The sequence below is a fragment of the Channa argus genome, chromosome 11 (assembly GCF_033026475.1).
Source record: "Channa argus isolate prfri chromosome 11, Channa argus male v1.0, whole genome shotgun sequence".
Classification (NCBI taxonomy): domain Eukaryota; kingdom Metazoa; phylum Chordata; class Actinopteri; order Anabantiformes; family Channidae; genus Channa; species Channa argus.
In genome coordinates this window covers 3,992,386-4,128,608 of record NC_090207.1, presented here as the reverse complement: position 1 = coordinate 4,128,608, position 136,223 = coordinate 3,992,386, and the positions used below count along the sequence as shown (strand labels likewise).

At 41.6% G+C, this 136,223-nt stretch overlaps 1 protein-coding gene across 2 annotated transcripts; it reads left to right on the top strand.

The window, feature by feature from the left end:
• Positions 1-16,021: 16,021 nt before the first annotated feature.
• adamts3 (ADAM metallopeptidase with thrombospondin type 1 motif, 3) lies at positions 16,022-130,699 on the top strand. 2 transcript variants are annotated; one of them, XM_067521808.1, is made up of 22 exons: positions 16,022-16,459; positions 16,938-16,959; positions 22,109-22,545; positions 39,868-40,018; positions 63,620-63,813; positions 74,115-74,198; positions 76,157-76,313; positions 86,314-86,419; positions 90,289-90,432; positions 92,150-92,282; positions 97,094-97,207; positions 97,797-97,942; positions 99,476-99,651; positions 100,455-100,588; positions 101,798-101,921; positions 105,829-105,909; positions 111,667-111,830; positions 116,336-116,492; positions 117,184-117,316; positions 125,636-125,843; positions 126,542-126,659; positions 127,608-130,699. In XM_067521808.1, exons 1-22 carry the CDS (start codon positions 16,400-16,402, stop codon positions 128,072-128,074), a joined length of 3,510 nt encoding a protein of 1,169 aa, XP_067377909.1. In that variant the 5' UTR covers positions 16,022-16,399; the 3' UTR covers positions 128,075-130,699. The 2 variants fall into 2 exon arrangements, with proteins under 2 accessions (XP_067377909.1, XP_067377908.1); XM_067521807.1 differs by lacking the exon at positions 105,829-105,909 and adding an exon at positions 105,249-105,332.
• The last annotated feature ends 5,524 nt before the right edge of the window (positions 130,700-136,223 follow it).

Sequence of the window (136,223 nt, the reverse complement as noted above, 5' to 3'; positions counted from 1 at the left end):
GCAAAAAATCATCCGTTTTACCAAGAGTTCAGACACTGCAGAAACATGCTTTCTTAAACTACATCTATGTTTTGTGGACCCAAATGGTTGACATAAAAACGTACTGCTGAGGTATTTTTAGCTTTCCACACACATCATATTGAAATCTAGTTGAATCAACTGACCTTTTTTTGTTACAATATGTAAGATGTTTTTTGTCCTTTCTGCTTATCCCGTGAGTTCAGGGTCACCACAGCGGATGTTGATTTGGCGCAGTTTTTACGCCGGATGCCCTTCCTGACACAACCCTCCCAAACTTACCAGGCTTGGACCAGCACTGCACAGCTGGGGATGGAAATGGGCTGTTGGGGGTTCAGGGTCTTTCCCAGAGACACTTTGGCCCGTGGACGACTGCCTTTACCAACGGAGCTACAGCCGCCCCCTCGTTACCATATGCAAGTATGTTTGATTCATTTAATTTCTTTGTTCGTTCAACTTAATTGAACTTCAGATGTCTACCTTTCATTACCAGCCACTTCCTAACTGGAGTTGTTTTGGGTTTTTTTGCACCTAATCTGGCACAAAAAAGTAACAAAAGCTGCAGATTCTTGCCAAATGAGACAATACTACTAGTATATGTGACTTAAACTGAAGGTGCACTTATAAACAGTACACTTTCTTCTCTTAGTCGAGGGGGAATCTAGACATTTTTTTTTATTGGGTGACCTGAGTGGGGCACATTCGGAAAGGGATTTACAAGGTTTCAAACCCTTTTTATATGATCAGGCTAATAGTGTGTTTATAATTGTTTAATGTCAAAAATGTCAACCATGTAGCTTAGCTGTAATTTTCTCCTCCAAAGAGTCATATACAAATATTAAGCATTTAGGGGAAGGTAAACATTCATCCTTTGCAGGAATAATCTGTCTGGTTGCAACTGCCAGAAAAATTCTATTGTGACAAAAAACATGAAACCACCTTAAATGTATGTGTGGGGATAACGTCATTATGATCCCACTTTCTGGCTACTTGATCATTTGATAAAGGTTTGATAAACATCCAATAAAAACAGTCCAGCGATGCACATTAATCTGAACTCGTCAATTTAAATGAGTGCTTCATTGCTAATACTTGCTACCTTGGATTATCTATACTACAGAATACAGGAGTTTGTGCCGACTGACCCTTTTCTTGTCATTCAGCTATAATATTATTAGTTTTTGTAATATTTACAGATGATGCCAGACAAAATCATTCACAGCACTGTGGCTTCAAGACTTTAACAAAGCACAGTGAGGTGCTTTCGACAGGAATTGTTCCAAAAGCAAAAAATCTGGATTTGTAGCCAATGAAAGTAATCAAATGTCCTGGGATTAGGACACGAAGTACAACAAGATTCATCCCAGTAGTATACATCATGGTTTATTATTTTTGGTTTCTGTTAGTACATGATTTGAACTGAAGGCAAAGCTTGTGTTTGGTTATATGCATGATTCTGGTGACTGGCACCAGGGTTTCCCCTTGGTGGCTGCATGGGGCCACACCTGATGGGGTGGGATTGATTAGTGATGCAGTAATTAGTTGCATATAATCCTAATTCCAAATGTGCCCTAATCCAAAGCAACGAGCTAAAGGAGGATGAAACGTTCTGCAGCGATGCAGAGTCATGTAGTGTCTGGCTCTTTCGAGGTGTAACTCTCACTATGAACAACACCTCTCTCTAAAAATAAATAAGTCAGCAACTGTTCTTTGTTTCACTGTCCGGTGCAGTAAAGGTACATTTCTTTGTTACCCATCACTTCCTATGTATTTGCCACAGTTAGAGGGAAAAGTGTGATTTGTGACGATGATTTGTCGCGAAGCTTAATGAAGCCTTCTGTGTACAATAAGCTGCTTTTATGGGAATTTGGGAAAACACCTAGAGCCTGTTGGATGGATTCAGGGATGCAAAGCTGCAGCTGAAAGACGGAAATGTGCGATGCAAACATTAATAGTGGCAGGAGAAAGCTAAAGTACACCCGTATGAAATGTTATGTTTATTTATCATATTAATAACATGACTTCACATTTGGCCTTTCCATTGTTTCAAGGCATCTTTGTGTTTATTAATATTTTTGCATGAAGTCACGTTGCATGTTTTGACTACGTAGTCAAACCACAAAAACCTCAAAGGAGACACTTTGTTCTACATGGTAACCAGGTTTAAACCCTGTCAAAGAAGGCAAACAAATATTTTTGCAGACTGACTTTTGCTTTGTGCAATGCTGACTCGGAAAGATTTAATAATGGATGTTGCGTATTAGTGAGTTAGACAATTTTTAACTTTAGTAAGTTTTTTCCTATTTTAGTTCGTTTCCACTCTTAAAAACCTTAAAAACACAACAGCTGAGTTGCCTCACTTGCAAAAAACAAAGCTATTATAAAAGCTAATCTCTGATTAGCCGACAGCTAAATAGTCAATTAACAACTTCCTAATGCTGATTATAGTCACAGATCTTTATAAACCCAGTTTTTGTAAACGCAATAGGCCCAACTGAATATAAAACATGTTTTATTTGTTATTTTTGGCAGTGTATGTTATTTGTCTGTTTGTTTGCATCTTAAACCCGACGTATTGTGTCAATGGGGGATGCTGTCTTCCCGTAGGTCCGCAGACCTCCTGGACCCTTGGCTGGCCCCATCTGGCCTCACACCAATGCTTAACACCACGGTCAGTCTTTGTGGGCACTTCGATATCGCTCTGGCATACATTTGACGTCTCCAAACGCCTCTTCAGCCTGGACCAAATGACAAATGGCATTCGTCAACGTGTTGCCGGTGTGCACACATACAAAGAAAACTGTGGATGCTGGTGTTACTTTCAGAGCCTACTTCAGTAGCATAGAAGGATGTTCCTGGTCAGCAAGTCTTTGTGGGGGTTGCTGCCTCTGCCAGGGTTGCATCAAATCCTCTGCTGCTGAGGGTCGTTGAAATTCACAGACTGTCGGAGGCTCCTCTGGTTCCGTTTCCTTAGAAACTGCAGAGCGATGGTGGGAATAAAGGAATGCGGGACACCAGTGGTTGCATTCCCGTGTGCTGAGAGATCTATTCAGGACTTCATTTAATGAGCAAAATAATGTCAAGAAACTTCTCCCCCTGCTGCCCTGACTCAGTTAGAAACAGATTCTTAGCAGGTTGTTCCACAAAAGAAAGGACAAAGAAATGAGGGAAAAAGTGTTATGAGTGGAAAAACAAGTCAGTAAATTTTAAAAAACGATCAAACGTTCATAGAAATCTGAAGAAATACACAAGTGATGAACAAGAAATCAATTTTATGAGACCAGCTATGATTACAACCAAAATGTGCCTCTGACCAAGTCAATAAAAAAATACAGAACAAAGAAGAAGAAAGTAAGGAGAATACAAGTAGAAAAAAAAATTTACGATGCGATTTTATGTGACACAACTCTTACGGTGCAGTTTGCATTTCGGCTCCTTGGATAATTACCGATGTCTGCTGCTACACAAACAATCTAAAGTGGGAGCACAGACAGAAAGTAGCCCATTCGCACAGTGGTGCAAATCTCTCCGATCACCTACATCTATTAAAGAAGCAGGGGGAATTGAACTGGGAGCCTGTTTGAGTTTTATAGATGACCATTATCTGCCTTTTTAAAAAATTTTGAGGGGTTCTTCATTAGTCCTGGCGAGTTAACTGTATGCTGGATTTCATTTGGACTGAAGTGCGCTGGATCAATTTGTGGTTCAAAGTGGCAACGTGCATTTTTATTTTCGTGAAATTGTCCATTTTCTTTCATCTTCCGTGTTCAGCCCGTCTTTTCTTTTGCCTGTTGTTTGATTAGGTTTGAAATTATGTTTGCCCCTTTATTATAGAACAAGACCTGGCAACTCTTTCCTACATTCACCCCCACTACTCATGTACCCTAGGATTTGCAATACACTGTCATTTACAGTGGACGTGATTGTCTTTTTATTATCTAGTGTTTAGTCTGGGTGAGTTCTGTGTTTCGCTTTGCTACAAATCTTCCTTTGGTAGCAATAAATGTAAAGTCCGGAAAACAACATGTTTAAGGTTTTTCTCTCACATGACATGACCTTTATCAGAGCTTGGAGTTTGCTCAAATACAAATGTCATTTTTCCCATGAGGTACCTTAAGGGCTTCTTTTTCATGTTGGCTTTAGAGCTTCCTCTTTAACCTTGGAAGTCCATTTAGCAGCTTACAGTCATGTCACATAATGGTTTTTATCAATACGTTTTCCTGCTTGAAGCTGACGTTGAGGCCTATACCAGCAACATCACTGGTTGAGTTTCAGATGGGGTCCGTGTTCACACAGCGTCGCTCATGATTAGCTGTTTGAATTTCCGTGTATACAAAATGATGATGTGCAAAAAAAGAAAACCTCTGAAAGTTCCTTCTTAGCTCTCGCATCCACAGTTGGATTAGTAACTTTCAGTAAGTCACGGAATGACAATGTGCGTTTGAAGACTGCAAGATGTGGTGGCTCATGTGGTGTTTTTCATTTGCTTCCTCTTCGCTTGTTCATCGAACTATTGTTTCTCTCGGGTAGAAGGTTAAAAGGTACGATACAGTGTAAACTCTGTCTTCAACTTTCATTAAATGGAATCACTGTTGTGTAATTAAACATATATATATATTAGGTTTAAGGATGCTGACAGTTGGGGCGTAGGCATAGATGGGTTGTTGGGTTGTTCGGTGGCCACAGACAGTGGCTTGTTGTTTGCTTGGTGTTTGCTGCCCAGCTCCTCCAAGTGTTTTGGGCGAGATGCTAAACCCCAAACTGCCCTAGTGCCTGAAATAGCCGTGACACCATTATTAGTGCAATTAAGTTTTATTTACACGAGGGCAGTACAGTGGTGGATTGGTTGGTGTGCGCTCACATTTCAAAGGTCCCTAATTCGGAGTGACTGTAAACAGCCTATGGGTGTGAATGGTTGTATGTGTCCATTTACCTAAACATTTCCGTGGGGCCAGTCAGAGGACACATTTTGTCAAATTTGTCAAATAAACTATAACCACACTGGGAAGACAAGGGAACTAGGAAACTAGAGGAAATAACACAGAAAACCTAAACAACAAAACTACGCTGAAATAAACTGAAAACCAAACCTCAGAACAAAACTCAAGGAACAGGTGGGCACAAGAGGGCAAAGTCCAAAGGGGGTAATCCACAGATGTACAGGGGAAGCAGGAGAAGACAAAGTCCAAAGCGGTAATTCACAAGGAGAGATCTCTAGGGAAGCAGGGGAAACGATCTGGCAGTGAGCAGTGGGGAAAGCTGGGTATAAATAAACTGGGGAACAGGTGAAACCAATTAACAACAGGATCAGCGGTCGCCACCCTCGGCGCCGCAACAGGTCCAGGATCAGCGGTCGCCGCCCTCGGCGCCGCAACAGGACCAACAGAGACAGGACCAACAGAGACAGGACCAACAGAGACAGGACCAACAGAGACAGGACCAACAGAGACAGCGTCTACCCACTCAGACTGCAACAGGAACTGAACGAGAAGTTGCCGACCTCGAAGCCGCTACAGGAACAGGAAGTGGGCCAGCGGACTCAGACCTCAGCGCCGAGACAGGGACAGGAAGTGGAATTGGATGAGCGGTCGCTGACCTCGGCGCCGCTGAAGCGGCAGAGTCGACCGGCCCAGAGTCAGCAGCTGAAGGACGGCGTTGACCTGCTCGGAGGCAGCAGCTGAAGAGGCAGCATTGACCGGCCCGGGATCAGCAACTGGAGAGACAGTATCTGACGAGCCAGAGGAAGTGTCAGCAGCCGAAGTGGTAACGTCAGCCAGCCCAGGCTCAGCAGCTGAAGTGGCAGAGTAGACCCGCCCGGAGACAAGTACGGCGTCGACCTGCTCGGAGGCAACAGCTGAAGAGCCAGCGTCGATAAGTCCGGGGTCAGCAGCTGAAGAGGCAGTGTCTGACGAGCCAGAGGAAGTGTGTCCCAGTTTCCCCCCAGTCCTGAAATTGGCCAGGACCCCCAACACTCTGGGCACTCCAGGCAATTCGATCAGCCATAATCGGGAATAGATAATTTTTTCCAGCTGGGCAGCAGTCTCCCTGCGTAGGTCTGGGTCTGTAGACTGTTGGACTCTCTCCACTAGGTTGGTAATGAGACCTAGGATGATCGGGTTCTGTTTGTCCATGGCCATAAGCTGCTCATAACTCCACTGATGCAGTATCTGCGCAACTTCGGGAGCAGAGGATGAGGCAGGAACCGGCTGGACAGGTGGGGAACTGTGGGCCGAACGGAGACTACGAACTGGGGATCTACAACGGAGGGGGGAAAGGACTGAGGTTTGGTTGGAGACCTGGAGTTTTCTTTACGGCGGGGTCCCACTCCCGAAGGACAAAAGGCTAAGCGGGTGCCCTCAAAACAATTCAAAAGAGGGGCCTGAGGTTTAGGCTGTGGCTTGGGGTTTCTCTTACACCGGGGCCCCACTCCCGGAGGACAAATAGCAAAGCAGGTGCCCTCAAACCCATTTAAGAGGCCAGGCTGATCAATAGCTTCAGGCCTGCAGCCGAGGGAGCGTTAAAAAGCTTCCGAGGCGTCCATGCTAACAAATTCAATGCACGCCTCCCGGGTCTTAATTCTGGCAAGATCGTTCTGTCACACTTTCTGTCACACAGCAGTTTTAATTTTTGCAGGACCCAAAAAGGAGGAGACGGCAAGGGAAGGGGTTATAATAAATTAAAGTTTATTTAAACAAAAGGCAACAACAGAAAATCACTCTGTGAGGAGGACGGGAAAACATGCGCTAACACTCACATCATAAACTAAGTAAAACAGACCAAGAACAGCTGGACAGAGGGGATAAACTAAACTATAACCACACTGGGAAGACAAGGGAACTAGGAAACTAGAGGAAATAACACAGAAAACCTAAACAACAAAACTACGCTGAAATAAACGGAAAACCAAACCTCAGACCAAAACTCAAGGAACAGGTGGGCACAAGAGGGCAAAGTCCAAAGGGGGTAATCCACAGATGTACAGGGGAAGCAGGAGAAGACAAAGTCCAAAGCGGTAATTCACAAGGAGAGATCTCTAGGGAAGCAGGGGAAACGATCTGGCAGTGAGCAGTGGGGAAAGCTGGGTATAAATAAACTGGGGAACAGGTGAAACCAATTAACACAAAACAAGGAAGGTAAAGATACTAAACAGACTCAAAGGAAGGGACACGGGAGGAGCAACAAAATAAAAGCCCAAAACAGGAAATCAATTTAAACAAAACTAGTCCAATACTAGGGACTGTGACACATATGCATATTGTAACACACTACAATGATCCTTGTGACCTTCCCGTTCCCAAACAGAGCTATTTAGCAGCACTCACACAGACTGAACAAAACAAAGCATCAAAACATTAATGGCTTCCACTCAGGAGGAGGAAGTGGGGGGGGCTCCCATTCAAAATACTACCACCGGCTTTTAAATTATGTCAGATCAGGGTGCTCCCCTCCTTCTTCTAGAATGTCTCCTTTCGCACGGAGAAGTTTTATTACCTTACTTTCATTCTGTTGTGGTGACACCGAGGAACAAAAACCAGCTTTGACCCCATGGGGGGCATCTGCACGGCTCACCACCTAGATGCACATTGTGACTGTGGCATAGGTTCGGTGTTAAGACGTCACAAGTCATTGTGTCGGGGCATTTTTTTGTGTCTCGGGAACAAAGCGGGAACAGAGAGAAAAGAAAACAATCCAGATGTCTTCTCTAAAATGGCCCAGCTTGCCCCTCTTTTTTAATGCAAGTGGGGGCCAGCTTTGTTTGAACAGGGGGCGATAGTTGTCATTTTGGAGAAACCAACTTTCAAAGCACATACCTACGTCTTGTAATTAGGTTAGCCGTTGCCCTCTGTCTGGACTGGCTGATAGCTCTGTCCTTGTTTGGGGATTATTTTGACTTGGCAAAATTATACAAATTAGAATCACATGTAGGAGTTATGCGTTCATTTTCCTTGACTGAGTAGCAGTTGCCCAAACCAGAGGCAGGCACGGGCTGTAATTAAAGACTTTAGAAACAATGGGCTTTCACCCCCAAACGTAATTAGAGTTTTTCTTGTCAGCTGTTTCTAAATATCAAAAAAGAAGACGTTTGCTGCCATGGCTGAAAACTGCCGAGGAATAAAAGAACCCTCACAGGACAATTCCTTTTCAGATGTCTCTCATTTTATGCAAACTTTGTGGTATAAAACGTGGTGGAGCAACTATTTAGATAAATTGATGAAGTAAAATGACCCAAAATATTTAATTCTCCAGCCGCTGAAGTCAGAGAAGGTTGGTTATTTCTGCTTGACAAAGTTTTATCTCCGTCCTTTTTTTATTGTAATCTTTTAAGGATGTTAGCAGGAGGTCTTGGCCGAGTATGGCAGAGCAGAGCGGAATGATTTCCAGGCTTATACTACCGCTAGTTTGATTCCCAAATGTTGTATAATGTCTATTTATTCTGAAAGAATAAATATAAATGTTTTTTATATATTTATAACGACTAAGAAGTTTAGCGGGAAAATCCCGTGTAACCTCTGACGACTAATAAAATACTTAACATCCACAACTTCAATAATCTGTAAAAGCAAATGTGATTGAATACATGTTTGCTTCCACTACTGAATCTAAAAGGTCATTATCCACGACTTATGTGTTATAAAGGTGAGAAGGAGAAGATCTGTAAAGGTCCTGTAACATTAAAAAGTATTTTAACTAACATGATGGTGTGTTAATTCAAATTCCCTCTTATACCAATTATTGATTTATTTTTTTGACATGTTAACACAGATTCTTTTATGATGACCTCACTGGTACAGGGCTCAACAGTGCGAGTGACTCAGGACTTTAGGATTTTTATCTGCACGGCAAGAGTGGACTAAGTGACATTAGTGGATGTAAACTTATAGCCGCCTCCCATTACATTAATGCAGTGAACTGTGTCTTGAAGAAATGGTTGATACTAGCAAGCAGGGCTGAATTTCACATTTTGGTCCCCTATTGCCTGATCTGTCCCATAAGTTAATAACAGAGAAACTCTTGAGACATTCTCTTTGAGACACCAGCCCCCTCCCTCCAGCAGCAGTAGGTCTCCCTTCCAGCAGTACAGGATGCAGGACAGAGGATCAGTGAGCGATAGTGACTGGTTTCCATATTCCTCACTCTACTCACAATATATTGCCATGGAGATGATCGGTAACTCTGACAGAATCCAGTTTGTTGTTAGCAAGCTCTCATCTAGCGGATTGAGTTGGACGTGTCTGCAGTATAGTGTCCTCCTGATTGAGCTTTCGCTTGGGTTCATATGGATGTTTAATTAAGTTGGATGACAGGTAGGTTATTTGAATTTAACAGCTGGTGTCCTTCAGTCTCTATTTTGAATTTCACTCCAAATCAATGCTTTGCTCGTCTTTTTTGCTTTTTGATTGATGGATTTTACTGTCCAGCAACTCTTACTAGAAGATAAATGGTCTAGTACCTGTATTGGTACTTGGTATCAGCAAGTACTCAAATGTAAGTACTTATGCATGTACTTAGTCTAGGAAACGTTTTCTTTTTTAGTTTTTTTTACAGTGAATTAATACGAAAGAATTTTTATTCGACCCATTCTTAGTATTCCCACAGTCATATGTTTTGCTTGAATTATAACCAATAAGTGAAAATGTAGTAGCACAAAACATCTGTTCCCAAAAAACAAACTAAAAATCAGTAAAATTGTGTTTTATGACACTATGTGCAAAGAACTGCAGGTTCACACCACATGTCTGCATTCAATTTGGTGCTTTTTATTCACTGCCAGCTAGAACAACAACTTATTTGTCTGGATATGCAGTTGCAAGGAAGTCCAGATGTTTTTGGGGCCCGATGAAGGAAGTCAGAGGGTCTGTGTCTCTGCAGCGGGTCATGGACGTACAGGATGTTGATAAACTAGGATTAAAGTGACTCCTTCGAAAAAAAATCCATGTTGCCCACATTGCTTTATTATTCCTCCCGTCTTCTTTACGCCTTATTTCTTTAGTCCACACCTCCCGGGCCCCCATTTATTTCCCCCTCACCTTGCCTCTACCTAACCCCATCACCTCGTGTCTTTCTGTTAAGTATGTTCCTCTTCCGTGGCGGCGAAGCCATGAGGTGTGCAGATGTGCCAATGAATCAGGTTTCCTTATCCGCAGGCAGCACATCTGGAGCTCAACCAGCCAGTGAAGCAGACACAATCGCAGATATGAACACGAGCGAACGTCAACTGCTAGGAAAACAGCCCTGTCATTGTTCTTCTTCCTTTATCTGCTCATTTGATGAATGCTGCAGCAGAAGGGGGAGAAGGCAGCTCCCTGTCATCATAAAGCAGGTGGAGCAAGAGCTGGAGAAAAAAGAGAGAGAGATGAGAGCAGCAGAGATGAAAATGAAGAGAATGTCTTGACACACAACTGTGATATGTGATCATACCTCACTCTGGGGCTCAGGCTCAATCAGTCTGACAGGGTCTCAGTACAGACCACAGTGGGAAAACTCCAAACTTGGGAAGGTGGTTGTTGTTTTTTTTCCTTGTTTTCGATATTTTGCAGTGAACAGGTGAATTTGTGGTCTATCAACTACTTGCACAAAAAAAGTCACAACCCATATACACCCACATATCTGCATTAAAAATGTGGCCAGCTGTTGTTAAAGCAGTGCATCTAAACTTATGTGAGACTTGTATTTCTGAGATTTTTGGAGAATGACATTCATTGTTGGCCTTCGCATCTGTTTGGTGATTGTGGACAATAAGAATCGTTTAGACAATGACGCTATGCTTGGATGCGAGAGGTGTGTGTGTGTGTGTGTGTGTGTGTGTGTGTGTGTGTGTGTTCAGGCACAGGTGAGATTAGAGGCCTACTGAATACAAATACTCAACCTTTGTTATGGTTCAGGTATTTATGTCCAAATGTGACTGAAAAAGCTGCTTATCTTGCTCTAATTGTGGGCTGTTCCTGGCAACTGTTGACATTCGTGTAAGAAACATGATATTTGAATATGGATTTGGACATTTTCTGTATTATAATTCTCACCTCAAAGTGACCGTTGCTACGTATGAGTCACATCTGCACATCAGCCAAATGCAGTACGACATGAAAAATAAAAAATCCCTGTACCCAAGCTACACTGCTTCATCTATACATACGCAGCAGGCAGGGTGCTGGTGTAAGGTCTTGACCAAATAGATTTGGACCAAACCCCAACAGGATTGGTTAATACCTCACAGTGGCAGCTATGGCAGCTGTAGAAAAGCTGTGGACCAAGTTGGTCTTTGTTTGGTTTGGTTATATTTCCCACACATGACACTCGCACAGAGTGCAGCTATGGTGCATCAGGCATTCATAACATAATCTGACACATCTCAGAATTGGCGTCATGCGGTCTGACACCAATTACAAACAATATATTATTGGATTTGATGCATCATGCACAGAATGAGGTGATATTTCTGTTGCACAGTTCGTGGACCCAAGTCTTAAGTCCTAAGTTTAGTGTTCTTTATATTGTGTTTAATCTAAAAGCTGCAGTAGATGGTTCTGTCTTCTGTACCTACAACTGCACTGTTCTGTTTAATGACACAAAGATAAAGCTGAAATGTGTGAGGAGATTTGAAAGTTTTGAAACTGAAATGTATATGAAGTTGCCTGACCCTCCGCCTGCCTGCAGGACTGATGTGAGACCAGTCAGATGTTCTTTCATGTGCTCCTCATTTGTACTAAAGAGCCCCTGAGCAAGGCCTCTACCCTTTGAACAAGAGAACCTCTCGTGTCAAAAACACCAAAGTCACAACCAAATCTATCTTCAAATGTTAGAAAATCTAAGACCTTTCATTTGAAGGGACTTCATACAACTGGCTCTGTTCGGGAAACATAAAAAGCTGCTGCCACACACTGAGCTAAAGCCCCCTGGGGTGTTGACAGCGAGTGGAAAAGTACAGCCTCAGCTCAGAAACCATCACCAACTCAAGCAAGCAGCCAAAATACAACCAAAATATGACAATTTTCTTTTTCATATATTTACCATCCTCACTGCCTAGAAGGGTAAATATGTCTTTTACCCTGTATTGGAGGCACTGGGTCAGCTGGTTGTGTGCAGGTGTAGGTGTATCTAACAAAGAAGCAGGGCTGGCAAATTGTTTTTGGTCACGCAACAAAAGCCCTTTGGTTAAGATTAGGGAAGATCGTGCTTTTGGTTTAATGTGTATAAAGATGTTGTGAACATTTTCTACATAAGGTTAGAACCATACAGACAATCGGATTCTTTGGCAGAGGAACTTTTTGATGAAAGCTTCAGCATCCAGCCATGATCACCCTATTATGTGTGAACTTGTACTTTGGTAAATTATCTGAATACTCCCTGTCAGTTGGTACCTGCTGCAGGTGAAATCCAACCTGCTCCCTCTACACCTCCCTGCTGTCATTTTATCTCCACTTTGCAGGTTGAAGGTGTTAATCGCACGTTCAGTATGTTTGGATGTTGCTATTCTCCAAAGTGTGAGCTTTAACCATTTGCCTACTTGTTAAGCTGCCATACAATGGCTACGGTAATGTTATCCCCTAAGGGTTTACACAGTGCTCTGGCTGGACGTGCCCCTATTTGCTTGCTGATTTTTCTAGATTAATATTCAAATGCTCCACTTGTCACTTTTCAATGACATCTCTCAGTTAGAGAAAACCCTGACATGCAAAAGACAGGGACACAAAGAAATAAGTGATGCACAGTCAGTAATGAGGGACATTACACTTCAGAACATTGCAAATGATTGCTACATCCCCTAATCTGCTCCTGCATGCAGCTCTCACCCTCCGGGTCCTTTCAGTCCGCTGAGAAAGGAACTGTGCTGCTGATGGTTTATGTGAAAATGATGCCGAAGATTTAAGACTCACAGATGCATCATTATAGTCAAATACATGAGAAGAAAACTTTCAACCCTAAAAAAAATCACAGATCATGAAACAAAAGCAACTTTCTTCCACAAAACTGAAATTTCTTCCAAAAATCAAACGTAATTTTTGTTATTATTATGAAAATAACACTCTGATTCAATAAAACAACAAAGCCTCTATTAAAAGTACTTTAAATGTAAAATTAACCTAAAGTAGAACAGTGCAAGTACTATCCAAAGAAAACGAGGTATATTAAACCCTATTAAATGTGAGTTAATAAGATTAATGTCGATCTCATTCAGATTGTGACAAACTCTCAAAAGTCGAACTCATGGCAAAATAAGTTCTGGTAATTTATAAAAAACAAGCAGTCGTAGTAGTAGTAGTAGTAGTGCAGTAAAAGTTCAACATTATTCTGTTAAACTCGCAGTGCAGTTGAAGTAAAAAATACACCGAAAATAGAAATACTCACGTAAAGTAAAAGTACCACAAACTTGTAAATAATTACAGTACTTGAGTGAATGTAATTGGATAGTTACTAACTCTGATTAGGAGTATAAGTATTTGTTCCTCTTCTACATTCCTGTGTGTTGGCTCGGGGAGTTGTGCGTCTCTCCTTGTTCTCCTGTCCCACCATGTGTTCAGATGAGGAAGGGTAGGCATAATAATCATTATACTAACACTATACTCACAGTATTGACGTGTACAGGGGCAGTGTTTTCCAGCACGCAAGCCAACAACTCACCTGGGGGCCACGAGATTATTAAAGAATTATAAAATCATACTTTGGTTGAATTGAATCTAAAGATAATGTAGGACGAAGGGGCCCCAAGTCAAACTGGTCAGTTTATTCAAGTGCTGTCTGCGTGTGTGTCCACATGTAAATACCAGCAACAGGGCAATTTTGTACTTTGCTGATTTATGTTTACAGTGACACTGGGTTTTAGAGATTTAGCATGTGATATGTTCACATAGCACAGAACTCGGGCAATTTTGGATAGTTGACATATAACAAAAACATCTTCACACATAGGTTTGTGTGATTTTTCTTTTGAAAAATATTACTAGTGAAATATCATGCGTCACATATGAAAACACAGTTTTACTACCAAAATATGATTTACCGATTAAATAATAGACAGTAAAAAATAAATAAATGACCCACCCCTTGAAATACTGCTTACATGTCGATGCATCAAACCTTTTTAGGTGGTTCAGATGTTCAGATCCATCACAGAGTGGCCCCCTGGGGAAGTGTGTAATCAGCCCAGAATTGATTCTGCAGCAGACAGACAGCCAGGATCATTAAGGACTCTGTTCAGAGGCAAGAAGAACAAGGAGTTCTGCATCAAAAAGGCAGGATGACCCCCACAGAGACCTGACCTCAACATCAGAGAGTCGGTCTGGGAGACATAACGCACTCAGACGACCTACGTCCACAGAATAACTGTAGCAATTCTTCGATATTTTTGGAATCCACTACCCGAACATTACCCTGAAAAACCGTATGTACACATTTAGGGACAGTTTACCACATTTTATTACAGTATTCACTAAGCGAGACTAGTGACAGTTTACAGTAGCTGCCGTGCAAAGCAACAGAAACTCTCTGGCTTCAGCGTCCTAGCCATAGACTCTTATTTGCAAACAGAAGAGGCCGGGGATCAAACCATTGACCCTGGAATTAGTGAACTGGCCTTTCAACCTCCTGAAGATGAGACCGTTTCAGAAAGCATTGATTCAACTGCACGTCATTTTGAAAGGTGTACAACATTATACAGATATACTGCATTGTTTCATAATTCCCCCCGATCCTTTCTGTTCCGAATGGGCTGGACAAAATAATGGATACGCCAGTAATATCAGACACTACAGTTCAACATCATCTCCAAATGCAGTCGAATCAATTTCAAACCGACGGTCGGCTTGTGATGAGCGTCCGTTGGCCTAGTTTTTGTAGTGGCTCTTGAACCGCTGGCACTGGTCGGACCCCTGTCGGCAGCTTTTCAGCATGTCGAATCAGTGGCAGTCCCCTCAGTGAGCGGACCTGACAATGCCCTCAGTGCATGTTATAACTTTTTGTCAGACATATTCTCAGCTGGAAGTAGCTATTGACCGTCTCTGCTGAGTGAGAGTGGTGTGAAAATGGCAAGCAAGTGCTGCTTTGTTCACAGTTTGAACATGCTGCCATTGTAGTCTTTGCTGCGTGTTCCAGCGCCGCATGCTGGGACCGAAGACCCTACGGTTTCTCACAGCCCTGTTTGTTTGTTAGTCTGCATGAGTGTGTAGTATCAAATTAAACTAGAGCAATGTCTACTTTGTGCAACATAAGTGGAACCACTGTTTCTGCAGTATGGTAGAGGAATAATAATTATATGTATAATAATAATAACTTTATTTATAAAGCATGTATGTATGTAAGTGTAAAAAAAAAAAAAAAGTAAGGACATCCAGTTTCTAATATTGGACAAACAATGTTGTAGAGAACTCAGCTTAGTATGGTCCATAAGAGTAATAGGGAGATACAGCAGAGTGTCATCAGCATAACAGTGAATTAAATATGTCTGCGTGTAACATCACCCAGTGGAAACATGTAGAGTGAGAAACGTATTGGACCAAGTATTAATCTTAGGGGAACATCATACTTAAAGAGGAAGAGGGTTGACATATAATTGTCAATGGAAACACAAGAACTGACAAATATGAAGCCAAGCAGTTTAACGCTGTGGCAATAAACAGCAATTTCAACCTGAACTTCTCCGATTTCGGCAGAAATCCAATTTCTCACGAGGCGCATGTTGAACCAAACTGGCACATTCACGTCTGCAGCATCAGGTTCGTCGCTGTCCAGAGAAATCCCGGTTCTTACTGGGACACTTTAGTGGTTAAGTCACATTTCAGAGCTTCTACTTCAACTGGAATAGAGAATGTGGTTTAGCAGCGCTGCCACTTCGGATATCGATCCTGAATGTGGAGCTGCCTCTCTGCTCCCGTCCTGTCCTGGGATGAGGTTGTAGGGGGAGAGGAGGAGGAGGAGGAGGAGGAGGAGGAGGAGGGCTCCCCCCCCCCCCTCCCCCTCCTCCTCCTCCGCCCCACCATGTGTTAAGGGTTGGAGGAAAGGCCAGGCTGGCGTCACACAGGGCTGGTCCTGTCGTTTATTAGCCAGAGGAGCAAAGCGCCAGGTTGCGAGAGCTCTGTCCGGCCAGCAGCGGCACAGAGGGTGTGTTGCTAAATTTCACCGCAACTTTCTAGAAACTTCAGTCAACAGAAAAACAACAACACCACCAGCAACAACAACTACACCAACTGACTGACAAAGTGCCGCAACTCGCCTCACTCCTCATGAATCTTACTTTATGTCTTCCGTGTGTGAACCTGAGACCCAGTCTGCACATCCACCTTAGCCTCTGAATGAGCCGGGTCACGCTTGCGTAGGGATTTAATTTTTTTTGGTTGGTTGTTCTTAAAGTTTTCTAAAGCTTGACTCTGTCGTGAGAACTCTCCGGATGGCTGCTCTGTCACTCGCGTGGCTGCTGGTAGGATTTGCGTTGACTTCAGCTGACAAGGTAAGTGTCTGCATCGCTTCACAGCAGCCTCATTGTCTTCTTCTCCACAATCTTTCCTCTCTGAGCCTCCTGGTTAGTGGGAAATCAAGATGTGTGTGTGTGTGTGTAAAGCCGAAACAGCCACAGCTCTTTCTTTTTTTTTTACTGTGTCAAACGTATCACATTTGGCTTTGTGCGTAAAAGCGCTTTGCGACTTCCTCTGGCAAACGCATGTTGACACCGCACACAGCGGGATTTTAAGCCCGTTACAAAACACACGTGAAGTAGGAGACGTTCGTTCTTCAAACGTCTACAAGTGGCTCAGCATGGAGCAAACTGCTTCAGGGCGGCAGCGCTGCTGCTGCTGCTGCTGCTGCTGGGCATCACAAACTCGCAATCTGTGATTTGCTTCTGGCTTTTCATCGCATTTAACGAGTCTCTCTCTCTCTCTCTCTCTCTCTCTCTCTCTCTCTCTCTCTCTCTCTCTCTCTTCCCACAGGCTGGCGAAGTAGGTAGAGAGGGTGAGTCCTGTTCATTATTTGTTCACTGTTTGTTCATTTTGTTCACAATTGGGTTCTACAGTAAGTTGGGATTTGGAGTTTGTACTCTGACCACTGAAGAAACTTTGGAGGGCAACTTGTGCACTGACATCAAAGTGGGTGGAGAGTTTGTGTGTGTGTGAGGAGCTGCGCCCTCCCACCCTCGTTTAACACCCCCCCCCCTCACACACACACACACACACACACACACACACTCCTCCAGCTCACACACACACACACTTATATTACATGAGTGAACTGCTTCAAGGGCTTTGTTATACAGGAAAGAAAATTCCACTTCTAAATCTTGCACATCTGTTATCCATTCTGAAGTTAAGAAACAAGTGAGCTGCAACAGTGTCCACGTAGGATCCTTTTTTTTTTTTCTTTTTTCTTTACACCCACCACTATTTGCTAAACACCTCAAAGACCCCCACGCAGGCGGATGACAGTTGGCAGTTAAGCACTGTCTGTGTTCAGAGCAGCCTTTAGGGGCCTTGTAAGCAGTTGTTTGAGTTTTTTTTAGTTGGACTTCTCATAACTTCTTACCTTTTTTAGCTTTTTTTTTTTTCGTCTTCCATGAGCTAAAGTCAGATGATCCTACGTAAAAACAGCTCATTGGTACTGTTCAAGTATAGTCACACAAGTTTCCTCTGGACTGAATCTGTCAATGTTGGTTGTGTTTTTTTTTTTTCTTAGCGTAAGAGTTGTTCTGTTTGGTTTCACGTATCTGGGGCCCAGTAGAGAAAGTAATCGACATAAGGACGTCCTACCTGAACAAATGTCACGATGGTAACATTCTTTGTTGTTAGTTGGTATCTGCCAACAGGACTTTTTGCTTTCGTTCGTCCATATCATCATATGCGAGGTGCACCTGGCTGCAGGGGCCATTCATCCATCCAGGATCTAAACCGGGGCCAAAGTCAGTGTACACCCTGGAGAGGTTGTCAGCCGTAACACAGGGATCTACATTAGCCATTTATTCATATCCATTGATTGGTCAGGTCAGTTCTCAAGCTTTCAAATGGAGTCGAAGCGTTAGTCAGATCACTGAGGTCAACTTGTTTAACAGAGAATGTGGAGACATGATTCTAAGAGACGAAGTCAGGGCTGCATCAAAAGTCCACAGCCTGACTCACACTGAACCCCCAGTAGGCATCGGGCTACCAGGGGGCACCTGAAAACCCACATCTTTTTATTTTTTAAGTTACCTAAGTTTTTCTTACAAACTGACAGGGAACCATCTCGTTCCACTGTGAACCATAACAATATACAGTGTGTTCGATCAGATGCTGTGCTCGTGTCCAAACATTGTTCTCCACCGGTGCAGTTTGAACTGTGACGTGCCAGCCGTACTGTTGTTACCGTGGCAGCGAACCTGCCTCCGGGAGCACCGGTACCACAGAGGCTCTTTGAACACTGCAGAGTGGCGTCAGTAATCAACAAGTGGCACAATTCAACAGATTCCTTTTTTGTCATGTCACGGACCACTGAAGAGTTTTCCACCCAAAGCTTGGTGTTTTGATGAAGGCGTCACAGAGTTGTGTAACAATCCAGATTATCACCAAAATAGATACGTAGGTTAGGGTCTGTGAAGGCCAATCCTTATGACTCACATCAGCCTTATGACCCTTCATTCTCTCCCTGTGGTTGTGGTTTTCATCACTTGCAAGCTTTCTTTTCTCCTTTCTAAGCCCTTATTTGGAAATTTGCATTCATCAACATAGTGTTTACTGCACATTCAGCTAGTACGAATGTTCCTTCATCAGAAATGAATGATTTTTAATTTATTTACCAAGGCCGATGCAAACTTCAGCACGTTTTTTTATTATCTTACTGTAACTCCTTGACCACGTTTTTTCCCCTACTGATGATAAAAGAACATTTTACTAGATGAACATGCATTAATCATTTTTAAAGTTAAGTTTGCATCCCCTTATATGGCTTTTCAGTGTAAGCGATACACACTTGGACAGTCACACCTGCTACTGTACGTTATGCCGTGATTCCCTGATTTAAACCTGATGTATTTCCGCTAAAAGTTGGCTTGGTGAATGTAGAACTAGTGCTAGTTTTGCCATGACTACCTATGTTGTAGACATTTCAGGATTTTTTTCATATTTCCTGTTTGAAAAAAGATACAAAAAAAACAAGCAAAACAACTCACACAGAATGAACAAGTACCTAGAAATGCACCGCAGGCCCGTTTTCTCATGGTACATCCATGCTGACAAATCACAACTGTAAAGTTAACCTCACAGAATATGACTTCCCTTTTCAGAGATAAGTGTAAAAAATAACTTGACTGAACACATTCTGACCAATCTTTGAAGCTAATTGTTTACCCTGCTGACACGAGCTTTTATTTCTCCGACTGGCTCCGTCGTTTGCTCTGCCTACAGAGTCAGTCAGCAGCCAGATACCAGTTTCCTGCCAGAAATAAAAGGCCTCATTGCGACTAAGTATTTAACGTCACATCTCCAGTTTATCGGACTTTTATGGATGACGTGTCATCACCTGTGTATAAAATGCCATCAAATCACGAGGGATTAATTGGAGCCGTCACTAAAATGTGGCTAAAATTGCGCGATGCATTTTGAAGTTTTTTTTTAATTTGGTGATCAACTACTGGGCAGTTTGTGCTCACTAGAAATACTTATGAAAGTTTGTCTAACAAATAGGCAAAAAAAATACTAATAGCCACTGGAGAAAAGAATGTTGACATCTCAAAAGTCAAATGTATTTTCATTTAAAACTGCAGTTCTCTATGGAAGCTGTACTTTTATAGACAGACTTACAAGGTGACAGCTCTCAATTATTTGTGTACTTTGCAGAAAGAAACGAGACAAACGTTTTTACAGGTTTTAAAAGTGTGATTTCTCCTGTATGACGTGTGTTGAAAGTCCATGAAAGTCCACGAAAGTCAAAGTAGGCCCCGTACGGGTAAACCACCCCAGCCATGCCCTTTCACTTTAGAGTGGACAGAATAACCGATTGTGCTGTCTGGTTCTCAGTATTCACAGAAAACCATAGATGTATTTCATCTGTTAACTCAAAATGATGGCAACTCTTTCCCCCTCTGAGAACTGATGCAGCTTCAATGTCAAAATGTGACCTCCAACTTTTTCAGCTTTTACTTCCCTGCACACAGGCACTGAGAGGAATTGTACTTATTGGGCTTTTATAAGTTTTATCCTTTTACAATTCGTTAAATCTGCTGTTTCCCTCTAGAGCAAATCCCCCACACAGCGATGCAAACACAAGCCTTTATTTAAGGTCTGTTCTAAAGAAAAGGTTCCTTTTAAATGTCAGGCTCTCAGAAACTGTACAGGTTTAGTTTAACACATAAATCAACAGCATTACAAATGAATTTGAGGCAGATTTTTATTATTTTTTTAAAATTTTGTTTAAATTTGTTTTAATGCCATTGCATTTGCTTAAGCTGCCCTAAGCCTGTATGCATTAGTACTGTAGGTCGTAAAAGAACTGGAAGACCCTGACAACACTATTAAGTTTGAGTTAATGGGAAGCTACAGTACATGAACACACCATTGTCTCCCAAATATAGTTATAGTTTTGCTTATTTGACACGAAAAGTTGCTGAACTTTTGTTTATGTCCATGCTTTTCCTTGCTGGTTTGAGGTGGTTTGGCCAAAGTTAGAAAATGTGATATTCATGAACTTTCATTCAGCAGTCACCATCCAGGGTTCTGCCTTTGACAGCTTTTTGAATGCTAGGATTAAGGCTACAGAGTTAAACCATGGAACGCTGCTTGGGATCTTGGCTGCATTGTGTTGAGGCCACCAGACGCAGTTTGTTGTCAGAGCACAGTGGCCAAGAGGGTTTGTAGGTGCTCGGGTAGGAAGAAGCTGTTGAGCTGACTGCTCTGTGGGCGAGTGTCAGAGCTCTGAACCTGTGGCAGGAACGTGAGGAACGCGGGTCCATTTCAGCTGATCACAAATCCATTGTGCTGCTGCTGTTTTATCGAAGTCAGCGTTCAAGCAGCTTTCGTCCCTCCTAGTTTTTTCACTATCATTAATCCCATACCTGTTTGTTTCTTCAAAAGCTTGTCCAGATGCATTTTTCTTTTTCTTTTTTTTTTTTTTACGTCACGTGTGTCTAGAGTTTGCGCGCCGTGGTTTCTAAAGCCTGTCATTTTCCTCGAACATGTCATTTGGGTTTCACCTCGGACACCTGTTTGACTGTCTTCTAGTCAAAAACCTACGAGATAATTATAAGGTTTAGATATTCATGTTACTTTTTTTTTTTCCTGAGCAATAGCACGTATATGGAAAAGCGGAGTCCGTCCAAGGCCTGTAGGTTTCCTTCTAATGGCCATTCAGAGACATGCTAGCTCAGACTCCAGATAGTGTCCAATATTGTCCTGCGTCTGTGATTCACCTCTCAAGTATCAAGACGGAGAAAGAAACTTTTGTAATTGTAACTTTCCAGCTTAATAAAATCTGAACCCTGCCTCAAAGGAGAATTACATTTTGTACAGTGTCTTCGAGTGCTCAGACTGACAAAGTAAGTATCAGATTTCTGGAATATTGTATTCAATTTTCAAATGTCAAGGAGCTGCTTATAGTATGCAAGAGACAAGGGAAAGGGGGAAAAACTAGGGGCACAGTCTTGTGTTCCAGAACCATGGTATAAGACTGTAAACATGTGATATTGATAACGTCAGAAAAGGTTAGATTATGTGTTGAAACAATTAATTACAATTACAAAATCGATTGATTAGATTATTAATCAGTAAGAAACTTGACGACAAAATACTAACTATGTTGAAGACTTATGTCTTGCTTTCTATATAATTAAATATTGAATAGGTTTGGACTGTTGGTTGGACAAAACATCTGTTCACTTTATTAAGGAAAAATATTTAATATTAAATAACTGGTTGATAATAAAAGTGATTATTAGCTGCAGCTGTAGTAAAGGATCCTGTAAAAGGCCTTCAAATACTACTTCTGTGTAAAAATACGACTCTCAGAGCACTGCAGTCTTTTCACACCTCGTGGACATTTGAGTGTAGTAACAGGTCTTGTCACTTCACAAACATACAAAGGTGTTTTTCTGTTACCAGGTGCACGAAAGTAAAAAAGGCTTCATTGTGTTGTTTTACAGACCAGCTGAGAAGCCGGTTGAAGGAATATGGGCTGATCACTCCCTTCAGCACAGACTCTCATGGACACTTCCTGTCACACCTGCTCTCGGCCACTCACAAGCAGCGCGTGAAGCGGGAGGTGTTTTCTTCTGGTGAATCCGAACAGAAACTTTTCTTTAACATCACGGCCTTCGGGAAGGAGTTCCACCTCCGTCTGAGCCCAAACAGCAGGCTGGTGGCTCCCGGCGCGATGGTGGAGTGGCACGATGAGGTCCAGGGCTTCGGGAACGCCAGCGACAGTGTGGGCAAAGACGCCAGTGCCACGCTCAACCAGTCCAAATCCAGCGGGACGGAAAGGATAGTTCTCCGTGAGCTGCTAAAGACGGACTGCACGTTCATTGGTGACATCACAGATGTCCCTGGGGCCTCGGTTGCCATTAACAACTGTGATGGACTGGTAAGTCCTCAGCCATTAAAATTCCTTACTCTCCCACCTACTTAGATGCTGTGTTTTCATTACCAAGTGCCATGACCTTATCAAGTAGCACTAAGGGACTTTAGGCGTCCGTAACTCCTGATTTTAGCCCGTCTCTGCGTCAGCACTCAGCAGTTTTACAGCACATTGTTACTGGTAGATATTCATCAAGCGAGCAGAAGAACAGCGTTTTGTCCAGAGGTTTGTTACGGCTGAGTGGCCATCCATTGCACCCACAAACTGAGCGGATTTGACCCCCCCCCAACTTCTTCCCAACATAAAACACAAGTTTCTTTTGTGCTTCCTGAAAGACTCACCCCCTATAAAACACTTGAACGGTAATTGGTGAATGACCTGGGGCGAAATCCCCAGCACAAATCTCTGCTTTCAACGAGAGACTTACTGTGTCAGAATGAAAGGGTTCGTGCTATCTGCTGAAGACACTATACCAACAATTAATTTATTTGGCAAGCGCACTGTGAGGCTGCAAACAGATATTGCTTAAGTGGATTTTGTCCCCTAAGGACGAACAGGTGCTCTACTCGTGTGCTCAATTTTCAGTCGAACCTTTTTTGCTTTCTTCAAACCCGTTGCAGGGATAAAACACAGGAGCTCGTGCCTTGATCATTTTGGTGACTGCATTGTAATTAGCGCCTAATTGCCTAATTAGGAGGGAAGGCTTCATTTCAGTTGTGTGTGTGCGCATCACTTTCAATGCAGGGTACACAGAAATTAAAATTGCAGTCGCAGAGTTGATTGAACTGGTCTCCTCAATATTCATAACGATAAGCACGCTAATGGTGAGACGGTAGGAATGATAGTTGGTCCGTTGGTCCACATTAAATGATCTCAACAGCTATTTTTCACAAACATTTACAATCCACAATGGATGAATCTGAATGACGTGCCTAATGGTGTTCTCACTCTTGGCACCATTAGCTAAAAAAAAAATTATGAAAAATGTATCTGTTGTTAACACTGGAGTTATCTTTTGTCTGCAGTAATGTTTCACTGCAGACAATGAAAATTCGGGGTCCTTTAGTAATGGTATACGCAACGCTCAAACATGGCGGAAACATACTAGGAGTGAGTTGTGAAAGCAGTTCCATGAGTAGGCTCAGCAGCCTTCTCGCAGGTGTGGGAGTGTGAGCTTTCGACAGTGTTGCTGGCCAGCGAGGACTAAATCGAGGGTCTGATTTTGGCCTGCATTTTTTTTTTCTTCTTCTTTTTTTTCGTGCTGGTGGAAGAAGAATTTTGTGAGAACTGGGCTGGTTTCCAAGGAAAACTTTAATAGACTGATTCGTAAGTGAGAAGCTGACAGATATCGTTTAGGGTTTTTATGTGGAAAACAGACGATGACACACTGTACAGTACTTTCCCAGAATAAGGTTAAAACGTTACAGTAAGCGGGGGGGGGGGGGGGGGGAGGGGGTTGACAGGAAAAACATTTTATGCAACTGCAAACCATCCTGCCACTGCAAATAACTATTTTAAATGTGATGGGTCGGATATAAAGTGGTTTAATACAGAAAAGGAAAAGAGGTTTCAAATACACAAGTGCAGTAATGAAATAATTGCCCTCTCCAGCTAAGAGGAGCTCGAGTGAGTAGAGCTTACGTTAAAGCCTGTTCTTGATTAGATTCTATCAAAAGCAAATGTTCAAATTTATGACAGTGTTGCTAAAGTGAGCTTTACGGGAAGGAAATAAACTGCAAATCTTGGAAATGGTGAACCTACATCTTCTATAGAACTATTTAAAAAAAAAAAAAATGGATCTAAAAACTTTCTTGATACCTATAAGTAATTTTCAAAATAATTTCTGTGAGGCTGCATGTATGGAAACAAGCAAACAATAGGAAGTTGATTCCATGTAAATGCCACAGAACGCAGAAAAGTGGATGTTTGAACTTGTTATTTGCTCTTGATAAATTACTCTACACAAGTGGTTATTAAATTAATAACAGCTTTTGGCGAATGTTTTAGTTCTACAACAACGATCATGACAAATTCTTGTTGAGTCTCATCCTTTATCCCATAATCCCGCTGCCTTTCAGTAATGTAGAGATGACGCCCTGCTGTCTAACAGCCATCCTAAGCAGGAATAGAAAGGCTTTCTGAATATGTATTTACACCTTGTGGCATGATGTGTGTAATGTGCAGGTTTAGCTCAATTATCAACTCCTGCTTTTCCCTCCCAGAGGTCTCTGCTCTGCCTGTCAGAGATGGTAATTTGTCCAAGAAGTTATTGAGCCAGAATGATCACATTTGACATCAATCAGAGTACTGAAATAAAAAAATAAAAAATGTCAGCCAGCCTTTTTAAATGGCTCTAGAAGTAGTGGTTACACAGTGTTTTCATTATTAAAATCACAGGTAAAATACCGAAAGGAGTTGCAGTGTAATAATAAAAATAATAAGAAAAATAAGAAAAGTATCAAATAACTAGTAATGTACACTGATCTTGTGGGGCTTTTACAACAGAATACTACATTTTCTTTAGATATATATTGGTTTATATTTCTCTGATTTCCCTGAAGTAAACATCTGCAGCGGCAGTGACGAGCACATGTCCTAAACAAAGCTAATAGAAGTCTGGCCTTTAAGTCCGTCCTCTGCAGGACTCTGCCGTTTCCTTTGATTGGAGCAGGAGGAAGCAGTACATCACTTGGGCAGATTAAGTCTCTCCAAGTGCTTCTTCCCTGAGACATTTATAGTTGAATAGAGATTCGGGCCTGAGAGGGGCCCACACAGGAGGTGAGTTTTGCTTTCGCAAATACCGTCGTCGCAGCAGGATGTCACTGTGAAGACGCCAACAGCCGTCAAAGGTCAGCATGATTCGACCAGTGGAAGGATGATTTGGAGAAGGCCGCAGCACAACACTGCATGAAATCTCAATCAGCAGGATTGTGACCTTTTTAGATATAGGTCATCAAACACTGATGTGTCGGTTTGTTTTTTTTCTTATTCACATTGTCTCTGGCCTGACTGGAAGCATTTAACTACACTGTGAACACCACAAGATGCAAACCGCAATGATTAGGGCTGTATCCAACGCAGGAAGCGAAGTTGAAACTGACATCACTCTCCAGCAGCTGTTGGGTGGGAAATCGCTGATCTGACACCAAAAACCACTCACGATAATTTCACATTGTGCACAAAATAGAGCTGTTGGCACCACGAATGCTTTTCAGTGTTTTAATGTTTCTTGGCACCAACCAGCAGCTCGCTTGTGCTTTTATTCCCACTTATTGGGGAACTCTTCATTTAAACCGTTGACACCAGTGTCCTGTGACAAAAAGGAAACAAAAGAAAACTCCTTGAGACTCAACATCCTGTTTAACTCGCCCCAACTTTTGAAAGGTTAATTCCGAGTAGATGTCGACGTCAGTTGAAACCCAAAAACGATTAGCTTGCGCTAACACCCTTATAAATATCTGACCATTCTCTGCTGTAAAGCACATGCAGAACATGGTCAACTTTTCTCTTGTTCGCAGCCTTAATGCAAAGCCAGCAAGACTCCATAAGCCAAGATCAAACACTCACCAATCCCAGTGGTAGCTGATGAAAAGGCCTGTTGTTGAGGGCCAGTGGTCTTTGATCTCAAATAGTAGCCTTAGCCCTCACTAGGTGTGTGTTTTACTGTTTCTTAATTATAGCCAGGCTGCTGTCTGGAACCCTTTACTGCAGCAGGCAGGCAGCCTAACTGCTAAATGCTAACTAGTTACGGGGCAGATCCTTCCTCTGCTTCAGCAGCATGAACAGCCAGTCAGCCTTCATGTTGCATGCATGCCAGGGCAACCGGGGAGAGGAGTTCCTCCACACCCGATGAAGCATATGAGTGCTCAGCTCTCTTTTTTTTCTGCCCTTTCTAGTCCTACGTGTGGAGCGGAACCTAACCTGGCAGGGTCACGACCGAGCGCACTTTCAAATATAGCACGAAGCCGAGTCTGACGGCCTATTTATTTCTCGTGTTCACTGCAGTGCTTCATGACACGGCCTCAATTACAAACTTGGAATTAATTTTGAAAGTATGACTGCACGCATGTGCAGCCTGTGGCCGCATCTGGCTTTTTATTAGGTACATTCCGCTAAATCTATTGTAGTCTAACTCAACAGTCCTGCGATGGATAAAGGTTCTGATGATCAGTTTTTGAGCAGTGTTGATTCAACCATGCAATCATTCTGAAGCCTTTAGTAGGATAAATAACAGAAACACCGACCTGTATAATGCAGTAATTTTTCAAGCCATATACCACAACCATTGTGTGATCGCAGCTTCCTAAATGTTCTGATTAGCTGCTTTACTTTCTTATGTATCACTGTGAAGTTTTTGACTGATAAAGCTAAAGTAAAGGATTCAAAGATGCTTTGCATTTGCATTTGCTGTGGGACAGTTTTCTCAAAGCTTTGCACAAATGTTAATTAGAAACGTACTCTCTAAATGCTGGCGTTGCAAAAAAAAAATAAAAATAATAATAAAAATGCAGATGCGTACGGATGGATACGTGTTCCTCCTAATGGCTTGTGAGTGAAATACTGAAATGAAAATGCTGCCTTCAGTGAGTTTGCCCTGTAGCAGACCGGGCTGTTTATGAAAGTTGTCTTTGTGTGGATCAGAAACTCTTTGATGGTCTTTTTATATGTTTTCAGCTTAACTTGTGGTCCCGTTTTTAATCAGGATCGATAACAATCCACGAATGGAAAGATCAAAGGAACGACCTCTTTAGAAACATGCACTGCCTTTTTAGATTTCTTAAAAGGTTTGGAAATGCGTGTACGGGCCTCATGCAGGTATTTGCTTTAGTGTACGGGAGTTAATGACAGTGTTTGATACTTGAAACACACCTGGTTCGTGCAGTTTTCACACAGTCTGTCCATCCTAAACAGACAGAGGATGGGGACTCAGCTGAGGACCATTGCTTTTGTCAGTCATGTGTCTCTTTGTTTAAATGGATCAAACTGCACAGCACACAATACTGACCCTGGGATGTCCGAAGTGTCGCTGCCATTCCCCACCTCTTCTGGACAAGTTCACGTCTTGCCTCAACCTTTGCACGAGCGCGAGGAGAAGCTTCTCACGTCTGGTGTGTTTTTAGACACAAGGACTCCCAACGTAATGTCTGGATCTGTTTTGTTTTTGTTTTTTTTTCCAGCTCCTCAGTGCAGGAAAGATGACAGAGGAAATGAATGATCTAATTTGAGACGGGGAAACTCCTCTACACTGTTAGAAATGAAATGATGGAACTTTTCTCACCACCTTCAATCATTAATATAATTTAAACCACAGCAGCTATGTATTACTTCCTGATGCTGGATTTATTTTGGGTGCCTGATAATATGCCTGAACATATGTGTGTTTAAGCACTTGCAGGATAAAAATAACTGTAAATCTCTTTAAATGTTTTGGTTACATTAAGCCATATTCTCACATCTTAGTCGGATCATTTAATAAGCTCGCTCTGTTTTTAGCCAGGATGGCAGCTACGATATGGACGATTTTGCTTGATAGTATGGGGTTTCACAGAGGTGGATATTGGTGGATGATGGATGTGCAATGCGCAGGAGTTTCACTTCACAGCAGGAACAAAGGTGCGACGTTACCGTCACCTGTGCGCGTGTGAGCGCGTTTAGGCAAGAAAGTCCCTTTTGTCATTTTAGAGAAAGACTTCAAAGGTCATTAAACATGTTGGGTGTGAAGTGAGGTGAGTTTCTTTTTTATTTTTTAAACTCAAGTGTTAAAAACCGAGAAGAAAAAAACGAGTAAAATTGCTGTAGTCACAAAAAACGCGTGTTGTACTTGTGGTTAAAATACTTTTACTGGGAACATTTTATTAAACTAATTTTAGTGGCATTCAAATGTATTTGCATATGGTGTTTAGTTAAATAGAGTGAGTACGTGACCCTATGGATGGATTATGAGACAGTGGGGAACAGATAAAATCCCCCAAACCCACCCCTCTTATAGGGCACCCAGACTAGAGGAACACAAAACAACTACAGTTGTTTTTTGCCTCTGGGCTATTTAGCCCAGTGTTCTGATCAAGAACTGATCAGAAGTGAAATACTGTAATTGAGATTGGCTCTGCAGTGACATGAATATACCAGATTTCCTTCCCAGTAGAGATGTATAATATGGGAAAATGATAATGACTGTCACTGGATCCTAAAATACTTTCCTCTTCTTTGCTATGGCATCACTGACACATCGCCGTGACGCTGGCCCTTTTTTTTATTTTTATTTTTTTATATCCTTAATTGCCACAGATTATGGGACATCACATCTGTGTCTAAGAGGACAAATTATCATGCTTTCATGTGCAGCCATAAATATGTCTCCTTACCATGTAGTACTAGTTGTATTCCAGCATGATGAAAACCAACTGTTAGCTGCCTGGAAATGCCTTGAAGCACCAATGAAATGCTGCTTCTGCCTCACTATTTTGTTTCCATGAAGCAGTAGAGCTGGAACAAAAAGCTCCTCTTGCCCTGTATTACATGAAGAGCTCTTTTTTTTTTTTATTTTCAGTTTGCCTAGGCAAACAGGTAGACCGGTCAACTGACAGATACAGACAGACGCTGGGAGAGCTGACTGTCGGTATTAACCTTTACTGCGCCAGCCTTTTGGCCACCTCTATGTGTGTCATGTTGCATAATCGACTCCGCCAGCCAAAAGGGCAGACCACTGCTGTGTCTTTGGTGTGTGTGTGTGTGTGTGTGTGTGTGTGAGAGAGTCGCGAGTGTAAACACGCTGCCGGCTTAAAGGCTAAGGCATCAGTTAGAGCGTCCTTTCAGAGTAAAAGCCTGCCTAGCCTCAAACTGCTCAGGCAAAAGTTAAATGTGACTTACAGCGATGAGGTTCATGAAGAGTGACAAAATCAGCAAATAAGATATGCGAAACCTTTGCCGCTAAAAGCTGCATGTGTTTAGTGGCCTAAGCCTTTGGCCTCTAAAACATTAAAGAACATTCTGCACATGCAGTATCTGGAGCTGCTGTGGAAAGTCGGGGGGGGGGGAAGCTAAGAAAATATCCTTTTTGATTAGAAGAAAGTGAGCCAGTACTTCATTGCGCTGAACTGTAGTCGGGCACAAGAGGTTTATTCACTAATAGTTCTCAATGTTCTCCGTTGACTTGGCCAGGGCTTGTTGCAGAAGCTTGACCCCAGAGCTTGTTTGGGCATATGGTTTGAGGTACAGGAGGGGAGGCACACCACCATATGCACAGCCAAGCTATTTCTCCTCAGCAGTCGAGTCGGTGCGGCTCAGTGTGCGCCGCCGGTGAGCTCTCACTGACATTTGTGTGCTTAAACATTTTTAATCGGGACCTATATAAACTTGAGAGGAGCCCACATTTTCTGTTGCCGTTTCGGACAAACATTGAGAGTCATTCACCGGAGTGGGAGTTTAATTTTAAGTCAAGTGTGTACTCGTCACGGCCTCCTCAACGCCGTGTGCAAATGTTTGCTCTGTTCGGTGGAGCGGCACAAAAAGAAACAAGAAGGAAAAATAAACCTTCTATTGTTTCTCGAAGTGCAGCCTGTTTCATCCATCTCCGCCCTCCACTTTTGACCCACGCCGTTTCTTGATTTAAACGCATAACCTGACTTCCAAAAAAGCTCACAAAAGAAAGGATATTAACTCAAATATATCTGAGGCTGAGCTTCAAGCACAGTAATTCAAGAGGATGAAGTTTTGTAAATTTTGTGCGAAATATTGCCCCAAAATATTATCTTTTTTTTTTTGGGGGGGGGGGGGGGGTCAATTGGTTAAGAAGGTTACGTGTCCTCCCCGCAAGTGATTAGAAATTAACTTGAGTCACTTTTTCCCCCTTAAAGCTCCTTTTAAAGATGTCAAGTAACGATGACGAAGGTTTGGTCACATTTTTGAAAGCAAACACACCTTCGAACAACACCGGGGGTGAAAGGTGGCAGTGTCCCGCCTGAATCCAGACCTTTTTTTTTTTTTTTTTTTTTAGAAAGTCCATTCATACCAAACTCCTTAAGAAGTTTAGACTGAAAGAGACTGTTTTTGAAAAACTGGAGGCCCTCAGCTGAATCCCATATGTTTTCGTTGGCAGACGAGTGCTGTCTGCTTGGCTGGAGCTGATGTTGGGGATATTAACCGATGGAACACAGCACTCTTGATCCCTCTTTTGAGGGTTGTGTTTACGTACCAACAGGCTGAACCTCTGTTAGACACCTGCTATCGTCGCTCCTGCCGTTGGACAACCTCAGAAATGGGCTGCGAAAAAGTTTGTGTGCCATTGTAAACCCTTGAGACAGCCACAGGATGCACTGTTTCCACACAAGTTGTGGGTCTGTTGCCAGGAAAATGATCCCGCGATGGATTTTATCTTTTTAACTTTCCTCCCTTTTTAGCTGGCGTTGTATCTCCCATGCTTCAGTTACCTTGATTTCCAAAATTTGCATATACAGGTCATTTATTAGCCGCATGCACTCATTTCCATGGGTTTTGTTCTAATGTTGGAACATGAATAATTAATTGATCAAATAATGAAGGTTTTTTTTTAAGAACTAATCATAGTTGCATTGCAACAAAGTCTTCCTACGTTCCCAGCTGCTCCGTGATGGACGAATGCACGTTGACGTGTTTCTATTGCGGCAGTGTCTTCAACAACAATGTCAGTCCCAGTACTGTGCTCCACATGCTCCACTTTGTGCTTAAAAGTAAAGTGGTGGAGTCCAGGGAACTAACTGAACTGTGCATCGTGCCAGAGTGCAGCACAATTCCTATCATAAAAACGTCTCTTTCAGCGTCCGAGCATTCAAATAAGTGGATGGAGTTTATGGATGTCACATAACATGCGTATGGGTTTGAAAAAGCCTTACAAATGATCTCTAAGTGGGTCTAGATCAAGGATACATTTGAATGTGTAATGCATAATGAGAGTATTTATGAATGACATTGGCAGTGAGTGGACATAGTATGTCCAAGTAATTTACCCTGATTGAGTTCTTATTTCATTTCATATGGTATTGAAAGTTGTCTGTTAAATGGTGGTTTCCCTCTACGCGCTTTATTTGTTGTTGCCAGTTACACCTGATGCAAATTCCGGTAACACCCAGAGTTTGTTGTGAAGTATTAGTAGTAGCAGCAGTAGTTTGATGGGCAAGGAAGGGATTCGAACTGGTGACCTTCTAGCTGCGCTGCCTGCATTTGACTGCATTTTCAAGTGATCTTTAAAAGCAGTAAATGATTACTGGAATTTCATGTACAAACGCTTCAAACTGTGATTCTTTTCGTCTCCGTGCTTGAACGTTTCAAGTATCTCCGCGTTTAATTTCCGGTAAAATCCTCTTTCTCGTAGGACGAGGTTCATCACATCTTATTTGGATTCCTCATTCACTTCATTGATCGTTTCCATGAAGGCCAGCGCGAGGCGTCGCTGCTAAACCACCACCCTCTGCTCTCTCAGAAAAGCTCTCTAATTGACAGACAATGACATCATTAAGCTCCAGCTATAACAATTTCTCATTTTTCACCCATAAGCCGTCCAAAGGACTTTTCTCTCTTACGAGGTTCAGTGTTTTTCTAATTGATTGTGAGAAATCCACAAAACAAAGAGATTATAATTGATTTATTTTGACCTTTAGTTTCTGGTTGTACTAGTGCTGAAACACAGACAGAGATGTGGATATAAAGAAATGTCCTAACGGCATTCATGCTATTTTTGACCTAAGATTTAATCGCAGAGGTTAAATATTGCTACTCCATGGCCACTTCTGATATGATTTCAGACTTCATCAGCTTGAACACTATCATTGAAAAACCATCAGCAGCACACAGCACAACTTAATGTCTTTTTTTTTGGTTCAGAATGTTCCTGCGTATCTGTCCCACGACAAATACAGAGCTTTGAAAAGAACTTTGTAGAAGAGCCAAGGTCACTGTGACCGTCCACCGCTGATCCACTCGCTGCTGGAGGAAAGAGCCAACAAAATAAAGGGTCAAATAACATTTTTCTCCAAAAAGCTCCGTGCTATAGTCCTTGCAGTGCTCTTCATTTCTGTTGAGAGAAACGATGCTTCATCTACTGAATCTGGACATGAGCACCACTTAATTAAAATATGGAAGATGTGATAATTAGGTATTTTCAGCTAGTACTCCATTATTTCTACTACATGTATGTTTTGACACTACATGTGCACCCAAGTTTATCTGAAATATGGCACAAAAAACACACATGAGGAGAAACTCTGCTTTATAAACCTGAGGAGTGGTGCTAACTGTACCCTAAGTAACTCAGTTGTGAGCAGTAAATTCAGAGTTTGGTTACTTACTAATCATCGTGTCTGTTTATTGTTCGGCGCCTTCTTACTCAGAATTTTGCATTCTCCCGTGCAGCTCCTCCGGCTGATGTCTACGGAAGTTCAGGATTGCAGTGCATTGCTGAAAACATCTCATGTTTGACCAATGGCTGAACTGTTGTCAGCTGCCCCATTTGTATAACTAAAGGGTCCATTCATCTCATGAATCAGTTGTTTGGTTCAGACAATATTGCTTTGATTGGTGTGAGGCTGGTGACAGATGTTCATGGCCACCGGGGGATAGATCCTAATAATTCTTGTTGCTCGCTCGACCGGCCTGGTGTCTTATTGTTGGAGCATTGTGTTGTGATGCACCAGGTGTGTCCTCGCCCGGTCACCAAGGGTCATTCTGATCGATCTTAAGCCTGGTTTAAAAAATCCATAAAAAAATGGGACGGTCGGGGCAGGAAGGACGCTCGCCGCTGTAGCTCATTGGGTAAGGCGGGCCCCCATGAACCACTGAGGTTCGTATCAAAGTGTCCTCGGGCAAAACCCTGAGCCCCAAGTTGATCCCGGTGGGTTTGGCGAGCGCCATGCATCGCAGCCACCGCCAGCGTTGAATGAGAAGCAACATTGTAAAGTGCTTTGGATAAAAGTGCTACATAAGCGGCCATTTAATTTTTCCACGAACCCAACATACGACCTTTTGGCAGCGCATTCATTTTGATCCATGTTCTTTGATCCCGTTTGTGTCCACTTGGTTTAATGTCTGCATAAGGCAGGACTGGTGTTACCTGAGATACTGGCAACATGATAAAATATCTTATGTAACTGATTAGAAATGTTCAAACACAAAAACACTGTACTGTTGTATTCATGCCAAAAGACATAATTTGAAACTTTGGAAAGTTAACAAGATAAAGATTATTACCCCCCCCCCCCCCCCTTTATCTTACAATAATAGCTATTTAAATCTAGCTAGAATACTCCGTGTGCCAGGACATATTTCAATTAGTCACCAATTAAGCATTTTGCAGTAAATTAATCATCAGCTATTCTAACAGTCAAAAAAATCGTCATTAAGCAAAAATTAATTAATTCATAAGACTTTTATTTCCAGTCTTCACATAAAATCATTGTACAATTTAGAGTCAATGCTTCAACGTATCTCGTCTCTTGTAGATGTTTAACTTTATAAAAGTGCAGTGGGTTTTTGATTTGTCATCTATTTTCAACCCTCACTGATAATTCTGTTGGTGAAGTCACATTTTGTTTTTGCAAGATTCCATGATAATTTGATCATAAACCACTTTTCACTGTACAGTATTTCTGTCTTCACTTCATTCAGCTATTCAAATGGTTTCCTGGAAAAAAGAGAGATGTCTGTAAATAATATTCACCTTTTAACACTTTTGAGGCGGCACCAAGATCATTCATATACAAATTAAATTACTTTGTTCCTAAAATTGCTTTTCAAAGATAAGGATCAGTGCCATAAACTTAATATGTTTGGGTATTTTTAAAAACAAAACAAGACCTTTTTATAGACTTGACCTTGTGCTGCTGGTGATTACATGGTAGTACTTTTACTATTTCTGGGGATTTTATTTTTATTTGATTAATCCCTCCATCCCAAAATGGAGACTATCCCAGCAGCCATTGGGTAAGAGGGCGATTCAAACCGAGGACCTTATAGCTGTGAGGTGGCACTGCTAACCACTCCACCGCCGATTCACCAGTCAGATGAATCCGTAATGAAAATAGTTGCAGCCCTAGTTTGCCACATTCACCATTGTGTGATTCTTAAGAGCCTTTCCTGAATGCATAACCTATGTCAGGTCATCCCGGCCTTGAGGAAGATAAAATTCATAAAAACGTGGAGTGACTCATACCTCCCTTGTGCGTATGTAACTATTAATCAGGACGAAAATGGAAGATTGTAATGCCTTTTTATGCAAAGCTTCTGCTTTCCATATAGACAAAAAATCTATTTCGGGCCAGCTGCATCCACTTGTTCATATCTCCATCCATTCAAAGAGGTGGGAAATCAGCACTTCCTTCGGTCGACGCAGATTATGGAAAAGCCTTTTAGACGGAAGAGTTCCTTTTTCTTTAAGAGACAGCAAAACGTGTCTTCTGGATTTTATTTACATAAAACATTGATCCTTTATATTATGAGCTACTCACAGTTTGGCCACAAATAAATGAGGATGTGCAAACGTAAAGGAGGTAGAAAAACGCATTTTCACTATTTTAATATAAATAATATTGCTGCAAACCCATAACGTTTGCAACAGACATCTGTTTTTAAAATGCCCTTGCAGGTTGTTGATGACGTTGCTCGGGAACCCATCTAGTTTTTTCACCTGATGGACGATGCACATGAGATAAATTGCACCCCCTTGGACAGAACCATGACTTTGATCCAATTATCTATCTGTCTGTTTATTTGCACAGCTACATGTCACAGGAAGCAGTTTAATAAGCCTGCATCCTTATTTATGGCCTTTGTTAGGAGGCTTTCCACTTCCAACTTGACAAAAGAAACATGGCCTGTTAAACACGGGAAACATTTCAAAAACTGAGACTTTTCCTGTCTTTGCCTCATGTACACTGTGAATCCGTGAATAAGCGGATATTCAGTTAATTTCAAGTGAATTCAGAATATGCCTCCATGATCAGGGGCTGTCAACATACCAGTGTCGAGGTGGATTTTATTTAGCTGCGAGGCAGGAGATGAGCTCAGAGCAAATAAAGGGGGAAAGCAAAGTGCCGGGATGGGGTAATGGCTGCGGTGCTTGGAATAATGCAGACTGGATAATCCGTTGGCCTTGTGCCTGCAAAACTATTACACGTGAGGAATTGGTAATTGGTCCATTGGCAAACTGCATAACAGCCTGACAGTGTATGCAGACATACAGAAAATGTCTCATCTGTGTCTGTGAGCAATGGCTGCAGGTGTAGGATAAATGCACAGCATGAGCCTGGGCAGAACGTACTGCAGCACAAACAGGCTGCAACAAGGAAAATGCAAATTTAAAAAACTTTTTCCACCTTAAGTTTGATTTCTATTGTGGCATTATTTAAATGCAAATGAGGTGGATTTATTGTTTTTTTTTTTTTTATCTCTTGTGATCACTCTGTGGGAGATGGTGCCTGCCACATGTCTGGATCCTTTCTGTTGTGTTCTCCGGCACCTTGTACATTTCTTTTCTGAATCTTCGTAGCTGCCAAATGCAGATGCTCGTTTGAATATCTATTTGCTGCTGTAAATTCAGCTTCAGACTTTTCTTTCTTCTGTGAGTTTATTGGCAACATGCCACAGACATTCAAGACAACGTTGCAGTTTCATCAACAGTAAGTTCTGTTTTGCTGCTTTCACTCTCTTTCAATTATAATGTGTGATTTAATAAAAAAAAAAACAACCTTAGCTTCTGAGGATTTGTGTACAAAAGCGTGATTGTTGCACGTAAGCTCTGTGCCAAGCGGTTTGCATGGCTCTCACACTATCTGGAGATGTGCACGGTATTTTTGGATTGACTTTGGATTAGTGACGGAGTGGCCCTGATTGAAAACGGTTAACGATTGAAATTGGGATTTGTTCTAAACATGTGATTTCAAAAGTTTGAGAATGCACAGGAAGAGACAACATGTAAAATGTCCACCTTAAAGGTTGCTTCTGGCGCTTTATGCTCTTTAGCATATCCACTCCTCCCACATGCAGTGCGCACTAATAAAAATGCAGCAGATTTAAGTGTTATCAAAATATAACGACCTACTAAGCCTCTTGGCATGTTGACCATACCCATATTTATCCAAAGACAACAACCATAGTGTGATAACCTCTAAAATGATTGTAAGAATGTGGAGCAGATACAAATCCAATGCTGTATAATAAAAAAAAAATTATAAAAATAAAAGAATTATACTATTTACTTCAAATAAAATCAAAATAAGTCCTGTTAAGACCCACAACTGTTTGTTTGCAAGAAACCTCAGAAGGTTGTGTTTTAACAGCTATCAGTCATAAGTACGTGAATTGTCTTTCACTTTACTTTAGGCGTAACACCAACAAGTTCATTGCATTTTAGCTTTGCAGCTCCTCGTGTCAACCTCCAGGATAAGTATTAAAGTGACAGGTAGCAGGACTGCTGACAGTGTTAATGAACAGAGTATTGGTACTGATCTGTTCACTATGTCATGGATTGAATATTAGATTTTAAAGACAAAAGCAAAGTAAGCATAAAACACAGACTGACAGATGAGGGACAAATGAGTAACCCAACCTCAGATCAAGATGACAAAAACAGGAGTCCAAACTGGGAAAGGATGCAGAGGCTCACTGTCCGGGAGCAGGCAGCATCACAACAAAGATGAACTGGCAGGGAACTGAGGGGAGGGCCGGGTTTGGAAGGACAGGGGAGCGGGGAAGTAGGCAGTAAAGACAGGAAGTAGGCTGAGGGCCTACAAAATAAAAGCTGGGGACCGGAAATCAAACCGGGACAAACTAAACACAGGGAACAGGATTGGGAGACACTATCCAGGACCTGCAAAAATGTAGAGTCAGGACATGAGCACAGAAAAATAACTGCAGATCCCTCAACCTGTGGACCTGTTCCAGCTGCAACACAAGACATGTAAACAGTTTCTTCCCACATGCCATCACTCAAACAATCAATCTGTGATGTAATCCTCATAAACATGGAGCCCAAACTATGCAACAACTGTATATTTCATAAATAATTACACAGTTAAATACAAGCTGTATATACTTACATTGATTCATGTCAAATTGTATCCACAAACAGATTCTATTCTTTTTAAATGTGACGTTTAAACGTGTAAACGTATGAATATCATAAGGTGGTTAAAATGTGTTTGGCGGGTGTTAACACTTTTGAGATGCACATGTTTTTCCCTGTGCTGCAGAAGTAAGAGTTGTGCAGATGCAGAACCTTATAATTTTATTTCATACTGACTTACTGCTCATCTATGTAAAGTACACGTGGGTGTATTAAATGTATATTCAGTTACTTTGCTTAGTATTGGCAGCAGTTCCATTTTAAACTTGAATTAGAACTTGAATTAGAGTCTGGTCAGGGGGAGGAGAGGGGGAGTCTTCGGCTGATCGGGGACTGTGGGAGTTTAAAATGAGTTCAGTGTGCGTGTTGCTCGCAAAGCACCACATGTGCACAGTCCTACAGAGTGCAAGCAAAGAGGCCAGACTGAGGGAAGGCCTGGGAGGTGCAGCAGTGGAGTCGGACTGTTCAACACGGCCGAGAGCTGGAACGAATTCCTCTGGAACTGTGTGAGAGGTGGCTCTGTCTGCGCACAGGTGCACAGTAACAGCATTTCTTTCTGCCAAGTCGACTCTGCTTGAACATGACTGTTGCAACAATAATCATTAGTGTTGCTCCTGTATCACAGGCTGGTGTTTGCCGCAGCGAATTGACACAGGTGTTTGTTGTTTGGATTTTTTTTATTAATGCCTTGATGACTAAAAACATTACACACGGCGTTGGTAGCATCTCGACTCGCAGTTTTAGCCGCGATGAGCAGACAGTTGTAATATTTGTGTAGGGAAAATGCACAGTGATTGCAGAGAATGCTGATAGGTGGTTTAGAAAAGGGGCATTTCATTGCCGTGTAATGTTTTCCTGGTCATGCACCACACGCTTCATTGCATCAGTTGGATCTGATGAGTTGTACCTCAGGTTGGATCGTACATTATTTTGTTACCTGGGCACTAATGCTAAACAACAACATGACTGGCTTCTTATTGCAGGAAATCTGAGGATAGCAGGTAGCCATCACAAAGCAATTTCGTACCAGTGTGCAACTAATGATGTTCCGCTTTCTGATCATCACCAGTAGCTCTTGCGTAACCAGCTGACAATTGCAAAATTATAGAATTTTGCTTGAAAAGAACAACAGGAACAGTGTCAACAAAACAATATGTAGCAAGTTTCACAGAACAGTAAAATAGAACAGTTAAGTTCCACAATTACTGTGACTTGATTTGTGACTTTATGAGGATAAATATGGCTGTTTTAATAGATCCTGAGGATAATGCAACCACACAGGGTGCACAAGCTAGTACCAAACCGCCACACAAACATGGGAATCATGAATTCTTCACAGAATCTGACTTTGTTACTGGATGGGTCGCGGCCCAGGTCAACAACGACCGCCACCGGTGCTGTTGACCTACAGGTTGCCGGTGGAAACTGGGCTACTGTTGGTCAAAAAAGGAGAGGAGGAAGGCGTGTTGATACGCAGAAGGAGAAGAGGAAAGCTAAGAATGTAGGACTGACAGTAGGGACTCTGAATGTTGGGGCTCTGACAGGGAAGGCTAGAGAGTTGGTTGGCATGATGCAGCGAAGCAAGGTGGATAAACTGTGTGTCCAGGAGACCAGGTGGAAAGTTAGAAAGGCTAGAAGCTTAGGAGCAGGGTTCAAGTTGTTCTACCATGGGTCAGATAGGAAGAGAAATGGAGTAGGAGTTATCCTGAAAGGAGTTTGTGAGTGGTGATTGCTGCAGATTTCAATGGACATGTAGGTGAAAGGAACAGAGGTGATGAGAATGTGATGGGCAGGTTTGGTCTTCAGGACCGGAACGCAGAAGGACAGATGGTGGTAGACTTTGCAAAGAGGATGGAAATGGCTGTAGTGAAGACTTTCTTCCAGAAGAGGCAGGAACATAGAGTGACGTATAAGAGCGGAGGTAGAAGCACTCAGGGACTAAATCTACCTGAGCAGGAGGTCTAGAGGAAGACCAAAGAGGAGATTTATGGATGTTGTGAGAGAGGACATGAAGTTATTTGGTGTGAGAGAAGAAGATGAAGAGGACAGGGTTAGATGGAGACACATGAAGAAAGGAAATGAAAATTTTGAAGAATAGCTCATCAGGATATTAAGAATTCTACTGTATTTGAGTGTCAGAGCATTGATGTTAACAAGAGAAGCTTCCAGAACTGTCTTGTCCATAGTCTCTCCTTTACTGGAAAAGTCAGGTTCACTGACCCGGTGTTGTGTTGCAGGCTGGGATGATCCGCACCGACTCAGACGAGTATTTCATCGAGCCGCTGGAGAGAGGGACCCAGGAGCTGGAGCACCACGGCAGGGTCCACATTGTTTACCGCAGGTCGGCTATGCGGCAGCCCTCTGCTGATGTCTCAGTGGACTACCAAGGTAGGACACACAACCGGCAGTGGGGACACTCCTACTGGAACAGGGAGACGTGGGCAAGCTGAAATGGCTTGTTGCGTTTGGGATTAATCTTGCAGAAGTGATTTAATTAAAAGCAATTCATTTGTCTTTGCATTAACCTTTAGTCATTTGAAACATCTTTTTTTCCAAAGTGACTTACAAGTAAGGTGCAAAGCAAGTTTAAAAAAAAGTTTAACATTCATGCGGTGCGTCAGCATTAGCCTTGTCTCGGGCTGCTCAAGGTTTTCCATTGATTCGGATGGTGCTTGGTGTTGATTTAAGAATGTGAATGAGGAAGTTACCTTTCTGTGCCACGGTCGGAGAAAGAGCTCCTTTCATGAACTGAGTAAAACAAAGGTGTGACATTTTGGGATATTGATGCAGCTGCACAGATTGATTTAGGTCGACTTTCCTCCAGTCTGCACACAGTGTGTCTCTGATCAAAGTGAGAAATGCTACTGTAACTCACCTGCTCCCAGCAACCACACTTACAGCTTCCGTGTTGACTGAAAAGGACATTGCACATGTCTCCCTAAAATAACTCACCCTCCCAAACAATAACTGGTTTGTCCCTATAGAGTCACACTATCAAATTGACTCTAACTCATAATAATGAGTTACATTATTCATACACTTTGCTGTGGCAGTGTAAATTGTGATCAGGTGCATCCTGTTTGCTTTTACTCCACTTGATGTCTGTGTCCACTTATTTGCTAATTGGCATCTTGCAAAGGCACAAAACCTGTGTACGTTACTGTACATATGTGGTGCCATATTTATTCACGCTGAAAGTCATTGAACTTTCCAGAGGCCTCCATTCTATAATTGTGGTAGAAAATTACCATTAACTTGACCACACAGCAGAAAACTGCACCAAGACACGATCGCAATCTCTACAAAGCGATGAGACAGAAAAAGACCACTGACGCTTGTCAGTAACACTCCTTCTTTACAGAGACAACTGGAATGACTAAATAACACATCTTAAAATATCAATTAATGACTCTGAATGCAGATTTTTCACTTTTTTAATTCCTCTGCAAAAATGTCGTAAAAGCATGTTTTCACTTTTTTATTATGATCCTCAGTGTTGATTGAAAATCTTCCGATGATATTTAAATCCACATTTTAAGTGAGCAACAGCTGAAGGGGTCTGAGGACTTTCTGAAGCCACCATACAGACTACACCTGTAAGATTTTAGCCACACGAATGACTGCTTTACCTGTCTCTCGTACTTTTACTTCGGCTTCTATTGCTGCTTGCCGATAGTACTCTGTGTACTTTAGATAGTAAACAAAGTTCACTGTTGCTGCCAACACAAACCTGCCCCCCATTGGTGGGTCCATAGAGTGACCACCTATCAAACGAAGTGTCAATGGGCAAGAGCCCAAACCCATAAAATGCCTGACCAGCAGATTAAATTCTTGGTATGAAGCAGGCAGGGTCCATCATCGTGCAGGGCCTGGATTCGGTTTTAATAAAGTCCAATGCTATTTCTACACGAGATGTTTGCCTTCACTGTTGTTATGGAACTTGAAGAACCCAAAGAAGCCGCAAAGACGACGAGCTGCTAAATTCGAAATTCTCAAACTATACTTCAGTTTCTGTTGTTTCCTACCAGCAGTCTCGCAAGCACGCTGTGAAAATTGCTCTATGAATATTTATTTACCCGTCAGTTTCAAGCGATTCCCAGGAGATTTGGTGGTTTATTCTGATAGTAATCACATCTTATTTATTTAATTCATTATGCAGGAGAGCAGCATCTGAACTCATGAACAGAGCCAACGGGGTGGGGGGGGGGGTGGGGGGTTTGGCTACTCACATTGATGTCTCGCAATAGCTCGGAAACTTTTAGGAACAGCCATGAGCACTCATACATATTTAAAAACTAAAGTTTTCACCATGAATCTCAGCTCATCTTTATTAAATGTGTGTCATTTAATCGTTCGTTGCTTTTTATAAATCCAAAATAATATAATATTAACTTCCTATACACATTTTTATTCCCTGATGACAATTTGTCATGTTTAGTTTTCCTTCATGATGCAACACCTCAGCAACAAACAGCTATTTGCTACAGCAACAACAATATTACTGTCTGACAAGTCGCCTCTTATTAAGTAAATAAAAATAATGGACAATTTTGTCTTGCGGTTAACTTCTAAGCTTTTTAATAGGAATTACCTTTGGGTTGCCAGGTTGTGAAAAATCACCGCTTTTCTAACTTTCTGATAAAACTTTGTGTTGCCTCAGATTTTAGCAGTTAACCTGTTAACAATGAAGGGTTTTTCATAGTAAGCCATCAAATCGACAGTTGTAAATATTTATACTTTTTTTTTTATCAAGGCGATGTGATGCCCTGCAGCCCTGCGGCCATTTTCTACAGCAGCAGCAGCAGCAGCAGCAGACTAGGGGCTTTGTTGTTTTGATCTTCACAGAGTTTTGTGTAGTTGTCTCTGAGGAACATTTTTAAATTCAAATTGCAACCCTGCGTTTCTTCCTTCCTAAGCTAAGGTGAGAAACACAACCTTTAGTAGCTGCAAATGCCATCAGCTCTTTACGTTGATGCTCATCCTTGTATAACTAGAAAGCAGATCAGGTGTGTGCTTCAACTAAATAGATTAGAAAAGTTATTTATTGTGTTTCCTTTCATTTACACGAGGCGCTTAATCCATTGTTGCTTGAGTTGCTTTAAAGGACAAGGGAGTGATATTTAACTTGGTTCTTTTTGGATCTAGTTTGAATAGTACATGTCAATGAATGCCATTAAAGTTCCCTCTGACTTCCCTACATTAAAATATCTCCGGACTTCTAGCTGAAAAATGCCTCCAGATGACATCACTCGGCGGAACTTTCAGTTCAGACAATGTCATCTTGTTGCTCCCACCACGGAGTGTGTAATCATGGTCAACCTGCTTTTCCAGAGCTCCTCAAGATATCATCTAAACTCTGAATGTTGAAAAATTCCTCCGGATGATGTAATTTGGTGATGTCATCCTATTTTAATACGGGGTAGTCGGAGTGAAGTTTAAAAGCATTTCGTACATTTACACCCTAAACTAAAGCCACAGAAAGACAGTTGTAAATTAGTGAAGTTGCAATTTAATGTTGTTGCTTTAGACCAGAACTTGTTGGCATCAGCCGGGGTTGAGAAAATGTATTTCTTTTCTGTTTTGTTGGATAATTATGTATTTGGCCTTGGTGGTTTTAAAATGTTGCCATAGATTCAGAGTTTGCTGTGAGCTTATCCCATTCAAATTTGTGCAGTTACTGTTACGTGAGACGAAATAGTTATTAGCTTTACCTGTTTCACTGGCTTATTTTGGTGAAGAAGTAAACTTGAAAACCTCCCGGTTCACAGGTGAACTCTGCATTTTTAAGTAGCACTTTTCTTTTTCCAAAGGTTTTTTTATTTGGGATGTGAGTAAGACGAATTGTAAGTCACTCTGTCGTAGTCTGGCATAGTCTGTGAGGGTTATGACTCACCTCCGGCAGTAGCTTCACCTCCCGTCTCCCCCTCCACATTCACATTTGGCTTTGTCCTGCAGAATGGCTGTCAGCTGCAGATCATGTCCTGCAATTTTCCCTCTCTGATGTCCAAATGGGGCTTATGACGGTTAGATTCTCATTAGCTAGTGATGCAGGCTGTATGTCTCCCTTGAATCAGACATGATTCACATGTCAGAACTTGTGGTGTAGTTACTTTTAAGCTGGTTTACTGAGTCTGTTTCTTCAGATCGTCCTCATCGGGGAATGAGGACCAGTACGATCACGTGTCATTTAAGGCGTTTTCTCATAGAGAAAGAAAAAGGCAAAAGACATTAAGAGTTGTATGATACAGTACAAAACTCGAGTTTGGCCATAATTCAGCCAATGCATATTATTATTAAAGTTATTAAAATGTAACATACCACACCATTGGGTTGAGTTTTCTATTGTTGTAATTGCTTCAGAAGTTGCTTGTTTAATAATATATTCTACACAGAATTATTTACTGTTATTGTTTATTTATTAATTATTTAAAGTGCAGTATTGGTTCATAAATAAATTACTTGGACACACTTCTTAGCTACAAGCATATTAAAAAATCATGCTTAATAAAATCTAAATTGGCCTCTCAGTTGGCTGTTCACGATGAGTTTTCGGTGGATGCAGGATTTGCACGGCCCTTAATTTGATCAATAGGAGACGACAGAAATCCAGCAGGGAGGGTTACACGAAAACCTGGTCAAAATGAAGTCAGCACGGCTGCCGTAAGCAGCATGCGACGACAGTCTGCCACTCTGAGAAGGTTTTCATTTAAATTATTCATAGAGAAGAAAGGGTTCAGTGTGAAGCTGTACTGATTGCGAGGATCACAGGAAGTGTGTGTGTGTGTGTGTGTGTGTGTGTGTGGGCTGGATTGTCTGTTTTTTATCAGCCGCAATCAGGAAACTGTCGGAGATCAGCAAATTAGTCTAAAATTAAATCTCTAACCATGGTCACGTTCACACACTAAGGGATCATTTTATTTCACCCTCTAACACCATTTGTAGAAAGCCACAATCCCCACTGCCTCCTGTTCTTCTTCCTCTGGTGGCATTTCTTTGAACGGAACCATCACAGGAAAGCCAACTGCTATAAACACGTCGTGTGCAGTTGTCACATTTGTGTGCTAACTGGACCCTTCGGGGAATAATCGCAGTCCCCATTTAAAACACAATATGCTGTCTGCAAAAACATCCATTAGCACTTTCAGCAGATTTGTTTTCTGCTGCTGAAAGACTTTTTTTTTTTCAGAAACTCGGTTCTGCCAGACAGGTCACGTGTCCACAGCTGCAGGGGAAGCAAAGCTTAGGGTACCTGGTTTGCTAATGTGCAATGGTCAAAGTACAGTAAGTATCTTACTGAATTTAAAGACAATGTACTGTATTTCCAAGGTTGTCAGTGTCAAAAGTAAATGTAATTGAAATGTATACAAGATGCATCAGATTTATTCCTAAACATGGGCGTGGAGATGGACAGCACAACACCTGTACAGCCCCACTTCTGGATACGGATGCTGAGCCCTGTGGTCATGATGTTGCTCAATTTGTGTGTAATATATAAAGTTACAGTTGCTAGTGTTATTTGACTTTTTTTTTTTTTAACTTGAACTATGCTACAACACTAGTCCAGCAAAAATATTATCTTCAACTGTGGGTATTTTAATCAAGGCTCGCCCTACTGACCAATCAGAGAGAAGCAATCATTTCTGCTTGTTTAGTACGTTTGTTCGCTTCCTCGGCTATTGTGAGTTTAACTATGACATCAGTAAGTGTGGTGCAGAGTAAGGAGGAGTGTAACGAGCAAAGAAGAGATGTCGTGGAGCAGGGAGTTGGAGGACTGGGCAGAGAAGGAGGAACAGATTCACTGCTGTTGCACCGTGGCTTTAAGCTTTAAGCAGTGGTGTTAATGACTGTGTTTCTGTCGATAAAGAGAAATAGACCGAAGATGTGAAGAATGGCAAAATGCTAATCTTTCTCAAGTTTATGAAACGCAAATGCATGAAGCAGTGCACAGAATATAAGTTGGGCTGAGCTGCTCGACTGAAACATTTTTGACCAGGCATCGCGTGTGAATCCATCTTTCTCAATCGGTGCGATTCTCAGCATGCCTTGTAACTGGTGACAACCTTTGTTGGCTCATTGTCATGCGTTTTGTGTTTGTGTTTTTTGCAGAATGACTCTAGTAAAGTTCCTCATTGTGTTTTTGTGCTCTTACCTTGGCCGGTTTGGGCCGATCAGCGACAACTGACAAATGAAGTTTCTCATATTCTTCCTATTTTATCAGCAAGTTAGAAAAAGAACAGGGAGATTACATCAGTTACATAAGTAACCTGACAAGTGAAACACAAAGGGTTAACACCAGTCCTATAGGTGCTGTGGATGATGATTGGCTGGGGTTCGCACAGCCGTACTTCGTGCTCGATTCTTGTGCTCTGTGCTTTCTTATGATATTTTGCTGCTGATTGGATTTCATGCCTTGAACCAATCTACTCTCTGTCAACTCCTGCCTGCTGACTGCTGCATTGTAAGATTGGTTTTTCTAAACTCATTCTTGGTGGATGTTAGAAGATGAGAAATTCCTCGGGTTTCTTAAGAATTAATGCTTCTCAGTGGGGAGGTTATTCATGAAGCTGTAGCTTTTAGCTGCAGTGCCTTTGCTATTTCATAGGTAACAGGCACACACACACGGGAGACTCTCTTCAGAGCTGTTACATCAGCTGTAGCGAGGCATCGGTGGATATAATATGCATCTAGTGGCTGTCAAAGCTCCACCAGACCTTCGTCTTTCCACAACCGAAAAGCAAATTCTGACAGTAGCATCTCTTGCACTGACGCTGTCCTTGCGTCACTGAGTTTGGCTCAGTCGGTGTTGACCAAGTCCCATCAACTTACGTGTCAAGCGTTATGGGTTGTGTTTAGGCACAATTAACATACATGACAGGATGCAAACTCAAGTCTGTGCGATTTTTTTTAAATTTTATTTATTTATTTTTTTACGCCCATCACCCTCTTTGCAAATGAATCTCTGTTAATAAATATAGCTTTTCTTTCATTCAAAAAGTAGTTCAGTTGCACTGGTTTGCCTGTGGCCATTTGTGTTCTTGTTCTTTGTGACACGCTGGCATCAGAAGTTGAGGGATTAGTTAGTCTATAAACTTTATTCCCCAAAACAGCTTTTCAGAACATTGTCTGTAAAAGTGTGATTCTTTGTGGATTTGCATGTAACAGTTCTCATGTATTGATCCAACTACGTGACCTTTAATACTGATCATATATCACAGTATTTAGTCAGGCAGCGCTGGAAGTCTGTGTATTACTCCGTGAGCTCATGCTATGCAACCTATTGATATTTTTGCATTTAATATCAGTTGTATCGAATCTGGGTCTGTGAACTTGCACCACAAGACACAGTGATGGTTTTTTCGACAGTGATGGGGATTAGCAGCAAATGAACTCCACAGAGATGGACAGGGACAAGAGAGCCTTCGAAAGCTCTGCCGCTGCTGCTGCCGCCTTCATTCCTCCTGATCTCAGCAGTCTGTGTGGTTAACGCACTGTGTTTGTTTCAGCACCTCTTATTCCCTGTTGAGGTATTGTGAGCAGACTGGCTGTGTGAAAACAAAGATGCTGAGGAAATTGCTCCCAGCAGCAATTGGCTTCCTGGTGATGAGGATCATCCAAGTTTTTTTTTTTTTTTTTTTTTTTTTAGAGTTTTATACAAACAGAAACTTCTAACTACAGTAAAAAGACCTGCAGTCACAAAAGACGACCTCTATAATGAACTATTCAAATATCAAGGTGTGTGGCTGTGTCTTTCTCATGTGCTATTAAGATACGTAAGGTGGTTATGTAGAAGAGTCTGCTAAAGTCTTTCATGCCAAAACAACACACATCCCCACCAGGTGTTTCCACTTGTTTATTAAATACATTTTCACATTAAAATGTCAAGACAGGTAAATCTGCTCCCACTGGGCATGCATGGAGGACGAAGCTCCAGTCCCCCGCCAACATCCTCCACTGTCCACGCTCGGAAGGCTGCTTTGGAAAAGCTCCATTTTTAGTGGGCGGCAAATTGCAATTTTGTTGATGATGGAGGGCCAAAACGGAGGGAGAGAGAGAGAGAAATGCTTTTTCAAATGAAGCCAGCTTAGTGTGAATGTAGCCTCGGATTGTGACCCCCCCCCCCCCCCCTCTTCACTAACGGACCATTTTTTTTGGCAAATGCGTCTGCACAATCGACTGACTCCCGGTCAATGACTGATGCCTTTCCAGCCAATGCTGTCACTTGGTTTAGTCTGGTGTTTACAACAGCACAGTTATCCGCTTATGGTTTTCATTTAGCAAGGACTGACACCCAAAAGGAGCCGTGCATGAAAGGCCTCAGGGAGCTGTTCAATCGGTGTATGTGTTCTTCCCACTCGTAGCTGATGATGAGGCAGTGTCCTCCACCACTGTGGGAATCCCGCCTGCTGCACCCTCACCTATAAAAAAAGATTATCCCGCTGTTTATGGAACAAGATTCTGTATAAATAATTCTCAACCTCTTTGCTTAATTTCCCAGTTTATCAATTGAGTTAGTCGAAACGGGATTCTGCTGACACTCCTGCAAGTAAAACAGCTGTGAGCATTTAGTGTTTTCCTATAAAACACATTTCTCTGACATGAGGCGCCAAAGAAAGCAAACATAAGACAGAGGATTACCCATGGAAAGGTGTTAATAATCATCCCAAACATTGTTTCTTTACAGAGCTCCACTGGGTCAACAGTTTGGCTCATGGAGGAGATTTTTATCTGAAGAGATCTTTTGCAGATGCGCTTGTGCATATTTGAATTTAAGAAAGTTTGAACCATCTCATCAGTGACTCAGCAGCTGACAAGCAATACAATTTCATCAAATCGTGCTTGATTCACAGTATCTTCCGAAATCTGGAGTCAGTTAAGGAAACACATGTTAGCCTTAGAAAAAAAAAAAAAAAAAAAGAGGTAATAGTTTGAACCTCAGCTTTTAACCCTTTCGTTGGATGGCTTGTTGATTTAGCCTGCTTTCGTTCACATTATGCAGACACGTGAGGAATTGAAGAAAACACATGAATAAATAGAAAACCGACACACACACATGATGAGTGCTGCTTCACAGGTGCTTTGCATGGTAGCATTAAGCCGTCATGCTCTGCAGCATGTCAACAAAGGCTTAGCAGGCCCGGTCGCCAAGACGGAAAAGCTCAAGTGCCGCGGAAATCGGGCTTATTGTTGGCGCGCGGATGGCAGGAGCTTCAGTCACAAAGTCACATCAGCTGCCTGGCGTTTCAATTAAAACAGCGACTGAGGTAACATCTGCAATTTAGCTCACGGCGACAACAGTCATTTGTCAGTAAAGAGAGATGATATACTGGGGTCGCAGTGCATAAGACCCTCAATGCAAATCTGCATCCACATGACAGAGCTCTCATAGTCCTGCTAAATAAACAAGTTGCAGTGATTGTGTCTATTTCTGTTCTCCTCCGTGGGGGACAAGAAGACTCCAGGGTGGACACTCATGTGAAAAGACTGAATTAAGACCAAGGTTTGAGGGATAGAAGTTCCACTTATATCCAGAGAAACAGACTGTAACTATACAGGTGGTCTACGTTTACAATAATGAGAAAAGAACATCTTCTTTTTCTAAAATACATTATTAAATGGGAAGGCAGCTGCTTTACATCCCACGATCAAAAATACTTTGCTTGGATCTTTTTTTTTTTTTTTTATGCTACAAATTCATGGTATTGATAATCTCTTAATCAAACTGTTCATAAAATTCAATTCAATTTCAATTCAATTCAATTCAACTTTATTTATATAGCGCCAATTCACAACAAAGTCATCTCAGGGCACTTTACAGAATAAAGTCAAGATTATAAAGATATATAAAGAGAACCCAACAATTCCCCCTGGAGCAAGCCATAGGCAACAGTGGAGAGGAAAAACTCCCTTCATATTTAGAAAATATAGGGTATATGGAGCATTATTTGCCACATTATTGCGCACGCACACACACACACACACATACACACACACACTGCCCACATACTTCACATTCTGATTATGTAAGTGCATATTTTTCAGTCTTCCATACCCGCAGATATAAACACACACTCACACACACACACACAACCGGGCGATCACACTGACAGATGGGTGTGTGTGTGTGTGTGTGTGATCTCAGGAAAATGAGAATCACAGTGCGAGGTAATGTCTGGACTCGGGAGTGTGCTCATTGAGGTCTGATCATTTGTTCACTGGCCTGATGCCCGGATAACGGATTCACCCTGAGCCGCACTGGAACATTAGGCTTTATTTTCACTTGGTACTGAGAAGGGACAGAAAAGACTAGCGCCTGGTGTCTCGGCGACTGTAACACTGAACCCCAAGTTGCTCCCGGTGGGTCAGGTGGGCACCTCGGGTGGGGTGGGGTGGGGGTAAACTGAAAACTCGCTCGCTGCTGCCAAGCTGCTCTACTGTAATTATTAAGCTAATCACTATTACAGCTGACAGCTCACAAGTGCAGCTGAAGCAGAGGCAAAGAGCAGCGTTTTCCCTGTTAGGCCGGAGCATCGTGGCAACGTCTCAATGGCTGCAAAATGTAAGCGGAGCCCAGTTCACTGGCCTGTTGCAGGTGTTAGGAGGCTGATTCTGAGGCTTGGTCAGGTGATTATTGTATACATTGTCCGTGGGTTGAATTGTGGTCAACGTGGGCAGAGGGAGATGAAGGACTTAAGCTCCTCGGTGAATGCAAAGTAGGGCGCCGCCGAACACGAGCATGTGTGCTGAGCAGTCCATGCCGGGAGGACGAGGCTTTTGCGAGGGGCCCCGTGTGCTTGGCGTTTTCAGCTCGTGCCTTTGTGTGGAGAGGCTGCCTGCTTCAATTCGAATGCAGATACCACACTCGTGTTTGTGAGAGCATCAACAAAGCCGCTTCTCCTCTCTGGATTCCTTTTGATTTCCGGAAGAAAAAGCTCAACGAAAGCTTCAGCACCTCTGCATCAAACCGATGGCGTCTTTGAAAGATGAAGGCCCCATTTGACCATCTGTTTGACCATGTGAAGCAGCTGGATGTTGTGCTTCTTTCTGTCTGTCTGCCAGTCGAGAGCTGGCACCAGAGACAGAACTGGAACATTTTGTGACTTGCTGTTGGCCGTTGTAAGACAGAGTAATGTGGGATATTTTTTTGGAACCTCGACGCAAGTCACAAGATGGAGGATGGTAAAAAGAGCTAAGTGGTTTAAGTGAATTTCTGAGGATCAGCAGTTGCATTCCTCACACCAAGTAGTTTTTTTTTTTTTTTTTTTTTTTTTTTTTTTTTACACGAAATGACTTCTGAGCAAAGCATGTCACCTCCAGCTGTTTTAGTGGCTCTGCTCTGTGCTCATTAGTAGGTGACAGGTTGTTCCGAGCTGGTCAGTGTGTTAGTCAGACTAATGGCACTTTCCTGTCTTGAGGGATTTACTGTTCCCACCACTTTTCAACTTGCAAAGAAAACTTTAACATCCAAAGCACGATCTTCCAGATCCTGAGCACCAATCACAGCCACTTTGAGCACAAACACACACACACACACACACACACTCTCAGTCATCTACAGCATTATGTTTTCACACAACCAAACTGCAAACGTGACTCGAATGCTGAGCGGAACGTAATCAGCATTCGTTCACTTATAGTGACCATAATACCATTGCGTTGCCCGCAGTATTCTCGTCGTCTGAACCAATCTCCAAAAATGTATTTCCAAAATGTCAAGAATCTAGAAGAGCATTTCACTTACACTTTTCAGTATGTAACTATTTGCTGATTCTCTAAAATATATATTTTCTTTTCATGGTTTTCACACTATATACAGTCGACTATAGCCAGTGCTCTTTCAGTTCCTTTGCTGAAGTGACACTTGAATGCTGACCGAGGCAGCTTGTACGAATCAAGCACAAATCCTTGAACCTTCAATACTGCCAGTGTTGCAATAAAATGTCTCCACATTAAAATCATATTTATTTGGAGCCCATATTTCAACAACAACAAAAAAGTGAATAAGTTACATAATGGGTATTTAAATTTCCATTCAGTTTTGTCTGTCTCACTTCCAGCAACAAGTAAAAGCACAAGCACAATAAGATTGGATGCAGCGGTGAACTTGAACTCCCAAGATGTAAAATTGGATTGTTTTTCCATCTGTTTGCAGTCCACATGCACTATAACATGTTAAATGCTGGCGGTGCTCACAGCATGTTGGCACGTTAACCCCAAACCAATCACTGTATTGTCGATTAGTCGAAATAAAATTGGCTTTTGCTGTGAAAATAATGAAACACCAGCTTAATGTATGCACATCCAAGAAACACCATCAGCCAGGTGTAAGGAGGACAACGTCTATTTATCTGCAAACTATATTTACTGTAGTTCCTCCATTTCTCTGAATCATGTTGGCTTTGCTCAGCTCGAATCTTCCTCACACTAGAAAACTGGCTTCAGGCAGGTAATGGAAGTCTGCAGGTGGAGAACTGACCTTTTGCCACAGCCTCATGTCTTTTGGAGCTTGCGTGATGTTTTCCTGTTTCAAGTAACAGTTGTTGCACAGCAAATTTGTTTTTGTATTCGCTGCTTTAAAGTCGCGGTTTGCCAGATAAATGCTGTGCGTGTGAGGATCTAGTGCTTTTTGTCCTCGTTTCACAGCTTTTCTCCTGCACAAAGCTTGAACACTGCAAGAAATTCACAGCTGTGCCAGCCGCACTGAGCTTTATTTAACGAATCACTTTCGCTCCGACACCTTGTGATAACAGCAAATGAGCCCTCGGAAGAAGCTAACGACTAATGCTCCACTTGCTTGAACAAATATCTGCGCTGAGAACCATAAAAAAAAACCTATAATAACAAATGATTCATCTCCCACCTTTCCAAACACAATTAAACTTGACAAAGAACTCATTAAAACATAAAAAGGGGTTAAAATCAGCTTTTAATTTCTTTTGTCAGGATGTGAGGTGTGTGTGTGTGTGTTTTAAATAACATTGTGTGGAGGCGTGAAGCCTTTTGACCTTTCACTAATTCAAAAACATTGAGGGTTATAAGGTTTTAGGTGAAGATGGTCTGCTCTTCTAGATGTTGTAAACAAAGCAATTTTAGTAATCTTAGAGGTGAAAACTTATCCTCGGCAGAGAGAGAGTGTGTGTGTGTGTGTGAATAAGCCGACCACAGAAGCTTTGAAGTCTGCAGACTCTCCCTGCTCAAACTGCATTCAGCATGAATCCAGTGATAAAACCTATGTTCAATGGCACAACGGACGGCACTTTCACTTCAGTGTTGTTAGCAAATTAAACAAGTCCTTCATGAGCTGGACGTACTGCGACTGATGTTTTTACCTTTCCCTGTTTGCACTATGAAGCAGCACGTTGGGAAGATATTTTCCACATTGCCTCACGTCTTCAAATGTATGAACCCTGGGCGCATCTGATGTGTTCTTTCCGCCCGAAACCTGGTGATAATTAGCGACTCCGTCCCGAGCCAGGGGTCTGGGAGGAAAATGGAAAAGACCTTGGGAGCATTCGAGCACTATTTTTTAATCGAAAAACGTTCGGTTGTGTTCTTTCCTGACTCGCTGTGGATCATAGTGTTGCTTTCCAAAAGTCCACATGGCGGCTGGAAGGAACTAATGAGCGTCTCTTTCGTCTTTCCATCCAGTTTTCCTGCTAGCATGAGCCAGATACTTAAAATTCCTGTTGCTTGTTGGGCTACAACCTCCTCTGTGTCGGTTAATGCTGGTGCAGAAAAATTAAAGAGACAAATTTGCAGGTGTCTGTGAGGAACAGAGAGACATTTGTGTGCACAGCATGACCCGAGTGTGGTGCAACACTTTAGTTTTCATTGCCGGAATCAAATTTCACAGCATTGTGTAAGAATCTGCAATATTGCTGCCAGCATGTCTGGAAATTACACCATGCACATCAAAGTACAAGCGATGAAGTGCTCAAGATTAAATGTTGTTCTGAGCACTGTTTGTGTAATCTGACAACAGCTGCCTTCTCTATTATTTGTAATCTGGGACAAAAGATACCAGTTTGCTCTGCCCTCATAAGCATTTTAATATTTTTACAACTCATATAAGCTCTCAGAGATTTACTCTGTATATTGCAATGTGATCTCTCAGACTGATTATAGTATAAATATTAATTTACTTTACATAAAACTACCCTTTTTTAAAATCCTTTTTTTAATATAATCACATATTGTCTAGAATGAGTTTAATCCGTTAGTTTGACACAGCGTCCACTTAACAGCCCTTTTTTTCAGAGCTTGCAACTGAAACTCGGTCTATTTATTATAAAAAATTAAATCCAGTGGATGAAATATGAGTGAAATAAAACATGATTGGTAAATTGGTGTATTAAAACTACTCTGTTCCTCAGCAAATAGGGTCATACAGTATGTGCGGTATTGATAAAGAAAATCTTGATCATCAACATCTGTAGAATAACACTGGGAGCAGCTGTGCAACAATAACAAAGTATTGGGCTTCGGAAACACAGGCAACCTGCATTCTGTAATGTCCCTGAACGCATCCAAACATTTCACAGTCTCTAACTGTGACTAACAGGTGGCTAATGCTACAGCATCTATGTAGACACGATGTTACTGCCCTAATGTGAAGCCTGTGGACAAACACAAACAGAGGAGAGAGGACCTCGGGAATGTCTGACATTTCCAAATTCCCGAGGTAACATGGCTACATATATATTAATATATATTGATATATTTTATGTAAACGTGTGATTCTTCCTAAGTGGAAAATTCCCAAACCTTCCAAAACTCTTGTACAGTTGCATTTCGTTTGACTCACCAGCATCTGTCTCAGCTGTCAAAATCTGGAGACGATATTCAAAGGCTCATGCACGGCGTCATGTTCATCATGTTTTCATAGCAATTAAGCTTTTATTTAAGCAGCGGGTCATTTGCAGGCTATGTTTGCCCTGAGTTTTGCCTCTGAGGCAACGCAGAAGCAGTTCAAATTTATCGCCGGATTGCTGGAAGCACCAGAAATAGCATTACCCACTCATCTGCATGCAGTATGTCAGTGTTTTTTTTTTTTTTTTTTTTTTTTTTAAACCCACATGCAGTGGGTCAAAGATAAAGCAGCAGATGTCGGGGCCTCATGAAGTAACAGATCTCTAAAAGAAATGAAACAGGCTTTAAAGCAGCATGTGTTGTTGCTGGACCCCAGGCATTTCCACATTGTCCGTGTAATCAGGTCTGGTGCTGTGTTTCATGTTGGCAGGGTTTCCCCCTTCACGATGTTTAGTCGCTGTGGGATCCCCCCTACTTGCCTCTGGGCCAGCTCTGATGAGGCTTTTGTTCAATTTGATTAAATGTTACGGAAACACATCACTTACGGTACAACGTTTCGTACTAGAGCAGTGTTGGGGAATCAAATGCACAATTATCTGCTGTTTTCTTACACACTTCGCGGTTCTCTACTGATCCAACTATGTCAGAGCTCAAACGTACTTCGATTCTGGCGGCTGACAATCATTCGGGTCATAAACGGGACTGTGAGTCCACGTAAACACACACTAAACATTAGAACTGACTAGAATTGGTTTTGGTGTTGTCTGGGTTCCTCTTTGACCTCATCAGCCAGACTGTATGAAACCATCAGGGAAATCACCATGATTGGTTTTAACAGCGGTGGTGATTAGCTGGACAAACAGCCAGACTCTCCTCAGTCCTTTTGACTGACGCCAACCTGAGAGCATTTCGTTTAATAGAGTAACATTTCAATCACTTTGTCAGTTTTCCTTCCTGTTTTACATCTGCCAATGGATTTAGCTGCAAAAAAATCACCTGGAATGGAGATAAAAATGAAAACTACCAACCATTTGGAGAATGCCTATTTGAAAATAAGTTTTTTTTTTTATTATTTGCAATTGCACCTGCATTAAGAGAACATGCTCATAGAATAGGAAACACTTAGCGGAAATGTTGCTTTGGTTTCTAGAAAATCAGAAGCAATTTCCCCTCAAGGATTAATGAAGTATTTCTTATTCTGATTCTGAGATGTACATTATGGGACTGAATCTAATAAGTAAAGCGGTTTATGATAAGGTACATTTGTGTTGTGTACAAGTCACAACTGGACCTCTAGTCCGTAAAACCTTCTAGTTAATGCTGTTTCTTCAGCAGATTTCCTGGCAACTAAGGAGCAAACAGGATCAAAAGCATTGCTTGGCGACTTGACTTCAGTATTTTATCAGTTGTGCGAGAGTAGAAACAGTTTGCCACGTGACCTTTCGACGATGACACTGGGTTGTTTATTCCTTCTCAGAAAAAAAGGAGGTGGGGGGGGGGGGGGGAAACGGATGCAGGTCCCCAAAATACATTGAACTCCCTGAAGGGCAATACAGTGGGCACTTCTTCCAAAAAAGCAGTTTGCACCCTTGTATGAATGAAGCTAAAGTTTTGCAGCATGTAGTAATTGACCAACCCCAACAAGGCAAACACTTGTGTGCTTCAGGAGTCTCTCTCTCTCTCTCTCTCTCTCTCTCTCTCTCTCTCTCTCTCTCTCTCTCTCTCTCTCTCTCTCTCTCTCTCTCTCTCTCTCTTTTTTTCTTCCTCTCTTAACACACAGCCCAAGTTTGATATTCTGTTACTCAACAAGCACAGTACAACAGGTTGATGCTTCTCAGAGGGTTGATGCTTGTCCGATGTTTATGTGCCGAGGACAGAGCTCATGTCAGGATGTGGTTAGTGTAGCTCAGCTTAAAGGCTGAAGGCACGAGGGCAACAACTTGCCTATTTCTGCTCAGGGGAAGAGAAACTCACTGGTTGTTGCATCTGATTGTTTAACGTGAGCAATTCTGACCTGAACCTGAACCTGAACACAACAAAAACAAAACACACCCGAGGCTCAAACATATGCCTCTGAAAATTTGAGTAATTTCTGCTTCCTTTTAGTAAGTTTTGTAGCATGCTGATTTATTTCAATTCAATGATGACTAACCCCCGAAGGGCTGTGCAGAGTGTGGCGGAGTCTAAAGAGGGAAGACGAGCTATTTTAGCACAGGGAGACTGAAATCTCAAACCCCTCAGCCCTCACACCAAGTGTGAGTGTGTCCTCGAGCGAGTGTGTCCTCAGCACTAGCTCCCTGGGCACCGCCTTGTTTCATATATCAAAGATAGAGCATGTTACGTTTATTTCGTTTATTTCATCGTCCTTGACAGAGCTTTGGTTCTTTCGTTGTTCAGTCAAACACAAACACAGTTGCCATCATGTGTTGCCGTGACCATTTGTCCATATGGTCGTAGTATAAAAGGAGCGTGACCGTCCATCTTTGGACAAGGGAACTCTGATTGGTGCTTTGTTTGTCTGTTGCTCACCTGGGCTTTGTCCAACCTTCTTTTGCGGAAAACACCTCCCTGCTGCTTTTGCTGAGAACATTAATGATGGTAAAAGTGAACAGAAAAAAAAACGAGTTGCGGGCAGTAAAACCAAAATAATGAGCTGCTGCAGACGAGACTTAGAAATCATTAGAAATACTTTAATATAAAGCCCAGTGGGAACAGGAGTGGTGCTTTCAGTTTTTCGCCTACAACTCCCCACGAGCCTGTTAATAATGATTTAGAAGCTCGGGGTGGGCCGCAGAGAATGCACGCAGACACTCAGGTACCTTTAAAACCTCCACCACACTTCAATGCACAACCACAAAGCTCCGTGGTGTCTCCACAATGCAAAATGCACCAGCCAGCGTCTTTTTCCTCTGTTGTATTTGTAATTAGACTGCTGTTGTTGGACCTGCCATCACTTTAAACAAAAGGAAGAAAAGGGCTAGAACAATATCGCCTTACTCATAAAAAGCAGTAAAATCCATATGCTAGGTTTTATGTGCCCTAGGGAGTTCTGTGCCCTTATGTGGTACTACAACCACCTCTGCCTGCAAGGTAAAGGTGGATAAGACCTATTGAATATTTTATTTATTGTAATGTCGAGGTAGAATTTTCAGTTTTGGTGCTGCACCTGGTTTCAGGTCATAATTCACTGAAAGCCGCATCCAGCTTACAAAGCACAAGTAAACTGCAGCGACAGAAAGGCGAACATTAATCAAAGGTTCTCTAAAATGAGATGTCAACAAAGGAAGAGTTTGGCGTTAATGGCTTTGTTGACACATTGCTTTCCGGGTTCAGACCATTTGGTGTTACGTGCAAAAATGTGATGAATAAAACAGGAAACTCGTAGCGCCCCAGTGTCCTGCTGACCAAACAGACACTAATACCCGCTGGCTGTGGTAAAGTGGTGGGGGCTTCTGTCCATGGAAGGTGCGCTGAGGCGTGGGCAGGTGGTTAATGCTGTTTTACCTGAATGCTTTTGAAAGTATCTCTAGAAAAGTCTCGTAATAGGCAGGAAGTATTCTTTTGACACACAAGTCCAACTAGGGGTTTAATTCATCACAATAATTACACCGGATTACATTTCACCGTACACAAGCCCCTCCCACAATGTCCCTTTAAGGAGGGTTTACTGCACCTATATGTTGCCTTGCAGTTCTGTTGGTACCTAACCTCCACCTCCAAATCCAGCCTCCCTTAGATCTGGATCCAGACGTTGTGTCAGTGCCAAGGTATTTTCTGCCACTGTGTGATGATCCAAGTTGGTGAGCCCAGCTTCAACATCACCCGCAAAAGGGGTCTGGAACTATTGGTGCCCATGCTCAAACCTTTCAAAACACTTTGTGTGTGAGGGACAGGATTTGTGCGAGCTGCTTCTCTATAATCTAAATTTCGGGAAAAAGACTAAGTTTACCAGCAAATTTTGCCTAATTTCGACTTGTTTTGACCTGTAAATGACTCAAACACAAGCACCTGATTGATGAAAGTTTTTTTTCTTCAACCCTGCAATTTGCTTTAGTGATATACTGTATGTAGCTGAAATGACATTTTAACTCCACAAATCTGTGCTTGAAGGCAGTGATCCAAGGCACGATGGAACATTATTTACAAGACGGGTGCTCAACCCTTTTTTTTTTTTTTTCCGGGCAGTATTTTGGCAGACTCCCGTATAGAAACCCCCCTTTGTTCCAGTTCCCTACTCCATGATAGCTAATTACTGTAGCTTCTAGAGCAAGAATAATGTTATTGTTCATCATTTCATGCAAATATGCATCTAACCTTGTAGATGTCCACTCGGGGCTGATGGCGAGTTGCCTGTTGTCTACCTCGGTGCCATTTTTAGCCTGCGGTGGCTCTGGCTGGCCTCCTTGCCACCTTGCCACGTGTGGGCAGGCGCTGGCTGGGGGCCTCTGTTTCCTGGGCTGCCGCTCCACGGTGGGGCTCCCATGGGGCTGGGTCACGGGTGGGGTGGAAGGAGGGCGGTCACCTCTGACTGAAGCACACTAGCGTTCTTAAGGAGCGCTGCTCCTCAAGGGGAAGTCCTGTGCGTTTGAAGTAGGGACCTCAGAAAGCCTGTTTACTCATGAGGAGGGGGGGGGGCTTACTCGTAGCACAGGAATGCCTGTGTCATGGCGGGAGCAGCGGATGGGAGGAATGCGCTCTACAATCCCAATACTGTGGGAGCTGGGCTACGGCTGAGGGGGGGGCCGCCGTTTCTTCCTATTTATTTTAGCTCCCTCTCCACTCAATCACTGGCCCTGTCTGTGGCCCTCAGCGTCCCTGGAAAAATGAAAAATCTCCTGTGCTTTTTATTTATGGCTTGAGATTTCCAGGTTTTTGCCAGCACCAATCACATCCCCATCTTTACTCAATGAGGATCAAATATAAAAACCTATTTTTCAATTCCTTCATTTATTTACTCAGCACAGCGCAGCTCTGTAAACCTATTTTAGAAATGCTGTGCTCACCGATTCCCCCCCCCCCCCCGTGGTTGAAAAGACATTTTAGTTGTCATTTTCACCTACTTCGCACTTCACTGTGAGTTGGTGGCCATACAAAACATTAATAACAGCATCTGGTGAACCCTACGCCACAGAGAAAAATATCCAAAGCAAAGATTTTCAGCTAAGTGGTCTCACGATGGTGGAACAAGCCACTGAACCCTGAAGGCTCATGAGATGCAGTAGCCTCACCCCCAACATTCAGAAGGTTTTTGAAGACGGAGCTTATCTGCAATATCCTCTGCACTCAAAAGGAAAAAGAAGACGTACTTTCTCGTCCGTCCCATCTTGCAGTTTTGTCTAATTCTTCTCATAGCTCACGTGCTTTATTTACTTCTCCTTAAGTTGCGTTTGTGCTTGCTTTGTACCTCCCTTGGATAAAAGCGTCGGCCAAATGACAAAATGGAAATATAAATAAATGATTCTAAACACATGCTTGTATTCATCAGGTTCACAATGTGATCCTGAACAGCAGAGAGAGAGAGAGAGAGAGAGAGAGTCCAGACACATCCATCAGATTTAGCTAAATTTACAGGCACTGAAACAAGATTTGGTTTGTTTTCGTCCATTTTGTAGCATGACGGCTTACCAGAATGTCTTTAACACACAAGCTACTTGTGAGTCTGTGAGACCTTTGTTTACCGACCCTGGTTTTTTTGTATGAACCTGCATGAACCCAATTTTTAGTAAAGGCCAGGACTGGAAGATGGACTCCCTCGCCGTCAGTTTATATTCAGTTTGAGATGCACTAATGTTAAACAGATGCAAAAAAAACCACCTCCTTTGGGTCCATATCACATATACACAGCTAGGGTGTCTGCAGTATAATTTATTTCATAGAAAGTTGTGAGATCATTTGCACTAAGCTGTGAAACACATTCCAGATTACAATATGTGTATTAATACCATTTTAGATCTGAGCCTGTAGACAAATAACACAAGCTGGAGTTGAGTCAAGTGGAGTTGATAAGAGAAAAGAGTTTGGAATTAGAATGACGCTGGTTTAGTCTCTGGACTGACATCATTGAATCATCAGTAGTCAACAGGGACTGGTGAAAAAGCCACTCTCCTTTATCAAACCTGCTCCTAAGGGCCCCTTGAGCAAGGCCCCTTACTCCCAACGGCTCTGAGCGGCTTAGTGGCCTCAGGTCAGACTGTGGTTGTAGTGGGCAGCTTCTAGTCGTGAATGTGTGTAAGTGTTGTGAACAAATGCAAATCAGAGGCAACCTCTCAGAGGAACCACCCTGAATAAAAAACGGTCAATATAAATAAAATTATATCTGTTTAGCATTCAGACATGAGTGCTGGCAGTGAGTGTACAGACTGATCAAAGCAAAGGGAATTTCATATTTGTTTAATACCATTTTTAGTGCAGTAGCCGGCTATATGACCTGATCAGCCCATACACATGGCTTCATTGGGCTACACTCTACCTGCCAGGAGGCTCAGCGGGTTGTTATCATGCACTGCCCTGACTTTTGTTGTCATGATAACAATATTGAATGTTAGAATGCTAAAAACTCGAAGCTTGGGGTTGTGCAACATTGACAAAAGGGACAAAAATGATTTGTGGACATTCTGTCAAATGCCAGAATTGCCGGTGAACCTTAAGTGCAAATGGGCTTCAGTCCTATCAACCAGACAACAAACGGCCAACATTAATAAGAGATGGGAATGTTAACATTAAGAATTCTTTCCATGCATGTTGGGTAAATTAAGTAGTGGAAGTGGCTTTTGGCAGGAATCAGGAAAACAGCATTTTGCCTTTTAAAGTAAGAAACGTTTGGCCAAGACGAAAAAGCTGATGACCACCACCTGAATAACGATCGAAGCATTGAAGAGATTGTAGCGTGTATGTAAAAGGACGCCTTCACTGATATCGAACTTGCTTCTTTTGGTTCTATTTTGGGTAGTACATGCAACTGAATGCCATTAAACCTACAATAAAATATCGCTCTACTTCTGGCAGAAAAATGCCTCCAGATGACGTCACTTGGACGATGCTTCGGGTCAGATTATGTCACCACCATACTATGACGTTTGTAATCATCGTAAATGGGCTTTTCCAGAGCAACTCCAGATGACATCGTCTGAACTCCTAATGATGGAAAAACTCCCCCGGGTGATGTCATCTGGAGGAGTTTCTCAGGTAGAAGCAGAGAAATACTTTAATAAAGGGAAGTCATAGGGACGTTTTAAAAGCATCGGTACGTTTACACCCTAATCTGAAGCCATTGAAAGCTAGTTGAAAAGTTGCGCTTTAACTAAGACTTTCACATAATAATTCTTTGGAAATAAATAAGTAAATCAATTAGAGGCAGGCATTTTCAGACAACAGCCTCCTTTGCCTGAACACATGGGGAAAATCTGCTTTAAACAAGAAGGAATAGCTCCAGGCTCATCGTCCTCATTTGAGATTACGTAAAACAAGGTTGAAACAAACCAAATTCAAAACTAACAAAAGAAGTACAATTTTCCACTGTGGTTGAGAGCAAACAAAACACATTGTTGGCACAATCAGAGTCCTACTGTTTTCCAGACGCTACAGCAAAGTCAAACACACTCACTCAGAGACACCCTGATGATTCATCCACAACCCTGTCAAAATATTTCCTGACGGGGTTTGAACCTGCAACTCTCCTGCTGTGCACTTTTCTGACTAACCAGGCAGTGGATACCTGAATGAATGATGGTTTTTTTTTTTTCCCTGTCAATTCAGTTAAAAAACCCAGTTCTTCTTACTGCTGTCAGCAGGATTACCAAGAGGACCAGATGAAGGATTTATATCAGTAGTATTCCTTCAGGGTTCTGAGGCAGATGGGCTCAGCCCTTAGGAATTAAAGCTACGCAGTAATACAGTAGGAGGACATGAAGTACTGGTGAACCATTCCATCAAAAAGGCAGGTTTTAGCAATTTCATGGCCAGATTCAGAACCGGGGGAGTGCAGAGGGGAGTAATTACCTTCAGATAATTCTGATAATTTATTTCATTTCCATATCAACTAAAAACTGAATCTTGCTTTGAATCCCATCTGAATTCCCTGTTATATAATGTCCGTGGATTACACGAATATGTTATAGATTGTTGTTTTACTAGCAGGGCATCACAGTGGCTTTTGTTTGAAAGACATTGAATTTGCTTCGTGGCAGTTCAGCGGTGGGTCAACGGTGGTGCTTTTATTACTGTGCCGCAGAGCTGTTGTCCTTCCGCACTCAAGAGGTATCAAGTCTTAACAGCCTTAAAGCTTTCATGGTCATATCCTGAAGAGTCTTTGCGGTTTTCATAGCATTTACCTGACAAAGCCGCCAGCCCTGAGGCCTCATTAAGAGCCGGCAGTAAATCTACAAATGTTAAAAGCGCAAGGGTTGTGCAATTAATCAAATTTCTTGTGTTATAAATCCAGTGCAACCTTTTGCTTTTCAGCAGTGGCTCGCTGAAAGCTTAAATTTGCTCTCAGCCAGGCCGCAGCATGTTTAGTTCAGCAAAAAAGATGGTTTGCCCTCTAGTTAAGCCTGTTAGCATCCTGTCACAGAGTCAGGCAGCTTTATTACCACAGAAGAAGTGAAGTCGTTCGGGTGAGAGCAGTGTATGGGTTAGATCCCGAGGCTCAGCAGAAATCTTGGGATCTAACAATAACTGTAAACCGCAGCACAGCCAGTGAGAGAAACGTATAGATTGTTCAAAATTATGTGGACACAGAATTTTCAAAGACCTTTATTCATCCTACGACAAACACACTGCAAATGCTCCGGTATAATTCATAGGTCATATCAGAAGTTGTAAAAAGTTATGAGATTCATTCTCTGCACCTGAAACCAAGAAAAACATGAATAATCTTTTATTACATTTATTTATTTGCTTTTTCAGTTGAATTGCCAATATGTATTTAAAATTCAACAAAATCAGCAGGTGGAAAAACTTTGCTTTAAAGGTCAAAAAATGCATGATATCCCCAAACATGGTTATTGATTTGACAGTCAGTTGACAGTTTCAGTGTTGTGTTCATGTAAATACAGTATTTAGGCTTTTATACAATAGAGTATGAGTCTATGATGAAAGCATTTCACTTCAAAAGCTTAAAAGCTTACGCAGATCAAATCCATCCATGTTAACAATTTCATCTCCCCTGTGTTTGTTCCTGTACAGAACCAGAGCTCGACGTACCCGGGGTCCTCAACTCTGTAGCCCAGCAGGTCAACGAGACCGTCTACCGCCGGCGCCGTCGGGATGCCGGCGAGGACGACTACAACATTGAAATTCTGCTGGGAGTTGATGACTCTGTGGTTCGATTCCATGGCAAGGAGCACGTGCAGAACTACCTCCTCACTCTCATGAATATCGTAAGCCAGTGGTTTTTGTTTTATTGAAACACTGTGTGCGTTTGCAAAGGCCTTGGTTGCTGCACAGATTGTCACGTGCACTGTATGTGTGGAGGGCACGTTAAGTTGCCCCTGATACTACAATCAAATGTATTTATTTTTTATCGTGGAATTACACTCAGTACTCCCATAATAACAAAGGGAAAACCGAACTTGAACCCTATTGAACGTCTCTGGAGAAGAATGGCAGAAAATCCCCCAATCCAGATGTGCAAAGCCTGTTGCAGCATCCTCAAAGGTGGTTCAACAAAGTACCAAGTAAAGGATCTTATTTACATGTGATATTTCAGTTTGTTGGTTTCTTTATTAAATTTACAGATATTTCTAAAATTCAGTTTTCACTTTGTCACTATGGGATCCTGACTGTCGATTAATGAGAAAAAAAGGATTTCAGACTGCAACGAAAATGAAGGAGGTCTGAAAACCCATTGAATGCACTGTAAGTGCTAAGACGTACAGTAGGCATCTTGATTTGATTTACCTTGATTTGACTTCGCTTGACTTCTGACACCTCGTATTAGCTCAGCCTGAACTGCTTGATTTTTAATCAGCATTTTATTTCAGTAGACAGAATAGTTCTGTGACCAATAACTTGTTCAATGAGCATATTGCACGTGACTATTGGAATATTGGGCCATATTATATTGTGGTATAATCAACATCAACAGCGGTGTAGGAAACGTGGTGGCATAAAAACTGGAGGGAGGGGGAACATCGAGAAATGTTTTGTCCGCGTCATGTCCATTTAAAATGAAAGTGATGTTCTTTCTTGTTTCCCTAGAACTTATATAAACCAGTATGTTCTATTTTAGTGACTCAAATGACGAATGGAGTCAAATGGAGTCACTCATACTAGCAACAATCATCCAACGCTGCAGCTCTTGGATATTCTCAGCACTTGCATCCTCCCTGTTTCCAGGAGCAGCAAGCTGCTGTACTCAGAAAACAGGCCCGTTGCACTGGCCGCCCTGCACTAAACAGCCCCGTTGCACTGGCCGCCCTGCACTAACAACAACTAAATTAGCAGCAAGCTGGTCAAAGAAGCGGGAATTGAATAGGGTTCAGAAATGAAGGTGAATATTGGACTACTTTTTCAGTTCAGTGAGGTTAAAACAAAATCAATTAGGTGGAGTAGTAAAAATGTATCTGTATTTTTTTTCCTAAGTCTGAACCTTCATCATAAAACTAGTAAAGCAAACTTAATTTTTTGGTGTTTTTTGGTTCCCGTGTTTAATTTGTGTCTTTTGAGAGCTCAGTCAACTTAAGTGATAAAGAGGGAGGTTACGCTATCCTCTAATCTGCCATAACAGTCACAAACTGTCGGGAAGTATGACGCAACTGTGTAGAAACGATTACCACCGTTCAAGCACAAAGGAGTGTACCATCAAATCATAGGCCACAGCCAGCAGGTAGAGTCGAACCGGTGACCTCTTAGCTGTAAGGCAGCAGCAGTAACCACTCTACCGTCGTGCTTCAGCCTGTTTTGATCTGCCAGAATATTTTGCAGCACCTAAAGAACCATCCAACAGATTTGCGTTAACGGATTAACCGATGGAACATAAAGCTATAGCCAACACACACCGATTAGCCACAACATTAAGTACACCTGTGCAATTTAATACAACCCAATACATGGGCTCTGCTGAGACTTCCAATGTTTTGTCCACCCTTTTTAAAATTGATGAGGTGGCCAAAACATTAGAACCCCCTCTCCATTACAACTCAACTACCCACTTTGACCCTTAACAAATGACACATAGTGGAATTATCACCTTTGTGACAGTTTCAACCTAGAAACTGAGAAATCATAACCTTGTAAAATGAGGAATTAATGGCAGAGCTACTGTATTGGGTTGTATTAGATTGCGCAGGTGGTCTTAATGTTACGGCTGATTGGTGTGTATGAAAACAAACTCAAACTGAAATGTTTTTGCCAAAATATGTTTGAAATGACCTATTACATATTCTTTATAGCTATATGGTGATACCTGATAGAGCACAACTGACAGTGTACATAAGTTCATTATTCCATACTATATTTATTTATGTCTATGAATTTGTTTTCAAAAAAACTAATAAAAAAAAATAATGTCTTTCCAAGGTGCTACAAGTCATCAAAACTCATTATGCGGTGCTAAATTCAGCTTTTCTCAATAGAAAACAATGAATCTGAATCGCCCTGTTTTTTGTTTTTTTTAATCTTCGCTGTCGCAGCTCTTCTATCTCTAACTAGCGGCTCAAAACACCCTGCCTGTCTGTGCCAACGTGTGGTGTCTGCATGGTGACGGTTGTTCTCTCAATGAGACTTTTCAATGCAGACGGAAATGCTCCTACTTTGACCCCACTGTTTTCATGGTTTCTGAAGAGATCGACCTCCTGGCGGGAGCCAGCGGATGATCAAAGCCTCGTTAGGGGACTGGGGACGGGAGAAGATGGTTGCATACCACACATGCAAACATAAATACACACTGATACTGATGGACGTCTAGCGCTGATTATGTGTTGTGAAGAGATTTAAACTTGTAACGCAGGAGCAACGTAGCACCTGGCAGCTGAGACCGAAGAAGCAAAGCTAATTGTTGACAACAGGTTATGTTTTTAGATCTAACGAAGCCTCTGTGTCTCTGCAGGAGACATGTGAGTCAGCTGTGAACAGGATTGAGTTTCTATTTATTTTATCACAGTTTTCATATTCCACTGTATGCTTACTGTATGTGTTGATTACAGACTTGGCCAAAAGTGCAAAAGATGATCCCACAAGCGTAGATGGCAGAATTGAACTTACACCCTTGTGATTGTGTTCTTTGTTAAACACAATGCATATGTACATACATTGGTGATTGTGTTTTAAATTAAGTGGAGCTTAGCTACAAGCCGAAGTGAATTACAGTAGCTGAACCGAACTGCAGCTTTTCTGGGTCAAATGCTGTGAGTTAGTCTGACAGTGGCGGCGTTAGTCACATGTTTCCCTGGTGTCTGGGTCTGGTTAGAGACTCTGCCAGGAAACTAAATAAATCCACCAAAATAAATCAATTTTTGAGGATTATTTCATTATTCTACCAAATTTTACATCTGGATATTTTTTTTTTAGTGTAGACGCCCATGAAGATGATTTAAATGTCTTACAACTGACGGATTTTGACTTATTAAGTCAAAAAGTTTGCTTCAGTGTGTAGTGATTGTACAGAGACATAAATTTCAGCTTTGATATTTAAAAATGTTAACTCGATTTCTCATCAAATGACGTATTTAATGATAAAAATACAGATGAAATGTGTACTTTCTTTACGGATCATGGTTAATTCTCACTCCTTTCATTTTTGGACCTGCAGTGTACCCATACAACCCAGTCTCATCATTTCAGCGCCATAGCCCGTAATACTACCCCAACAATTTAAATTTTAAAAAAAGTAAAGATATCTCTGAATATGTGTATCTTTCTGTAAGACCTTTGTGAAATGAATGTGTGGCATTTCAATGTGCTTTTTGTCTCCTTGCACAAATGAAGCTCCATAGTTTTATGTCACTCGCCGTGTTTCTCCTCTTGTTTCCCATCGTATCTAATTCCTCCTTATTGATTGGTTATTTGTGGACATTTGAAAACGTTGCTGCCTATAGTGGCAGGCTCCTCGGTGAAAAGTGTGATGTTCCGTGTAAAATCGACCGAGAGGCGTCTTGTCTCTCTGTCTGTCTCTCTCTATGGCTGCTGTGGCCAGTGGGGATGATATTAGGACGTTATTGATGGTGTTTTCCAGTAGAGGTCCCTGCTGGCTTCAGCTGGAGGCTCAGGCTCAGTCAGTGGCCTCAGCGCCTCCCAGTCCCCTTCCAGACTATCAGCCAGTCACTTTATCTGGATTCCTCTCTGTCTCTCTCTGCTTCTCTCTCATCCTGTCACCCCCTCACTTAGACCTACAGACAGAGTCTCTGTCCTTTTTTTTTCCTTCCCTTGCCTAATCCTTGTTTCGTCTCGTCTTGTCCCGTGAGGCCTCCTTTCCCTTCCTGTCCTCGTTCATCTCCCTCTTGTCTCTCATCAACCGGTGTTTCCTTCTATTCTTCCTTCAAGAAAAGATTTACAATCCCCTCCTCTTTTCTACCCCCTTTTCTTGCTTTCCAAGTCCTATTCTCTTTTACCTATCATCGTACCTTCTCTCCTCTCGTCCCGTCCTCTCCACCTCCCTCCTTCTATTTTTCTCACTTGTCTTCTCTTATCCTTTTCTTCTCTGTTCTTTCCTCCTGTCATGTTGCCATCTTTCACTCTTCTTGCCATCTTGTACTCTCCGCTCCTTTTATCTGTTTTTGCTTCCCACCTCTTTTCCCTTCAAACCTCTTGTCCTATTCTGTCCAATTTCTTTCTGTTTGTCTCGTTCCTGTCTTCCTATTGTCTCTTCTCATCCATTCTTTCTTTCTATCCCCTGCATCTCTCTTCCTCCATGGTCCTCTAGGTTTTATTATCTCGTCCACTCTAATTTCATCTCCTTTTCCATTTTACCCTCTCGTCTCAGCTTCTTTCTCCTTTCATCTCCTCTCATATCCATCTATCCTCCTCTCACCGCCTCCCTTTCCTAGTTCCTTTTCTTTGTCTCTTCTCTGCCTTTCCTTTTCCTGTCCTCCCCTCTCTAACTGACGTGACCATTTGATAAGCTGGAATGTACAGTACATACTGTGTGGGTGTACGTCCTAACCAGTGACCAGCAACTATTTGGTTTTGATCACATGCTGCATTCCTTTATTCGTTATTGCCTGAGCTTTACATTTGGTCCTTTACAGTAAACGAGATGAGAAGGAAGTCTCTTCTTTTACTGCCGATGTGGTTGCGTTATGAGCATAGCGCAGGCTTTTCTACTTATCACCACTGTCAGAAAGAGCTGGACAACTCTGCTTGCAAGAAATGTGGTCTGTATTTTTTAACACCTCTGTTTGATTTGTTGAGGTTTTTTTTCCCCATCTGTATACACCCTGACATTCAGCTGTGCGTTGCCACATGACATAGTTAGCATGTTTGTTTTCATTTTGTCCAAAAAATGGGGCATTAGAAATTAGATTTTGTTAGATTTAATGCTCAGATTTGACCTGACTGGCTGTTAGATTTATGGGGATTTAATCCTTGACGGTCTCACACCATTTCTACCCTCTGATTGTTTTCCCCATTAGTTTTGTAAAAAAAAAAGATTATGGCTACTGCTTGATGATATTTTTCAGCCTTTCAAGTGATCCCCATGGTGGCACCGGTTTTCCTTCTCAGACATCAATTACGGCTTCATATCTGCATTACATCAAAGATGCAGACAAAAGCTGTTTTGCCATAAAGGTTGAAAGTGTAATGTTTTGTGCAGTCGTCTCCACAAAGTGTTTGTGCGGTGAGCAGAAGTCTTTGAAGCACAAACCGAGGCATCGGAACCATCAGTGACGCCAGAGAAGTTGGAAGCAATGTTTGCACAAATGACAAATCTTAATGGGAGATAATGTATGACTTTTATGGACCTCTTTTGGTGACATGTGGGTACTACAACAACATTTACATTAACTATATTCTGGGCTGCCAGTTTACTGTGTGCAAAATGTACAAAAACAATTTGGAAGATTGCAAGTGTTGCTAATTTTCTTGCTGTAGAGTTTTGCTAAATCTAAAAAATACTAATAAAAGATGGACACAATGCTGCCATTAATTTTATAGAACTGAATCAGGCCCTCTTACACGGTGTCACCATGAAACAAAAACTACATGTGCATCACAGGGCTGTTGTATAACTTGGCATTATTATATAGAAAATGCCTGCTACACGTAAAGCCTGGTCACCCTTTAATTATCTAGCCATAAGCATATCAGACAAGTAAGAATGACCCCACCCCCCACCCCCACCCCCCCCGAACAGTGGAGCCATCGTGGACATTATTCTGCTGCATTAACAGCCTCAACTCTCTGGTTTTATGCTTTGCCCCGGATTTTGGAAGCCGGCTGCAAGGAATTGCTCCCATTTAGCCTCGAGAGCATTAGTAAGATCCCACAATGATATCAGCCAAGTTCCACTTCATGCAAAAGTTGTTGGATGGGGTTGAGGTCAGGGCCGTGAGAAGGTCAGCCAAGCTCTTCCACAGCAAAATAAGGAAACCATGTCTTCATGGAGCTGGAAAGGGTCTTCCCCAAACCGCCACCACAAAGTTGAAGGAACAGTATTGGTTCAAATATCATTAAATGTTGTAGAAATAAGATTCCTCTCAACTGAGACTCTGGGAAAATAGTCTCAAGCCAAAAGTGCACAACAGGAGGTAGACAAAGGCATCCATATACCTTTTCTTTCGGCCTCCCACACATGATGTCTTTCATCCTCCCCCTCCCCCCCCACCAAAAAATAGTTTCATTTTTAGCTGCTTTTTCTCAGTGGTAGTGGTAATGGAAGTCTGCTAAGGAGATCTAACACCAGGGGGATGCATCAGAAATGACAGACCTTATGCATTATTACTGACACATATAGGCACTTAGTGTTTTCTCTGTCTGCAACTTCTCATTTTTTTCTGTGCATCTCGGGCACAGATCAGACAGCAAGTTTCACACTCAGGGTCCGTATACCTTGAAGTCATTTTATATCATCATTTGCCAAATGATATAGCACAGGTGGCATTAGGTTCGGTTTGCTCTCATGCATTGGTTTCCTTCCAACACATCTGTCACCTCGGATTAATCATCAACTTTTAATACAACTTTTCCAACAACGGACGGACAATTTTCATGAACTGACCGTATTTCGCACATAACAGATGTACAGCTCAGCTGGTCAATTTAGGGATATTGATCAGTAACCACATCAGTTCCCCTTTCTTCTCCCTAGTGACGTATTGCTGTGGCTATTAAGAGCTGCAATTGTGCACATAAAATGTAAGGCTGAACACTATTCAATAAAAGAAAGGGAGTCCTACTGTATGTGTGTGTGGGGGGGACGCTGCTAAGAAGCCGTCTGTACATCGTTATGACCAACCTTTTGAAAGCGAGTAGATCATTCTGTGGGAGGAAGAGAACACATGTTGTAATTTTAGCTCGCCCTGAAGGAGAGGCTCACATTGCAGCCAGTGGATCAGGATCAGCAGCACTTATCTGTCTCCCTTTCAGAATTAAATGCTCATCTGCAGCGTGGGTCACACTCAGCTAGATTGTTGCTTCTCTCAGTCTAAAGCAGTGAGCGTTGGAACCTGAGCGAGCTCGGGTAATTTAGCAGTGTTGGAGTTGGGTTGCATCAAAAAGCAAGTGATCATATGCTGCTGGAATATTTTTCTCCCCGTGTGGAGAACACTCGCATATTGTCTGAGCAATGAGGTGAATGAGCTTCAGTGAACAATCACTGGGGCAAAGAAAATGGGAGCCACTGTGACGCTGCCTGTCGCTTCAGTCCCAAATGCTCCTGGTTACAAATGAAGTCTTCTCATATACAGTTTAGTGTGAACAAGATGGTGATTTGGTCGCTCGTTTGATCCGTACTTACTGCATGGTCCATCCACCACACACGTTACTGACAGGATCCTCATCTTGGTCTCGCCCGTCTCTGCCCCCTGGTTTGGTTTACACACACATTCAGTTTTCAGTCTGGACAAACACACACACACACACACAGCATGTTTTGTGTGATCACACTATGTTTTGCCAAAATGTTGTTTTTCCTACAGTAGTACTGGAGCTATGATCAGTCCGATTGACCTGGTGACCCTGTCTCTGTTTGCCTCGTGCCCACTTGGCATCTTTTGAATGATTTTCTTCTCTGATATTGACTGTGGTTTGTTCTTTGCAGGGCTTCTGTTTGGGATTCGTGTTGTATTTGGGATGAGCAGGGAGATTCGATTTTTGTATGATTGGCTAGCACTGCTCTCTAGTTAACTAGTTAACTCACAGCGAAGCAAAAATGTTAAAATGTACCATATAATATATGTAGTCAGTGCAGAGGCCAGTGGTGAAATTGAATTAAAAGAAACCCTCTTGCATTTCTAGCAGTTAAAATGTTTGGCTCAGTTTATACATCCTGCATTACTGCCCGATGCTTCATTTTGGGAAATAAGCTTATCTCAAAATGCTTGAAGAGGCGATTGATACCTGGCCTCTCATGGGTGTGCATTAAATAAGAAGATTGAGCTGGGAGGCATGTTGCCTGGTTTAGCGTAAAGAAGCCTGCCTGTGTGCAAAGTTAAAAGCATGTATCCCAGCAAATCTAAAGTGCACTAATTAAAACATCTCGTTTGTTAACAGAAATTTAAAAGAGACAGTTTGTGGTGTTATTGGTGGGGGGGTATATGTTGTAATTAGAGCGTTGGTGTTCTCATCCAAAATAAAAAGTTTATATTAAACTACTTGCACAGTAATAAGAGTTAGATAAGGCCAATTAGGTTTTACTGCAGGAGAAACAAGACTTTATTGATCCCGAAGTGAAGCTTGCGTATCACTGACACATCTCTTTGGAAAGAATAAATGAGACAAAATGTGCGATTAAAGTAAGGAGAGGAGCTGTTGCACCAATTAAACATTATCTACATTACAAAAGTCTTAGGGAAGCTCCAGCAGCTGGGATATATGTGCCGTACATAGGTGTAGGTACAGTATGATTAACAAGTACACGAGTACATAGATTACAGCTAGTAATTTTATGGAGGGGCAGCACGGAATGGAGTGGTTAGCCCTGCCCCCTCACAGCTAGAAGGTCCCTGGTACGGGGGCACATTTCTCACTCTCATAGCGTCTCTACCGGTCTTTGTCGTCTTCTTTTTTTCTGTCCATACCACGTCCCTGGATGAAGCGATGCATTTATTTACGAGAAGCCCCTTCTAGCTATTGAATGGTAACTAGATATTTGTAGTTAGGACAATCAGCTAAGTCCCTGTAATTATAATATTGTGTGAACGTTGGCTGTGGCCAGAAATGTAAATGAGCTTTTGTACTTTCTGGTCACCAGGATCGAAAGTACAAAATTTAGAAGAGATTTATCTTTAACCAAGCAACCAACAAACAGCCTATTCTTTCTGAATATAAATTCGGATTCTACATAAACTATTCTCACGATTAATGAATACAGTTTATCAGTTAAGGCCGAGTTTTGCTCTTGCTTCCGCTGGTTTATTCATACTTTACCATCACCCACTGGCTACCAGCAGACTTGGTGCAGATGTACACGGTGAGCTTTACAACCTGACACTTCTCACTTTTGCTCGGCTGATATGAGCATTCAGGCACTTGTTTATTAATGGGTAATTGTTTTCTGCGCTGAATCGTCACTGCTAGCAGGTTAAGTGCCTTAAAAAAACAAAAACAAAAACTTACTGACAGGCTCATATATTCTGCACCCTCCTTTAGATAAGTGAACGTGCACGTGGATTTATTTAAACAGCAACTCCATCACTTGTCCCAGATACACACAGATAGGTACAGTGAGTGCCGCTGATCCCCTAAGAGGAAATTTGATCCCTTTGGCTGATTAAAAACTGACTCTGGAAGCCACCGCTGTTGCGAAAACTGTGATGACTAGTAAACGTGGGGCCACAGCTTGAGCTTTTGTGCTCACTTTACTGTCTCCCTTAGGTTTATGCCAGTGGAAAATGCTAGTGAGACTGCTGCCTGGGGAGAGTCCTTTATTGCCCAGGCTCACCGACTCACCCATTTTTCTTTATAATACTGCTGAGGCTGCAGGGGACTTAGATGGCCTGCATACAAAAAAAAAAAAAAAAAGCCTCTATCAAACACTTCTCTATTCTGTCTTTGTAGCTCTCTGCAAGTCTGTTATCATTTTAAAGCCACTGTTACCTCTTAAAGCTTTTGCTCTTCTTCCAAAAACGCCATGGAACAACTTTGCATTTGGGGCCAATGTCACAAACAGGTTTGCTTTTGTAAATCCTGGTCGTGTACACACTAAACCACACCTTCTATTCAAAACTCGCGAGTGGACAAACTGCAGAGATTGTTATACGGATGCACATTTAGACTTTTTTTTTTTTCCTGGTACGGTTACTTCTGTGAGAAACAAAAATGTGATGATAGTTTGCTCTTCCTCACTTTTATTCAGTGACTCTCAGAAAGCCATAAAATAATGGTTGTACAGGTGCGTGATTACAGTCCTTCCTGGAGTGAACTCTCTCGCTCTTTTCCACCGGTGAGTGGAAAGCTGAAGCCCACAATTAACAAGATATTGCAGCTAAATGCATCATTGACGCAGGTGCCTTTAAAAGACATGCTACTTGTATGAGCTCTTCAAAGCCCTGTGGATGATAAATGTCATTCTTCTGCTTCTCAGGTGAACGAGATTTACCACGATGAGTCCCTGGGAGTCCACATCAATGTGGTCCTGGTGAGGATGATCATGCTCGGGTACGCCAAGGTGAGTATTTGCGGTCCATTTCTGTTGATTTGTCGTGTTTTGCAAATGCAGAAAAATGACAGAAAATGACAGACACTCAGACAGGCGAGAATTTGCCTCTTAGGCTGCAAGATAATGGGTGTGTGAGAGAAAACTCCACTGCGGCCGAGAGTCTGAAAAATGCTTCTCCGCATTGAGTTTGATCACAGCACAGACAAACTGGAGTCTCTGTTTCTGTAATTGGTGTTTACTTTATCAATTAATCTAGCTGCAATATAAAGATTTTATTTTTTTTTAAACTGTTTCCTAAAGAAAAAACAGCCAAAGGTCATCAGGCATCTCCCGATACCAATACTGTTATCAGGTATCGGGTCTGAGACTGAACCTGTGAACCTCATGACAAAATTAAAACCAACTGCAAGCTCTGTTCTGTACTGTGGTGGATTTTTATTTGTTATTAATATTTTTTAAATGCCAAAAAAGATGTTCTTGCCAAAGCGGAAACAAATCTACAAACCGATTGCGTAAAAACTCGTCCCCTTTAAAGTAACTCACCTAAACCAGCACTGGAGATCGCAAGTGCACTGAATGTGTCCAATGCATTTTAGTATAAAAACACCTGGATCTGGAGGGTGTAAAAAGAAGCCAGGGGATGAAAAAAAACATTTTACCAAACATAAAGGGTCTTTTTTTTTTTTTGTGAATTGTTGTCAAGAAATCAACCATGATTTCATGTTGTAAGAAAATAAAGGGGGAGTGTGTCCACAAGGACAGCACATAATCGGCAGTTAGTCCAACAGTCATCAGCTTTAAGACTGGGTCACACCAGCATTTGAAATAACTATTTGTAGCAGCAAGATGAATTAACGTATGTGCAATAACCCCAATGTGTTCACCTGCTCACAGCAAAAAAACTAACGGGGCCCAATCGTTCACATGAAGTTCAACCTTTGTGAAACTCTGTCAGGCTAATTTGTGCAGCAGAACCAAAGCTAAATGTTAGACCCCTTTAAGAACGAATCAATTGGGGGCTATTATATCTTGCAGTTTCCTTTTTTATTTCACCTTCCTCTGCTACGGAATACACTTTTTAGACAGTTAGGAATAACAGAAAAGCCTTCTCTTCACTAAATTGTACCTTTAACTAGGTTTAGCTACCTTTAGCTAAGTAGCTACGTCCACCTAGGTAGTAGTTACATGCCGCTGCTTTCAGGTTAGCTTGGAAGTCAGCAGTCTGATACTGAAAGAAAAGTACGGAGTAGTTGTCCACCAGTAAGACAGAAGTGCTACTAAACCATAAGTTACTACACCTTTACTACTGTTTCCTGTGCCTGAAGCAGCCATCTTGGATTTCGATGTCCGGCTTGGTGAGCTTCTTCCCACTTTCAGAGTTGGAAACCCGTCTTCGGCAGTCATTGCTCGGAATTTGGACCCAAAAAATGTCAACTTCATAGGAGCAGCTATGGTAGACGGCCACCAGCCACTATGTCGTAGCACGTGTTGTGGGAAGTTACATGTGACAGAAGAACTGTAGTAAATCAATTCAAATCAAACCCAAGAAAAACCTCAATAAGTAGCCATAAGAAAGGAGACAATGGTCCGAAACAAAAGCATATGAATAATAAATACAAGTTGCTTCATTGATATGATTTTATAATATCAAATAAATAATTTTTAAGTTTATATGACACTTAAGTTTAGACTTCACGTGTACTGTAAAGTGCATGCAGAAAATTTCAAAATATGCAAAGCAGTGCCTGTGTTTGTGTGCATGTTTTAAGATTATACAGAGAGAATTCTTGCTGCAATGCTGTTATTATCATGAGTCCCCATGTTCACTCTGTGTCTACAGTGAATACTTGCAATTAACAATGTGTCTTTTTGGTCGGCTGATATGCTTCATCAAGCTTCGGCGGTAAGCCCCTCTCTCTCTCTCTCTCTCTCTCTGTCTCCCCCCCCACCCCCCTGATGTCTGTCAGTCCATCAGCCTTATTGAAAGAGGCAACCCATCACGGAGCCTGGAAAATGTGTGCCGCTGGGCATCCGTGCAGCAGAAAAGCGATGCTCAACACGCCGAGCACCATGACCACGCCATTTTCCTCACACGTCAGGGCTTCGGCCCCACAGGCATGCAAGGTAAAGCCCCCCCGAAGACACGCTGGCACGGTTCAAACCGTAACGTGAATGTTTCGACATGTGTGGTTAATCTGAATACAGTTACACGAGCAAATGGGTCTGGATACACAGCAGTAAAGCCCCCTGTCCCGCAGAATAGTTGTTAAACAGGACCGATTCTTTGGTTGACATAAATTGATTATTTTAAGGGATTTGTTTTGTTTTTTTTTGATGTTGCACATTTAACATAAAAACAACTTTACTTTTATTTGGGAATTTGTGTCAGATTTTCTCTCACTGTCTTCAGTAGGTTCTTTGTGCCCCAGTTGCAAGACGTAAAATCAAAGGGCTTTTGTCTGATAGACAAAAAGAAGCTTTGAAAAACTCACTTCATCACTGATTATTAGGCTCAAATTGTATAATCAATGCTCTGAGGATTACTTTTGTGCTTCATATATTTCGAACTTTTCCTTACTATCTGTTCTTCTGGATGCAGACTTCTGGAGGCTCAGGCCAGTTTGCACTCGCTGCCATATATTGATTAGGGTTTTTTTTTTTTTTCCCCTCCACAGACTGAAACAATGAGGCTAACTGTCCAAAGTCAGCACCCCGAAGGCCACTTTAGGCCATTTTAATTGCTTCTTTTTACAGCAGCTGAATTTATTTTCAATTGGAAGCAAACATTGTACACTTTGGCTCTGCTAATCCGCTAATTGCTGCCTTTGCTCTGCAGACAAAAGGGAATGAATTAGGAAGTGCAACATAAAGTACAGGCACGTTTCACATATAGAACATTGACAGACCCCACTGATGCACTTTCCCAGAGTTATTGAATACATCAATAATCAATCTTTGATGCGATTAATTTAAAATGTATAAGAGTTGCAGGCATTACTACTGGTTTTGCTCTAAATAGCAATAAAATATTTGGTCTGCAGTGTGTTTCATTCAGAATGTCGGCACAATCTGAGTCATTTACAGGAAAAAAACAAACCAAAACCACTAAATTGAATGGCTAATTTAGGCTTCAGAGGGGGGTAAATGAATTCAAACAGTGCGGATGAATCCATGTGTTGAAAAATGAAGTTACAGGAATTAGAAATAATTGCTTATTTTTGTCTGAGGAAACACAGCCAGCTTTCACAGAATCCACCCAGCCAGCTCGTTATTTTTTTTATCCTTGTTTATCCTTTTTTTTTTTTTTTTAGTCACTTACAACTTTCAGGCGTTCAGGTGTTGTTAGCAGATGCCATTGCAGTTTTAACACCACGGCCATCAGAAAATTGGCTGCCGGAGTCTCCAAACTCAGGAGATGACAGGTTATTAAAATTGAGTTCAGTAACAAGCAGCCATTAAGTTCCTGACACTTTAGTTGCAAAGTGGGGCCAGTTTACAGAGTAATAGAGTAATGCAGCTGTGTCTATTGACCTGGTATAAGGCATCATTTCCACTGAAGTAGACTATACGCACGTGAGTATTCCCAAAAGTCCAAACAGTGACGTACCCACTGGCCGTGGTCCGAGAAGAGGGCCGCCAGGAACTTGTGACGGGGAGTTGGAGGATGTCTTGGAGCAACTCCACCTTGAAACTCACAGATCACAAATGATAGCACAAGGCACCATCAGAAGACATAAGAAGTCCATGTTCTGGCAGCTTAAGAATCACGAGATTTAATGTCACATGCACAGCAATACAACAAGGCATTGAAACCTGGTTTGTGTAAGTGTATATTGTGCATGTGTGTTCATAGTGTTCATGAGTTTGCTTGCCTGTGGGTAGAAGTTGTCTCTGAGCTTGCTGGATCTGGCTCTCAAGCTTCTACAATGTTTCCCTGATGGCAATAATGTCTATGGCAGGACTAGTTGGGGTTGTTTATGATTCTTCCATCTTTTCTTGTGTTGCCCTTGCTATAGAGGTTCCTGCGTGGATCGCAGTTCTGACCCTGCGATGTGTTGTGCTGCCAGGTTCAGCAGGCCATGAGGCAGCCAGAGAGAAAAACTCTCACCCATGTCAAACCTCTTATATCTCCCAAGGAAGAAAAGTCGCTGGTTTGCAGTCTTTAAAATATGGGTTGTCCGCCTCAAGTCATTACTTTGAGGAACCTGAAGTTGTTGACTCTCTCTACTTTTGTCCGGTGAATATAGGCAGAGCTATGTGTTCTCCGACCTCTGCTGCAGTGCAACACCCTCTCTTTGGTCCTGCGAACACCGAGGTGGAGGTTCTTGTGCTTGCACCATGATGTCAGGGCTCCTTTTACCTCTCTGTAGGTTGACTCCTCACTCCTAGTGATCGAGCCTATGATGGTGGCACTACCTGCAAACTTTATGATTCAGACAATTCGAATAATCCCAGTAGAAGATTTTGCCTTGTGACAGCTAAGTGGTCTGAAGTGAGTGAAGTGGGTCTGCAAGACTGGACACAGGACTAGTCAGAGGGGCTTTGGTGGCATACAAAGGAATGACAGCATAGTGCTTCATGGACTTTATTAACATCAGGGCTTGGGAACAGAACACATCATATAGGGTAGCGGGAGCTAACAGTTGGATGACAAATGATCTCCATGCAACTGGAACAAATCAATGGAGTAAGTTGGTAACATTGATAGAGTTTGTACCGTGATATTAGTGGTCGTGGGAAATGCTTGGAATCGGTGAGCAGGACGTCTGCATGGCAATAGTCAAAAAAGGTTGTGTGCATCCAAAGAGGTGGTGTAGTGGGTTCACAATGAGGCTGACCACTGCTGAGGGCTTTGGTTTGATCCAGTTAGCGACACACCGGCGTGTTTCAGAGACACACAGGCCTAATTAGCAATCAACGCATGCCTGCGTACTCGGGTCTAACTGAAATAATGTAGTGCATTTTCCATACGCACAAAACCTTTTATCTTCTTCACTTCAAAATGCACCGTCAAATGGAGGTGGCTGAGACTAGTAACATGATAAAAGGGTGCGTGAGTTATTATCTCTCTGTGAAGCCTGGCGCAGACAGAAAAAAAGGGACAGTGTTTTTCTATTTGGATGTGCAGCGAGCAATGCATCCATTTCACGCGGTGCACTGGGGAATTAAAGCATGAGTGACAGTTAGACGATCAGCTGGCGACTTCTGATCCCTTTCTTTTAGCAATCTATTCCCTTCGGGGAGGCTCTGTAACTGAACTGCATCAAAACATTTCGTCTGCGGGATTAAAAAAAAAAAAAAGACAAGGCAACGTTTCCTCACACACACACTTACAGTACAGTAATGTACAGAATGTGAGAAATGCCTTTGCCTTATTTCTCCTAATGTCTAATTTGGATGGACAGTGTTGCAGCTAAGCCAGCCACTAATTTCAAAGACTTTCATCAGTTGTGCCTTTTAAGCCCGCGGTTTACGTCGAACTAACAGATAATAGTCCACAAAGGGTATAAATGTGGCCGTGGAGAAAAGACTGCATCATCAGTGAGTTTTGTTTTTCCACATTTTTGGTCCGGACTGAAAAATCTGAAATATCTTAACAACTGTTACCAGCTGGACTGTCATGGTATTTACTGCAGACAGTCACGGCCCCTAGAGAATAATTCCCCCTGGCTTTGCGGTGATCCGCTGGCTTTTTCTTGTGTGCCATCTAGGGCCTGTTGCTTTTGGTCGGAATCCACGGACAGCCCACCACAGAACATGTCTACAGGGTGTTTTCAAGCCTGCTTCATTTTAGTCCGGTGGAATTTGAACAGTGGTTCGGTTAGTCCCTTGCTGTGGTTCGTTTGCGCAGCTCTGAAACCCACCAATCACACTCAGGTTTGGGCCAAGACTTCCACGCCAACTTCCGGGACCCCTTTACCGGTCGTGGACAAACTCGAGAGTAGTTTGTTGGTGGTGAGAACAGAAAAAAGCAGAAAGTGCAAAGCTGTGTTGAATTGTCAAGATGCTTTCTCACTGTTCCTTCAGCATTAATCTGCAGAGTTTTGCTTGGTGTATTGAGTAAATGAAAACCGGTCTGATCATGTGAAAAAAAAGATATTAAAAATGACATAAATACATTTGAAAACAATTATTCCAAACATTTGAATAATTATTTAGTTGTGTTTTTGCTTAAAAAAACAAAACAAAACTGGATGACTTCACTATGTCAGTTGTCTTCATTTAGTGGCTGAATCCCTGAAAAAAAAAATGAAAGTATATGAGCAGCTGTTTCTAACGAGACCAATGTGCTAAAATCGTCACTCATTACACTTCCTGTTATAGCTCGCTGTGGTGTGGTTGCGTAGCAGCCTTCTGAAGGACAAGAAAGCAGTAGTGTAGTAGGAACGAAGCCATTGTTGAAATAACTTACTGAAGTTTTCTAATCACACATTCCGCTTCACTGTCTGTCTTTTATTTCTGTGCAAGGGCCAAACCTTTGAAGCTCCCTTTCATTTTTTTTCCCCTGCAAGTAAAACAGAAGATGCAGGAGAACAGAGACGTGCGTCCAAACACCATCGCAGCTCAGCCAACCTCACGGAGAAAAATGAGTTGATGAATAGAGTGGTGCTGCTTATTGGCAAACTTACAGTCAGGCCATTTGTATTGCAGATTTAGGAATAAGAACAAGTGGGCTTTTAATGATGTGCATGCTCTTGCTGCTGTGTTTTATCAATTTCAATCTGCTGGGAGATATAAACCAAAAGCTGCTGTCTTTTATGTGAAAATCCGTCAAATATGACAATCCCCACACTGAGCAGAATCCGTTCTCTGTGTTGTCAACAAGGACATTAGGATGTGATTGGCTTCATGGCTTCCTGTAGGACTCCACCAGTCAAAAGCAGAATTGCTTCAATGACGCCCGGAGAAAACATCGAACGATCGCCTCTCTGCCGTCCTCCCTTCAGCCATTGTTCGACGAGTTGTAGGAGCCAGGCAGTAAGAAACATGTTATTAGGCGTTTGTGACATTTTTGAGACTGAGTCATTTTCTCTGGCTGAAATACTATGTTTGACTGGATCTCAGCCCACAGACAGTGAACAAACAGCAATAAGAGGATGATAGAAGCCACAGCGACGTCAGTTCAGACTTCGCTAAATAGCAAATCTAATCCATCAAATGCCATAAGAACAAACAATACCCTTCTGTGCTGCATAACATTGGATTTTCAAGCCTCTAGTGAATCTGCTTATGTACATTAGCAGTCAATTAACATCACACAGCAGAGAAAAACGAGGCCTTTGGTCTTTTGTCAAGCTTAAAACATCCAATTAGGGCGTGGGAGTGGTCGGCACTCTGGGTTGTGAAGAAGGTCGCGGGTTTAAGTTGTCATGTCCTCACCATGCGTGAGGAGCCCAAACACATGCAGTTAGGTAAATTGTACGTAGGCTTAAATGTATGTGACCACGACGTCATTAAACATATTTTTTTAAAAGCCACCATGGCCTTTTTTTTTTTTTGTTCTTTCAGATTTTACAGAAAATGGATTTTAAAAAACTGTATAAGGGAAGTTACTCTAGGCTCCGAAAATCAAGTCACATCTGTTTCCACAGTCTTAGGCGACAGCATTTGGAGCATTTCCAGGGCTTGGATGGACATGAAACGGACTGAATCATCGCTAAAATATGTACAACTGTATTAGAAAAATATTTGGTTGTAAATGTGCAGGTAAAAGATCAGTAAAAAGGCCTTGAACACAGCACAGGGAGAAACAGTGAATGTGCTTTGGAAAGAAACTACAGCATAATATGTTGTTGGACTCTCAGAAGCTTCATTGTTTAACAAGTTGTCGCCAGATTCATTACTTTAAATCGATTCACTTTTTAAGTCTGGGTCACTCTGGGCTCCAATTCAGAAGAGCTCTACTTCGTTTCCAGTTAAAAGCACAACAACTTCTTTACATCAGATTTGCATCGACTTGCTTTTTCACACAGCAGCTGAGCGTCCTCTGTTTCATAATGTGTAAATGCATCCTACCAGACTAAGGAAAAGGAAATGATACCATATAGCTTCATTATGCATCTAATATAAGGGGACATTAATAATGGAAGACTCCAAAAGAATTGTGCATTTTGAAATTCTATGTATCCTGTGGCCCACGTGACAGTTTTAGCTCTATTTGATGTTGATTTATGTCCAAGTCGATACTTGCAATTACCAAGCCAAAAACTAATGCTGTCAGCTTTTTGTTGTCCGGACATAAACATCACTTCAGCATCATTGTACAAATCTACTATACTTTTACTTTAACGTCAGCAGCAGGTTTGTCAGTAGTTTGTCAGTAAAACTATTTTGCTGAGCAGAATTTGATCTGGTCAGTAACACTACAATGAAATTTGTGGAATCATCTGTTCCATTTACATAATGTTAGCATCTAAGTCTACAATTTCACCTTGTACACACACCTGTAGACACAGATAAGATGGTCAGTAAAAATATTTCAGAAGATGATAACTCGACGATGGGTTTAGTTTAGTTTAGTTTGAGTTTGTATTGTGCGGTATACTGTGGCCCTGAGCGCTCACAGACCTGCAAACAGACAAAACACAAGCAAACAAAAAAAAAATCAGGAAATGCAACCAAATGAAGAAACGCACTGCAAAAAGGTGCAACACAGCAGAAATGTCACTACAAATCTGAATGTCTGTCAGTTTGTAGTGGAGACATTGCTGTGACACTGGAGCTGACTGTCGCTCAGTGGGTTGAGAAATGATCTGCGTAACACGTGAGCTTGTGTTTAGTTTCGTTTTTTTCACCATTTGCTGTGAGCTCTGGGGGGGCCCCTGCATTTTATCCCCTTATTATGAGATGCGTCTCATAAAGTGCCTATGATGTACAAGCAGTAGTTGTTCTGACTTGCACCTACGCAGATTTCCCGACATGCATTGTTTGGACCTTGAACTCTGTAGAGACTCCTCTTTGTTTGTAGTTTAAAACTCTGGTGCAGAGGTTGGCTTCAGGCGTCACAGTCCATCCCTCTACATATTGTTCTGTATCCTCGTGATCCCACTTTTCCAGATTTGTCCATTCGTGGAAAATCTCAGGATGTCTAAAAACACACAGAAACGGCATAAATCGCATGATCTAATGATGTAATTCTGTATGTGCTCTCAAGCTTGTCACCCTGTCATTATCACAGAAAGAAGTTGAGAAAATACCTTTGACGTACCTACTTTATACAGTCTTTATGTTGGGGACTGGCTATTCTGTCTTGAATTTCTATCTGTTTGTCTCATCTTCTTTCTTTGTTCATCGTCTCATGTGTTTTTTTTTTTTCTTTAAACTCCTTTCTAACACCACTCATTTCATTTTTTCTAATTCTGTCATCATCCTCTGCCTCCTACTGTTCTCCTACATTTGCATTTCAAATGTGTCCTGTCCTGTGCTCCAGTCTTTTGTGCTCCCCCTTTTTTGCAAATCCAAAGTCTGTTAATCAGAGGACAAACGGCTATAGAAGGTTTTTAATGGAGACTGCAGCCTCCCTGTAGAGTGAAAGTCCTTTTCCAAAACACCCTGTAAGAAAATAATCAATGTTATATAAAATTACACTGAGCCACTTTGTTCAAAATACACTTACTGTTCATTCAGTACACATCTCCTAAACTTTGTGCAGGTGTTAATGGGCTCTTACATGAGCTTACTTTGTTCGCCTTCAATTGGTCATTACTTCACTAAATACATGTTCTGATCAGGTGTATTCACGGTCTCCGTAATATCCTACTTTTTAGTTTTTCCACAATAATTATCTGCTGTGTATTGCGTATAGATTGATTTAGAGGTAATAGATGTCCTGTCTTTTCCTGACTTAAGTGTTTAAATGCTTCTGTGTGTGATTATTATTATTATTATTATTATACGTCCAACAGAAAGCATTCTGTGGAGATGCTTCACAGTAAAAAGCTTCTAGGTTTAAACCTGCCGTGTTTCTGTGGCTTTCGCTTGTTTGTTGAGTTTGCCTGCGTAGGCTTTGTCCCAAAAAAGGAAATTAATTTCCCCAGAGGTGTGAATGGCTGTCTGTCTGTGTGTCAGACCGGTGACAGCCAGGCGATCTGTCCAGGTCCGCATTCTGAGATCGAAGTGGTCTACTGGGATGATATCGAACTAAGCCTGACCGTTTTGTAACAGCTTTGTATGTAAGAAGCAGTGATTTCAAATTCTATTGTAGATTTTATGGGAAGCCAATGGAGAGAAGCTAGTGAAGGTGATATATGATCTTTCTTGCTAATTCCAGTCTGCACTCCTGCTGCAGCATTTTAGATTAATTGCAGGCTTTTTAGGGAGTTAGTGGGGCATCCTGAAATCCAACCTAGGAGTAACAAATGATCGTCATCAGATTTAGATGAGAGAGGTCCGATATTTAATAATCCACATTTAATTGTTTTGGGGCTTTGTTCTGTAACGGCAGTAGTCTTAACTTTTTATTAGTTTATCACGATTAACTCCTTGTGTTCATTTTTGGTTTATGACACAGTCTCTTTAGGTATTTGTGAGTTGTGGGGGGGGGGGGTGATGGGAGTAAGGACCCTGCACAGAGGCGTGCTGGAGTGGATCTCTCCATTCTGGGCTCAACTTTGGATTTGGTGGATTCACAATGTGCCAGTGGTTTAATGTAGATGATGAAATTCTCCAATCATTTGGCATTTTGCATTATTCTTAAGTTGTTCAACTATTGCTGCAGTCCTTCAAAGCGTGATGAACTTTGCCACATCCTTACGTCTGAAAGGTTTTGCCTTTTTGAAGTTGTGGCGCAGGAGTTAAAGCGGTCGTCCACCAATCCCACAGCTTTGTTGGTTCAATCCCAGGCTCCTGTGGTCACATGTCAAATGGTCAATGGTTTGCTTTGTAGCTTAAAGGTGAAAAGGTCATTTGATGGGACAGGGCACTGCGCCAAAAGAACTGTATACTACATGTAGCAGTGTTGTGCCGAAATCTATATTCAGTAATGTCTGTCGTTGCGGTGTGTGGTTCATTTGTTGTAAAAACCAGTAACACAACAGCACAGAGTGACGACTAACTGAGGAAATGTCTCTTGATGCTAATTTTTCCATGGCTGAGGTTCGTCGGTGCCGCCGTACTGTCCATCACTCGTATCACCAGCGTGGCTGCAGCAACCCATGTGCAAATCAAGTGTGGTAGGGGGTTGTGGGACAGTAGTAGTTTGAATCATTAATAGTAATCACAAAGCAGAGTAAAGGGACAACATTTCCTGCTGTGTCTCCCCCCGGAGCTATATTTGTGTTTTTTTTTTTGCTTCCTGTTTTGCGGCAGGGTGCATGATCGCGTGTATCATCACGATCGTGACGCACGTGTGACACACATACAGATACATACAGATCTGTCTGAGTTAAGGTTCAGGTCAACCTCCCACTGTACCTGAGCCATATTTAGCCATGCGGGAACTGGGTTATTATTTTCTTAGGCTTGGAGATACTGTACCTTCTGCCTCCAGGAGAGTAGAAGTAAAATGAATTTCTTTTGCAGGGCTTATACTGTAGCTTTGAAAGCCTACATTTGATTTAAACCCGATAAAATATGTTCTTTGGTAGTTAAAGGATGGTAGTTCAATGCTGAACTTTCTTCTTTTGGGTCCAGTTTGAGTAGTCTAGTGATTTAATGACATTAATGTTCTCTCTGACTACATTAAAATTTCTCTACTTCTAGCAGAAAAATGCCTCCAGATGATAATCAGTTGCAGTAACCTTCAGTTCAGATTATGTCATCTTGTTGATCACACTATGGGGTTTGTAATCATGGTCAACCTGCTTTTCCAGAGCTCCTGCAGATGACATTATCGGAACGCCTGATGATGAAAATCTCCTCCGAGTGATGTCATCTGGAGGAGTTTTTTTAAAGCTAGAAGCAGAGAAATAGTTTAATACATGGAAGTGAGTGGGACATTTTAAAGCATTAATGTACATTTACACCCTAAACTAAAGCCAAAAAGAAGGAAAAAAAAGTTGAAAAATGGCGCAGTTGCCCTTTAATGTAGTTCTGTAGTACCATAGTAACGGCTGCCAGCTTCAATCTGCATTTCTCAGGTAACAATGTATAATTAACCCTCGGCCTCTCTCCTGATGTCCATCAGGTTACGCTCCAGTCACAGGAATGTGCCACGACGTCCGGAGCTGCACTCTGAACCATGAAGATGGCTTCTCATCAGCCTTTGTAGTAGCTCACGAGACTGGACATGTGTAAGTGCCTCTTGTTTTGTGACAGAATTAACTATAATAATTGCTCTTCTTCCAAATGTCCCGTATTGAGTGTAACCATCATCCTGGGGCTTTTTTTTCCCCCCTGTGATGTGTATCATAAGTGACCTTTTGGCATTTTGATCTCGAACATTGTGACAGCAAGAGTGTTGCCTTGTTTGAATGTCATGGTTTGTGAATCAAGTACGAAAACACAAGGACGCAGTCACAAGCTGTATTTGCATGCAGCATAGTCAACATTCCAAGAGACACATTTCATTTCTGAAGAGGGCTTCAAATAAACAATCAGCACAGACATCAGAAATGTCAGAAATAAGTACATATTCAACCACTTGGGCAAATGCACAATAGCACAGTTAGACTTCATTTAGAGTGATGTTGCGTCACAAACTGAACTGCAGGCAGAGGTAAATCATGCACATTATTATGAAAGTACGCAGGTTGAACTTGCTCATTTGTGAGAAGGTAATCGGACATTTGAGCAGAAATTACATATGGCGCATGGATGTTGGCTATTTGTAAAGAAAACGCCAAGATTGTCTTTGCAAAACTGCAGATGGAGAAAGGTTTTAACACAGTGTAGCTGTTTGGATCAGTGAAATACATTTCTACATTACACTTATACAAATACATTTTAAAGATTTATATGTAATCTGGCCAAAACAGAATATCACTGTCTTTTTAATAACACACATGATCCACAATAGCTCTCCCAGTAGAGTACAACCAGTACTCTGTCCAATCAGCATAGTTTCTCTCGAGGCGACGATGAGATATCGCAGTCACAAAGATGGACATACAATATATGGACAGTCAAAAGAAAAGTATTTTTTTTTATATTGTCTACGGCCACGGCTTTCACCAGCAGGGAGGCGTAAAAAATAAATACAATTAGAAATAAAAAAAAGGCAAACGGGACTTTTTTTTATTGCCTCAGTGTCGACGCCAACTGTTGCAGAGTCAGTGCAATCAGATACTAAGAGGGGTTAAGCCTTTGTGTGATGCCAGGATTTAAGAGATCATGGCTTATAATCTGAGGAACGGTTGGTCTGCTCAGTACAGTCAACATCCACAACATCAGACGGTGCCAGAGGGTTAACATCACATATGAAGTGTTTCCAGTTGATGCTGTGGCAGAAATGGCTTTGAAATGTTCTGCACCACAGCTGCAGGCTGCAAACTCACCAAGTCCTTTATTTATGTTTGTATTTTTTTGAGCTCCTGAGGATGAAGTGACTTGCCGTAGAGAAAAGCTGTCCTTCAGCGGGAGGAGCAGCAGCCGCCGAGGGTCAACCAGCTGAGATAGCAAGGATGAGACCTGCTGAAATGTCTCAGAGCGAGAAGCTGAACGCTCCAAGTTCACAGTTGTTGCTCTGCAGTTAAAACTGGGGGCCAGTGAACAGAGGGTTTTATCTTGGGAGAAAGAGCCATATAATAACAATGTGTATACACAAACACATACAGCTTTCTAGTGCTGAGACATAATCTTAAAGGGGAAGTTCAGAGACCTTGAATTCAGTTTCTATATTAAATCCTTGTATAGGTAAAAAAAAAAAAGCTATTGACTGCTGCTAAGCTTCTAAGAAAAGAAAAGAGCCTTATTTTAAAAAATCTTAAGCGTTTCCTGAGATGAGGAGATAAATTGCTGCCTCAAGCAGAGCCAGGCTATTGAAGTGCTACCGGTTGTGGCTGATGATGACTGAAGATACGTTTGCATTTCTCACTCAGTCATCCGTGGTGTTTCGTTGCCTCTTTCAGAGCCTGTTTACATGGCGCGTCCACATTCGCACCCACATGCGAACATTCATGTAGCAACATAACAATGGACTTGTTTTCAATATTTGAAACTGTTGCCCACTGAGTATGTCCCTCTTGTGTCAGCCAAGGGAGACATAGTAGCAGCAAATAAAAGAAATGTAGAAGAAGAGTGAACAAAAAAAGGTTTGGGTGTGGGCAGAGTGGACAGACGGAGCTCAGACGGAGAACGAACGCCTCCACAACATTAAATCCAACACCTACCACATCCAGACTAATTGGAAATGGTGCAATTGCGAGTTGTTGTCCGATGCTTGTTTTGGTTCAGCAACCCATTGGGGATTTGCTGGGTTGTCTTCCACCTTAGCTCCACTCATTACGGAGCAGTTGTTCAGTGTATTGTATGGTATTTGTGAAAGGTTTATGCTCCTTCCTGCCTGTTGCAGACGAAAAAAGAAATCACTGCAACATAGGCGCCTGAAAGTTTTTAGGTTTTTTTGTTTTTTGTGGGTTTTTTTTTTCCTTGGTGCTAGTTGGGGTTTGGTTATAGTCTTCCATAAACCGCATACACTGGAACTTGGTATTTCTAAATCAGTTTTAAAGTACGTAGGCCTAAACTATATTAAATGTCAAGTCACCTACCACACACAATAGAATAATGATCACATATTAAGAACAAGTAAAACAATCATGATCAGTGCACGTTTTTTTTTAAGGTTCAGGTAACTGTTACCTCACATCGTTGAGTCTTTAAGTTTGACAAAAGTCAAAGGTCACAGTTACTGTGACCCTATAACCGTACCTTCCCTCTATCTCATTCGCGTAAACATGACTTCACACAAATGTCAAGCACGTTTCATTTTGGGTGTCAAAGGTCAAGGTCGCTGTGAGCTCACGTTCATCCATTTCTATTGAGCTTTTGTGCCAGAGGTCAAAGGTCACGTGATTCTTGTGACTGCGATAACACGGCATACAATTGGTGGAATTTCCTCGAATCTAGCAGATGCATCCAACAGGATAAAATGATTTCAGTGGTCAAAGGTCAAAGTCACAATGAACTCCAGTGAACATCGATCAGATTCTCATCAGTTCTCAGAAATCCCAGAAAAGAATTTAATTTCATCGGGCAAAAACATCTGCTCGGATTTATAGCTGAACTAATTAAGATATGACTGGACAGACATGTAGATAAACTACAACTTGATTGGTTCGCTGAGGCAAATAAGAAATAATGTTTACTTTGCCCTTATTCAGAGCTTTTTGCATTAATTCTGGAAAATACTGTTATTTTTGTGTCAAGAAAATAAATTACATCCATTAATATTTTTAAACATTAATTGCTAGAGTAGTTTAACCGCAGAAACAAAAGTGTCCACATCTGGGGTAGAAACCAATTGGTTTCTGGTGATGATATTGGAGCCAACATGAGACAATGTGTATGATAAGAGAGGCAGCTCTCACAAAGAACTGGGTCGGATGACAACCGATGCATAACGATCGCTAACACCCAAAGGACCCATACGCAGCAGACACACAGCAAACAAAGAGATCCACCATCTGTCCACTTCACGAACCAATTTTGAAGCACCTCGAATTGTGTAGGACACGTGCTGTATAAATAGAAATTAAAAAATAACTTGGTTTGCAACATAGTTGGTCCAGAATACATTTATCTGCTTTCCTGTAAGATTCCTACATGTAATATAGTTTAGCCCTACATACTTTAAGTAAACTATACTTTAAACTGATTTAGAAATACCATGCACCAGTGTGTGCTGTTTTTTGCTGTTAAAATGATAATGGTTTTGTCCACAATGAAACGCGTATCAATAAAGATGGAGAAGAAAGGGAGAGAAATAGATTAAACATCATACAGCTGTGAGGAAGTGTGACGAAATTGAAGTTAAACAAATTGAAATGTACGCTTCACTTCTTCTCTATTTAAGTGCAAGTAAAGTATTTGCATAAATAAGTTGATTAGATATGTTTTTTTTTTTTTATCATCACTCAGGGGTGTAAAAGCAACTGAAAGCTCCTTGACGTGAGCATGTAGTCTGTAAATTATTATATTAGTCTGTCTGTCCCTGTGGGAGCAGGTTGGGCATGGAGCACGACGGCCAAGGCAACCGCTGCGGGGACGAAACGGCGATGGGAAGCGTGATGGCTCCTCTGGTGCAGGCGGCCTTCCATCGATACCACTGGTCCATGTGCAGCGGACAGGAGCTTAAGAGATACATCCAGTGAGTTCGTGTTTGCAGGTCATGAAAGCTGGGCCTCCATCCTGCTGGTTTGAAATGTTTCACTGCCCTTTTTACAGTCATTTCACCAGAACTGAATAGGCTCGTCGGGCGGACAATCATGGAAGGTGAGAGTAAGGTGAAAGTCCTTCGGTGTGGCCACCCTGATGGACATTTGAAGTGGTCTTAATATTCCTGCGGACAGATGAGAAAGCTGGATAATGACTGGAGACAGATTGTGTCTGAGACCTGCAGCTGGCTTCTTTCGCTCCTTTCAAGCTTGTGTCACGCCTGTCCAAAATGTCCTCAAATTAGAGTCTTTTATCCTTCAGCTGTAAGTCCACTGCCGATTCTGGTCAAAAGGTGTCTCGGTTTCTCCAGAGCTCTGAACATTCGTCACTGCAATGGACCACAAACGCTCTTTTGCCCAGTCAAATGATGCGGACGTCAAGTTCTTCACTGATCTGTAAATGAATCAGTTTCTGATGGTTTCAGTTCAGTAGAGCATGGACACCTGTCTATCTATCAGCTCTCTTCTATCTATAGCAGCCCCCAGCTATTATGAGTGGATGCATTGTGGAGAAAAAAAATCTACTACATCCTATGAAGTGTTAGAGCAGAATGATGATGTAGAATAATAAGCTTGAAAGCGCTTGAAAAGCATGTTGTTATAGATTTTCTCTGAAAGCTTTCTGTGCAGCGTTCAGGTATCAAAGTGGTGCGTGTTTAAACAAGTGAGCAATTACTTGAGAGCTGCATGACAACAAAACACTAAATTGCTAAATGTTCAACTGCTCACTCAGAGCTGAAATTAGATGTTTAGTCCAGGTGCTTTTTTATCCGCTTTCAACTTTCCAAGCATGGCTTTGTTTTTGTTTGTTAGCTCATTCATTAAGTGGTAAATTAAATTGTATAAATGCCCAAACAGGCTGAGCACGGAATGGAGATAAAGGCTGACGCGAGTACATTAACCGAGGGGAAATTCAAAAGTCACCAACCCGTATGTAAATAATGGCTGGAATCACACTGAAAGGGATTCATTTGTAAGTCCAGTAGCACAGGTTCCATATCTTCCAAAGAACGTCCTAGTAAACGTCTTCATATATTTCTAAACGGGAGCTGCTGTTGAGATGTTAATTACCAGGAATTTCCAGTAACGAAGAAAAGACACTTCATGCACTCAGCAGCTACTCTAACAAATGTAATTCTGCATCACAGGTTCCTTTGAATCTAACTGTAGGAAATGAAAGGAACCTTTCCTGGAAATCATCTGGAAAAATGCAGGACTTGTGAAGTAAAGTGTTGACATCAATTCTGCATCATATGAGAACCAAGTCCATGTGACACACTCCAGACCCCTTCTCTGCCTTTTTATTAACTCCATTCATTATAACTGAACAATTTCTGCAGATGTTTTACCGCATGGTTTATCACGTAATACATCCTTTAATACTTTTGATGAAGTAAAGTAAATATTAGTTTCATTGGCAGCAACCTAACAACGGTTTAAAGGTGCACAGAATCAATTCGCACACTCCATAATGCATTGCATCTGTTAGGAGCAACAGCGTGGTGAGTATTAGTATTCTCTGCATTTGAGATGGTTAAATGCTGCACAGGGCCACAAGGTTTTGAAAAACCCTCTTTTATCTTTACCTGATATTGCGTTTCCATGCGGTATTTGACACCAGCATCAACCTTTCCTTTCATTTCCTCACAGCACCTACGACTGTCTCTTGGACGACCCCTTCAAACACGACTGGCCGCAGCTTCCTGAACTCCCTGGCATCAACTACTCAATGGATGAGCAGTGTCGATTTGACTTTGGAGTGGGCTATAAGATCTGCACTTCAGTGAGTACAGTCACGTGGCTTCCATTTAGCGGAAAGGTGCTACTTGCAAGCTGTTCCTGAAAAGGTCTGTAAGTGAAGCTCCGCAGTGGAAAAGAGGGTAGGAGATGGGATCATAGAAAGTTAATTTGCTCTTAGACAGCAGGGGGGAAAATGCCACCCGACCTGAAACCTCCTCAGGCTTTGGAAACGGATCTTGAGATGAGCAGAGCAGAGAGGTTCCGGTGAGCTTTTTGCAGAACGCGTGCACAGATAATGACGATGGTACTAACTTTTTAAATAACTGCAGACTTGCATGGGCAGCTTCAGACGGTGGATTAGTGCACACTTCAAACGCACATCTGCTTTCTTTGGTGCCGTCTCCTATCGTGCTGCATCTCTGCAGACGGTGAGCTGAACACACATTCTTATCAACAAAACTTCTCTCTTCTTCTTTCACTGCTCATATCACGCTGATGTGCACTGGCTTTTACAGGGTTTGATGTCATTTTTATAGCAGTAGTGAGTGAGGATGCCAATTAGAGCTGGTCTTACAAAAATGAAAAGTTAATCCGTCCACTGACAATACTGTCAAAGTAATATGAGCAGCGGGTTCTTTGCTCTAAATATTTCATGACAACTGTTGAGAATAGTTGAAAATACAAATAGGTCATAGTGGGTATTCTTACAGGCTGCAAATGTGAGTATAATATGTCCGAAACCGCGGCACAAGATGAGTAATGGACTTGATCATATCAGTGCAGAATACAAAATACCCCTTCAGTAAAAAGCCGTGTCTCCCATTTATCAACTTAAAAATTGCGGAACAAACACTCATGTTGACACTGTGGGGAACAACATAGGACATCGCAGAGACAAACGAGAGCAAGCAGGACCTTTAGTGGATGACTAAGCTGTTGACTTTCAATCGAGGTTGAAATTTTGTTGACAGCATTTCGACATTCAGCAGACTCCTTGAAGGCTTCATCATTTGACTTCAGTAAATAAAAGAATGTGGAGGTCGGCCAGTTTTGACATTTAATATCTTGTATAATAAAATAGTCAGTTGACCCAGAGGATTTAGTTGCAGTTTGCTCTTTGCACATTTTGCTCCTTAATTTACATGTTATTATATTGTACTTTTTAACCCAGAGCCCAGAGCAGCCACTGCATACGAATGTTGTTCACTTTGTCTTCACACTTTGTCTTCCAAATCTCCAGGAGTGACCTGTATCTTTAAGCTGCTGTCACCAACCCCTTGAATATTAGCGGTGTTTCGGTGGCAGTATTGTTGTTTCATCCCAGGCTCGCTGCATCATCCAGCTGTAAAACAGTAAAACAGCTTAAAAAACAAAACACTGTTCACTGCCTGCCCAAAACAGATGACAAACGGATCGAGTAGCTGGATGTTACTCAGCCGGGAAAGCATCAGATATCCTCAGGAGATGGTAGAGACTGTAAGAAATATTGATGACGCTCTTTTTGTTTGGAAAGAAGCAACTATTTTCCACATCTGTAATACTATGATGTAAGAATCTTTTTAAATTGTAAGATGTATTTAGTATGTATGTATTACTTTCCATCGGCCTTATGGACCCTGGATTTATACGAAGCTCAGCTTGACAAAGGAAGATCATGATCAAACTCACCTACCTCAGCCAGTGGCAGCATTTCATAATTAAACAATAAGACTGTCACTGACTCTGTAACACCGACTGACAGGCAGTGATTCAGAGCAAGTTCAGCTGATCCACAATGGGTCTAAAAAAAGCCTTCGAGCAGGTTGCGCACAGAACCTGATTTCTGTACTGTTAACTTTGTTATGTTGTACAAAGCTGGACACATGCGTAATGTCACCAACATATGCAGGTCTTTCACGTGATGTCATCAGGTCACATGACCTGTTTTTTTGCACTGACTAATTGCTGGATATGTGTCCCCACCCTGCTTTACCTGTGGCCATAGAGGCTGATGTAGGCTTTGAAGTCCTGGCTTGTGAATGGCGATAGGTGAAACCCGTCGATGCAAGTATCAGGCATCAGCCCGATCTTGCCATTGTGTACTTGTACATTGTGTACTTTCCAATCTTGCGCCTGATCATATTTTAACCATCGCAGGTGGCAGGTGTGAAAATATCTGTGGTTTATAGCTTTTTTTCAGATAATTAATGGCTTCAAAAGCAAAGCTGAATTCAGGTCCTCACTCCAAATCTGTGCTTTGTTTGTCTTTATTCCCTTTCTTTTCATTCCATTCAGTGAAAGTTATATATTTGTCTTGGCAGAGGAACCCATTTCCGTTCTCGTGGGATTTGCTAAACTGCAGTGGATCATTAAGGATTTACTTTCCAGCTACTCATTCTAGAAGCAAAACAGTTTGGTACTTACAACAGTGTGTAAGTACAGTGTGTAAGCGTGTACTAAACTGTAAGTACGTGTACACAATCTGGGGAAAGGTGGCATTGGGACATCCCTAATCAGAGTAATTGAAATATATTTTATCCATCTGAGCACATGTCAGCATGTCCATAAACATTCCAGGAGTGAAAATATGTGGCTCATCTAACCCCAATTGTGTGAGATTGCGATATTTCTGCCTGTTTTCACCATCCCGGAGAAAAAGGGTTGTAGCCCAGGCTGCTCTGTTTGCCTCCATCATAATCCAATCATCTGAAAAGCGGCCACGACAAGTCCACTCCACAGTCACTTGAGTGGTCATTTTCACGCCACGGCTGATAACTTGAACCATAGGCCAAATACCCCAGCAGACAGTGTCACCTGAAAATTGCAGTCAACTCAGTGACTCGTCCAACATGGCTGCCAAAAGAGAATATGATGAATTCAATTCAATTCAACTTTATTTATATAGCGCCAATTCATAACAAAGTCATCTCAAGGCACTTTACAGAATAAAGTCCACACTATAAAGATGTATAGAGAGAACCCAACAATTCCCCCTTGACCGAGCCCACGGCAACAGTGGAGAGGAAAAACTCACATCACCTATATTTCATTTTCATTTCATTACATTCTTAAGTTTTCAGTGATTTTAGAGGAAATAGATTCGTACTTTTTGTGTTTTGGCTCCAAAAGCACTTTGGTTTTGTTAAGAAAAGAATTTGGTTTGGGTTAGATCATTAGAATTTGATTTACCCTTAAATTCACTGATTCCCCTCAAAAGATGTGACTCTGCAGTAGCAGCTGAAAGATCTGAATCATTAGCTCTAAAAACACACGTGCACGCTCATTAGCTCGGTGCACTCAGAGGTATATGTATGAGTTTTTACTGAACGCATCTCATCTACTTCCAACATCCATTTTAACACGTGTTGCGTACAAGTTGATGGGTCTTGTGCATCCAGTTTTATTGGTCCAGTAAAATGAAAGAAGAATTGAGCTGTACTGTTGTCTTGGTGTGTGGATTAATACCAGGACCCCCTGACGATTGTCTGATGAAGGGAGACCTGATGTACTCGGGTAGACACTGATGTGCATAAGGGTGCAGGGAACAGCTAAATTAGTTCATCTGATGTTTTCAAAAAATCCATCTAATGCAATGCGTTTAATCTTCTCAGTTTCCGAATATGCGAACATTTTACTAAACTACACTAACGGTCAGATTTTTGTTCAACTCTATGATGAGCTGAATGAAAAACTCAAAAAAAAAGTTTAAACCGTGCTGTAAACAAGCAAGAGGCTGGAAACTCACTGAGAGACCCAAAGCAGGATTTGATGACTTGTTATGTATTTTTGCAGAGGCTGTAGCTGCATATTGATTTTATCTTTGGACTTTATATTTATTATCTTCTTTTTCACATCTAACCAACCTGTTGGTTTCAGATTATCTGAGAATAAAGTACTTACCAGCAGCCACTAAACAGCCACATGATTTTTACACACACACACACACACACACACACACACACACACCCTAAATTGAGTCCAAGAGGTTGTCAAGACAAAGACCTAATCAAAATATGCATATATGGGGACCTGGTGGCTCAATGTGTAGAACATTGGGCTGGGATGCAGAGGCCCGCGGGATCGAATCCCACCCCATTAGGCGTGGCCCCGCCCAGCCACCAAGGGCCACCCTGGCCACCGGACCCCAGCCTGGATAAAACGCGCCACGCCGCCGACTCACACAATTAATTTAATGGGAAAATCCGAAGTTTTCAAAACCAACTTCAGACTGTCTACATTTATACAGTACGAAATATGTAAACAGGTAGATAGAATAAATTATGACATCGATGCTTTTATGATGTTTGCATAATCTCTCCTCTCGTTCCTGCTTAGAAAAATAGCACCTGCAACGTGGATTAACTGCACAGGAGAAAGTGCTTCATGACTCACTGTAACAGCCAAAAAAAAAGGTCAAGAAATTGACTAATTTCAGAGGCGTTTCTCAAGCAGATGGTAGAAATAGCTGTTCGAAACAATTATAGGACCTCGCGTTGGTCACGGAGCCTTACGGCAAAGCAGCGCTCCAAGCAGATCTGTTCCAAATTGTCAGACCGGCTTCCCTGAAAGCGTGGTCAACAATAAACTGCTCACAAAGAGACCTTCACAATCCACTAAGCTGTATGCTTCTCATAGGGGAGAGTGACTGTACAGTACCTGTGCATGTTTTTTTTGTTATCTCCAATCTGCATCTTCTATCAAACACATGTTTTTGTTAAAACAACCATGAAGAAATCCACAGGATCACAACCCACACTACTAAGTTTAGGGGATTATAATGTAATGGCACCAGACAATCAACACTTGTATCTTGTATAGCAAAGCTATTTTTCACTTGCTTTACATCCGCTGATTTTTCTCTCTTGTGTGTTTCAGTTTCGCACATTTGACCCGTGTAAACAGCTGTGGTGCAGTCACCCAGACAACCCGTACTTCTGCAAAACCAAGAAGGGTCCACCTCTCGATGGGACCGAGTGTGCCCCTGGAAAAGTAAGCTCTAGATTCCATATAGTGCTACGTGGTCAAAAGTATAAAGAAAACCAGAAATTTGAATGATACGTCGTCTGCATACAGCAGTTTCTCCATAATCATGTCACAAATAATAAATATTCATAAGTATGCCAGCATCAGCATTCTAACAATATGTGATTGTTGATCATGTCCAAAATCACAGAGTGTAACAGCCTCCATTTTTCTGGGAAGGCTTTAAAACCATTATTGTTTTGGACCTTGCTTCATGAATCTGCTCCTATTCAGCCCAAAGAGCTTTAATAACGTCAAACACTGATGCGCGGCGATTGGGCCTTGGCTCACAATCACAGTTCAAATTCATCTCCGGTCAGGGCTCTGTGCAGGTCAGTGAACTGGGAAAACCCCATTGGGAAAAAATAAATACAAATTCTTTCTGAAGCAAACCATTTAGTAAAATTAAAAAAGGACCTTAACCAGAACGAAGGACATAGCAAAAGTTTGTACTGTAATGTTTTACATTTTCTTCCTTGTTTTATTATTTGCTCAGTCCTGAAAGGAGTCTTTTGTGTTTGGCCTGCAACTTATTTCTCCCTGTCATCCTCTGTAGTGGTGCTACAAAGGTCACTGCATGTGGAAAAATCCTAATCAGGTCAAGCAAGACGGGGTCTGGGGCACCTGGAGCAAATATGGCTCCTGCTCACGGTCCTGTGGAACTGGAGTTCGCTTCCGAACGCGTCAGTGCAACAACCCAGCGTAAGTGGCAACAACATGATTTCCCTCTGTGAGGTGTCGTGTCAGACGTTTTCAGTCTTTGGTCAAATCGGCAAAGTTTTCTTGAAAATAATCGGGCAGCAGACAGAAAAAGCTCAAAAAGTGAGGTTAGTTTTATTGGTGGAAAAGGTCATTAGACCATTACAGAGGTTCGAGCCCAGGTCTGAAACCTGTGGATGCTGTTGGCTTCTTTCATACTGCCTCCGCAAGGGGATTCAACTTTTTTATTGAATTCAACAATTTGACGCCGTTAATTCAAAACTAATTTGTTTTCATATTCCAGCATATGTCCAGTCCTCAGTAGGTCCTATTCATCTGACATTTCCGAACTGTTCAATAGCACATTTATTTATTTTTTAATAATAAAAAGTAATAATTCATGCATTTATACAACGCTACGGTGAACTCAGAATACCCCTCCCTCTGATTTGGATGCGGTTGTCAAGGCTCTGGTCCTTGTCCCTAAAAAACTGGCTCAATCCAGTTTTGTCTAGAGACCAAAGTTTTCACCCCAGTGCCACCGCAGCCTTCTCCTGGATACCGATGGCTAAATTCCTTCCCTTGAGCTCCACCCTTGGCGTGTAAGGAGCTAAATTTTTACCTTACAGATTAAGTCTTACTGCTGGAAAAAACACCTTATGAAACTGCACTCGTACTCTTAGACATCAGCAAAGTCAATAATACAGATTTATGCCCAAACCAAAAAAAAATAACCCATGTTGTTAGTGTTTTCCAACACGGAGGGATTGTGAATGTCTGTCGAAGGTGAAGGTCGAAATAATGAAGGATGCTGGTTCTGATAAAAATCCTTTAATGTAATTCGAGATGAACTTCAAAAGGCGGCTGTGTTCTGATTGGCTGCTTTGACTGAAGGTTTTCCGTAATCCAACTGATATGAGAGCGACGTGTCTGTTCTGTCGGCAGTTACGCAAACACCGTCTAAAAGAAATGTTAACAGCAGTGTGTGGAAGATCAGAAAACACCCTCATGGATGGTGATTTGTTGTGTGGATTAAAGTTTAATTTAGAAAAAAAAAAAAAGGATCACCAGCACATAACAGGACCAGGATCCTCGAGATTGTTTTCATTTTCACTTGCAGCTAAACATCAGTCTTTGCACGGCTGAGGCTTTATACAACTGTTTCCACATAGTTTCCTCTTACAACTGTTAAATAGCTTCTTTCTCAGCAGGAAAATGATCAGATTTAAATAGTCTGGCTAGGCCTTCAAAACACTGCATCTTTAATTGCTCAATAACTCATCAGTGTGAGTGAATACCACAAGCGTTGGAACAGGAAAATGATATGGTTAATGGCGGGTATCATTAAAATATGGTTTTAGAAATTAGGTACATTAGCAGCATTTGTAAGCCCGGATTCTTTCAGAAAAGCCTCTCGGCATCGTAGCGTGTGATCGCAGCTCCACTTTTGAAGCAGGGTTCTTTTCCTGATCTTGGTTTCAAAGAGAAGCTGCGTCTGATCAGCCCCTCTGATGTGCATCCATTTCTCTCTGGCAGACCCTCCAATGGTGGCCAGGACTGCCCAGGAGTAAACTACGAGTATCAGCTGTGCCACACGGACGACTGCCCCAAGCATTTTGAAGACTTCCGAGCCCAGCAGTGCCAGCTCCGCAACTCCCACTTTGAATTCCAAAATGCCAAACACCACTGGCTGCCGTACGAGCACCCTGATGGTAATCCAGGAAATGCTGTCGGTTTAATTTGTCCTGTCACGTTCCATTTTTTTATTTTTTTTTTAAACAACAATGAAAGTATGCAAAACACTCTCTCAGCAATTTCTTTCCGGAAGGGCGATTTTTTTTTTTTTTTTTCCCCAGCAGTTGTGGGCAATTTTAACATATTAACCCACTGAACCTTTGCAAGTGTTTTTGTGTCTGGTTTTTTTTTTATTGTCTGTTGCATTTTCTTTGTACATTTAGCTCCCATTACTGTGCCAAACTCCAAATGTGCCCGTTTGGCAAAGGAGATGGATCATTTCATCATCACTTATTCAGAAACTTTATCCTATTTCCGTTTATGTTCTTTCTCAGACAATTGCTTTCTTCCAGTTTCCCCAGAGCGGTTTAATATAATGAACAGCCAGGGAGTAAAATATTACGTTCCGACTTGTCTTTGTCATACACCATTATGTTTGGCTGTTATAACATCAAGGTATAACAGGACTCCAGCAGCAGCACAGCTTTTATAATCTGCTTTATACGTTTTTGTGGCCACATAAGAAAAACAAAAGGCACCATACAGGCACATATACTGTAAGCTTTACATATAATATAATGTTGTTTGGGGTTTAGTTAGCTGTAGGTCTCTTACTGTAAGTGTATTAATTTTTTTTTATTTTTCACTTGCATCGGGGATGATTTCAATGTGGTTCAGCAGAAAAGTGTGACTCACTGGTGGACGTTTTAGTCGATTGTCTCTTTTTGCCATATGCTCACCTAAACGTACTAAAGTATCCCAATAATCTGTTGCCTCGCAGCCAACAAACGGTGCCACTTGTACTGCCAGTCAAAGGAGACGGGAGATGTGGCCTACATGAAGCAGCTGGTGCATGACGGGACACGGTGCTCCTACAAGGATGCCTACAGTATCTGTGTGCGTGGAGAATGTGTGGTAAGGACATGTTCAATTCAGTCATTAAGCCAAATTAGATGCCAGCGGCTGTTTGCACTGTGCAGGCTTTGAAGGACTCTGTTAAATTACTGCGTGATCAGCTTTGAAACCTACAGTACAACAGTACCTACAAATCCAGAGCACTGATAATCCTTAGATTCATTACTAGCAGTGTGTGCTGAAATGAATCAAAGCGGTCTCCGTATAGAGCAACTCACTGTAAGCCAGCTGCATCTAGCAGAAGACCAGAAGGTGCAAATCACTGGTGCTGTTCTCGTAGACGACGCTCTCACCAACAGCTGTACTGTCAGTTAAATTGGAGCAGAGCTCCAGCTTTTGTCATCCACATCGCACACTGGCACTGTTACACATTTGTCTTAAATATCGCAGCTTTCAGACACTTTCTCAAATTTCCACCTGTCCAAACAAGGCTTCTTCAACATCATTAAATATCTGTGGCTGTCACACAGCAGCAGGATTACGTATGTAATCCGGTGTGATACATGTGTCTCCAGTGCATTTTTACACACTTGGCTCGGTGCTAATTTAATTAAATATTCAAAGCGTCTTCCAGGAGATTTGGATTTGATTTGAATTCATAAATACAATGGTGTATAGAAAGACTTTTTGAGGTATGCTCTCAAATAACACAATTAATCTTTTTATGGGTAGTTTGTTATTATGTGGAAATATATTAACATATCTCATCACATACGAGCTCACCCCTATGGCCCAGACTGCGAGAGGTTAAAGCTAACGTCATACCAAATACCGCAACATATTGTTTCATCAAATTAAAAAAATGAACATTTTTAAAGCTTCTATCAAAATATCTATTTGATTTCTGGGACATTCTAGGAATTTTTCAGGACACATTGAGATGTAAACATGAGGTGCATTTTAGGAAAATGGTAAAATAATAACAAATGTTACGGTACGTTGGTTTTGACCCAAGAAGTCCACCGAATGCTGCTTTATGCAGTCGTGATACAAAATACACATGTGCAGAAACATAAAGTACTGTATGGATGGCAGTGTGTGGTGCTATTGGATCCAGTTCCAACCAAACTGAAGCCGAACCGTCACAATGTCGCTCGTTTTGTTTGCTCTGACTCCTCTGTCCAGCAAATCTGAACCCGTGACCCCGTGGCTAACAAAGCCTCGCTGAAAAAAATCGCTGACTTACTTACTGTTTTTTTCTGTTTCCAGAAAGTTGGCTGCAACAGAGAAATAGGCTCGACCAAAGTGGAGGACAAATGTGGGGTCTGTGGTGGAGACAACTCCCACTGCCGCACCGTCAAGGCAACCTTCACACGAACACCAAAGAAAGCTGGTAAGACTGCAGTGAAACCAAAGACTAGTGATATTCTGTAGTTTTTTTAAGGACAAAAACCAACACGGCACCAGTCCATTTCTCACTGCCGTCCGACCCCCCACCCGTTCCAGTGTCTCGGCTCCAAATAGTTTTTAAAAATATTTAAATAGATTTTAAAAATGTATCTATTTGATTAGTTACAGTTTGGCTCGCCCACATCCCTTACTGTACTTTCAAGGACACTTTTCCCTCTCTAGGTGTCAATCACAACAGAATCTGAGCAATAAATGCAGCAAATATCTAGGTTATGTCTCTATTAAATAGATCCTAAGCTTAGAGAACTAAATGTCGAGTGCAGTTTCTGTCTGAGTTTCGTAACCTCCACATAAGCCTGCTATCCCTAAAGCACAGGCCTTGATTAGCTGACCACATTTATGTAACTCTAAATGAATATGCCACACTTTGGTTTTCATGTTTAGTCTTTCTCTGGCTCCCTTTCAACGTTTAACCTTTTTACAGGCTCTCAACATCGAAACAGTTGACTTCTTTTAACACCTGAGAGCAAACCCTATTAAGAGCCTGGTTTCTGAAAACTCATGAGTCATGGTCCTCGAGGTTGAAGTGGAACAAAAACACTCTGCCCTCTTTCAAATTAATAGTATAAACTGTACCTAATGGAAATTGGCTTTTTTGAGCATCCAGGAACTTTTTTTAGATTCACGGCTCAGACTTAGGTGCCACTGAGCTCAAACAAGGGGATGAGAAACACTGCAAGTGAGAGAGCTGACATTTGGTTCCTTATTGAGGAAAGATGATGCTTGAATTTATGTCCCCTGCCTTTGCAAAGGTTCAGGATGCGGAGGCAACAAGCACCAGTCAAGGATTTAGTTAAACTGAAAGCTGTATCTGGCCTCCAGAACTAAGGGAGTAAAGCCTGCGATGGGATTTCTTGCTGCACTGCCATTACTCTTTATGGCAGAGCTTTTAGACTCTAGCTGTGCTCTCATTTTCCCCTGCAATATATTCCTAAGCCGATTCTGAGTTGAGCTTGAAGTAATTTTTAATTTATTATTATCACTATTATTTTTGCCTTTAAGAAAAAACTGAATTTTCTGACAGAGGATGGATTTTATTGTAAAACAAAGACCATCTTTGAAGCTACAGTCCTCACACACATTAGGTCGTGTATTTTTGCAGCATTCACAGTCAAACAGTAACAAACACAAATTACAGCAGAAGTAATTAGGTATTTAGTATTTTTTTCATCCACTTATTTCAGTTTTGTCATGGCTGTTGTTAAATACAGAACAGTGCAGCATAACAGCACAAACACAAGGTTTTACATAGGATATAGAATATTTAGGACGTATAGACAGATGTGTAAATGTGATTTTACACTAATGGGAAGAGGTTTACAGATCAAGGCCTGGTTCAAAGCCACATCTCTGTTGTTGTGAGCTTGTAGAAATGGTTCAGTTTGTGGAGCCTTTCTCCTAATATAAAGCGTGTTTACACAAATGTATTTTTGCCACTGGGGTGTGATACTGATTCGCGTGAAATCAAAGCCGTGTGTTTTGAACATTGCCGCTGACCCCTGCAGATCTGTGTTATTTCTATTTGCCCACACGCTGACTCGGCGCAGCTAATAAGTGAGGATGCAGGGACGGTGCATGGTGACATGGAGGTGCGCTGGGTATCCGACAACTACAACAGCCCGCACTTTGAAGAGTCGGGGGCCACGTGGATTCAAACCCGTATTAAGCCCTTAAGCCTTAAATACCAGTGCTATAAAAAACTGTGCATGTCTTGTGGCTAGTTTTTCTAAAAGGTGATATTGGCTTGGCGATGATTTTAATGTGTGTTTAGGAAAGCTACGCCTCCCAGCACCCTAGAGCTTAACACGCTTATTAGTGCGGAAATAAATGTTATTTTCAATGTATTGTAAGTTAATTAACAATTTGTGCTGAACCCTTGATGAAAACTTTTTAAAAACGTACATTTTAAGTTGCTTCCCTCAGGTTATCTTCCTTCTGCAGCAACACAGGAAACACAGACAATACATTAAGGCACCACGATTGGTCCGCTGATATTCATTCTTGTTAATTTCTTCTTTTGTGAAACATGTCTTTGTATTAACCGCAGCATGGGGAGCTCAACCCGACGTGCAACTTCATTTTACCGGTTTTATGATGCCTTCCTGGAGCATGGACTCATCTGTCGTAAATTAGTTATTGAGTCAATGATATTTTTTCTTAAATTGATGCCATGAAGTCGACAGACAGCTCCGGAGAAAAACCTCGCCGTGGCGGCGGGATGGGATTGTTATGACTGGGATCTGATATAACTGGGATGGTTTTGTTTTTTTCTTCTAACCACTCGACCTTTGTTTTACCAGGCAAACAGTTAAGCAAGAGAGCCCAAAAAGAAAAGCCCTTGTTGGAAAACCCAATATGCAAGTATCCAGTGTGACTGAATCCCTCACAATCTCCTTTTTGTAGCATTTCCTGTCCAGCTTGTAGTGCAGATGGATGCTTAACATTTCCTAGAGACACGAGTATCATAACCTGCTGTTTGCTCTGTTCCTTGTTACTAATGAATTGTCTATTTAGGCCTGACTGCACTGTCACAACTGCTGCAGGCTCATCATCCAGTCAAGTCTTTGTCTAAGAGGTCATTTTAAAATATATGTACAACCTAACAAATGTATGTCTTTATGCAGATAAAAATGTCACGTTAAAGAAACGTGCAAGAAACCTGCACATTGATGGAACCTTAACTGGCACACTTATGTTCCAGGCGCATCCAAGCACTCTCCCCTAACGTACTGGCTTCAGTGCAGAATGTTCCGTCTGTCAACGGCAACCGCCACAGCCAAACATTCATTCAGGGTCATTTCTATTCACCTGCCTTCAGACGATGCTGTCTCAGATGCGAGGGGGCGTCTCTGCCCATTTTCCAAAACTTAGATTGGTATTTTTGTCTTGAATGTAGTGTCGAGTGAGCAGAGCCAGATGCTCTGCCACCTGTTGTGACTTTTTTGTGAACCCTGCGACAGCATGCCAGTTGCATTCATAATCACCTCAGCGACACTGTTGCGCGTGCATCAGGAGATCCAGGGTAATGGACCTGTCTGTCAAATCTAAGGGCAAGTAATTACACAGTCTGCAGCTCAGTTCTGGTGATTGGCAAGTGCCACGCTGCCGCAGGAAAAATCGCTCTGGTGCCTACATTGCCAGTGAAATATGTCGCATGTAGGTTGTGTTGCAGAGAAACGTTGCGGCGGTGAAGCGAAGACGAGCGTAAAGGCCGCAGAACTAACTAAAACTGATTCCATTTATCTTTAAGGGAAGACCAGAGGAGCCTTCACTTTACCCAAAGGAGCTCGAAATGTGTTTATAAATGAAACGGAAGACCCTAGAAATGTACTCGGTGAGTCACCATAGGTTTGCAAGAGGTGGGCATCTCTGATCAAAGGTAACTTTGCTTCAACATAGAGTGAAAACCCAGTTTCTGTTGCCTTATTGAAACATGGCTGAAGGCTCTTTTCATTCACATCCTGTCTGCACACAACCGGTATAAGCACAAAGGAAATGATTTAAATGAGTCATTTAAGATGTGAATAACAACAGTTCAAGGATATATCGATATTTCCGCAGACACGAATGAACCTTTACAGCCTGTTTCAATTAAACTTCCACCTGCAGGCTTCTACAACAAGAGCCGACGTAGCATTTTCTCTTCTTCCCAGGATACTTTATACTACTTAGTAGAGCAAAGTAAACCAAATGTCAGAATCATGAGGCATGTCCACCTCTGCAAACACATTTTTCCAGTAACTGCTTAACTTACCTATGTCTGTCTTATCTTTCCTAACCCCCTCCCCTCCCCTGCTTATGCTGCTGCTGCTGCTACAAACTTGACAAAGGTTACCTTAAGATGTTTCTCATTCCCCCTGGAGCTAGACATGTGACCATCCAAGAGAATGAGGCTTCCCCTCAAAATCTTGGTAAGTGCGACTTTACAAACACAAACACGTGCAAAATCAGACGGCGCCGTCAGCACCTTCCCTACGTTTCTGTGAAATTGAGACTAAAATGTGACTGCTTTGCACTTTTCCCGACTAAATTCAGCATATTCAGAAGGTGTCAGATTTATTCATAAAGTTGGAAAGTCAGACCTGGGAATCACATTACACCTGCTTGAACCACTTTCCAGTTAACCAGTCAGGTTACCATTACAATACAAACACAGCCAGTGCCGTAGCAAACATGGCCACAGATAGAAATTGGACAGTACTTTGTGTCTTTCCCAGTCTGGGATCCACCTTCTGGGACCCATTCTAGTTATAATTTCCGACTGGGAAGTTGAAAAGTCCGTCTATCAAGTACAAGTGGAATGCACCATAATAGAAACATGGAGGCAATTGATCTTCAGGATTCGGTCTTGGACATATTGAACAGAGGTGCAGAATCAGAGGGAGGCTGTAGGCGCTTTGTACGGCACAGTGTGATTGGTGCCACACTTTTAGGTTTCCGGGAGCACAAGCTTCGGAGTTTGTAACATAATTACAGCATCTAAAATGTTGTACACACAAGTTGTATCTTGAAGTGGCAAAACTGTTGAAGCCATAACAAGTGTGTCAGAGTGAGGAGGTTCGTGTGGTTGGATGGATCTAAAAATACATTATTATTATTCTTGCAAATGCTAAAGCAAATATGGTGAAGTTGAAACAAAGTCTCAACTACCTCGGTAAAACCAGAGGATTCACAGTACAAATAGAGAAAAATCCAGGCAAACAGAGTTTCACGTAAGAGATCTCGGTTTGCTTCGCCATTAGATGATTCCAAAGACACAAGAACCTTTGTTTTCATGTCATCCCGAGTAGGTTGCAGCACTTTGCTACATGTGATGACATGAAATTGTGTTTCCTGGAGAAAAAAGGTTCTGTTCCAAGTATTGTGTTCATGAAAATACTTAGTTTTTCACTAAATTGATAGTGCACTTTCCCAGAGCTCCGGGTGATTTTAGACTGCACGTTTAAGCCAAAAAACATCCTGAAAACCCGGAATATTCAAATTAATATTAATTATTCTATCAATATTTTGTCAAGGACGAGAAGGTGAAACCATCCAGTGCTCGTTTTCTGTTAATCATCAAATCGCAAAGGTCCTGTAACCATAACAACGTACTGTCGTCATTTAAACAAAAACAGAATGAGAGACGTTCAGCCCGGATATAAGAAATGCCAAGTGTTAACTTCAAGTACATTGCATTTTTAGTTTGTCAGTTCCAAATATTCCCCCGCTGCTGCTGCTTCTTCTACAAGTGGTCAGTGGATGATACAGTAAATACAGATGTGCTATTCTTTATTCCCAGTAAACAAGCAACTAGAGCATCTCTGTAAAGATTTTGACGGATGATTGAATGCATAAAAGAAGTGGCTAATCCTTTTGTTTGTGTTCTGCATGTGGCCTGAGGAAAAGCGCTATTTACTCAGCGTCCACAAGGTGAAACAGGTCAGCGTCGATCTTTTTTTGCCTGAATCCGGGGGGGGGCTGGCTTGTGACTGGAGGGTGAAAAGCACAGAGAGCAGAAATTCAGACACACTTGGCCTATAACCTTAAAGCAGCAAGTCTGTCATAAATTTATTGTAAGAGAGAAAACGACTTAATTTATGAAAGAGTAATGTGGAAAAACAGAAAGGAGCCAGATTTTAGATTTTAGGACTAAAGGGTTGAAAACATGTCAACCTTGGAGAAATAAGAATTAGTCAGCTTCATATTGATGCCATGTAATTATGCTACAATATGACCTGAAAAGATTCCCACAGTTGGTCTTTGTTCCCACATGAAAGTAACTAAAAGCAGTTTTGACATTTCTGTTCCATGACGTTTTCTGACTGAAAGCCCGACTTTATCTGCTTTAAAAATCTAATGAATACTACATCCCTCTGGTTACAAACTCCATCTCCTGGAGGCTTTTCATGGTTTTCAACACTTAATAATCCACTTTGAAGCTGTCCAAGGCTTTTTGGCCAGTCTTTAAAAACCTCACAGTGAGACAGTCAGACCCGTAAACAGTCAACAGTCTTTATCCACAGAACCAGTGGTTCAACTAGTTGAAATCTATTTCTTATCCGGCAGATGTGTTGCTGACCCACTTTGAGAAGAATACTGACATGATGAAAGTGCAAGTGTGCAGCAAGCAGCATGTAGATAAATTCTGGTGTACACAAGGAGGAACTGTATGTTACAGGCAGCATAATTCAAAATTGCAGTTAAGCAGCATGATTGACAGAAACCAGTCGGTTTTATACCGTCCATGAACCAGCGATGCAGTGTATGCATAACATTACCACTGTCACGGTGCTCATTTCCATTAGCATGGTAATGGTAAATCCTATTATGTGTTAGCATCAAGCTAACAGAGTAATCGGTAGCAGATCTACGTCTATGCTGTTTTAAATGGAATAGAAATGTATTAATGTCAGCGTATATGCACTGTAAATACAGGCGGCCATCTTCCTTATTCATTTTCATAAAACAAATTAAGCTCCATGTGATGCATTTCAAAGCAGGGTTTCCAGCTGTTGACCCCTGCTGATTAGGATGAAAATGACGCTGTCAGAAACCGCAAATAGTTGGCCAATACCTAATAATTTACCTCCCTCGATTCCGTGAATTTCTTTCAAGCTCTGACAGACAGGAGGATGTTTCCCAGCTCAATCTCCAATCAGTCAAGCAGACGCAATCACAGAGATGCAAGGAAGTAATTCTAGGGTGAATTGGTCTGAACTGGAGAGACGCAGTGGTTTGTTTTTTTTTTTTTTTATGTTATAAAAGATGGGGATGATGATGATTGGGGAAAAAGAAAAGAGATGTTTATTTGGGTTATTATATTAATGCCTGTACTGTACTGATGTGTCTAAAATTGGGAGCAACAAATGGAATGTGAATTTGGTGCTTTTACGGATGTCGATGTTGTTTGTAACCTTGAACCTTTGAAAGAATTTCCATAATCCAGTTAATCGAGGTAATATTTAGCATATTTGTAGCCTAATTTAAAAAACTGCACAGATCTTTCCCTCGGAAGGCTGTTGTTGCAACAGTAGCTTTGGAATTTATTATCCTTCAATTGTTTTCTGCATAAACTAATTTCATGCAAGAAAACCACGTTAATAATAATAACATCACCCATAAATTAACTTTCCCCCCTGAATAAATCTTTGAAAAAAAAAAAAGACAAGCTTGACCTTTTCAGAAACAGCCTCATTTACTTGTTTGAGCAGCTGAGTCGTGCCAAGAGGTCGAATCACATTAACTTTGGTTGTTTCATAAATCTGAGCGGCTGCACCCCGATAATGTTCCAACAGTCACCTCATCAGCAGAGATTCCTGGGCCTCCGGTACAACGTGGCTTTATTTACATCGACAACACTAATGTGGGAGGTTGACTTTCCAAAAAGCTTAAAGGATTGTTTGATATTCAAACTTAGTGCAAAGGGATTCAATTATGTGCTCGTGCTGTTCACTGCGTATTCGAACATCTGTGTGACTCGTATACAAACCTGGCTCTCAAAGAACATATAGACCTTAAAAATAAGAGACACAAATACATTAAGGAGTTTGATTAAAACATATACATATATTACCAGCTGTCTGCTGTACCTTGAAGCAAACTTTACTTAATGCACATCTGGTGCTCTAGTGAGTATTTATAGCAGCGAGAAGTGACGTCAGTTTCACGGTAATGAAGGAACATGTCACAGCCATTGGCCATACAAGCAGGGCCTGGTAGTAGGATACAGATGCTGCCAGTTTGGCTGTTTTTATAGGATTAGCTGACGGTAAGAGAAATGTCGCCGTCCTCAGTCCTTAAAGGTGGAGCGTATGAGATTTGGAGGCATCTATTTGCGGAAATGGGATTTAGTGTTGCTCATCATTAGTTTTCATTAGGGTCCAATCGCCTGAATTTTAATACACTTCAAATTTTTTTACCCTAAAAACCCTTTTCACGGAGGCTGCCGTACTCCCCTGGCGTATTTAAACAGTAGCCCACAACGGACAAACCAAATACTGGCTCTCATACTAATCAGTATTTGATCTATGTGCAACGTTTAAATGTATAGCTGTTAAAGTAGCCTAATTACTTGTAAGCATTGTTCGTGTGCAGTGAATCAAAAATGTAATGAGCCTCATCGTGACCTTGTTAGATGACGCACGTGTTGTGTAAAGAGACCCCGGGTTCTGGAGTCTCTTTAAAAATAAAAAGATGTTCCAAATTTGCAGCCGTCAGTGCTCTGCTATGTACGTAGAGCCAATTACAATTACCTTTATTATGGCTTTATTTGGTTAGAGCTCAAAACGTGCAGAAGTAAAAACCCATCCATCCAGCTCGACTTCCTCCTCCTACAAAACTTGTCGCTTTATAATAACATCATCGAACTCCTCCTCCCCCCCGTGTTCCTGTCTTAATTGCTTCGGCCTCTCTCGCTAGAATGTAAACATCATTTCCATCATTTTGGGTGCATTTGCTGAAAAGGCCGATGCTCCCAACTCTTCTCGAGAGTATTCTCTCTAGTTATGGCTCCATTAGTGAGCCAGCATTAGGACTGTGGCCGCCCGTAATGGAGCATTCTTCTTTGTTATGATTGAGTCGAAAGGGCCAGTGAGTGGTCAGTGTGAATGTAAGTGGCCACCGTGTGCTTCGGGAGAGAGCAGCTTAGGCCTACACTGTCACAATGCACCAATCGCTGTCTCTAAGATGTGATTACCTTTATTTTGACCAATGCCTTGCAGCTCTGGGAGAAAAACAAATTCTGCCCTTTGCAGAAAAAGAAACTGGCTTTTGAAGCTTGTTCCTTTGAACATCTTAATCTTAAAGGAAAATGTCAATTAGGGCATCAGACTGATTCCCCTTCACACACGTGTCCATCCCTCCGGTCACTGTCATTATCTGTGAAATGACATGCTGATGGATCGCTGTGAAGACTTTCCTGACTTGCTTATATCTGTAGGATTAACGTTTCCTCCTGGCACTGTAGGCCTCTCTTTCTGTTGCTGTCAGCATTTCATGTGTTACTGTAGCAGCTTTGAAGCAGTTAAAGGTTCCAAACATACCGTTTTCCTCATGACTTCCGAAGTAGACACGTAGTTCAGCCAAGATTTGAAAGATAGATTCCATGTTTTCGCTTTATTTGCCTGTCTCACTTTTTTCTGGTGCTTCCAGCAGTTAAAACTCATAATGCACTTTTATAATAAAAGTGCTTAGCTTTAAGGACATTTGAGGGCATTTTGACCTGTTGTCTTCTTCTGAACCCCCACCAACACCAACTTGTCAACTGTGTAGACAAGTTCAGTGTTTTGTCGCATTAAAAATTGAATAGACTTTATTTTATGTTGGCTGGATTACATCAAGGAGTTTTAATGCGATCCTTAAATTAAAGTTGGACTCGAGCACCAGAGGAAATGATCGGTAGCTGAGACCCGTGGGTCGTTTCAGCATCTTTTAATTAAACACACTCTGCCCTTTGGAATTTAAATCCATCAGATGTATTTAAAGCAGCAGACCAACATTTAATTTTTTTTTTCAGCATCTCCCATCTGAGAATTTTTTATTATTTAGTTTGGCAGCTTTTTCTGTATCACTTAGAGAACAAATCAGACATGACAACGTTCGGGCAACAGTCACCCACTTGACCTTTTCTCACTGTATAACTCAGAACTTTTGTATCCGATCGGCCCGTAACAAATGCCTGATTACAGCTATCAAGAACCAGGCGACGGGACATTACATTCTCAACGGAAAAGGAGAGGAGGTCAGGTCCAGGACCTTCATTGACCTGGGCGTGGAGTGGCACTATATCATTGAGGACAACATGGAGACGCTACACACTGATGGACCTCTGCACGACCCCGTGGTGGTTCTGGTAATAATAATAGCTCCTCTTTTATCAAACGTTCTATTTAAATGTATCTACGAGGCAATTTGCTCAAATAGCAGGGTAGGACCATCATCACTGTTCTCAATTTTTACTATTCCTTTAATGAATGAAGTTCACTCTTTACCTAATGCATTTGGAAACTTTTAAGAACACTCTGTGGGATGTTTTTTATTAATATATCATTGATATATCATTATCAATGATTACAGTACATGCCAAAATAATTCAAATGGTTTTAATGGCGTTTTCTTGAATATACAGTATGTGCATGAGCTTAAATAGTAAAACCAGTGACATCCACTGACGTGACAGACAGAGTGGGCTTGATGTTATATGGTCCCCTCTCGTGGAGGTTGTTAGGAGTGTGGCAGCTGGCCTCTTTTTTTTTTTTTTGGGAGCTACTTCTCATATTGGAACTTGGGGGAACTAGTGCAAGTTGCAGGAGACCAAAGCTTCTTCAGGTCCGTCAGGGACAGAAAATACCTGAATGAAACATTATTGTACAAATTGAGTTACTTGAGCATCTAATGACGGCTACGAATAGGGAATGGAAAGTGGATGTCACGCTGAATTGATAGGAATTTTTGCTTTTCACATGCCACCTTGAAAATTGGCCTTTCTGTAAGTAACTTGTTTTTCATTCTGTTTAGCGCTTTCCATCTCCATCAAAACTGAAGGATGTAATAAGATTTTTAGGCAAACAAAAGATATGCAGGCAATTCAGTCTAGCCACTGTAGTGTGTGTGTGTGTGTGTGTGTGTGTGTGTGTGTGTGTGTGTGTGTGTGTCATTTCCTCCTGTTTACAGTCTCTCTGCTAACTTTAAATGTGCAAAGTATGTTCCAAGACCAAGACCGAAACGTAATTTAAAGCATAAGCAAGCCAGGTTTCTAGCTTATAAGGAAATGCACATATTCGATTTTTTGATTGTTATTACAATTATAGAATGGTTTGCATTATATTTAAGAGACTGCTGCGTAATGGTGATAACTAGTTTGAAATAAGTTTAAATAAGAGTTTCTTGTCTCTTTGACCATGATTTAATCACATAGCCTCTTTTGGGAGGAGACAGAGCAGGTCGTCCTCTAGTCACAGCATTGGAAGATGAATCCTCTGCACCATTGGTGTGTGAGTGTGTATGATTGAGTGGGAAATTGTAAAGCAGGTAGAGAAGCTCTGTGGATGCGCTGTTTATTTACCATAATGAGGAAGGTCAGGGAGTCAGTGTGTGTGTGTGTGTGCGTGTGCTGCCTTTTTTGTATTCCTATAGTGAGATTCCAAAAAAAGCAGAAACACCCAAATCTGTGAGCCCCACCCCCGAACATATCACTATAAGACGGACTAAAAGACCATCTCAGGCCGAAATTGAGGCCCTGGCAGCTCAGCGAGAGGAGCACAGAGATTAGGAATAATCCAACTTCAGCATTTGAAAACTCGCCACTGTCAGACGTGATGGAAACCATCAAGCAAACCAAAGCAGCTATAACCACTGGCTGAAGGAGTTCTGCTCCTGTGTGGAAGAAACCTCGGTCTTACATAAGCCTCTTTAGGACAGACGCCTCTCTCTCACTCGGGCACATCGACCCCATGTTTGAATGAGCAGCAGAGTTGCCTTTATGTAAAATTCACAGCACAAATCATCGTGGGTTACACCACTTAACATTTTCATCATCAACGTGGGAAAACTGAAGTAATGAGTGGCATCTCATTCAGTGCAAGGTTAAAGCCCCTCAGACAACTCTTTTCCTGCTTTATTATTGGTTTTTATGGTCCAGGAAACACTGTGACTGAGAGAATTTCTGTTCTCACACGGTTTTGGGCAAAAGGAATTGGAAAGACGGCAGCAAACAGAATTTTCTGATGTGCGGTCTTATACTTATAATAGATTGCAGTTAAGCAAACCCCAGGAGAACGAACTCTCGCATGAGGTCTTTTGCCAAAACAAATATGGCGGCAAGTGGTTTTTAATCAACGGAGCAACTTTCGCTCAAAAGAGCTAAAAGAATAATAATAATAATTTAGGGTGAGATCCTGGACGGAGAACCGTTGTTGTTAAAACAAAGTGAACGTCATGTAATGTTCTCGATATTATAAGTAAAACTTTACTGTTGCTGACGTCAGTCGCAAATATTAAACATTTTAAAATATTCTTGAGAAACATGAGTAAGACTGTTGAAATGTAACTAGATCTTAATACTTTAGCAAAGCGGAGTTGCATTCAGCTTTACCTTTTTGTTGTCAGTTATCTTTAAACCGCTACAAACCACCTCCGCTCACCGGCAAAGGTTAATGTAGTATTGGGAGCAGTATCTCAGAAGTTTTACAAGTACAGGCGCTGTGGTTGTTTACAATCGAGTTAAATGTTGTAATTGATATATTGCAAATTATCAGAGGGACTTTAACATATTTCACATATAGTATGACTGTCTAGAAAAATATGTTACATAATGTCAAGCAAGTGATCAAATGGGAATAGTTTGATCTCTTCTTAAGGCCACAAGTGACCACGTCAGCGACCATGAATTAAAGCTTGAATAACAAAACAAGTTTTATAATCCACCAGTAATGCAGCCTGTTAGAAAACACAAAGCAATTCTTATTTTATATGGAGTTTATTTCCAGTAGGGACACCTCCTCTGATGGAGACGTATGTCTGAAGGACAAAAAGCACTTTGACAGACAGATGCAGCCTGGAATATTATGCATTCAGTGTCTGGAAGTCACCTTGCTGTCCTTTAGTCGTCCTAAGTGGAAGGAGGACACGCGAATTAGCGAGGGAAATGGAGCTAATCCCCAGGAGACCTAGATGTTCAGATTGACGGCTGGTAAAACAGTCCTAGTGTCATTTCAGCAGCATTCAAACTGCCCACTTTAAAAAGCTCTGCCAGGTTGAGAAAGAGACTCAATTACCAATAAAGAGACAGCCAGTGGTAGAAAACAAGGAAAATTAGATTCAGCTCTTATAATGTCTAAGCTGCCTGCAGGCTGAATACAAACTTATCTGGGCTTTTGTTATCGCATAATTATTTCCACCTATAGTATGAAGGTTTTTTTTTTCCTTTGTGTTACACTAAGAAGTAATTAAATGATACAGTTGTTGTTGACAAAAAGCTTTAATGAGATTATTGTTTTTCCCCCACAGCTCCTATGTCTCACACGTCACATCAGTAAGATCCTGCTGTCATCAATATGAGTTGAAGTTTGCATGTTATGACGGCAAAGTAATTACGTGGGCAGACATTTTTGTTTCAAACGTGCTCAAGAGAACAGGGGGTCTGGCAGTTCATTTGCAGCCTTCACACGAGCAGCACTTTGTGGAAAGTAGGCCTGAACTTTCCTGAATGAGTTTCGTGCTACTTTGGTGAATTCTTCCGATAATTACCCAAACTCAATTTGGCCCCAAGTGGAGGAAACCACCTGTTAGGATACAAATCAGATCTGATTTGAGCTGCAATTTTTCCGAAATGAAATCCAAATATTTAATTTGCGAAGCACATTTCTGTACAGCTGTTAAACTTAATGTTCCACTACACTCTGTCACTTCACTTCTTTATTCATTTCACTGATGGAATAATAGTTTTTAGCTATGAAATTAGTTGTCATGATTTTTTTATACATATTATTCACATTTATTATTTAATATATTAATAATAAACACAGATGCGATGTTTGACCTCTCATTGGACGATAACCGCCATGTTTAAATATTCCCAGTTTAATTTGTGGAGGACCACATTCGGCTTTTTGTACGGTGGCAGCCTCATTTTCTAACCAATACATATGTTTCTCTGTGGGAAGGACATCAAATTTATTTTGTGGGGCCCTTAAAAAAGAGTTTTGTCCGTGTGAAATTCTACTTTTAAGCTAAATTCAGATTTTAGTTGTTAGATTCAAAACATATGATCATGGCAACAGCATGAATGCATCAATAATTATATGTATTGATAAATCCAATAAACTCATATTCAATTATGTAAAAGGAGCCATTCTGCAGTACGAGTACTTTTTACAAGAATTTTAAACTGCATTTGTATTTATTTGAAACAATCACGTTTCTTAATGCTGCGTCTGTGTTGTGAAGTTGATGAAGTTGTTATTTAAAGTGTGTCTACTTACATTTGTTTCCTCAATTCGCACTGCTGTAAGTTCTCGGGGTCATCGTAGGTTACTCTGTAATACCACATCGTTATTAGCAGATTCAATTTTTACATCGACATTTGCAGAGTAACTAACCGGTAAAACATCTGATGCAGAGAAACAGTGAACTCTTCGTTTAGTGCAGTGATTACAGCGCAGCACAGGGATTCAGCCATTTACATTTCTCTGTTGACGTAATGAACGTACTGAACTCGGCAAGTCGTGACTGTGGAAAAAGTCTCTTCAATATGTTAAAATTAGCACATTTATTTGCAGAAGTATATCAGTGTTTTAATGTTGCATAAAAGATGATGCTATGATCCAACTGTAACTTTCTTCTACCTGTGGTTTTCAGATTATACCAAAGGATAATGAAACACGGTCCACTTTAATGTACAAGTACATCATCCATGAAGATTTAGTGCCTATTAACAACAACAACGTGATCCAGGAGGACACGTATGAGTGGGCTCTGAAGAGCTGGTCTCCATGTTCCAAGCCGTGTGCCGGAGGTAAAAAAGATAAATCACCATCACATTCGTGATTCCTGAGTCCGTTACACACCTACAAATACTGTTATGTTTTTTGTGTACTCACTGCTGCTGCTGCTGCACGTAGACGGGCACATTAATCAGCGTAACATTTTTATTCAAATACCAAGAGTTTTGGATTGAAGACGCACGTCACCCAGTGCAGCGATGTGTCTGAATGATTAGAATTTAATTTCAGTTTTGTTTTTTAACATCTGTATGAGGATGGTTGTTCATATGATTATTTTAGAGAGCAACCAAAGTTATCCTTTAAAAATACCCCTTTGAAGCCTGCATCTTACAGAGCAACAGCAAATGACGGAACCTGGGATCTGGGAACATATCCGCACAATCAGGGGTCAAATGGGGATTTGTGAGGAGCCATAGACTTGTCCAGTCAGCTCGGAGTGTTGGGTATAGATGGGGAGTTTTCTGCAGGTTTCATAGGGATATTTCCTGTACTGCTCTAAACATTGTGATCTGTGTATTACAATGTACAGGGTTCAGAGTAATTGTAGGCAGTGAACCTGCTTTTCGACTTTTCTCCACAATACTATTTTAGAGTTATTTCTCAAATGATACCTAAAGACAAGGTAACTGTAACAAATAGCTGGCCGTTGGTAATATTTCATGAATATAATGTTTCATTACAAAGAAGTCCCCTTTTTTACAGGGTTTCAGTTCACCAAGTACGGCTGTCGTAAAAAGGGAGACACCAAGATGGTCCATCGAGGCTACTGTGACGCCAGCAAGAAGCCGAAACCCATCCGCAGAATGTGTAACCTTCAGGACTGCACTCAGCCTCAGTGAGTACAGACGTACCAGCCTCACAATAACAGATCCCATTCACACGTCCTACTGGCATCCGAACTGCGGCGAACGTGGCTGCGGTCAATTAAGAGAAAACGCCGCGGTGCCCCTTCTGGGCACAAATTAAATTAGATACTGTGTATCCTCAAGAGGAGAACAGTGAAATTAATTAATTAATTAAATAATTAATTAACTGTATAACTACCCGTCAGCTCTGACACTGAAAGTTGTTTTGTCACTTCTTCGTTTGTCCTGACACTTTATGTTTCAGCTAAGAGGTCAGCTCACTTACTGTAATCGTACCGAATGTTGGTGGTGTCTTTACACATTTCACATATTCCCACCCATTCGCTTTTTGCCCGCTTTTTGGTGCTGATTATATTTCAAATTCTCCAACTTTCCGTTTTTGCCACCAGTTTACAACCAGTAAAGCAAAAAGTTATTGCAGAACTATCTATTCAGACATTAGTATTTTTGTGGAGCACCTTGTGCAACAATTACACATTTCTGTGTAAAGTTGCATTGACATCGCCAAATCGGTCGATCAATCATCTCACAGTTTGGTAAAAATAAACAAAAAAGAGAGACATGAATATGGAGAGATGAGAAAGTTTCAGGTTTGATGGACATTAAAGGAGAAGCTTTTGTTTAAGCGAGATTAAGACGATCGCTCACATTACAGGTAGGTTTGAACACTCAACACATTCACGTTGAAGCTGGAGACATTTCACTTAACAATGAATGCGAATCATTAGCATAAAAAACATGGGAGCGTTGAGGTCTGTAATGGCCGAGCCACTCGAGGTCCGGGGCCACTCCAGCAATGTGAAAACAAAAAGCCGATAAAATTATGCAAACATCTTTTTACCCAGGAGAGCTACAAACCCTCAAAGTGCAATGAGGACGTTGGGCCTCTCACGATAGTTTCAATGCTGCTTCGAAGGTTTTTCCAAACCTGACAAGAATTGAGTATAGAGACACTCGCTCGTTGTTTTCAGCTGGAGTTACTAAAACAACATGTCAGCAAAAATAGTTTTATGGGTTTATTTGCTATTGTACAAGCACAAAATGATGAAACAAATATTGTTTTGTCCCCCCTGAGATACTGTCATTTTGTGTGCAAATAATATTACTTTATTATAAGTTATGTGTTAAAAAAAATAAATAAATAAATACAATTTTTAAAAACGTATTAAGTTCACCTCAGGATGTATCCACATTCAATTTTCTAAGAGGTCTAATAAAACTAATCAGAATAAGTTCTTATCAGGTGCAAGTTAAGTCATTTAATCCTGAATGAATTGGGCACAATGAACTCTTCTAATGATTGTAATTAAAGATTAATTACATTTACAACCCTTAATGTGACTTCATTGACTCATTAATTCCCTGTTGATCAGATTTGTGTTTCCGCTCTGGATGAGCGGGCTGTTAACTTGCACCTTTACTTCAAAATCAAGCTGTCATCAACATTAAAGCTTCGCCGCCTCCCTGCAAACTACAGCAGCTGCATCTGCATCATACTGATCTCAAAATGTGTCAGTGCCAAGATTGGCTCAAACAGTCGGAGCCTAAGCCAAAAGGGTGGAGCGTTAAATCGTCTGTGCCAAGAGCTTGGAAAGGTCTGTGTCACAAGGGATCCATCGCAGACGTCAGTTTCGAAAGATGATAAGTAGCTGAGAGACGAGGTGACGCTAGTGAAAAACACATCTCAGCGAATGTAGCTGCAGCACGTCCACAAGCGTGACCACAAAAAGAAACTGCGAAATGTTGGCCGAGGTCTAAATGCAGGTTCACGACGGCAAAAGCCTGCAGGGAAAAGAAAGGGCGTGAAAGCGCAAAGGGATTCATATAAGCTGATTAGCAATGACATGAGAGGGAGCGTTTTACAGCAGCCGGCTTGAAAAAAAAAAAAAGAAAAAAACTGAATCATCCACCCAAATCTCTAAGCTGTGAGGCAGCTTGTGTTGGTTATCAGCCAGCTTGACTGCTCAGAGATGATGCAACCTCGCATGTGGAAGACCTCCCACAGTAAGCCAGCGTTTAGCCACCGGCTGCTCGGTTCAGCTTTCAACCAAAGGAGGAAGCGGGGCGAGAGATTCAAAGCTCCTGAGATCTGACACTAGATGAAACATTCGCTCCCGCTGCTGTTTAAGAAACAGATTGTGGGATTTTCTTTAGTCCTGATTGAGATCCCGAGGTTGGCGCGGAGTTTTAACCCAACATTCCAAGGGCTCGGTCTTTTGGTGTTATATGAAATATTCATTGCAACCATGGTGTGTGCCGCCTATCATCTCTTGGTCTTTGCTTTCCTGGCACCACCTGCACTTCCAACTTTTCACTTTACTCAGTGTATTTAATGGGTGTCTTGGCCAGACTTTGGTTCGAGATTTCTTAGGCAGGAACTGACCTTCTCAGCGGTCGACTGGTTTTATTATTTTGGCTTTTAATGAAACGTCTTGACAACGACTTGAGTGGATTCCTGTGAAATCCGTTCCAGAAATGTATGGATGGATGGATTTAGAATAATACTGATATTTACTGTTTTGCTCACCAGCCACTGTGGCTATTTATTAGCCAGTCAGCATTTTCACTGCCCCAAATTTTCCGATAATTTAAAATTGGATTGTCTGGAGATTGTTGGGATATAAAGCTTTAACTTTACGAAAGGGAGCCCAGTCACCTGTTTACTACCATAGATCCTACAAAAGACGGAGCTTCGTACAACACACAACAGGGAAATGATCCAGTTGCCGTCCAGTTACAACAAGAGAGGACGTGTCCACACAAACTACCATCACAGGTTTAAGGTATAGAGCAATATTCAATCAGTTGTTGGATTATCTTACTGATTACGATCTGTCGATCACAGTAATTACGGGATCAAATTATCGGATGATATATGGACGTAACTTTGATTGTTTTTGCTGATCTTGGATATTTTTCCTTTGTGCACGGGGCTCACATTAAATAAACAACAGCATAGTCCACTTCTGTCAAAACCTGGAGGCGTGGTGTGTTCAAGGACACTGAAAGTGCAGGTCATCTGTCTTGTCAGAGAGCAGCACTGTCCAAAGTGTTCAAGCAGTTAGTGTATGTAGAGGTGAACTGGTGAAGGGGTCTGATCTGTTGTTGGGTTTTTCTATCCCAATAATCAGTATTCTATTTTAAAGTATGAGTGACTAGTAACTTTGGAAAAGTACAAGTCACAATCGCTGGTGAGCAAAAAACTTCAGCCGCCATGTTAATTTTTTGTGATACACATTAAAAATGTAAGTAAATTGAAAGGAGCAGCCTTTGTAGAGCTCAGCGAGTTCTTTTACTTTTTCTTTGACACTTTTTGTGTCCTTTAAAAAGAAAGGTGAAGTCCATGAATAGCTGCCCTCTCTGGCCTTTTTCCACCGTCTCTCCGCTCTCCAGTTCAGTATGAGGGCAAAGATTAGGCCCAAACATTAGAACACTTGAACTTGAGAAGATAAGAAATGCCAGGATGTACATTTGGGACAGTGCGCCTGAAAACGATAAGCACGTGCCGCTGATTCCACAAATGGAATTTCACATTTAGTCGGGTTGCAGTTTCTACACTGTGCAGAAACATCTACATTCACCGCTTTATGTTGTGAGTACATGCACTAATTTGTGCAGCATGTAAAAATCAAGGTGGATATGCTCTGATGTACTGCAAATACGTAACCCCGCTGGGTGAGGATGTGTATTTACAGACACTGGAAGTGTGCCATAGTAATTCAGCTGGAAAATGTCCTTAATCTTATTTAAAAGCCTACTTTAGAGATTCTTCATAACATGGAAGCTCCCAATTTCTTTTAACAGCTGTCTGTTTTAGAAAGCCAAGAGCTCTGAGAACAAAGTGTGGACAGGTTTGTCAGTCTTAACAAGCAGTTCTGTGACTCCTGATAACTTCATCACCCTCTAAAAAAAACAAAAAAAAACCACTGTAGCCTCCGAAGGTTTTATGCTGGTGTTTATCAGCAGAGCCCAAATTAATATTACACCCCCGGAAATCCGGAAAGTTCACTTTCATGTAGCCTCTCATGCTTCAGCTATCATTTGTTACTGATAACAAGTCTGACAGGGCAAGAAACACGAGTAGACAGGGTGTAAACAAACCCTTAAGTCAAGATAGCTGACAAGCAGTTATGACAGAGTATAAAGCCGACTTTATAGTTTGTGGCTCCTCCACTGCTTCACTTTGGCGTCAAGTTATTTACTAAGCACTGGCCACAGTTTCTGTTTGCTTTTAAATGTAGAAAATGTGTGAAACTGGAGAACTGTCCCCATGTTTCATGGACAGAAACCTTATAAAAAAAAAAAAATATGTGTACCACCGGTACTCCATTGAAAAAAACGTAAACCAAGTACTGCATTTGTGCTTCGGCTGAATTAACCCTGAGATTTGAAAATACATTTCATCACCTATTAGGCTGCATGTTAAAAGACTCAGGTCTACAGTATATTTAAAGCTTTGTTCAGATGTAAATTCACCACATTATTTTACCACATTAAATTCACACATATATTTAGGTGGAAAATATTGTCAATTTCACTGCGACATGTCAGTTTAGGGCTTTTTCTCTCTCTATACCAGTGTTGGAGAATCACAAATGACTGATTTAGGTGGTGGAAGTGTCAGCAGAAATTCTAACCTTGTTCCCGGTGGAGGATTTCTCCGAGTCTGTCTGCATTCAGAGCACTCGGGCTTTGTGTTAGCAAACATTTCAGCGCTGCCTGCTTATTCTTGTGAAGTCTGTTCTAACCGAAGTTGGTGAATAGTGCGGTAATTTCTAACCAAAGTTATTACATGTTGTGTTCAAAACTATTCATGCCTGCTTCTAAATTATATGCCTTAGTGATTGCTACCCTTCCAAAAGGAAAAAGACAGAGAAAAAGGCTGATTTTCCATTGTGACTACTTTTCCTATTCAGAGGCCAAAAAGAGGGATTTTATCAAAAAATGTATTTCAAGTCTGAAAAAAGCTCCTTCATCCTGTGAACCTAAATACAAAAACATGTTGGTATGATGCACATACACTACTTCGGGGATCATTTCTTCATCCCCATCGATCTAGTGGGACAAAAGCTAAAAACGGTGGTGGGTATAGCACAACACAAGATGCCAGTGTCTCAATAACTTGTCAATTGTTAGGCGTCTTCTCCGTCTCATGAAGTCAAAGTGCCAACAGCGTGATGAAGAAGACTTACAAAGACAAATGATCATTGAACCACAAAATTTAGCCCTTGGGATTTCTGCGGTTAACCGCCTCGTGGGAGGACAGCGTGTTGTCCGAAAATGCAAATGTGCATTGAAAAGCTTCGAGAAGGTCAGATGCTCCAATAATGACCCGGTCACGGTCCCCGATGTTCCTTTTAACCCGGGTGCCACTTGTTCCTTCACCTTCCATATCGTCCTCCATCCTCTTCCTGACACTGCTCTCACTTGGGATTGCTACGTCCGTCACCACAGCCTTCTCCCTCTGTTGTCCACAACTATGTCCGGCTGGTTGGTTATTACCAGTTTGTCAGTGTGTATCTGGAAGTCCCACAGGATCTCAACCACCTTCTGAGGTGTATCTTCCAGCTTACTCCATGTATTACCTTCCTGCTGGCATCTTGCACCTTGCTGTCATGGGCTGGAGGGGCACAGCCTGGTATGGTAGACCCCAGTCTCAACTTGATCGTATATCAGTTTAACGTGACTGCTGTCCTCTGTATATACACTTTAGCTTTCAGTACATTGTAAATCCACTGGGTCAGAAATCAAGGCGATTCACGGCTCGCTGCCTGCACAGTACATCCATTTACATATTCTGTTAAGAGAGGGAAGACGACAGGGTCAGATTGTGTTTTAACCCTGCATTTTTTTGTCTCTAAGAGAAATATTTCCCTTCTAACTAGAGCAGATAGTGAACGCAGCTTTTATTGAACTTCGAAGTGTCTCAAAGAGGTGCATCTCATTATCGCAGTGTTCAGCATTCTTCTCGATGTGCTACAGCTGAAAGGGAATCTTGGTTTTGGCTGCTGTACAGTCAAATACCTTCACAACAGCTTGTGACACAGTTCAGAACACATCTTGTAAATGCTGAACTCATCTGTGCGAACCAGAGTTTTTGATGTCAGATGTCCAACGCTTCTTTGACGAGAAGTGGAGATAAAGTCATTGCAGTCTGCTGTGTGCTGAGGGAAGATAAAAATGAGGAGTAGATTCAGGACAGCGTTTCGAAAAAATGGCTGCGATGACAGAATACACAGAAATACAAGATGCTGTTCGCATGCCCCAACAGCAAACATATTTCCTATGGATGTGAATGTGAGCGTAAGTGTATGTAAAAAAGGTAAAATAATCTAAAATTTAAAAATTAAGATTCAATAAATAAGTAAAAAGATGATATAAAAGTTGCACAATATAACTGAGGGTGCCGCGCTGATTTTGAAGATGAGATCTACTTCTCATTTAGAGTTGCAGAGTCTGTTTAAAGGGGATCTGATCTGATCTGAATCTGATCGCAGTCGCAGCATTAAAACATATTTACGTGTAACACCGACGATTCGCCAGCAGGTGTCGCAGTTTTAATCGTGGCAAATGCGACAAAGCGCTGACCCATTTCCACCACGTCTGCTCAAGAATACACAGCAAAGACACAAAAGGTGGCATTAGGCCCAACAGTCCAGTAATCCAAAATACACAAAATGCTCCAAAAGAGTTTGGAAGCCAAGAACGGATGCTACTGGCAGAAAAGCCAAGCTAGCGGTTGGGACCAGACTTTTACAACTTGAGGAAGTGCAGGACGGACCAATCAGCTGCCAGCACTGCCCCTCGATCCAGCCAATCAGACAGGGGACGCACATATCCGACGCACAGATCCAGGCCCGGCAAACAAAAAGACAACGCGTTTGGCCAGAGCCGGAACGTCGGTACGACAGTATTCGTGAAACGATTGCAGTTTGGTGTTTGGTAGAGGAATTATTATACAAAACATGGGATCTGCTGCTGCAGTCACCAGATAATTTCCACAGGAGGGAAAAAATGTGTCCCCACAGTGAGATGTACCAGAGAGGGCGAATAACTGTAATTATGAAGCTGTCACCAGCAGTATCAGACCACACTCAGCGTCAGATACAGCACAGTCACTGCAGGCACATTTCATCATGTATTGAATCTGTTGAAATGTATTTTCTGAAGTCATTTAAAAGCAGTGACACAGCAGTAGATAGTATCTCCCCTGCTTAGATATGTGGACAGTGAAGGCAACAAAATGATGAAGATTCACCAGATACGTGGCACGTTGATGTGGCCGAGTCATTCACTTTTGATTGTCTGTTGAGTTGGATCAAATTTATTTGAGAAGCCAAAAGACCAAAGAGCAAAGCCAGACATCCATGTACACAACTTTGAAAAGTAAAGTAAAGAGTCTTTTTGCCGTGTATTAAATCAATCCTCTAATCACCAACTAATAGAAAGCCATTATCTCGTCACTATCGGATGATTGCTAAGTGTTTAACGTTCAAATTAGGGTAAAAAATCCCCCTGGCGGTTTACGGTTATGACATTTTAAAAGCTAATTCATCTGTAAGTGTAGACAAACAGAAATCAACTGAAACAAAATTGCTGCTTTTGTATTGATTTAACCGTCTCTCACCAAAGTGTTTTTGGTTTATGATGCTTTAAAGTTCTACATTTATTTCTAAAGCTCCCCTGGTTTTTGAAGTGTGGGGGGGGGGGGGGATATATGAGCAAATGCTTTACATCAACCTAACTATAGTTAATATTGTTTAGTATTATACAGTTAAATATTTGTCGTGCGCCTCTTTCTGACTGCTTCAAGACCTTTTCCACTGCAGTTCTGACCGAATTACTGTATTTTTTCACATCAGTAAACACGATGAGTTTTTAATCATAAAAATATATCATGAAGGAATATGAGCAAGCAGCACCCGACTTGTTTGGCCTGTTAGCACCTCCACTAAAGAGCCGTTCTCCTCCTAAGCTTCCCAGGTGGTTTCATTTAAATGACTGTTCAGGGCAGAAATTCTTAAATTATTCACAACAAAGCAAAGATTACAAAAACATGTAAACACAAAAATGTATTCTCGTCTTCTTTCTGATCATCCTTAATCATCTCATGTCTGAATTATAATGTGACTAGTTAAAACAATCAACTACTTGCACCCTAATAAATAAGTATAACAATAATATAAGAACCATTTTTTTCTGCAGAACATAGTACATTTTATTTCAAATCTGTACCTTTTTACTTATGACAATCATATTAAGTATAGTCCTCACTTCTATTTGTCCAGGTGGATCTCGGAGGAATGGGAGCATTGCACCAAAACCTGCGGCAGCCTGGGCTTTCAGATCCGGACTGTTCGCTGCGTGCAGTTCCTCCACGACAGCGCCAACCGCTCGGTCCACAGCAAATACTGCAGCGGAGAGAAGCCAGAGAGTCGGAGGCCCTGCAACAGAGTCCTGTGTCCTGCCGTTTGGAGGACGGGAGCTTGGTCCGAGGTTCAATATCCACGCGATCCGCAGATTTAAATGTGTTCTTCAGTGTAAAAAGCCCCACTGTATCTAACCCTGATTCCAAAATGAGACCTCGAATTTTAAATGCTTAAAAAAAAAAAAAAAAAAAAAAAAAGGCTCTAAGCATCATCATCCAACAACCCACTATCTGAGTGGGTGGACGCTGCCAGGGAAACGTTAGGCCCGAGCAAAAAGTTGCACCAGGCAATAATATCGCATTTAATTATGCAGACAGCAGCAGCACTGTTATTTTACGTTTTCCTCAGCAAAAGAATTCCTTTATTATATGCTTCATTTCGCCGTCATATGCAAGTTGACATCGACGTGAGCTGAAATCGTTCTCGAAGGCACAGACGTAGAAGGCGTGTGCACAGATTTACTCCACGTGAGTCGGAATCATTTGCCGCATTGCTCATGAGCATGATTCATTTGAAATCTGCCGCAACTCGTGCAGGCTCTAATTTACCTGCACAGGATTTGGCTGCTCTCCAAAAATCATCAGCGCCAAGTGGCGACCATTATGTGGAACCTTGGCACAGCCAGACGAGGACAGGGAAATATAATATACATATATTGCTAAATTCTTCCAATATTCAATTCTTGCATATTGCTGGTATCCTGCTTTTTAGGGAAGAATAAATGTTTAATGTCTGAGTAAGTCTGTGTTTGCACTGCTCCCCCAGTGCTCTGTGACCTGTGGGGAGGGGATGGAGAGGCGTCTAGTCACGTGCCGCATTGGAGATCAATGTATCGGAGAAAAGCCCGAGACTGTGAGACCATGTAGACCGGGACCCTGCAATGGTGAGTGTGTCAGTTGCCGAGAGCTGAAGGAACGTTGGTGGCTATTCTGGCCGAACGCTTTGCTGCGGTTTTGTTCTCAATCAGTCAACAACAGCAGCCCACTTTCCCTCTTTCAAAATAAAAGCCTGCATTAATCGATTAAACGAGTCATTTTGACAAAATACAAAAGAAAAAACTAATTTTTCACACCCAACATTTCTTGCAGGTTTCACCTCATTTTTTCCCACAATTTTAAGCTCAATATGTCGATATGATTCTGAACTTGCTTCTTTTGGTTCGAGTAGTACATGTACATAAATGGCATTATCCTTAACTGTGACTTCCTGTATCAAAATCTCTCTACTTCTGGCTGAAAGATGCCTCCAGATGACATCACTTGGAGGAACCTTCAGTTCAGATCATCATCTTCTTGCCCACACTGTGGAGTTTGTGATCATGGTCCACCTGCTTTTCCAGAGGAAAAAAAAAACTCCTCTGAGTGATGTCATCTGGCAGAGTTTTTCAGCTGGAAACAGAGAAATATTTGAATGTAGCGACGTCAGACGGAAGTTTTAAAATGTACATCTACACCCTAAACTAAAGTCATAGAAAGAAAGTTGAAAATTGGCCTTTAATAAGAATGCAAGGGACGGATTAACTAGAGGGGACACTGATAACGTCCTTTGGCCCGTCGTGGTGAGTCCTTCTGTTAAAGCGACCCTTCTTTTCTTCCTCTGGTTGTGTCCTAAGAGACGTCTGCATGTCCCTGACGCTGCTTTGTGTTTTGCTTGCTCGTTCCTATTCATTGTGTTTTATTGTTTAATGACTAATTTGACATCAGGTTGAACATGAGCCTTTTGTTTAATGTGCAGTGTCTCAGGAAGAAAAACGATGTCAAATAAAATTGGTTTTGCGGGATTGTTTGCCGAATATGCAGTGGCAGTCTAATGTTCACCTTTTGACTTTCAGATGAGCCATGTACTGGAGACAGATCCATCTTCTGCCAGATGGAGGTTCTAGCACGATACTGCTCTATTCCAGGCTACAACAAGCTGTGCTGTGACTCCTGCAGCAAGCGCAGCGGAGCTTCGTCTCTTTTCTCTGAGGCGGCTGAGACAGAGGAGCGTGTCCGCTTCGGATCAGCCTCCCAGCTGCTTGAAACACTAACAGCCTCAGCTCTGCTCAACGCCACTCGCAGCGGTAAACAAGGTTCAAGCCAAGGATCCACTAGATCAGACGGTGCTGCCAAACACTTCACCAGCCCTGCTCCGCTCAAGAAAACCACGTCGAAGATGACCACAGCTCCGAGGCGGGTCCCGCGACAAATCGGTGTCGCCGGCGAGAAGCTGCTCCTGGCGGATCCTGCCGAGGGTCAAAGGTCAAGCAGTGTGACAGAAAACCGGTGGCCTACGTCATACTCTGAAGTGGAGAGATGAAACCGCCGATGCCATTGCCTTCAGAACTTTTGATGTACAGTAGATAATCGAGCTTCATCCTGAGTCGTCTTACGCCAACACAACACTCGAGAACAAGACAGAAAAGTGCTGGTTCACTTTAAGGATACTCCTTCCCTCTTTTCCCCTGATACTGACTCTAAATGAGTATGTGGACTGAAACAGCTGTGTACTTTATGTTTTCATGCCTTATATCTATTTAGAAAACAGTCACAGTAAAGGGGCACATGGTGTGAAGGGAATTTTCATCTGTGTCAAAGGAAAAGCTGAATCACAGTAAATACTTTCAGGGACACAGCAATATTTAGAAAACGTGTCATTTCACAGTTTAGTGGATAGTGGTTGTTTAAATCCAACCAAGCTCTTGACATTCTCACCCGATGAGCCTGGAAGCTTTCGCCGCTGCCACCTGTAATCTCCCAATTAGGTCAACAGGTGCAGGACAGTAAAATCCCCCTTTACTTGAACGTGACAAACTGCCGTTGTCTTGCCAAAAATCTAACTATATATATATATATATATAAAGCCTGACTTTTAAACAGTTCAGCTGTCCGAGCACACGAGGAGTCATTGCACATACAAATCAAACATCAGGCTTTGAGTGGATGTGGAAAGTGACCAGAGATGTACCAGTGAAAACCGTTAGGAAAATGCATTTAGTTGTATAGATTTTTTTTTTAAATGTCCAGCAGCGTCTCTTCAGTGGCGCTTAACAGTTTTTTATGGAAATGGATATTTATAAAAGTTCCTGTAAATACTGTAAATGAAATTATCAGTATTATTTGAAGAAGCTGCTGATCATTCAAAACACCCTGTTGGAACAATTTGAATTCACTCTCTGAACGCTGGTGCAGTGTGTGTGATGACAAACGGGGAGAAAGTTAAAGCGAATAAACATATTTTCTGTAATATGGAACTTTCCCTTTAAAATAGCATCTTTTTGATGACACCGATTTACCTGCTTTATTTAGTCTTCACCATAAACTTACGTCGTCAGTCTATTGTCCCGAAATTTGGCTGTGTCGCAGTTTCACGTGGTTTTTTTTTTTGGTCAGAAAATAGCCTAATAATTTTGGTTTCACCCATAAAAATTAATAATTCATAAGTGAACCACACATACCAAAATTGTAGCAAAATACTGCAACATCTGTGAAGTAGATCGGATGAAATTTTTAAAGGTAGTTGTTTACTCGTGGAAGAGATGGTAATTAACATTAATTTATCAAATCATAACTTCGCCTTGGTTTCGATGATGCACATCTTCCGAACTGTAAAAGCTAGTTAGTGTAACGGTTTCCGATTCCTTTCTGGAATTATAAAAATAATAATAATCCAACTTCTCTGCTTTATTTCCCCTCGCTCAGAGGAATCAGAAGGGCATGAAGAGTGGTCGTCCACCAACTCTTAATAAAAATAGATCTCTCAGCTTTTAGATTATCCTTTCATCACCAGCTTGTTCCAGCTCGCTGCCATTTGGTGCCGGGCTGCCAACAAACACTCACCTTTTTCGATTTCATCTGAAGGAGCTGAGCTCAGTGGGTTCAGCAGCACAATGATCCACGCTTTCACCTCACACAGACCCAAATGACCCAATTTCCATGTTTAATGGAGCTTTTACATCCAGTTCTGTACATTCAGATTTTGCTCGGTGTAAAGCACAGAAAGTTTCACTGTATCCTGAAGAAAGAGAATTAAAAAAATGTTTTCCTCAACCAACATGCATCTGACTGCAACAGCAAAGACACAATTTTTGTGTCCTCAGCAAAGAAGAAGCTCACAACTATTCACACTCACTCCTGTGTGCCAATGTAAAGTACATGTATATAGCATTGAGTGCATAAATATTTATTGAAAGTTAAAGGATTCTGCTTTGTGCGGTGCCAGCTGGTCATTAATCTGCAGCAGACAACTCATCAAAATGGATCAACTGTTTTTTTTATTTTTAAATTGACATCTTAAAATCGTAAATCGATTTCTACTTTCAAAAAAATAAAAATAAAAAAAAAAAAGATAGACTAGAAATGACATTGTTTTTTGCAAACAATTAGATGTAAATATACTACACGCTCAATTTTGAGATGTTTCTCGTGTCAGGAAGCTGTTTTTTCACAGCGGTTTTGTAGAAGTTGTTAACGTAGCTGTTACCTCACAGCGACTCGTACTGACCAGACAAATGCCTTATTTTAGCCAAAAAACATTATTAGCGTAGTAGAAGTAAGTGGGTAAAGTTTTCCCAAGTGCTGTTTGTAGTTGACAGTAGTTTCTAACAATTTGACGTTTTCCTCCCCAGTTCTTTTCACATCCTCTATTTGCTGCCTAATAAACATTGCTGCTAATGTTATACGGAGCTTGTAATGATAAGTAGAATAGTTGTAGATGTTACGTTGACAATCCCTGAGCCTCAGACAGATAGAACTGCATCGGATTCTCCATGTACTGTATCAATAGCCATGTGCTATCCGTGCATTAAAGTATTACGGTTCTCATGACTGTCAGTCACTCTCTGCTATATTTGCTTTTCTGTGTATTTGTGTAGATTGAAGTGTACACTACTGAAGCTGTTTGTTGTAATGGGGAGCACATAGAAATAAAAGATATGTTTAAATACTCTTGATTTCTTGATTTTAGACCTTCTCCACCATCATTTCCACATCTGTGAGCTTCAGGCTACATTCTTAATCAATGTGTGAAAACATCTGTGATGGTATGAGGATCAGGTACGACTGACACCAAAGGAGTGTGTTGTTGTTTTAGGAGGCATGATACAAAGTCTCACACGCTAACATTGCGTTGATTTTTCAACAAGAAAGTTCTAAAATCCTCTCCAGCACATTCCGTATGGGGGAGAGTTCTGGACTCCATCCCACAGAAGGCTCTTACCTTTTTTTTTTTTTGTCTAGTTAAATCCAAAGACACAGGCTGAGACTTCTGGAGCATGAAGGTTTGGATCCAAACCATCAGGAGTCAGGCAAGAACAGCCAGGGGAGAGATGGAGGTCCCAGGATGGCTGATGGTCCAGCTGTTAGAACCGGGAACATTCGAGTCTGGGTGGCACAGCCAAGAACATTTTTTTTAAATCCTGTCCTATGTCACAGCAGTGCTACAGTTTGTATGCAGCTTCATATTTTCCTTCCAAATGCTTTGTGCATCATTGCTGATTCTTATGCATTTCAGGATAAGGTGAAAAGGACCTTTCTGAATCAATGAGAGATTTCATGCAAAAAAAAAAGGGGATGGAGACACTGTTCTTCCTTGCACACACTGAGCTCTTTGTTAAAGGTGATGTCATTCAATTCAAACTCACCACTAAACCGTAGAATCACGTTATTCTATAACGTCTCCTGTTATAAGGTTGGCCTGACTCTGGCTCAATAAACGACTAATTACTGACAATAACTATCTTATTATTGTTAATAGGCTGCTGTTCGATTCCAATAAAGGTCGTTATGGTGCTTCAGCACCCAAGACGTTTTTATTCAGACCACAATGTTGATAAAGCTTTAAATCTACTCGCATTCTGGTGTCCTGACATCGACCTCACCACTTCACTATCTCCACACTTTCAATTACTTAGCATGTAATCACTTATTTCTGACACGCAACTGTGGTAAGTTCAGTAATAAGTACATTTACTTCAGTTCTTAAGTGCAATTTTAGGTGCTCATGGAGTATTTCCCTGGATTATTTAATTTTTTTATTTGTTCATTGTACTTTCACCAATTTAATTATTTTGCAGCTTCAGTAACTAGTTTCTTTGCACATGTAATGAATCAACTACGAAATGATAATATATTGATATAGCTGCTGTTTTTGCTCCACACCAGTTACCAGGCAACAGAGATGACATATTTTTCTTTAATAGGATTAGCATTAGCATTAGCATTAGGAGTTTGTGGAAGAGTCAAATACTTTTGTTCTTTTGTACAATTACGAAGATGTACAATACTTAGCAGAGACGGATCTAGAAATGTTAAACCTAAATTTAAAACCCCTTATAAATAATTAACTCTATATTAATAGTATATTAGTAGCCAATAGTTTGTTCGTTCAGCGTCTGAAATGTGAACTATATAATCAAGTCAGAAACTAATATTAATAAAGTTTGGGCGATTAACAGTCCATCCCCAGCAGGGATAATCAGCCTCATAGACCACATAGTGGCCCTGGCACATAAAAATCTCAAGTAGCATTTCTACTCGTGATTACTTGCACTTTTAATTGATTATCGAGTCACATCTGCCAAAAGTTCAGTCGCCTAGTTAGAAAGTCTTATCATGATTTTTTTGGTTTGCACACATTGGGGTTATATTACCAGAGTGGAACATGAAGTATGTTCACAAGAGCAGACAAGTGTTTGTCCTAAGGAGGTCTTCTGAAAGGACACTGATTCCCTCAAGTGGTGCTCTAAGTTACCGAGGCAGAAACCCTGAGAGGTTCCGTCGTGTTTCTGAGCCCATGGCGAGTCTGGATTTTGAGCCATGGAAGGTTTCGGTTGATTATTGGAGCAAATCACTGCAGCTACTTTCAAAGATCAGTGCGGGACTATATATGTCTTTAAGTGAAACTATGACTGTTCAAAGCTTTATTGACACTCGCTTAGATTTTAAAATAATATTTGAAGTAGTTATAAGTGAAAAGCAGATATCTTAAATTAAAACGTACTGAAAGTTTTGACCAGTGTCTTTTAAATAAGAAAAGGACTTGGTGTATATGTGGGGGGTCATTGTAACGTAACTTTTGATTGTTCTATGCCCACAGATATAACAGCTTTAATATTCAGGTGAATATTTAGGTTAAACCAAAGTGGATTTGTCCCTTAATATCCTTTAACAACTGACTGTACAAAAACTGTTAACGTGACCAACGAGTCCAAGTGATGGTTTCAACCTTTCACTAGGGATCTAGATTATAAAATGTCATTCTTCCAATCCAAACACTTGGTCTGGTTAGTTGAACTGTTGCACATTTTCCTCTGACTGAGCTCAGTGGGATTAGCTGCAAAATAGATTCCTATAAAACGTGATTATGAGAGATGAGCCCAGAAATATTTGGGTTTGTCTGAATATTAAAAGCTGTCATTCTGTGCTGCAGTGCATCTCTGAAGCAACATTTCGCAAAACGTCTTCACCGATGATAAGAAATTGCATCAAAAAGCAACGTGCCGCGGCTCGAGACGTCAGAGCGCGTAAGTCTCTGTGCTTCTCCCGAGAACTGGAAGGAGACAGAAGGAAGGACACAAAACACCGGAGCATAAAAACATGGAGGAAGCTTCACTGCCGGTGCTGTTGTCACCTGTTTCTGCCAGAGTTATCGTGCTGTGGGACCAAATCAGAACCTGAGAACACACTGTCCGCTCACATTAAAGTCACATCAAAGAACATGTTTATTTCTTTATTTGTCGTCCTCTTTTTCTCCTTCTGCTTAGTTGTGCTTGATGAAGAGCAGCACATGAAGGACTGTGCTTTCTTGCTCGGAGCTCAGATGTCTGACACTGAGCCAGTAGCCCCTGTGAATAACTGATGAGGGCTTATCCTCTGGGCTGACACACTATAAACTACTTTACACTTGGGCGGCCGCTTTGGGGGATTGTGCACCAACACGACGTAAGCCTGCTGGGAAAACGATGGCTGACCAAGTGTCAGCACCAGACGCTTACATTTTTTACATTTTCCCTTCTTGTTGGCTGAATCACCAACTTGCCTGCAGCATTAACCTTTAATGATGGTCACATTCTCTTTTCATCTGCTCCACCATTTACGGTTTATTATCAGACATTATCAGTGATGATGGTTGCAACTAAACGCTCACACATTTGTGAACAAATCCTCAGCAGCCGCTGACTCGGTGATTTATGCTGATCTGTGAAAGTCCCAATACTACAGTATGTACAGTACGTAAAAAAGTATTTATATGGCAAAATTTTGGATTTATTACTCTGATGGCTTCAGGTAACTATTACACTTGAATTGACTTGTTTTTTTCATTCTGCATTTAACCAAATTATCACTAATCTATTATTACAAACCCAACTGGAATCGTTTCTGAAATGCAATAGAATCTAATTTACTTGAACCTTTGTTTATCCGACAGACCCCCCAAAGAAAATATTTTCTGGTTTTCACTGCCCACTTTGACCTCCATTTGACCTCTGTTTTTATCATTTGGAGAACATCTCTAAATTGAGGAAAGCGTTATAAAAAGCTGATCTGGAAACGATTATTCCTGCTTTTATTTCTTCTCGTCTCGAGTATTGTAATTCTGATTTAACTTGTTGTAATAAGTCAACTTTCAGTCGACTCCAGATTGTTCAAAACGCCGCAGCGAGGCTTTTAACGCGAGCCTCTAGAACAGCCCATCGTGAGGGTTTATTGTCTAAGGACCCAAGTTAGGAGATAGTGAGAGGAGGTAAGATGGTGAAGGGACTTTATTGCAAAAATGCAGTAAAGGAAACAACAGAAAATCCCTCAACAAAAACAGTGAAAAGGGACCTATGTGGTAAAGCTCAATCTAAAGAGCACAATACAGGGCTGTGGAACCTGAAGAATACAAAGCAAACCTAAATAAAGGAGTCGGGGGGAAACTAGAGAAGCTGAACATGAACAGGGGAAATTAATTACAGTGCAGAACAGAGAAAGAAAAATACAACCGGACTGATCTGGAATGGTTAATGACAATAAGCTAGAGACTGATCAAAACCAGAGATAATAAATTAAATAGTGCACTTATACAGAGGGGGGGTAGAGCGGAAATGAAATAGGCAAGTTCACAGGTAAAAACAATCAGGAACTGGAACAGAGGGACTACAAAATAAAAGCTGGGAAACAGGAAGCAGGGCTGGAGAAGACAAGCTGAGGGGAGAAACGAGAGTGAAAGGCAGAGATTAATTCAAATGCGGGAAGAGACAGAGAGGGAGGGGGGCAGAGAGGGGGGAGCAGGGCAAAGAATTGACAAAGGGCAGTGGGTAGATTGGTGCAGGGAAGGTGAGCAGAGACCAGTGTCAGATCCATGACAGCCATGTTACCCCGGTTTTATTTTCACTTCACTGGTCGCCTGTCAAGTCCAGAATTGATTTTAGGATTTCAGTGCAAACACTTGGAGCAGTTCCCGGTCATCACCAACATCTGCTGATTGGTTCAAAAAGCAGGCTATTAGACAGGCTATTAGTTGACTGAGCTTTTAGGTTTTAACTATTTTATTCTGTCTCACTGCACCTTGTAAAGCACTTTGTGATTTTACCTGTGAAAAGTGCTTTATATGTAAAGCTTACTCACACTATGGAGTTTGTAATCATGGTCAACCTGTCTTTTTACAGCTCCCCCAGATCTGAAGTCCTAAGGATAAAAAACTTTAAGCAAGTTGAGATTTGGTGAAGTCGGCGTTTAAAGACTGAGAATTTATAACGTTGTAAAAGTAGAATTCGTGGCAGAGCGGTTGTATTGGATTGCATTAGATTGTGCAGGTGTACCTAATAAAGTGGCCAGTAAGTGAATAAAAAAAATCTAAAGTTGCAGCGATGAAAACACTGAAAACCTTTCAGATTTATAAAACGATTTAGACAAGCTTTTATTTGATTAGATTTTTTTTGAAAGTCCTGACTTTTCTGTAATAGTAGTGAAGTAGCAGCGAGGGCCCTTTTTTCAGAGGTGACGCTTCGCACCAGAAACACACTTCGACGGCTGTGTCATTACAAAGGATTTACAAAGAAAATGACTAGTGATTTCCTTCTTCCTGCAGTACCTCTGTGCCTGCAATCAGGGAATGGATGAATGTGCTGATACTGACTTCCAACTGCAGCACGCAGTGCCAAAGCAGCCGTCCACTGGGATGGACGGCTGCTTTGGCAGCGCGGCCAAGTGTGCTCAGCCTGTGTGAACCTTTCCGACAGTGCCTTCGATTGTGTGAGCTTGGCCAAATGAGGGCTGAGCTCGCCAAAATGTTTCAGGAGATCACTTGGTTTGGAAGGATTTCTGACAAACTCTTGGCCAGAGAGCGACTGTTTCATGTGGTAAAATGTCCGTGATTTGACCGATGGCTGTTCTTTGTTAGCTGAAGGAACAGACTGGATGAAAAGACCCTGTTCCCTGCTCAGTCAACAGAAATGTTCGTTTCCCCTTCATGTAAGCTGAAGGAC

Excerpts from the sequence above, each read along its gene's own strand:
- adamts3 (XM_067521807.1), top strand. The coding sequence starts at position 16,400 with ATGGCTGCTCTGTCACTCGCGTGGCTGCTGGTAGGATTTGCGTTGACT. Across the intron at positions 92,283-97,093 it reads GCTATAAGATCTGCACTTCA|TTTCGCACATTTGACCCGTG; the intron begins GTGAGTACAGTC and ends TGTGTGTTTCAG. Across the intron at positions 117,317-125,635 it reads CAGGACTGCACTCAGCCTCA|GTGGATCTCGGAGGAATGGG; the intron begins GTGAGTACAGAC and ends CTATTTGTCCAG.